Raw genomic sequence first — 123,725 nt, forward strand, 5'->3', positions numbered from 1 at the left:
CAAAAGTGCAATTTTGGAATTAAAAAAAAAAAAAAATTTGTCCCAGCATGCTCCCATCATCTCCATTGTTTTTCTTCTTAAGGTTCCAATAAAATCTAACTTATTTATTATTATTAGTAAGTTTTCACTTTCAATGACACTTTCTCCAGCACCAAACAGAAAACAGCACAATCAAGTTGATACAGATCAACAAGAATGTGAGTCTTAAGGTCGGCATTAAAAACATAAGGGAAGGACAGAAAAATTATTTCAAAATAAAACAGAAAACCATGCATACTAAGTCCAAACACAGTCTTCTATTCAGTAAATAAATTAATTTTTCCTCACCTTTTCAAACAATAATTAAGAAACTGTATTCTCTGATCTAGATTAATTTAAATACGCTCATACATTTTTTCAGTATTCTCAAACATTCATTCAGTATTCAAGACTTTCTTTAATCTGCTTAAATTCCCTTCAAAGTTTTGTTTAATATTTTCAGACTTTTTCCTATGCATCATATCCTCCAGACCAGTTAATCATGTTTTGAAAGTAAAATCTGATAAATGAAGCGAACTGAAAAAGAGAATATTTCTCTCTGAAATTTGTTGGCTTAGTATAAAAAGGAAAGACTCAAGTAATAAATGTGCCTTAGTCTCCTCTGCTGACCAGCCACCCAGGCAGAAATAGGAGCCATTATCTGAACTGCAATTATACCAACAACATCCAACCTGAGCAGAAATTGGACAATTCGTGTTATTTATGGTTCACAGCTACAGCTCCTCACCTCCAGGGAAAAACGAATGGATGTGGGCATCATGTAAATGCAGGAAGTTAATAGAGCAGGGTGAGCGAGTGTGTAAACACCATGGCATTCACTGGTGACCATACCGCTGTGGGATTCTGATGATGAATGCAGCTAATAGGCTGAGGCATTTCTCAATATACCACACACACACACACACACACACACACACACACACACACACACACACACAGTTCTCATAGGAGGCTGGTATCGATTCCCTCCGACACACTGCTTCACCACTGCTTAAATGAGAGCAGTCAATAGCAGAGCTGCCTCAGAGATGTTTCTGCGGAGGAATAGTAGGATAGTTGTAGAATGAGGAAAGACGGAAAGATAGGTTTTTTTTTTACAAAGAGGGAAAATGGTGTAACTACAGGCCAAAGAGGAAAATCCACAGCAATTGACTGCAGTGTCTATTCTGCAAACACAGACGATGAGATAGCTTTTCTTTTCTTTTTTTAGAGAATTATTTTTCTCTTTGGTTTTCTGAGTGGCTCGAGTTTTTATGAGAGTTCTAGAGATAAATGAAAGATGGTGAACTCCAGCGTTATTCATCTGAATGGTTTTGTATTCTTGTGGCTACAATAGAAACAAACTTCTTTGTCACAGGCAAAGGAAAGAGAAACCATTTCTTCTGAATAAATCAGGCTGCCGTTGTTCACTCGACCTTCAACAGGCCCAGATTCATGGATTAAATCATTTTGTGCAGTGGCCATATTGGGACAATGCTACTTTGTCCAAATAAAGGACACAGCGTCAAAGCAACATTATAAACTTCATCTGTCGTCCTTTAAATTTCAGCCACTTCTTATGCAGCATGTCATTTGTCAAAAACCAGGAATGAACATTAACACACTCATTTTGATATGTCATAGCAGTCAGTTCACCGGTATAATGTGCCTGTCTGTCAAGTTTTTAAAGGCTTTTGTAGCTAAGGCTGTTTGTAAGTTTTCTCTGCTGCCGAACGTGGTTTCTTTCCTGGAATGGGTTCTAGTGATGGTTGCTTAGTAAGAGCTTCATCATCATTGTGTTTACAAGACAAGAGGATGTAATACGCGGTTAGCGTGCTAAAGACATGATAGAGACAGAAGCTAACGTTGGTGTTGCTGTCTCAGCTCTTTGTGAGTAAAGAAATGAAGTTTGGTGCTGAGCTAGCATTTCTTCCAGAATGGTAAGCAAACAGCTGTTAATGCTAACGTTAGCTATGTAGCAATAGCAAAACTTACCATATCATAAGATCTTTCAAAGAGACTCAGGTAGAAGCAGTTGAGGTGTAAATTACAAATCATTTTGCTCATTCAGCTCGTTTGTTCATTTTAATTCACTATGTAGTTTTCTCACAACTGCGCCGCTGCTCAACTGCATCTGATCGCAGTTCAGAGCCCCGTCTGGTGGGGTGGTCAGGCGGCTGCTGTCTGAGCTGTTAATGTTCAGTTATCAGGTTATGGTTGTATCTGCAGCTTTCTCAGGGTTTTAATGATGAGGTAATGTTCTGTGTGTTAAGGATGAGGTGACAGTGGTGTCTCAGTTTGCGCTGATTATTTGCTTTGTTATTTATTTTCTCGTGGTTGGTGGTAGTTCGGTTTACAAAAACATAATTTTGGTGACCATGACCAGAGAAAAATTGACCATTTTAAAACATTTGTAAAAAATTACTGTGTGAACAAAGTCAAATTTGATGTATGACTTTCCTGTTTCTTCCAAACAGCATTGGCGAAAGGTGGATATTGCAGTTGGTCTTTATTAGTTTCTTGTTGTCTGTCTTGCCGTGCTCCTCACTGTTCTGTGTTTGTTTTGTTTCTTATTAAATTTGTTACTTCTTTTGTGCCTGAGGGAGTTTTAAAGAAAATCCTTCACAAGTTTCTGAGTGTTTTAGGACAACAATCTGTGATAGAGAGGGAAAAAAACTTCCTATTATTTATTCATGGTATGCTCCTTTGAAATGGCTCTGCTGAGGCCAGGTCTTCACATTAGCAGCCAGCCAACAGTTTTCAGAAGCCAGAGCCTTTACAAATCCAGAGGTGAATGATTATGAAGTGGCTACCTGTAGGTAATTATCCATAACTTGGAAATAATTTGAGTAATTTCTTAATGAGGCTCAGCAAAGCACCGCCGGACCACAGACGATCGGTTATATAGCCATGTGTTCAGGCCTCATCACCTCAGTCAGTTCTGTCCACCGAGTGAAGTTACAGGCCCCCTGAGCACCGCGAAGTGTCAGGGACAGTGACTCCGTCCAGGAAATGATGATGATAATTACTATCATAACTGTAATTACAACAATTATGGGAGTTGTTATTAAATCCCTCCTCAAATATCATGGAAATGTCCTCAACAGGGAACAGGAAGCATTATGTTTACTACAGCAGCTGGAGGGTTTTAAAGCTGATGTAGTAATAGGCTTAATGTTAGTTTTATGCTTCCAAATGTCCCAGTTCTGCATTAAAATCTTTACCTCTGGTAAAACAAAAGGAAATGTTGTTGAGTTAAGGTGAGCACAGAAAGAAAGACATAAGACACTTTAATTGTCCTTGTATGCATACAATGAAATTGTTTGGTAGGCTACCTCTCAGAAACCAACGGCAATACATAGAAGACAAAAATAAATTAAAAATAAATAAATATGAAATTAAATATACTAGAAGTAGTTTAGATGAGAGCCAGTGTGAATATGTGCTCTCTGCTATTTTGACTTACCAAGAACATTCGGACAAACAAATCTCAGTTTTTACAATAGATGAATTGTTGCACTAGAGCCAAGGACAGGCTTTATAAAAAAATTTTAAAAAAAACCGGAAATATACACAAAATTTAAATTGGAAACAAACTTACCCTACTGCCAGTTTATTTTATTTTTTTGTTTTGTTTTTGTTTTTTGTTTAAAAGGAACAAGACTAAGCTAGCTGTTCTGTGAGGTGGTATTAAATGCTAATATTAGCATGCTAACATGCTAACAACATCACTATATAATATCCTGAGTGAAATAATCAGTCGACACCATGACTGAGTGTTTCCACCTTGAACCAATGACAGTCTCATAAAAACAGATTCAAACAGTCAGGGATTCGTACGTCATAGAACCTGAGGAACCAATCCTGTCAGCTTGTGGGGGGGCTAAATAAACCTGAGACCTTGTCAGTACAGTTTGCTTTAGCACAACCACTTGCACTGTGTCAGTCACTGCCAGTTACAAGCTAACAAACAGCATAAACAAATAAAAGACTATTCTAACCATTCTGATAGATGCTAGTTGCCGGTTTTGGTGCAGGCTCCTCGTCTGAGTCTGGGTCTGACTGAGGCTCAAAGATGTGGCTGAGTCTCTGATGTTTCCTCCTCTAACCATCGTTATGTTCTCTGCTCTTTCACCTGTCAATCTGAGCGGTGGTGGGCGGGGCAAAAGGCCTGATCCAGATTTCTCAATGAGGAAGTCAGAGTAGATGAAAAAAGTTGCCCTTTTTATTTTTTCTCTTTTTATGTAGGAAAACACTGTTAAACTAATTATTAATCACAGCAGAGTATTTTTTACGTAGTTTAAAGCATGTCTGGGGAGGAACTTTATTATAACATTATAGTATAATGTTTACCATCTTATTTTAGCAAGTTACCATGCTAAGATTTGCTAATTAGCACTAGACACTTTGATATTAGTCGGATATTTCATGCTACAGAACAAAGTGTAGATGCTCAGAAAAATTCAATGACAACTGATAAACTCCATGTACCGATGAAGATTATGTGGCATGACAGATGCTGCAGTTTGGACGGTGAGGTGAGATTTCTATGTCAAAAGTATCTCACCATGTTTCTGTATGATACTGAGCATTAACTCCCAGCTCCTATTTTATATGTGCTCCACATTCAGAGAGAACACTTTTTTCGGTTACACTCAGAGCCTCCTGCCAGACTGACGAATTAACATCCTGCCTGCATTGTCTTATTGACAAGCACCTTCATTAATCACAGCACATACACACAGTTCAGTCTCCATCTGCTACCAGGATAACAAGGTTTTGTTTAAGTCTCTCACACACTGGTTTCTTACTCCTCTCTGTCATTCTCCACCTTTTCCTTACTCTCTTCACCTTGAGGTTTTTTTTTTCATCTTCTGGTCAAAGTCACTGAGTTTTTTCTTTTTTTTTCTTGGCCTGGACTTTAGCAATGAAGCTGAGCAGAGGCTCCAGGATTCAGACTTCAGGTTCAGGTCACAGAGCGGATCAGTGTGCAGCACACCAGAGATCAGCCTCTCTCCTGAGTCTGAGACTGAGCTCGTGTGTGTCCATTTGTTCAAATGCCAGCAGAATTTTTTTTTTAATTTATTTATATATATATATATATATATATATATATATATATATATATATATATATATGTGTGTGTGTGTGTGTGTGTATGTATGTATTTGAGAGACCACCTTTCACACCATATGACAAAGGGAAAGAGCTGGGAGGTTTATCAAACTGTTCACAGTTTATTTGCTGTCGAAACATGAACTCTGTGTTGGTTAAAGGTTGAAGCTGCCTCTCAGGTTCACAAGTCTGTCAACTTGTTGAGTTTTTGTTTAAACACTTAAACTGCTAAACTTTAATCTTGTCAACAAGAGGTGTAGCTTATACCAAGATATGAAAAAAGTTTTTGCTGAATCTTTTCTTTTTTATCATCAAATTAATCTCCAAAAATTTAGTATAAATATTACTAACTTTCAACAGTAACTACAGTTTGAAAGAAATATAATGATACGATGGCAAAGTTATTTTGATGATGATAAACATTTTAATAAATGGTTACAAAATGTCCACACAGAAAGTACCTGCACAACAACTAAAGTATGATTTTATTTTTAACATATCATACTTATATAGCTGTGTTTTTGCAGTTTAAATCACTCCAGCTGAAAAATTGTTAATTCTCCCTAGCCCCGCTTTGTACACCCATCATTCACAACAACCAGTTGTTAGTGAAGTGTGTGTGTGTGTGTGTGTGTGTTCTGAGGGATGGAATTAACCCTCATGGCAACCAGATAACCTAACCTCATTGTAAAGTTGTGTATTGAAGTTTAATAGGAAAACACCACAACACGATGTGGCACCAAACACAGTCCTGCAGCTGCTCCAGTGGCCTCAGTCTGGTGATCCAACAGGCTGTAAGTGACTGACTGGTACGTGTTTGCATTATGTGACTGTTACATGTGCACTGGTCTAAGTCTGGTTTCTGGTGGCAACGCAGGAGCCTGATGTGGGACCTCCTGTTTCCTCCTGTGTGAGGAGAGGGCTGAGGGGAGGTGCGAGGCTTCCTACTGTTTGAACATGATGAAACGAGGATGTTCACAAGCCGTCAACAAGATGCTGCGGATCTGACTGTATCCTGCTGAGAACTATCTGACAGAGAGAGCCACCAACAGAGAGCAGCACTTGTTTACAGAGACGCTTGTGTGTGCGCTCACACACGTGTTCGCCTCTGCTTATTTGTCTAAGTGTGTCAGTGATATTTCAGACACCACTTCCCGTTTTTTTAGCGCAGGGTGTGAGACCGTGTAAGTGAGCATTTTAAAAACATGTAAAGTGCCTTCAAGTTTTTTTTCACATTCATTTGCAGAGAGGGAAACTCACTTCTCTGCTGCACTGAAAGTTGCATGCCACCTCAAACCGACCACTTCAGGGCAGAGATGTTTAATCTGGGCAACTAGGCTGAAGCATCTCGGAGGACTTTTCTGGAGGGGCACAAAGTAAGCGCACAAAAGCAAAGAAAATACTTACCATGGTCCATAAATTTCTCTACAGTAAACAGCTCTGAGAGGCGTCCCACAGACTGGCTCTGCAAGAGTTCACATCATAAACTCATCAATCAACAGCAGCGATGCTGCAGAGGGCCCAACATGAGGCCCGGGATCCGTCAGTGGATCACTGGGTCCTGAAAGTGCAGAAACATCTGAATTTACATTAGTGTTTTATCAAATTTGATTTGTTTTGGTGGGAAATTATTCAGTTAAACAAAAGGAGATGTGTGCAGTGACAACTTGAGGTTGTTTAAAAACTTCCATGGAGTGCCACCCTGGTAATATGAGGTAGATGAACAGCTTGTCTCATGAGGCGAACTGTCCTAGATTTAAAAGACACTGTATGACCTTGATTTCTGCAGGAGAGAAACCTACAGAGCTCTGATTTATTTCCCTAAGCCTAAAGGAAAAGCTGCACCTTGCGTTTGAGCAGCGTGATCTGGCTCAGCCTACTTTAGTTTGGAGGCAGGAGCAGAGGAGATCTAACAGTTATTGAAACTGACAGGTACAAGTGTTGATTGGATTATGAAACTGGAATAACACATAAGAACTAATGATGAAACAAACAGTTTAGCCTGGATACAAATAAATCGCAGCTGTGCCATAACGTCTCGCTTTGCAGGATGTTTCATACCTGCCTGATCTCACACCTGCCATGGTGTGAGATCAATGCCACATTCAGATCCAACATCAGCTCCTCGCCGTCATGACACAGCAGATTCAAGTAAGTGGTAAAAGTCGGATCATTGGCCTGCATTTATTTTAAAGCTGTAATAACAAAAAATTTGTAGACATACCATAATTTGTATACTTATAATATTTGTATATATACCTGAGAACAGTACTGATGATGGCAATAAAACCCAGAAGCTAAAATTAGTTCATTACGTCTTTTTAGTTTTTAAGTTTGTTTAGATTAGAGCTGATGACTTGTGTTGGTTTTTGTTAAGAGGTCGTCTGTCAGCAGGTTATTGTGACCCATAGTTAGGTTTTGTTGCTAGGCGACATCTAGTGGTCGTAGTAATGATGACAGGAGCATTTTTGCTCACACACAGGTGATTAATTTGAGCTTTCTTATCTCGGGGGTTGGAAGCCGGTGGGGGCGGCTTAATATGCAAAGATGGTGGAGATTTGTTCTTGAAAACTGAATATTGTAAAATTCATACAACTTGAGAACTCAGCTCAGGGGTCATCTGAATTTTGGGACCTAAAATCGGGGTCACAGGTCATGAAAAATTCAAAGACCGTGGTAAATCACTTCAGAGACAGGCTCAACCAGACTCCATGAATTTCTAAATGAAAAGTGCTGCATTCAGTTCCTGGGATGTGGAAACCAGGCTAATGTCCCTCCACCAGCAACTCCACAAGCCACCTAAAGCCAAGAAAAAGAAAATATGTTTGCAACCACATGTTAAGAAGGACAAGGGCAGATCATTTTAATAAAAACAAGAATAGTATTAATAATTCAAGTTTAGGCTGTTGTGTTTCATCTGCCCCACCACTGCACAACTTCTGATCAGAGACAAGCTGTTCCATATTTGAACAGAGTAAACGGTTGGTTGGTATTGATCAAACGTGAGTTGCTGATCACAATGAAAACTGAGTTTCAGTCGTCCCTGCTCTCCTCCAACCCAGACCACGACCCCTCCCTCACTTCACCTGTTGTTTTTGTGCCTAAGGTTAGTTTAACAGTTTATTCATTTGAACAGTTTACCTGAGGTACAGTTAATTCAGGAGACGCTGCGATGAGCAGTGACAGTGTTCAGTGAATTTGACAGCTGAGCTATTTCCATGCTAACTAATGTAGAGCCATCTGCTGAGGAACAGAGCTGTGGGTGAAATCTCATCAAACAGACCTGTAGTGCACACATCAGAGAGCACTGTTACTGTATTGATGAGGTAAGATAGAGATCACACAGTATTTGTTCCACTCTTACTTCAAGTCTCCGGCACCATAAACTCTGAATCTGCCTCATAGAAAATCAATGTAAATGACTTTGAGCCTTTTCTGTTTTGTTTAGTTTTTCAGTTTTTGCTTCCTTCTGCTTCGTCCTCCACTTGTGCTGTCAGATGTACGTTCACTGTAAATCACCAGAAAATAACCCTGGAAGCCCCACAAACTCAACTCTCTATCTTTTCTAATTTGCTGTCCAGAGACCAGCTCAGAAAAACCCTGATGATATCACGTCAAGTTCGAGCCTTCGCTGTCTGGTCTCTGGCTTCGGGAGAATCGTTCACAGTCACATGTATTGATTTGAGCGAAAGCAATAACATCAAGAAATTCTTAAACTTGTGCCTCTCTGGACCGGCTCGCACTGAGCCTGATAAAAGACTGCTGACCTTAACTGCTGCATCCTGCAGACAAAAAAAAAAAAAAAGGGACGGTGCGAAAACGAGCAGCTTCTTTATGTGAATTCACTTTGTCTGGCCTTTCAAACGTCCTGCAAAACCACAGCGAGCAACGTCCTGGAGAGAAAAGAAAGAAAATCATTTTGATCTGAAATGGCAACAAGATTCCCCCCGTTAAGGTCACACCTCTCTGTGTTTCCTCTATGAGCCTGGAGAGGCTGCAGAATAATTAAAATGCGGCATGACAGTTTGAAGCAAACAAAAACAGTTTTGAGAGAAAAAGAGTACACTCATGAATAATTCAAAATGTTAGTCTTTCAGCAAACGGCACTTTATAATGAGCTATGAGTGTAAGAAAGTAAAGCTGCCAAGAACGTGGTGATACTGACAATGTTTGAGTCAAGTAGAAAACACAAGCGTGCAGGGAGGAGGTGACAAGTACAGTTAGGTGCACAGGTTTGAATCTTCAGCTGCTGTAGTTGCATTTCTGTTCCTCTTCTGAAATGAAGCAAAAAAAACCCATCAATACCGTCTCGACACAGAGATGAAATGGGGGGGGGGGGGGCTATTTTATCGACATGTAAGTAAGTGTTCCTCTGCTTGTTTGTCCGAGACGAGCTGCTGAATAAAATCTTTACACCTGAACGAGAGGAAGTGAGACGCTTCAATAAATGACATCATCCAAACATCTGACTGACGAGCTCATTGATAAAATGGCAACAAACAACGAGACGGTCGTGCCAGTGTTCAGCTGTATCTAGACACAGTCTCTGATTGGTCAGGTTGTGTATCCCAAGAATGATATATTATTAATACACACACACACACACACACACACACACACACACACTGTCCTGCTGCTGTAAACTTCACCACCAAATGTGGATCAATCTGAGGCTCAAAATGGTAAAAATGAAAATTCACTATTTTCTCTTGTTTTTAGTATTTTTAAAGATTTTCTTCTTCTTCAGTAGGTTCAATTTAAATGACTCAAAATTCAATTCTAGTAATAACTGTATCAGCTTGAAGTTGAAGGCTGAGTGCTCGAACAAGGTCATAAAAATGGCTCCACGTGGTTGGGAACTGCACAGAAACCCCTGCTCACAAAACAGCACAAACCTTAAAACTGTCTCTGACACGTCGTTTCTTCTACTGAAGTTAGCATGCTAACCAGTTAGCGCCGGCCTGTCCCATCACTTTCCAGTAGCCGCTCTCTGCAGCCTCCAGTCTGCCCTGAAGACGCTGCTCAGGGGACGTGTTTTAATCTTTGTCTTGTAAATGAAGCAACGGCTGAAGCTCTCGTCAAGTGACAACGACAGACTTCAGCTTGAAATAAAGACAAACTTCACGCAGCACATTAGGCCGTTCGCCTGGACAAGGCTGTGCAGCTGCAGTGTAAACCTGATCTTTAGCTTAATATAAGAGCCTGTTTTGGTTTATAAAGGCTTCCTGCTTCATGTATAAATACCAGAGAGTTTATTATTCATTTTCCCTAAATGTCCTGGGTGGAGGACGACGCTGCTGTTTACCACTGAGGCTTTTCTGGGGAAATGATCATCTCACGTGTCTGCGATCACATTATCTTTAATTTCAAACTGTGACGTAAAATCACCATTAGCTGGTGCGACTGAACTGCGGCCACAGGGACCGGCTCTCACAAACAATCAGCGTGACGGGCTGTTTGGGCCTCTTGTGCCTCCATGAGGAGATTTCATTAATCTGTGGCTCAGTGTGGAGATGGCACAGTGTTAGATGAAGTCAGAGCGCCCGTTCAACTCGCTCCGGTTATGTGTCAGTCTGAGCTAAGTGTGAATTGCTCCACTGCAGATTCACTGATTTGGTTGTTATTTTTTGTTTTGCTTGTTATTCAGAGTAATATTTGGACAAAGTGAAGAGAAATTCAAGCCGAAGTATTGAGTCACTTTGTGTCCATGATCATAATCACAAGCAGTTTAACCCTCTCTTTTCTGGAGAGCATCACTATAAACATAGCATTCCCAATAAACTATCAATCATCTATTTTTTTCACATTCACTTCAATATCATATTCAATATCAATCAATAAACCTTTAAAGTTGAACTGAATGGAGAATTTTGACAAATGTGCTTGTTTTTCCAGCTATATAAAGTTTCAAACGAAAACGCAATGATTTGCTGTAAAAGCCAAAGGTTGAAGCTGTTAACAGGTTTTTATTTCATGTTCCTCTCTGCTGCAGAGTCAAGTTTTTCAGAAAACCCTCAGGTTTTATGAGGTTGTTTTCACACAGTGCCGAGGTTTTGGAGGGCACTTCAGGTCTTATTGGGTTGAGCTGAAATTGCAGAGCAGAGTAGAGTAGAAAGAAAGTTGATAATTGCTGCTGTTCTTGTTGTGAGAGTCTGTTCCTCACTGTTCCCTCAGAGTCTTCAGTCTGCTGGGCCTCAGAGCTCCACGGGGAGTTTGTCCTGGTAACTCAGTTGGACCGCCGCACTGACGTTTCAGCATGCAACGAACGGCTCCCATTTATCTTTATTAGGTCTGAACATCTGTGCAGCCTTGACCATCACATTGTCACTGAGGGTTAGCATCTGTGAGTCTGCTCAGCCTACACGTAAAATATGGAGGTCTGGGAGGGGTTGTGGTGCAAAATACTTATGACCACAGGATCCTCTCCTTACTGCTGATGGGCATGTGGATCAATATCATTGATTGGTCCCTTCTGCTCTGAGGGGTATTAGCATTTCTAAAGGAACTCCAGCTACAACTGTGATCTTACTCCCTCAAATGTCTGAGCCGTGATCTCTGCACCTCAGCAAAGACAGACTGTACCGAACAACAGGCAGCTTTACAGCCTGGTTGCCGTGGAAACCCCAGCATTATGGAGTACTGATTGTGGAATCTCAATCATATATATGGGGGCATAGCCGTCGAGCTGCAGCGCCTCTATCCCTCTGACCCTGGCTAGATTGCTCTTATTTCCCATGGTTCAGGAAGCCGGGGCCTCTTGATATATGAAATTAGATGTCAGAGTCTCTCCTGTGAAGCAGAGCCATAACTTGCTGTATATTGCTGCACTTGTTTTGTAACCTCAACCAAAAGCAGTCCACCCTGTTTCAGGCCTGACATCATTAGTGTTTTATTGCTTCTAAGAGGATCATAGAGAAGTGAAGATATCTTTTAGACATCAGACGGTTCTCAGACTCCTCAAAGTTTCTGAGAGTTTTACTTTCTTTCTTTTCCTCTCACTCTCTTCGTGTTTGTCTGTGCATTTAATCACTAAATCGTGTGTAAAATACCTGAATTTCTGTGATGATATTTGCAGCCAGTTAGCTTCAAGTTCCCTTTATGAATATTGGAAAATCTTTATTCAGAATTGAAAGTGACGGGTGGTGAGTTCCTCTTTGTTCCTGTGCTGCTGTGGTATTTTTGCGCTCCAGTTCACAGAGGTCACCTTTGAATCAATTACTGTCCAAACCCTGTGACAACAGTGTCCTTGGTTTTTCTCCTGACGGCATTTGACTTGATGTGGGTGGAGCTTGTTCCTTTGTCTACCTTGTGTTGATCAGTCATCAGGTTATACTTTAAAAAATTCACCTACATTTTGACCTTTTTTTCTTGTACAAGCTTTAGTTTTGGTAATTTGTGTCAGTTTATATATGAAGATATTACCTTAATGCAAATAATATTAATATGTGCACATCAAGTGTGATTCTTATTCTTATAGCTAGCAGTATGTATGCTTTTAGCTCCCTAAGAGAGCAACAACACAATTTTACACCACACTTGTACCATCTTTAACACTGTTCAGATACATACAACAGAAGGAGCACAGAAATTCTTCCATACAGCTTTTATTAAAGGCTTTTCACCTTAAGTGCATCATACTCAGTCTATATATATATATATATATATTTCTGGCCAGGGCTGTAAGTGTACATAACAAGACTTTAATGCTCAGCTCCGACATGTAAGTGCTTGTTTTCCATACATAAAACTCCTCTGATGCTTTTTGATGAAAGCTGTACGGAGTGTGGTATAAAAGGCTGAGCTGAAATGTAGACTCTGTAGACTATTTTTAGAAATCATTTCATCATTCACTGCTCTGTTTTCAACAGATGACCAAATATGTTGAAATCAATCTGGCCGACATTAAACGAAAAAAAAACAAAAAACAAAACTGTGTCTGGTTCCCATTCAGCATTTTTAACTACATGTGTCTAGAAAAAAGGTTTTTCTCTGTTGTGTTTTTGTCCAAAGGGCTGCTGGTCCTCTCTCTTTAGAGCCTCTTTCTAATTCAAAATGAGACAAAATACATGACTCACCACAGACTCATTATTATTAGATAACATTTTAGAAATCATCAAATTATTCATTTCAAGTGTGAAAATTGCCCTTTCAGTGTGTTCTGCTGGCCAGTGTGAGAGGCTTGCAGTAATATGCAGAGACAGGGTCTGTCATTGACGATGGTGCCCTGTTAATTCTGGCGGATCTCTCACCTGAAGCACTGTATTCATGCAGACTGACACTGATAGTCCTGGTAGCTGACACCTCCAGGTCAGACACCCCACTCTTTACCTTTTAAAGAGGCTGTTTGAGATGCCTCTAATTCCTCAAACATGTTCTGTTGGCGGAATTTAAACACACTCTTCTCGGTTTGCATTATGATTCATGCCTTGCTGCATCCAGCAAGAACTTTACAATCAGGTGGGTAAAACGTGGAAGAAATTGCTGATGTACTTTTGTTCACAGTTGTGTTAAAAGTGCACTACGCTAACTGTTGAGCTGCTAGTCGCCAGTTTTGATCCACAACAGACTCTGAGTAGGTTCTGTTTGAGTCTCTCCGATGTTTCCTCTGCTAACTATCTGGATACACACTGCTCTTTCACCTGTCACTGAAACCTTGTCAGTACAGTGAACCAGAGTTTGCATTAGCACAGCCACTTACACTGTGTCAGCCACTGCCTGTTACAAACTAACAAACAACAGATTATGCTATCTACGCTAACCATTATGTCTGCATTACATCTCTGATTCTGGTCTCAACAGGCTCCTCATCTGAGTCTGGGTCTGGCTGAGTCTCTCTGATGTTTCCTCCTCTAACCATCTTCATCCTCTCTGCTCTTTCACCTGGACACCTGGAGCCAGCAGGTGGTGGGCGGGGCCAAGGCCTGGTCCATAAGTGTAGATGTTTTCCATTTCTTTTTATGTGGGAAAACCATGTTAAACAAAAATATAAATCATAGCATAATATTTTTACATAGTTTAAAATATGTCTGGAGAGGAATTTTAATTTTACTCTTCTTGAAAACAGAAATTTATGTTACAGCTTTCATCAGGCAATTCTTGAGTACAAAGAAACTTAAGATGATCATACTGTGACTAACACTACAATTTAAAGTAAAGTTATTCTTATTCTCCTATTCCTCTTCTCATCATTATGATGACCATTCTAACTGTGCATGCTAACTTTAAACTTGCTGTGCACTTTGGGGTAATTAAGGAAGAAATACTCCACGACTGCTGATATAATGTGTCTTCAAAGGAAATTTAAGAAAACTAAGTGCTGGGTGGACATTTATGATGTCGATTTTCAAACATTTATTAAACCCTGGTTCACAGATGAGGACCCAAAATAAAAAAAATGGAAGAGGAAAGACAAAGAATGGAGGAGGAGCTTTCCCTGATGTCCACATTTCCTAGATCTCTGTAATAGCAAGTGGAAAGTTAGCGTGTCCCTATGAGAATAAAATAAAATAAAATAAAATACCAGAATTTTCTTTTAATTTAGGAAAACAGAGCAACTGTGTGTCTCCTCTGTGTGTTTTCAGATGGTTATCGACTGTATTTATCTGGTTTATTGTACATAATGAGGTATGAGGGATTTCTTATAGACTGTGGGCTCCTGAAAAAATGAAGACTGAGTAACAATCTGCAGCACCTCTGGCTGAACACTGTAAATGAGAAGATTCCCAAAGGCTTGTGTGGAGAAAAGGGAAAACACTTTCCCTGTGTCCAATAACAGTCAGAGCAACATGTAGCAAAAATCCTGCCTCTACCTCTACCTCACCATCAGCACCTTCCAAAATCTCCACCTTATCAAAAAAAAAAAAAAAAAAAAAACATCAGAGGCCGTGAACCATCAGATCAACAGGAGTGTGGCACACTTTGTTCTTTGCCCAATTATCAGAGTGGGAAAACAAATCTATCAGAAATGAGATGTGGCTGAGCTATTGATCTGTTTATACCCTCCACATCTTCTCCATTCCCACTGCATCTATTAGCACTGGCTGCCTTTCCCCCATCTTTGACATGCCACAGCAGGGGGGGCACAGAGGAGGGGCATTTACGTCACAAAAGCCCAAGGACCATCAGGGGCCGGCATCATCAGCAGACTGCAGGTCCCTCTCCTCTAACTGCTGAAAGCATGTATTATATGCTCTAAATGTATTCCACTGCGCTGAATCAAGCAGATGACTCTCACTGGTGTGATCATCAAAGCATGGACATGCATGGAGTGAAAGTATGCCTTCACTTTCCTCCCTATAAATATGCAGTGGATGGAAAAATCCACCTCAACACATGTTTCAATCATTTGGAGAAAAAAATCTTGATCTTGATAACACTTCCTGTTTGTTATACTTCATGATAGGCACATTATCACTCAGCATCATGTCATTTTAAAGCTGTTTAATGTGCACAGGCCATATAAGTGTGGTTATTAAACTGCATCTTTTTAGAGATATCAACTGAGCTGAAAAGGAGAGAAAATGATGCCTTATCACTCCTCTCTCACATTATTTAATGCTGTGAAGTTTGCTTATTATCTAATAGACTGTGTGCTAATATTTGTGGAGAATCATATCTCACTCTCATCAAGCTTCCTACAAAGAACCTCGTCAGTCATACAGTTAATCCTTGAGAAAAGAGAGAGAACTTGAATACAGTTCATTCTGCCTAATTTTGCTTTTGAATACAGATGCCAAAACACTTGTGGCAGTTCTCTAATGGTGTCTGCCTGCAGGAGGAATAACCAGCCTAATCTGCCTTCTGTGTTCTCCAACCTGATATGAGACCAGGATCTCCTTTATTCCCACCGTTGTTTGTTAGGATAGTTTTTCCCGAAACAGCCAAAACACAAAACACCACTAACGGGGCAATTTACAATTTACTTAATGTTGATAATATATTATACATGATTGACCCATTTTTTAAGTCACTTTAAGTTGTTACAAATACCAAGAGAGCTTGTTAAAATATCCTGCTGGAGAATCAGAATTCATCAGATTTTGTTTTTCTGGTTAATTTTAAAGGCAAATGAGCACAGAGCAAGTGTCACCCAACCACAACGTCACCCATTGGTTTGTGAGCTGCTGTTTGGAAGCCTCAAGGTTGTAATTTGTCCGTCGCCATTTTGTGTTTTTTTTTTAAACCAGAAGGAGCCATATTTGGAGGAGAAGGTGGAGCTGAGGAGGAGTGAGGGGGTTGATCTGACCTCCCCTGCTTTTTGGTCTATTTTCCTCCAAATGGAGCATAATTTAAATAATGAACATCATGTTGTATTGGTGAAGACTTGAAACTAGAGACTGAGACATAAACTCATCAGGAAAACGTTACTGAGGTAATAAATCAGTGAGAAGAAGAGACATTTTCCCATAGACTTCAATACAATCAGACTCTGTTTACAACCAGTGGAGTCGCCCCCTGATGGTCTGTAGAGAGAATGAAGGTTTAAGACTTCGTCCATTTTTTATATACAGTCTATGGCACAGAGTCAACACCATTGGCAAGTTAGCTTTAGCATTAGCTCTCTGTTCACTAATGCTATCAGGTCTAAAACTAAGGCCTTATTTTAACTTTGCTGGTGGTCCACACACGATACAGAAACCAAAGAGGAGGGGTTAAAGTTTGAGGCACCACAGAGGAAAAAAAGAAAAGCCTGATGGGAACTTTCACCTGATGTTTAATGGATGACATGCAGCACTGCAGCAAAGAGGTTTTTTGTCAGATCACGTTGAAATTAACAGAGTTGATCTCTTTTGGCTTTTTTGAAAAAGTGCTACTGTCGGTCTGATGAGGTCTTAGTTTTCTGTGGCTCTGGCATCGTTTGGGCTGAGACCTCCTGGTGAAGTGGTGGTGGACACTTCTTGGCACAAACAAGCCTGAGTTAGTCCAACTGCCTGTGTTTGTTTGCTGTTGTAGGCTGCACTCCCTCTGAAAGGAACATAATGCCTCTTCTTTAGTGATGATCAAATCAGTCTAAAACACAGTAAATTTACCAAGAAAAGTGGGTGTTGGAAGGTTGAAAGTCACTGGCTGGTGTTTCCCTTTAAAACTAAGTTTAGGAAGGCTAAAGGAGAACTATGAGGATCATGGTTCTCTCTGTGTTTCCATGGGTGAAAGAACCTTTATGCTACAGTTGTTTGCATGCCCTCCCCCCTGGGATTACCCAACAAAAAACTGTAAATATGCAAAGCAGATTAATTAGTTTTCCAAGGTCACCTGTACGGAAAAAAGGCTGCATGCGTTAATAAATCAACAGTGTATTACCAGGAATGTGACTTGTCTGCATACGAGTGAATATCTGCAGATAAGTTGCTGCACAGGTTTTATTGATATTTGCTCAGGAGTTAACGAGGCTCCGTGCGAGGCTTCATTTGGCCAAAAAAAAAAAGTATTCCTGTTTAATCCACAGCCTCGAGAAAATAAAAAAAACAGCAAGGGCTGGAGTTGTTAGAGCATCTTAGTTCTGGTGGCTTTAACTGGAGGGTGCACGCTCCACCTCAAAGTCCACAGTTCATTTGAATCCGGTCCCTAAAACCCCTGCCAAACCAACAAAGTCAGCGTGCTGACTCAAGATGAGGCTTATTAGCTCTAATCCCTGGCAGCCCTCTGTGTGTGTATTATCAAACAGGATTAGACTGATACCTGTATGTTGCTTTACCAATATACTGGCTCAACTTTTAACTTCAGAACACTGACAAGTCCCATAATCCACCTGTGATATGATACAGGATCCTCGTTCACAACAGGCACATAAAGTCTGGGAAGCCTCCGACACATTATGTGGCTGTGCAAATCATTCAGTTTTCATTTTCAGCACTGACACCTGAAAATAAATTCTTGTCATTAAGGCCTAATGTGTTTTAGATTTTGTCCTGATTATTTCTTGGCTGATAATTTATGATGACCACTGATTAAATGAGCTGATCCACCCTGTTTTACAACCTGCTGAATAAATTTGATCACTGTCCTTCATGGGGGAGTCAGATATAGTCACATTTAGAGTATCAGCATCAAACATCAACAATGAGAAGCTTCAAAAATAGTATTACCATTAGTCTTCAAATTAGGGCTGCAATATGTTCTTTTTCTCTCATAATCTGCTGATCTGATTATTTTAAAATAATATTTCATCTGATTTATCTCAGTGACCATTTCCTGAAGCCCATGATTATGTCATTATACCAACATGTTGTATGTATTATGTTGTTTAGTCTGACAGGAAGTGCAAAACTTAAAAATAATCAATTAATTATCACATAAGATGAAGACGTGAGAAGCTAAAACTAGAAATTACTTATAAAGATCATTACATATCTGTCCAAATCAATTAATTGTTCCAGCCCTACTTTAAATCCCCATATCAATCAAAGTTTATAGCCAATGACCACACTTCAGGTCGTCATCTTTTACCAGGTTTACTCAGCAGTGTAAAATACCTTCACATGACTATGATCAACAACCCACTTAAACAGACCATTAAAGAGAATTAGACACATCATAACTGCAAGATACTGTAACACATTACATGGGATGGATAATTAGGCTTTCACATGTGGCTACAAAATAAAAGACTTTGATCTGTAAGGAGCGTCAGAATGAACCGGAGCCTGAGGTAATTACAAAAAAACCCACTGAATTAACCAACTAATTAACTCATCCTGGTATGAAATATTTCACTAAAAGTTAATGATACAGCTAAACTAAATCAGTCCCCACGTCGAGCCGCATGCCAGCACTGCCCTCTGCTGGACTGTGTGGCTCATTGCAAGTACTGACAGGTTTCATGATATTAGTGTTGAGCCCATGGGAGGTGCATTTTGAACTGATGACGGCAGTAATGAGATCAAGGCTGGAGGTTTAGTGTTTACAGAGTACAAGTAGCAGGGCTAAGGAGCCATTTTCATATCTTAGGGGAGTGTAATTGTGTTAAAGAGTGAGCTCATGTTCGGATCAATGGCCTCATGCTGACACTTGTGTCTCTCCAAACGAGCACACAAAAGCAACAAAGACACAAATGTAATATCAGGGCTGTTCAATGGAAGCACGAGTGTCATATTGCAGCAACATCCCTCTTGTGCCCCCCCCCCCCCACCCCACCATCCTCCCCGTGCATCTGAGGCAGTTAGTTTTAGACGCTGAAAAACGAGGTGATGAGTAAATCCTAAATCTGAACAAAACTTGATCTGATATCCTGGATTTTCTGAGGGTTAATTATGCTAAACAGATTTTATCGATCTCATGTTCAGCGAACAAAACTACAACTTGCAGATAATTGCTCCAGGGTACTTTGGGATCAATACTGTGCCAACATATCAGGCTGTATTGGAAAGTCTCTGTATGGGTGATTGCTTGCTGCATCAATCCAGCTATAACACAGAGCCATTTCCTAGTCGCTGCCCTGCCCTGCTCACTCTTTGTGTGGAAAGAGTCAGGCAGATAGTTTCCTCTCATTGTCCAGACCTGGGAGATTAGACATTTCAAGCTGTTTGTAGAAGTTTTTTTTTTTTTCAAAAGCATTTTACAGCCCAGTGGAGACATCAGTCTGAGTGGCTGAGGGTCTACTCTATGTATATCCTCTGGGGACCAGAAGGCAAGCTCCTCACCCTGGATGCAGCATCAGGACTGAGCGCCTACAATGGTAGATGATGGTAAGGGGATGGTGGTCACAGGATCCTCTTGAGGAGGTGGAGAGAGCAGAGGAGGGTGGGTAGATGGTTGTTCAGTGGGGATCTGTAGCATTCCATTTGACGGGTTACTCTGGTCGGACCGTGAGCTTCCACGTCAGATATCTGGATGTTTACTGATGGTTAAGAGATTTGAACTTATTGTTGACTCTTCAAAAAAAATACAGGCAAAGGAAGTTGATCAAGATTTTGAAGGTAGGTGTTTGTCTACTTCTTTACTTTTCTTTGCCTGGTGTGTACTGCTTCCCAGTTCCAGCAATTGAGTGGAAATGACAGCATCATGACTCAAACAAGCAGAAATATTCAGCCATGACAGTATTAGATAGAAAAACTGTTATTACATAATTCTGAGTTCGGAAATAGTTCACGTTTAACAATAAATGAATGGGGATTTTTAAATAATTTTATTATCAGTGTGATTTAAGTGCTCAACAACAATGGCTTCATGATAGATTATCCCTAGTTTTTGTTATGTGAAGATAGTATCACTAATGAAATTACAAATTTCAAATTATCCACCAATCATGCTTTGTTGTATTAAAACAGAGACGTCACAGAAGTGTGACATCCTCAGATTGATTCTTATTTGATGTAACTTCCACAGAGTCATCCAGGAGGTCATGCCAGGCAGCCCAGAGAACATCCCCCTGGGAGAGTGCACCCTCTCCCAGTCCAGGGACCAGCTAACGCCCCCCAGCCGCACAGAGAGCACCGTGTTCAGCCTTTCTCGCAGCGAGTCCCTCTGGACCAACGAGACCTCCCGCAGCAAATGTGAAGTCTTCTGGTTCCCCATCCACCTCATGTCCACCGGGGGCAGCTTCCTGGCATGCGGCATCATCATCAGTGGCCTGTACTTTGCCGGCCACTGCAGGAAGGTCACTAACATCCTGGGACCGGCCCTGCTGTCTATCGGGCTGATGGTTTTTGTGGTGGGCGTGGTCCTGATCCCCATCACTAAAGAGAACAGGAAGCGGTCAAACATGAAGAGGCCACTGAACTACTACAGGCCTCCCGTGTTCAATCTGTGAGGACACAGGAGTCACAGACCTTCATGTTTGGAAGTAACTGAACTTTAAGACCACACTGGATGGAAGTTTACGCATTGGAGCCTCAGTGGAAAAGATTTACAAAAACTACATCTATTCCTTTGATTTGAGAGGATTGATGGCACGAAGCACTTATCCCAGTCTCAAGTGTGCATGACAACATTTTGCATTAATAACCCCGGCTGTTGAAAAGAAGGTGAGAGTGCAAGGACAGCAATGTGCTGTTACTCACACATTACTTTATACTTGGGATAAAACTGTACCTGAATGAATATTTATGAGGGAAAAGTGGACAAGGGGGATTTACTAATGCTTTGTGGTGCAGTATATGCCAATTCATAAATAATTAAACTTTGTGAGAGCTTATGTCAGTTCCTGGTTTACTGTGTCTCATCCACTGAAGTGCTCATTGTGGGACAGAATCACTGATAGGGCAACTTCAAATATATGTAAAGGAGAAATAATTTGACTACTGTGACCTGAAAGTGTATTTTCATGGGATTTAAATATTATGTGGCAGGAAAATTTTAAGTAACCCCTTCAGACCCAGCTTCAGTTGTAATTGACATTATATATTTATTGGTGTTTTAAAATCAGATTTGGCCTGTCAGAGTTGGTTTAAAGCATCTGTAATCAATATTTTATACTGAGAATGGTTCAGGAGAAAGGAGAAAGGAATAACTCGTGGTGAGGATGAACCTACAGAGATATATCACCCGACTTACCCGGTTTACAACTTCACTGTATCAGGAAAATGTTGCTGTCTTTTCTCTGTCTCGCAGAAATAAATCAGCTTATTTGGAGATTACTTAATTCTGATCTTTTTAAACCCCCTTTAGGAGAAATAAGGAGCAAAATATTAGATCAAGATCAATGAAATAAATCCTATACAGTTTGAGAATAACAGGAGAGGCAGGGGATCTTTTGTTGCGCTTACAGACCTTCATTTGATCACAGTCACAATTTCAGTGTTGTGCAGGCTCATTTATAAGCCAGTCAAGTTTTGTTTAGGATCTTTTTGTTGTCTTAAGAGCCGATCATTTCAGACAAGTAAAGAAAAGATAACAAATGCAAAACAATGGTCAAAATCTTAAATTGATGTTGAATTTTCCTTTCCTCTGGGTATGTTTGGCTGCAGCAGGCACCAAAGAGCAGACACACAATGCTAGAGGTCAGCTGGTGAACACAGAGGAACTAACAGCTAAAAAGGCAGATCATTTTCTCAGGTGTTTCAGGGAGGTGTCATGATTTCTGTTTATCCTCCTGTTGTGCTCCACCCGCCTAGTAGATGTCCCCGGACTCTCTTCCTGTTTCCAGCTCCACCTGCTCAGCTGTTCTCTATCTCCAATCACTGGAACAGCCCCGCCTCCCTACACACCTGTTCCTCATTTCCCTCATTTGCTTCCTGGTATTTAGACCAGCCCCTTTTTTTTTTTTTTTTTTTTTTTTTTTTTTTTATCCCCAAGTAAGTTCCCACATTGTTTGCTAATGTCTCTGTGTGTTTCTGTGCGTGCTGCTCACCCTGTTCCTGCTCCACCTGTATGTAGTTACCTGCTGTCTGTCTGTCCGCCTGGTTCTCATCACTTACTCCATCAAAGCTTCTTCACTGCACCTCCCTGCTCCTAAACCACCGGCTGTAACAGGCGGTGACCAAAAACACAACTTCAGATTAATACCAATGTTGTTCAGTGAATCAGTTAATGCATTTTGAATCACTGAATGTAAAGTTTCGCCAAATAAGTTACATCATGACACCATGACAGATGTTAGTTAAGTGAGAAACATCATCATTGAAATATTGATTTTTATTTATGACAAATTTCAGGTAACACAGCGTTAGATCAACAGTGTAATTACAACATAAATGCACAGAAATAAAATAAAATACTTATTTAGAACCTATTGGTATAGAGGAAGAATTATAGGTATAATATTAACTCACATGAAATATATTAAAGGTAAATGTGCAAATTTCTTTGATGTGGAGAAGGCAGGATTTTAAACTGAATATCAGTCCTGATAAACAAGGTCTAGATAACATACTGTACATTTTTACAATGAATATGTTTTTATCATCAAGTGAATTCATATTCCAGGGAAAGTGATCATTGGTTCCTGTCATAGGTCATTTACAACCATAAATCCAGTATCTGAGAAGCTCCCAGACTGAATCACCCAACCTCTGAATCCACATGAGACTTATGTAAAGTTTGACCTGACCATCGTACTGTTCATAGGCCTGCTCTAGAGTTCAAGACATCAGAGCCTTAACTGGCATGAAAACAGGGTTAAAACTGAAATGATTAACTTTTTATTCAAATAACAGAAAATTGTTGGTCAGAAAAAACAAGACATTTTATTGTATCAATTGACTGATTCATAAAGAAGATAATCACCAGATGAATGTGAGTGGTTATTGCCCTGAAACAGCTATAAAATTAAACACAACACCTGATAACATCAAAGAAAAGACTTCTCCAATGACTTTGTTATTTTTTCATAATTAATTTAAGTAAAATGACACATTAGTCAGTGCATGCATTGTTAAAACAATCAACAATTGATGCAAAATCAATTACATATAATCTTCAGGACATTTCACACAGTCTCATCATGGACGTCCAACACAGTGGACCTGCAGAAAATGTAATACAGACACAAGTTTATAGAAAAAAAATGTAATTAGTTTCATTACATAATAGAAGGAGGGGAAGAATAAACTGAAAATATTTGAGTGTAAAAAAAGATCCAATATTTAGTTCAAATAGAAAGAAAATGAGTTGATAATGGCCTCTAGTTTTCTGTTGAAGGCTGGTGCTGCAGGTCCATAAACACAGTACATGCAACATACTCAGGAGAAGAGCTGAGTCACCATCCATTTGACTACCAAATCCAGAGCTCCTGCAAGCCCTGCGCCATTTGCATCAAGGGCATCGACCACATTAAGGTCACATTAAGGTGGAATTGGGACGTTCAGAGATGTTTTCACTGAATAACAAGACGGTAAAGGACCTGCAGGGTGTGTTCGGGCGCAGTTTGAGCTGAGGGCTCTGCAGGAGCCGAGGACCCCGTGTTTGCCTTCACCTGCGGGCGGGGCGGGGCTCTGCAGGTGCGCCGCCTCGGCTCAGGGACTCAGCATGAAGCATCCTCCCGTTATACAGGCGTGAAGAGGCTGGGATGTTTCCACCATGGACCCGATCAAGTGCATAGGCGGCTGTGTGCCTTTATTCATTCTCGCCGTGGTTTTTGACGTCGTCGGCCTGATTCTGCTTCTCGTCGGGATATTCGCCAACCTGCGCATCGACGGCCGCTTCTACGGCGACTTCTTGATCTACACCGGCGCCCTGGTCACCTTCTTCAGCCTGGGCCTCTGGCTCATGTGGTACGTGGGGAACGTCCAGGTGTCCGAGGAGGACGACGGCTGGGGCAAGAAGAGGAACAGCGTGGTCGTGATGCTGGCGAGGAAGATATCCGAGAGGCTGAACCGGAGCCAGAAGCTGAGAGGAGGGGAGCCCGCGAAGCGCCCCGACCAGCAGCGCAGCCAGGAGGGATCACCGCCGCCCAGAGCCGGCAGGGTGACATGGGGCAAATCCGCCGTCTACCACAACAAAGGGTATGATGACTCCCTGGACTCCCCAACTGCGGACAAACAAAAGGAAATCAGTCAGGTGATCTGACCTGAATGATATAAAATACTCATTTTGTGAAGGCGCATAAACCAACATGGAGCAAGTTCATCTGTTATGTATGTAGACAGGGCTGGAGACAAAAAGGCCCCTCAGTGTCCCCCACTCACCCTCAGAAAAGTCTCGACTGAAAAAAGGTCTCTAAACATTTTTAATGGTTTTTATTTTCAGTAACTCTTTATTTTCAAGTCTGTGAAGTTTCCTGGAAAGGCTTCAGCTGAACACACAAAGGCGTGAAACTGCTCCACAGGCAGGAACGAAGGTGAAGTTTCCAGTAACAAAACAATAATGACTGAATATTTACTTGGTTTAAAATGGAGAAGTTCTGTTGAGGAAATTCTCTGTAGTTAGTTCCAAGTTATGTTTGTCAGAACATTATTAAGAAATTCTTTAAATCATGGACCTGTAATACATGACTATTTTTTTTTTTTTTTTGTATTTCTTTTTTTTTTTCATTTAAATGTTCACTTTTTTATTTTATTTCCAAATATGAAATCCTGAATGCTGTTTCAAAGGGTTCATTCCATACTGCCAGGGGCCCCAGACTCTCAGAGGCCCCAAAGTGTGAAGGGTTCAGCATGTGGCTGATGCAAAATTTTTGGTTAAAACTTTATTCACCACTCAAGCACATTATAAGCTGAAATGATTAGAGCTTTATTACCAAATCTCAAGGGCCTGTTTTGTAGAGGGGTCTAAAGTTAGACTCTAATTTGTATTATTTCACTTTACATTGTGCTGATATGGTGCATTTTTCTAAATTAAATCTCATGTAATCAAGTTAACTTAAACTGACCTCTAAATACTAATTAATACACAGAGAATTGGAGAAAACATGTAGTCCATAATTTTTGATGTGATTGTAGCACAAACTTTTTTTCTAGGTTCCTAAAAAAAAAACCAAAAAAAAACCGTATCCCCCTTAAAATACAGAAAACTTGATTCAGTTTCCTGAGACACTGGTTCTCAAATATATTGTTTCCAACTAAAAAGGACAAATGTTCGTGTCTGGACAGACACTGTCAGGCTGTGTTTGTTCTCTGATTTGCTGTCAAACGCACACACTGGTCAGACTGGTTTGTCTCAGTGTTGTGGTGTTGGTTAAACAAACCTGAGAATCCTCCACTGAGGATCATGTGTGACCTGGGATCAGGGTGGACAGTCACACAGTCCATTCACTTGACTTCTTGACTTTTAAGTTTATTTTTCAAGCATCGCTACTTTACTTATTCTTAGTCTGCAGGTTCAACAGTCAGTCAGTGACTCCAGAGGCAGAGAGACCTGCAGAATGAGGACAGAGAGAGGGAGAGCGAGGAGAAGCACAAACTACGGGAGAGAAAAAAAAATACAAAGATTCCCATGTTTAATGTTGTTTCTATTATCCATGACGGTTCATTGTTATTATTGTAACCAATGACAACAACGATTGTCTAAAGATGAGTAAGTACTTATTTTAACCCAAATCACCATCTTTTCCTAAACTTAACCAAGCCATGACCGTTATTATAGTGAGAGCGGTGACCATACGCTGCTCTCCGTACGGTTTGCGTGCCTGTTATTGTAACCATGACAACCAAGGTCCAGTAAGACTGTCACTGTAGGGACACTATTTTAGGAGACACTCCTATGGGTCCAATCATAGGGCTGAAAAACGACCTGTGTGGTTGTTCAGGTTGTTCTGTGAATACAACGGTGCCTTGACATGAGAAAAAAAAAAAGCATTTTCTAATACTTAAGTATGTTTAAAAGCAAATACTGCAGTACTTTAACTCAAGTAAAAATTTGACTCAACAACTTTCACTTGTATTGGAGTAATATTTGACCAGGAGGATCCACACTTTGACTCAAGTAATGGAGCTGTGTAGTTTGTCCACCTCTGCCCGGGAACCAGCTTAAGACACTGTATCTCTAATGATCACATTGAATGTGTATCTACCACATATCTACTCATCATGCTGTGGGCGCAGTAGCTGCAGAGTTTGATCCTCAGATTTGAATCACAGTAATGTGATATATGTAAATGTCAGGATGGAGACAGAGAGTTGGCGTCACTGACAGAGTAACTCACTGTCATCAGTCTTGTGACAGCGTTCCGGTAAATAAAGCATCACAAGGAAGGCAGGGCAGTAAGTCAGAGCTGCAGAGCTGAGACAAACAGTGACGGCCTGGCTGGTCAAACAAGGTGCTCACAGAGAAGTTTCCATTACGTGCATTTCCTCTTTGTGACAGTTACTTCACAATAGGTATTGTCATTGTTGTGAAGCATGAACCATGGATTATTAAATATTTAGAGAAGGCTTGAATGCAGCGTATCCATCCCGAGCTGCTCCCAAACTAAATATAAAGGGTAAATACACTTCCTGGGGTAAATCTCTGAACTCAGTGGGAGTGAAGTCAAGAGGAGGCTTTGAACCATCTGATAAAAGATGCAACACACTGATGCAGTTTCATTAGCTGAACAAAAAGATCTGCAGAAGGGGTGGGGGGGCTATTAATTATAGCAGGCCTATCACTGTGTCAATGTGAGCTCAACAGCGGCTGATTACGAAATGAATGTGCATAAATCTGTCACGCAGGTTACAGACAATGGGTTGATGTGAAAAGGTGCAAAACAAGTCGGCCCTGCAGAGGAATGAAGGTGGACTGTGGGGTTTTCAGCTGCTGTTAATGAGCAGCACAACCCGTTGTTGTGGTTGGGGACAAGTCTTGCCACTAAGTCTTGTGCTATGAAAGAAATGTAAGGTGTGCTGCCACTGAAAGAGAACAATGCAGGAGACAGGAGAGCTCCTCTCTTGAGAGACTTGCTCTCACTCCTGTCAGACCTTCAGACGACGTGTGCGTCTCACCCGGCCCCGGCCATGGAGCAGGGGAACTTCACCATCGTCTTCCTGTCGCTGGCTGTGATCCTGGATGTCATCGGCCTCGTCCTCTTATTCGTGGGGATCTTTGCACCTCTGAGCTTCTGGGACTTTTTTGTGCTGTCCGGGCCTTTGCTGATCTTCCTCAGCCTGGTCTTCTGGATATTCTGGTACCTGGGGAACCTCACTGTGTCTGAGGAGGAGCTCAACCTGCCCAAACATGACATACTGTGATCGCAGCATGAGGGAAGCTGGACTGTGTCAAAGCTGACCAAGAGACTGGACTCCTTCAGACCAGCGACATGATGATGACAGGGGAACTGGCAGGTGGGACCGAGGCAGAAGCTTCATCAAAAATCATGACTTTGTGAGCCTCTGGCTCCCTGAACCCCTTGAGGTTTTGCCTCAGTGAAGGATATGTGATAAATTCAAATCCAGGCACAACCTGGAACACATTTGAATAATCCTAGAAGATAAAAAAAACTCTATTCCACCCTTTGACTTCAGGGTGAAAACAACTTGTCATGTTGTGCACCAGTGATTCCTGGACTTTGTTGGAGGGGAAAATGTATTTCTCAGCACTTTTAATGGAAGGAGGAAGCTTTTAAAAACTAAGGACACTGTCTATCTTATTTATTTTAATGCCATTATTATCATCTGTGTACACTGAGAGTTGATATTTATATTTCAACATGTCTGTGCATGTTCACTTAAGATGGATAAGCTTGTGAAATTAGGAACTAAACCTGCTTTAAAATGACTGTTGTCGTGTTTTCTTTGAGGCGGCTCCACATTAGAAACTAGCTAAACAGGCAGAGTGGGTTTCTGCTGGAGGTTATTTTAGTAAGATCCACCCAGTGCAAAGCCACAGAGAGACAGAATAAACACCTCTCTCAAATACACAAAAAAAAAGTACTCAGCTATGTAGACAGGCAGAAAACATGTTCCGTCATGATGCAGTGAATCTCCAAGAACAACCAGCAGTTTTAACAGATCAAACGCAGGATCTACGTTCACTTTGTTCACCACATACAGCACAGCAAGAGAGTGAAACTGATACTCCTCCTCCACGCCCAGTTCTTCCCAAACTTAATCAGCACTCAAGGCACCATTAGCTCCCTCAGACATGGAGAGTGTTATTAATGTGTCCATTTGCTTCCTGCCCCTGAGAGAGGAAATGGAGGAGAGGCGTAATGGGGCTCTCGCTCTCTCTCTGTAAAGAGATGGAAACCCTGCTGCCCAGGGGACACTGCCCTCTCTGTTACACTGAAGTCCCCCAGCTATCTTGATAGTATACGTCATTGTAATCTTAATCACACCTGTACTCATCAGTGCATACTAGCACCTCTCATGAGAGATGCAGATTATAACCGGTTTTTGTCATTTGAGAACACGAGGCTCAAATATCCATCCTGACTGGTTTATAGCTCAAATCAAACAACGCAGCATTATAAAACATATACTCTTCTGCAGGTGTTGCCGAGCAGATTTTATCTTGTAAATCCCATAGTCATGTGGTTTGCAAGAGCTTTGACTAACAGTTGATTCGCATTAACTGTGCCACAGCAGCCGCTGTGCTTCCTGGAACACGGTGGAAATGGAAACCAATGGAAAAACACAAGGCAGACACAGGCAGCACGATAAGAATCAAAGAAAATAGATCAATCTCTCAACCCATACAGAAATGTAATATATAACATATATGTCCCTATATCAAGAGTGATGTTTCCATATATATCAACTATAGGGGGATATATCATTATCACATATACACATATATGAAGATATAAGTTTAGAACATATTTGAAATACCCATAGTAAAATTTGTATATGAGCATACATTAAAAATATCTATATGATGAATTTTGATATGGTATAAGATGTTGTGAACATATGTGTTAGCAATTTATATTTAATTATTATGTTCAGGCTTATTAAAACCACATACATACAAAATTTCTATATGCTTATTCATGTTTTCCTTATTAATTTCTCAGTAATTTTAAAATGTACTTAAAGGGGAAATGTCTTTGATTTAAAGGTATTTAATATTTCAGATGTGGGTTTCTTAATGGCTTTATTAAATCATAATGATACTATAGGTACTATTAGCTCAGATTCGTAGTATCTTAAATATTGTCAAATTAGCGACAATAAGTCTCGTGTATGAAAGTGTTGTTGGATAAAGATCGATCCCATTAGGCAGCTCATGTTGACATAATCTGCACTCTAAAAAATGCTGTTATTGATAAGCAGATAAATGCCAGCGTATTGTGGCTGGATATAAATCTGTCTTCTGGCAGGTGATGAAGTGATGCTACCGTGTGTGCATTATTGAGCTCCGTTTGTGAACAGTACTCCAGCCTAAAAGCTTAAAATGGCTGGCGAGTTCACATGATGTCATCTTTGGAGGATTGTGAAGGTGCATGTCTCCCTCCAGTGGTCAGTCAAGATGAAGTTCGACGTTATTTCAGGTGGGCCCTTCAACTCCTGAAAACTAGAAAACTAAATAAATAAAGGCATGAATATAAAAGCAGAATGTGGATTGTAATTTGTCCCAGAAAAATCAGAGGGCAGTGAATGATATTTTACCTGTGAGTACATTTCAGCAGATCTGTCTCTTCAAGACCTGAATCCACTGCCATCTGATGTATTCATTTAAAGGCATCACTTTATTGCCAAAGCAGTTTAGTTACTAGTGCAATGCTGCAACTATAACAAAATTTCTTCCTTTGTTGTTCTTGAGAATTATTCATGTACATATCCAATAAAAAAATAATATTAATATGTGAAATAGTTTTTGAATGTGCCAGAGGTCTGGTTATGAGTTGAACAATATGAGTCAGTTCACACAAAAATGGTGACATGCCACATGATAAGAAGAGTTACCAAAATGTCACTGAACAAAACTGCACTCACTCAGAATAAAATATGGTTCCACTGAGAAACATTTGGTGCATCAGACGGAAAAATCAACATGAAAAAATTTAATAAATAAATGAAAAACAGCACGAACGTGTCATTTGTGCTCACTCAGTATCTTAATGTATAATGTATTGTTTTAACTGTTTGTCTGATCTTTAGCCAATTGCTATGGTTTTAGATGCTTTATGTATTTTACTCTTAAATCAAACTACATCAGTTTAATTATTTTGATGCTGTCTGGAAATGACCAGTGAGGATTATTGAAGTAGCATGTTTTCATTGATACCTTTGCAGTTGTAAAACAAACAAAAAGTATATCTTATAGCTACCACACCTTGTAGAGAAGCTGCTCATACAGACAAAAAGAAGAAAAGGTCCCACACAGTCTGAAGGTAGATGTCCATGTGTTTGTGATTATAAAGCAGGTCTAGGTTCTATATTAATACTGTGAAAGTATCAAAGCCTCAGTCCACAGAGAAATGCACACAGCCTGTATTCAGAAACTGAGCCTTAAAACCAGCCGTCAGGACTTCTGGGACTTTGTGATGTCACAACAAAGCAGTCAGCAGTCAGCTACAGCCCCAAGCCCCGCCCACCCGGACCCACCATCCAACCTTGCAGGATTTGGTTTCTCTGAGTGTTTACCTGAAATCTGCTGTATTTTTACTCAATCAGTGAGAAAACAGTCAGCCGTTGTTACCAGCTGAGAGAGGAGATGAAAACTGCATTGAGATTGGTTTTGGTTCTTAAAACCACAAATACATCTTCTTATAAATATCAACGCTTCAAATAAAACACTGGAAAAGTGTAAAATATGGGACCTTTAAAAAAGGATTCATTTATCTCAGGTGGAAAATGTGACAAAAAGTGAACATTTCAGTCACTGGACCATCTTCATATACATCTAATATGAGCATCAAGTGGCAAAACATGTCACTTAAAATATAAATATATATAAATTGCAATGATATATAAATTTATATCATTGCACAGGCATCTTGAGTACTACAGGAAAACTTCAGGGCTGCACCCAAAAATTATTTAGATCTTTGTTTGTTCTGCTCATTATTTTCTCAGTTTATTTATGGGTTTTTATATGAAGTGTGATATGTGATAAAGTAATAATTTCCCCGAGGCCGAGGCAATGTCTCCAAATCGTTTGTTTTATTTGACTGACTTCAAAAAATAATTAATTCATAATGAAACTAAACAGATAAAAGCTCATGTGAGAAGCTGGCACCAAAGATGTTTGCTTGATAGATGACTCAGTTATCAAAACTGTTGCTTTATTAATTTCCTGTCACGCACTGGTGGACTAGTGGCTGGACGTTTCAGCTCTATAAAGATTTCATAACCTTGGAGCCACAAGAACTAATGTTTCCACAAAGAGGAACAGACAGGTTTAGTGTAGCAGGACACTGTAGACTCACAAAAGGCCAGTTTTCTTCTTTTCCATTATTTGTTGTCTTGAAGATGATATATGCATTTTGCTCTGGCATGTTCTTACCTCTATAGACACTTTTATGTCAAGCTCTTCTCAAACTCAAGACCATTTTCTTATGTTAACTTGGTTTAACCTCCATTCTGCATTCAGTTAAAACGCACTGTTAGCGCCTAATCATGACTTCACACCTTGTCAGAGGTGTGATCATCTGATAGAGACCTTGGGCTGCTGCACACGCACACGCACACGCACCCACACCACTTCCCCACAGACAGTGTTTACAAACAAGTGGCCTACAGATGGCAGGGTCCCCCATCCTGAGGAAAACACGGCCCAGGATCACGGAACCTGCAGCCTCCTCCAGGGCAACATGGAGTAGGTCCGCCCGGTCTGTCAGGGCAACAAGATTTGTTTGCACTAATTCAAGATGTGTAAGGATGATATTTTAAAACGATAACTAACCTCATCATCACAAACTAACAAGATGCTGCAAAGGGGGCTGCGCGCAAACGAAGGCATGGATTCTGTAGTGGAGGAGGAAGGCTGCCATGCTCTGTGGCTTTGCGCTGCTGCGACGTGGAGGTTGAGGGGGGGGCTAAGATCTGCCTCAGTACATGCGGTCGATTCTTGGTTTGGATGCATCATTAGTGTGTGCTGCCGATGCATGATCACAGATGATCGATAATCTGTCGCCGTAGTGATTATTGTGACTGATTGCACGTGTGAAGACCCACTCCCGTCCTGTGCGGTTTGAATCCCTCACTCCGCCTCTTCCGACTCACCCAGCAGCATATGCGCGTATGGCTGCTCACCAACCGACCTTGAATCTGTCCTCGGATTAATTCTGGCGTGTGATTGGCCGCAGCCTCGTCGCTGTCCCGGCGTCCTCCGCTCTCATTGGTGGAAAGCGCTGTCAGTCGAGCCATATCCGCCTCCTGCTCCGTTCGGTTGGATCTCCCCGCTACCCTTTCTCTCGGCGGTGGGTCGGAGCCGCTGTCCCTGGCCTCGCATGTTCCCCTCTAAATTCCTGTTTTCAATTTGATGCCCCTCTTGTAGATTTGCTCCATTTACACGCCTGTGAAGGGCCGTAGTTGGGCGTCCGTACACCCGTGTCTTATTTATCCTGGTATCTGGCGTTTAGAGACTTTAACCCAAACATGGCCGTGGTGAGCGGATCGTCTGGGCCGGTTGCCCGGCTTGAGGGCCGTGAATTCGAATACATGATGAAAAAGCGCTCGGTGACCATCGGCCGGAACTCGTCTCAGGGCTCCGTGGACGTGAGCATGGGCCACTCCAGCTTCATTTCGCGGAGGCATCTGGAGATATTCACCGCCAGCGACGACGGCACCGGCAGCGGCGACTTCTACCTGAGGTGTCTCGGTAAAAACGGGGTGTTTGTAGACGGAGTGTTCCTGAGACGGGGCGCCCCTCCTCTGCAGCTACCGCGAATGTAAGTTCCCCCCGCTGGTGAACATGTGGATGCAACGCTAGCAGCCAGGCGGCTAAAGTTAACAGCTTACAACAACTGAGTTTGTGTTGGCTAGCAGGGTCGGCAGGACCACGTGTTTTAGCATGTTAGCAAGAATTCCGCATCCTGTTCCCAAAGCCATTTTCTTTGTTGACATTCTTGTTAGCAGCGGCGTTAATTAGCCGCCTGCCTTCTTTCCACATTCCCTCCTGTGGTTAACTTAGCGTTAGCCGCATTCCACAGTGTCTGTAGTGGAGCTAGTTAGCTAGCAGGACTTAGCTAGCTCGAAACGGTGGGGGCACTGTTGTTGGTTTTTGATTTTTTTTTTTTTTTTTTTTTTTTTTTTAATCACGTGGACAGAAGTCACAGATATGTGTGCTGTGAAACTGTAAACATTCACAACTGTGGCCATGCAAACACGATAGCTAGCAGTTAGCTGCAGCAGCGCTGTAGTTGTGAATGGAGCGCCTCTCGACCCCTAAACGTAAACAAACCAACCCGTCCCCGCCCTGCCGGCTCACATCAGCAGAGCCTGCAGGACCTTTGGCCTCTGTTGAAGTCAGCCGAAGTCATGCTAGGCAGTGTATTTAATCACTTATCTGCCAACATTAACCATTAAACGCGAGTTTGAGCCTGTTGGTTCACTTCAAAATTAAGTAAGACTTATTTGGGAGAGAGTTTGGTTTAGCTGTTAACAGGAAGTTTCTGAGCTATGTTGTGCAGGTTGCAGCCCGCACAGTGCCACTGTTAAACTTAAAGGATTGTTAATAATGTACTATTGTGAAATCTGCTGCTTTCCAAGCAAACATTTATCACATAGAGGAATCTACCCTGATGTGTATTTCACTTTGCTAATAGGTTGTAAAACTTGGCACTTGTATTCAGCAAGTATGTGCTTCTGGGTTTGGATGTAGGCCATGTTTAAGTGGCGGTTACAGATACATTTACAAATAAGAAAGAAATATTTAGTAGTGCTGAAATGCTAATTTTATCAACAGAAAAATAATAAACTATTTTATTGTTCAAGCAGAAAGGTTCTGCAGTGGGATAATATGGTTCCTTTGTCTGTTTTGTATATTTTGTAAATTGGGTCTTGGACTGTTGGTCTGGCAAAACAAGCAATGTGAAGACACCACCATGAACTCTGGGAAACTGGACATTTCAGCAGTTTAATCAACAATGAAAATAATTGTGTGTTGCATCACTAAAACTGCCAACCGTTCTCCGCTTCCAGCTTCATAAATATAAAGACTTAGTGCATTTCTGATTTTATATCAATGTCAGTTGAAGAATTTTTAGGCTTCACGTAAGATTTTGGGAAACTGGGAGACATTTTATAAACTAAACAAGTAATTAATTGTTTAAAAAGACTAATTAACAAAAAAAAAAACAATCTTTTAAGTTGTGTTTATTCATCAAGAACCAGAATGGAAAATAGTTTTGGACTTAATTGTGTTTTCCTTGACAATTTTGTAGCTGTGTGATTTTATACCCCTAGTTTTACAATAGATAATGAACAAAACTAAAATAAGGCCGAAAAAATAAGCAACAGAACATTGGATCCCCTTCACTGACTTGTGATTTCAAACATTTAAGAGAGAAGAGCAAAAACTATGCTTTTACAGAATTGAAACTATAAACCACAATGGGAGGCTTGTGTTTGACACAAAAATAAACCACACCAGCTTGTTTACATTTTGACCAGACAGATTTATATGGGGTTTTGGCAAAAAAAAAAAAAAAAAAAAAAAAATAGTTCCAATTTATTCACTAAAGTGTCCTGTCATGTGGAGAAACCCACCAGCCTCTGCCAACCCTGGCCATACTTCCCACCCTGCTCTCAGCTATTGTGCAATCCCTCAATGTGAAACCACTTTTTTGTACTGCACAAAGGAAAGTCTTGTTTTGACTTGATGCAATTTCTAAATTGGCTTTTTGCACAGAAAAATAAATTCTGTTTTACTGAGCTTGATAGTATCTGCGCTGCTCTTTAGCCACATCATACGTGCACCCAATGCATTTCATTCTGAAGGCAACACAAGGAAGCAGCAGCAGCAGTGGTTTCACATTGTATTGATCAGATCGACTGCAAATAAAGAGCTTTTAATCAATGGCAGTCTTTATTACACTTTAAGACACTGCTTAGCGTGGGCTCACGTGCTTTACTGTAACCCCTGAGCTAGAGGAGACGTCTTAAACGACCCTCACAGCCCAGGAAAAGACGGGTGCAGCTAAAGAGGCAGATTGATAGCATGAGAGAACGCGCAGAGCTGTGGCCCAGGGGACAGGTCGGTTGTATTCCAGGGATTCCTCTTTGGTGATGTAAACAGAGCGAAGAGAAAGGACCATCTTTCCCCTCGCTGCTCTCCCTCCCTCCCCCTGTTCTCTCCCACACCCACAAATTCTCTCCAAGTTGGTGCCCTTCCTGTCTTGCTGTCTTCTTTTGTTTACATTCTCTCTCTGTTTTTTTGCAGTGTGGGTGGGGGGAGAAAATCAGAAGAAAGTGTTCAGATGTAGGAGCTTTGTTGGTTGCTCCTCTAACAGCTTAGCAGCGTAGCAACTGTGCATCTGTTTTGGAGTTTAGGCCTCATTATTCACACAAGAGAAAAACAGGGTTGATACGCGAATGCATGCATGGAGGAGGGTGTTTGGCTACATAAACACAGCTTTCCAAGTGATGAGCCTCACACAGACAATTAAGAAACTTCTAATCATGAATTAAAAGTGTTGAAATGCTCAGTTGATGTTAGTGCAGAGTACTGACGAACAGTACTTTGAATACAGACAGAAATGTTCCTGTAGCATTGAAAAAGTTGGATTGGTCAAGTTTAATATTTATTCTGATGAGATGTCTCCCCATAAATATCAGTATGGCTTATTTTATTGAATGGGAACGATGGTTAACACCAATGTTGCAATTATTAGTTAATCTATTCACTTGATTTGTCTATTTTACATCAGAAAATAGTGAAAAATGCTCAATATAATTTCTCTTAGAAAGAAGCACAAAACTGCACAAAATGTTTGTCATTTTTATGATGGTTAATTTTCTTTTGATCAATTAACCAAAACAAGCTCTAATTATCATAAAGTATATTTTTAATATATTCCCCAAACTGAGGTGTTAAAATGTTGAATCATGTTAAACTAAGATACAGAAGATTTTCAAACAGAACGCAGCCACAGCTCTGATACGTTTGTCATCAATTAATTGTTTAAATGAGAGAATGTGCTGCTTTTTTCAGTTATAGTATTATTTTAACCTAAAACCCAAAGTGATGTCTTCAAACAGCCTTTTTGGTTTAAAAACACCGACTGTACCATGACACACATCTAAGAAAACCAGCAAATATTAACACTTGTTTAAGTGGAACAACCCAGTTTTGCTCATTTTTGTTACAATCATCAAATCTGTGAAATTCTTTTTTTTTTTTTTTTTTTTTTTTTTTTACTGTTTCTGGTGTATTATAGACTAAACCTTTAATTAATTAATAATCAGTGTTGCAGCCCCAGTTGCATGCTTATAGACCAGGGACTAAAATAAGCTTGTAATGGTTTTCAGGGAATTATGGGGATTAATTATGACTCAGTCTAAACCCACACACACTCTGATCCTACAGGAACGATCAGCCAACATCAACATGTGCTGCTATGTAACATACCCACAAATTATAACGTCTCTAAAGCTTAATAGTTTTTCTAATGTTTAACAGGCTGCTGGTGTTTGGGTCAGTATTTATATTTGTGCTGCACAGCAGGTTGAAGCACAGGACAGATCATAAAGGAGCAGTATTGTCTTTGATATTTTGTTATTTACTGGTATATTTAGATATCATTGTCCCCACTCTGTCAGTCACACGCAGTCGCTCTGATGTTATTTAAGGCTCCTCCATAACTTCATCAGATCCACAGAGAAGTCTCTGCCCCCCCAAAAGGGTGTTTGGAGGGCCCATGCATAATGAAAGTGTCTCCCCTCACCAGTCTGGCTCCAGGAAGTGTTTCAGGCTCCTCCTGTGAGCGGTAAGGCTAATTTGAGATGTAAGTGTCAGGGATACGGTTCTCTCAGCAGATGCCAGCTCTGTGAGAGTCTGGCAAAAAAAAAAAACTGCTGTGCCTGGCACTTGTTAACTAAATAGAAACCAATGTTTGCCTGCTCCGTCTCCAGGGTGTCGCGCAGCCTGATCCTGAGCACTGATTTTAAAAGAGTTCTTCTATTCACTGATCATCTGGGACTGTTGAAGAGTTTTTTCAAGGTCCCATATTTTACATTTTGTCTGTGTTTTATCTGAAGTGTTGATCTCCGTCAGAAGATATATCTGTGGTTCTAAGAACCAAAAACCATCTCAGTGTAGTTTTGCATCTCCTCTCTCAGGCTTCTCTCTGGAGCTCTGGTAACAACAGGTCGGTCAGCCAATCAGAAGAGATGTTCTGAGCCTCTCTTCTGATTGGCTGACTGTTTTCTGAGCGATTGAATAGAAACAAAGCGGGTGGGGCTTGGAGCATGACTAAGAGCAGTAACTGCTTTGTTGTGACATCACAAAGTTCCAGAAGTCCTGACGGCTGGTTTTAAGGCTCAGTCTCTGAATACAGGCTGTGTGCATTTCTCTGTGGACTGAGGCTTTGATACTTTCACAGTATTAATATAGAACCTAGACCTGCTTTATAATCACAAACACATGGACATCTACCTTTAGACTGTGTGGAGCTTTAACAGTTTCCCTTCACCCCTCTGATATAAATGACAAGGCCAAACCAATGACAGGCCTGTTTTTATCAAATCCAAAATAGTTTGATTACAAGAAACTCTCCCTTCAACTTGTATAGTTTCTGTTGGCAGCATCTTCACATTCCTGAGTCTGTTTAGTTGTTTTTAGTTTTTTAATTACTCAGGAAATTAAACAGGGAAGTGAAGGAGGCTTTTTTTCAGGTATTTAAAACACCAGTTATTTTTATGTCCCTAAGAATCGGACACTAAACGTCAGGTTCAGACCTGTTGCAGTAAATTGTTCAGGTGTTTTACCCCCACCTGTAACCTCCTGCCATCTGTGACACGAGGAGATGAGGTTGTCACATTGTAAAAGAAATAATTCTGAATGAATGAGAATAAACATGTAATTTATTCTAATTTGTTTGAACACAACTCATGTGGACTAATCCTAAACCACCTGTTGAAATGAACTGAATCAGTTTGCTCCATTAAATGAGTTAACCACCTTTTTTAAACCTCACCCCTGTCAGATAAAATTGGTGAAGTCGCCCTTTAAACAGCGATGCGTGCCGATGAGGGACTGACTTCAGACTTTGCTGCTGTGGTGATGTTGCTGCAGTTGCATTTTAGAAGTCAGACACCTACACTTCATCACCTTTAATCACGATTTCTCCGTCTGTGGTGTCATAGTTATCAGTTCAGCACGCCGCGCTCCTTCTCTCAGGTTTGTGTTAAATGATGGTCTAGTTCACTGAAGATCCACAGGACACGCAGAGGATTCATCCAATAGACTCGGTGGCCCATAATTCAATGCAGCAACAAGACAAGCAAGTCCTGATCCTGCACCCTGCAGGGGCTGAAAGTCATAGTGGGAGGGAAGCGAATATAACAAAGGGGTTAAAGTGATTAAATAACTGCTTGGGCTTCAGCTATTGATTATTTCTGTTAGTAACTACCTAAAAGTTTTATATAATGGCTGTTTCCTGGAGGCCAGTGTCATTTGTCTGAACAGACCTTCAGTTCACAAAGATATAAAAATTTAAGGAGCTGGACATTATGAATATTAACCATTTATATGTGATAAATCACTGTCATAATAATTGTGAGTTTATCTTCTATTGTTTTGTGAACAGATGAATCAGTCAGCACTTATGAACAGAGAAGAATCATCTGAGATGTATTTGATTGTTACCATGGTGCTGAGGCGTCGTGGCTTATATCTACGGCTCGGTCTAATTCAGGCCGGTTGTCCTCCGAGGCGACGTATCGGAGACAGTTCCAGCCTGAACTCTAGTCCGCCGCAGTGTAGTAACCCTTCATCAAGCCATTGCATCATTATTGAAATTTGATTAAGTTACACGTTGTCTCTCTCAGCTGATTGAAGTCAGAGGCAGAGCTGTGTGCGGTGTTATCAGGTCCTCACTGCTGTTTTCATCAGATGCAAAAAAAAAACCAAACAAAACTGACATTTTTTATTTTAAACTGTGTGTCTGTTTATTTTTGCAGGTGCACATTCAGGTTCCCCAGCACAAACATCAAGATCACATTCACAGCTTTGTCCAGTGGGAAGAAAGTGAAGCGTGAAGCTCCAGAGTCCCCAGTGAAACCAGTACAGCCCCAGATCTCCCCCCTGACCATCAACATTCCAGACAACATCGCTCACCTAATGAGCCCCCTGCCGTCGCCGACTGGCACCATCAGGTACTCGCTGCTGGAAATGATGTGTTCACTGACCTACAGCAGGCAGCAAAGCAAAGATGTGTTTGTCAATCACAGCAATTAATTCTTTTTTTGTTATAATGAATCCACTAAAACACTAGATTAATCCATACATTTGATCAGGTTGAGGAAGCTTTTCTTAATTCAACATAATTCATTATTAGAGCAGCCAGTTTAATAACTTTCCCTTTTTTTAGTTTGTATAGGTTTTATTTTTTAATGAGAAATTTAGAATATATTACTATGTTGTTAATACAGCAGATATCTAAGTCAGGCCTGTATTACTTCAACATTCACAGGGAAAATAAATATAAAAACGTACTTCTCAGTTTCACCAGCTCTAAATTCACTTCTTTCCTTCCTGGTCATTAACCTACAGTTTCCCAGTCCATTCAGTGCAGGGCAGTAAGAACAGCCACTCCCATCCCACCCCTAGTTGACCTTGGGTTGTCAGCTGACCTTGACGTGGCCTCTGTGTGGTGATCAGCTTAGGCTTAGGTCAGTGACTGCAGGGCTCAGGGGGGGAGGTGGCTCCACCTCAGACTCTTAGATCCTCTCAACCCCTGATCTCAGCCAGATGGCTGAAAACCAACCAGGTTTCCTCTTTATTACAAGCCTCCCTTTGTAGGTTAAATGTTGAAATGTGTGCACTGTTCACGAACAGTAATGAAAGAGGCGGCAGGTGCTACACATGTGAGAATGTTTGTCTGGTTTGGCAACATCTTCACAGCCTGAACAGATATGGAAATCGAGCTTTACATTTAAAGTCTCTTCATCCCCTGGTTATTCAACCTATTTACTGGATAATCACGCTTGATTACAGTCTGAATGTTGCTTTAGGCTTTGTGGATCCTAAAGAGACTGCAGTGTTTCCAGACAATCTGGGTGGTAGGGCAATTTGCATAGATGTCAGCCAAAAGCGTGCCACTGCAGCACAGACTGCGGATGAACCGAGCCAGGGAACGCAACCGTGCCCCTTCTGGGAAATGCCACGCTCGTTATAGTTTAGGTTTAAGCACTTAATCCAAGCCTATATTTGGTTGTTTATTTCTTAAATGGTTGTGATCATATTTACACTAAGTGTCTTGGCAGCTGACAGTGTGCTGTTATTGTTGTTGTTTCCTTGCAGTGCTGCTAACTCGTGCCCCTCCAGCCCGCGGGGCGCTGGCTCTTCAGGCTACAGGATGGGAGGTCGCATGGTCAGCTCTGCAGAGCTGCAGCTCATAAACGACAACTCCCAGCCTGACAACGACAAAGAGGCCTCCGGAGGAGACAGTCCCAAGGTGAGGCCAATACCAGAGTCCAGTCACAGTTTCACCAGGTGTCATTGAACGTTTCCCGATGTCAGTTCAGTCGCCATCATCGCTGCTCTCTGCAGCCTCCCACACAGCAGCATGCTTATAAACAGCAAATCACACGTGCTCTGGTGTTAAACATGTCTTTGAATATTTTAATTCATAAATTATCACAACTTTCCAGACACATTGTGTTGGAGTTGTTCACACTCATTCTGACTCATTTTCAGGCGACTGGTTTGTTTAGATCGTGAAAGACACATAAATCTCACCTGTTCTGAAATTTACAGTGTAAATATAAAATACTTTGTTCATTCAAAACACAGCAATGAAAAACATGACTACACATTGTCAACATATACTGTGTTTATACCATTATTACTATTTAATTCATATATGACATGTTTCGGTCTTATTACTGATCTTGACCAACAGATTTTGTTATTTTATATCTCTGACATATTTGTATCTAGAGAAATTCACCTAATTGAAAACTTAAACTTATTGCAGATATATTTGAATCCACATTATCTATTGGGCAATAAGTTAAACCAAATGGAAATATATAAATCGTTTGCAGTAATTATAAAATTGTGCCTCCATTGCAATTTTTCCAGCACTTAAAAATGTCCCGCTGAGTTCCTCTTTACAGTCCTTTAAAAAAATAAATCTATGGGATTCTTGGCTAAAAATAATTTTATGTTTAAAAAAAACAAAAAACAAAAATAAACTAATTTATCTTTGTCAGATTTTTAAAAATCTCAACATTTCATCATTTGTATAGGCTTAAAAAAAATCTGTCAGGCTTCATTGAAACTATCATATTTCATAATCATATTTTTCCAACACTGAGTTAAGAAAATAAAATATTTGAAGAATTAAAAAATACAAACACACTCCAGATTTCAGTGCATTGTATTTGTAATTTTAGTAGAAATTTTTTGCTGTGTGATTCATGAAATCTGCATTTCTCCTCTGCTCCACAGGATGACTCCAAACCTCCGTACTCCTATGCACAGCTGATTGTCCAGGCCATCACGCTGGCCCCGGACAAGCAGCTCACACTAAACGGAATCTACAATCACATCACAAAGAATTACCCGTACTACAGGACTGCAGACAAGGGCTGGCAGGTGAGTCTCAGCCGCAGGCTCAGCTGAGCTTTGGTGATAAAAATACAACAGACCTGCTCTAAAACAGCCACAAACACATCATCAATAATAATAATAACAAACTATTTAAAGGTCCCTTATTTTACTCTTCTGCAGTGTTTTATTTGAAGTGTTGATCTCATCAGAAGATATATTTGTGGTTTTAAGAGCCAAGAGCACAGAGCCTCTCTTCTGATTCTCTGGCTGCTTTCTGAGTGATTGAATAAAAGTATAGCAGATTTCAGGTAAACACTCAGAGAAACCAAATCCTATAAGGTTGGATGGTGGGTCCAGGTGGGTGGGGCTTGGGGTGTGGCTGAGGGTGGTGACTCCTTTGTCAGTTTCTGAATACAGGCTGTGTGCATTTCTCTGTGGACTGAGGCTTTGACACTTTTACAGTATTAATATAGAACCTAGACATGCTTTATAATCAGAAACACATGGACATCTACCTTTTATAAAATACGGGACCTTTAAAACATGTTTATTTTTGCTGTAACGTCCTCACCACTCGTGCTTTTCTTCTATTGCAGAATTCAATCCGTCACAATCTGTCTTTGAACCGATATTTCATCAAAGTGGCGCGGTCGCAAGAGGAACCGGGCAAAGGTTCCTTCTGGAGGATAGATCCGTCCTCAGAGAGCAAGCTCATCGAGCAGGCCTTCAGGAAACGAAGGCCCCGGGGCGTCCCCTGCTTCAGGACCCCGCACGGACCCCTCTCCTCCAGGTCTGGCTTCATCCCACCAATCGCTCGCTCCTGCTTGATTCATTAACAGAACTGCACCAGTGTAAAAGCATTTTATCTGGATGTTGTCTACAACACAGTAAAGCTTTACGGTGTGGTGTCAGAAAACAGAAATACAATAATGAGCCCAGACACTTAGTGGAGTCAATGATACTGGCAGTAAATGAGTAGTTCCACATGAGTCATTATCACAGTCTGCTCACATTTTACAGCAGCATTCAGTCACACCTCAGCCCTCAGTGATTATTCTATTGATTATTCTCTGTTGGGTTGTCTGTGTGTCAGCCAGCCACCTTTTCCTCTTTTACATTCAACTGACATTTAACTGACTCCACCCTCTCAGGAGTGCACCGGCGTCTCCCAATCACTCGGGGGTGCTCTCCGCTCACTCCAGCGGCGTCCAGACCCCCGACAGCCTATCACGAGAGGGCTCCCCGGTTCCGCTGGAGCTGGAAACCTCCTCCGTCCCCACCCCGGTCTCCACCACAGCAGTCCAGCCCAAACTGGCAGTCATCCAGGAAGCACGCTTTGCACAAAACACACCAGGTAGAACCGTCTCTCTCACACAGCGGTTTAAAGCAGCGTCTTCAGTTTTCAGTGCAGCTGCTGAAGCGTCTGTGGATGTCGGCTCTGCCACAACATATTATATTGTCTTATCTCACTGTCACATTAAGCCAAATCAGAGTTTATCTGTCCTGAACAAAGAAATGTTGATTCACCATAAAACTGTAAAGAGGTTGTTAAATTTTATTGCCTCTCACATTACTTGTTGAGCAGCTTTATTGTGTCCAGTGAAAACAGTTGCAGGGTTCAGCAGACAGCAGCGCTTCACTGGAAGAGCTTAAATAGATGTGTTTGCGCGCCGACCTCAGACATGACACTTCCTGGTCTGTTTCTCCGCTCCAGGCTCGCCTGTTAACAACCAGCCGGTACTCATAGCAGTCCAGCGTCAGTTACCTCACACCACCATCAAGCCGGTGACCTACACCATGGCCTCCCCAGTGAGCACCAGCGCCTCCCAGCCCGCTGTCCAGACCGTGCACGTCCTGCAGCAGATCCCGGCAGGGTCGCTCAGCCCCGCCACCGCCGTCATCGCCCAGCCAGCCACCATCATCAAGAGCGAACCGCAGGAGAACGGAGAGCACACAGAGGTCAAAGGTGAGTCGGGGAAACCTTTTCGTGACCTGCTGCATCACCACTTATGTTGCAGTTGGTGTCAGTGGGTGTTGGTAGAGAAACAATCCTCACTGTAACAGTATGAGGTGCAAACACAGCTCCCTGTCGCCCCTTCCCCGTGGTGTGTTTCTAACCGTCACTGACGTCCTCTGATGTTTTCATCCTCTCAGTCAAAGTGGAGACGGTTCCCACTATCACCTCTATAGGTGGCTCCAGTCGCATCATCCAGAGCTCCCAGTCAGCCACGCCCCTGCAGACTGTTACCATAGTGCAGCAGGCCCCCATAGGTCAGCACCAGCTGCCCATTAAGGCCATCACACAGAACGGCACCCACAGCATCACCACTGCCATCCAGGGACCCGCCAGCTCAGGTGAGACACACAGGAACGGTGAGAAGCAGCTGTGGGACGTTGTGTGGAGAGAAACTCAGAGAAACAAGGATTTTATTAGATGCAGCTATTTGTTTTGTTCCAATATGATTTCTAAAGAAATTCTCTTCCAAATGAATCAGGATGTTATTTAATGAATGAACTCTCTTTGGATGGATGTAAATAATTGTTCACTGAGGAGAAGAAATCAAATCTTAGTGTTGATGAGCTTCCAACATCTGTGTTAAATATGACATCACTCATCCCTGGAAGGAGGGAACGACATGGCTGTTATTTATGTATCCAAACTATATTTACATATTAATGATACTGTCAGCACAACACAATCAAATGGTAATTTATTGGTAATTTAAAAATAATCCATCATTTGTTTTTTGCATGAGGTTTGGAAAATAGAGGAGCACCTCCTCCAGAGTTAATCATAAGAAACCGATCAGACAGCACAGTCAGTTGTTTCCTGGATCAGTAGAGATCATCAACATTTTAAAAACTCGTCATGTTTATAAAGCTTCCATAGACGACAATTTTCAATACAACTTCTTTGTAATAACATTTTTCACAACAAAATTTTATTTCATAATAAAAGTCTATATATGATGGTAATGATATTGAATTAATTTTTTTGTTACGGATTAATCAGCTGATTGTTTTCCCTCTGTCGGGTCTGTAAACGTCAGGAAATTGTCGTCACATTGCCACAAATCTCAGGTGATGTCTGGTGATTTGATGGTTTTTGTCCGACCAACCATCTAAAATGCAAAATGCGTTCAGTTTCCCGTCATACAAGATGAAGAAAAACAGGAAGTCTTCTCGTCTGAGAAGCTGCAACCAGACATATTTATGTGATTACACAGAGTCTAATAATCCATGTATAATCAGGTTAAAAGCCCAAACAGAATAAACTCTCATGCTCTGTATGAATAAACAGGCCTGAAGCAGTTTCACAGAGGAAGTTTAAACCTTTTCATAAATGACCAATAACTAACGATTTAACCTCATTAACGTTTGGCTGCGTTCTTCTTCTTCTACCATACGTTTCTCCACTTCCCAAAAATCCCTGGCTTCCAGGCTGAACTAGAAGAGATTGATTCATCAGCTGATCAAAGAAATGCAAGAGACAGTATATCCGCTGAGGAGGATGAGTGACTCTCCTCTGTTCGTTTTAGCAGAACGACTGATGGATGAGTCGGACGTCTTCAGCTGCAGGTTCATGTGGTCTCATTACAGGAGATAACTCACCACACACACTCAAGTGCACCACGAGATCTGACAGTTCTGTTTATGTTCAGCAATAAACACTTTCTCTGCCTCCACTGAATAAAAGTCTTTATTATCTCCTCCCGTCGGAGCCAAACCACACGTCCCACAGGCCAGCTGCTTCCAGATGTTGGTTCATTCCAGTGAAACATTTCCTCTGCTAACCCACATCTTCTCTTCGCTTCAGCTGTGGCGAGCCCCCTCCACCTGCTGGCGGCCCACGCCTCGGCCTCGGCCTCCCTCCCCACCAAGCGGCAGAACGGGGACCAGCTGGCCAGCGAACAGCCGGACGCCAAACGCATCAAATCGGAGGACGAGGCGGCCCCGGCCCCCTCAGCCCCGGCCGCCGCCACAGCAGACTCGGACTCGCCAGCAGCTAACGACCAAGGCAGCCACCTCAACTAGTCTGTACAACCACACACACCACACAACCCCGCCACCCACCACCCACCACCACCACTTTTTCCTCCCTCCTGTCTTCGTCCCCCGTCGTTTGTTTTGTTACTCCTCCTTCTACCACTGACTCCAGAGGTGCCAAACGGAGAGGAATCTTTTCATTTTCAGTTTGGGTTATCTGTTCTAGAGCATCGAAAGAAAAAAATAATAATGTCCACCCCTTTAAAGACTGGAACGTGGGTTGAGAACAAAATAAAGAAACAGGACAAAGATGAACTCAAAAGGTGTCCCCTGTGAGCCACTGAAACAGGAGAGTGACTAAACCAAGACCACAGGAAGCCTTAACAACAATTAACCCTTAAGAGCTGACCTTTGACCTCACGCAGGTCCAGGAGGGGGGGAGGGGCCCCGACTCAGCTCAGGCTGGATGCCACCTTTCTGCCGCATCTACCTCAGAGCAGATAGGAGACTCCGGCAGCCAGCAGACGACATCGTCCCCAGGCCCGCGACCGTCGTCTGTCCGACGAGCGTCCAACGGTTCAAACGAAAAGTTACGGTCAACGCATCCAGAAAGGGATCAACTCGGAGCCAATATTCCTGAAAACTCTGGCAGCTAGCCTCTCACAATACTGACCTTCCTTTATATCGCAGCTGTACGTAGATATGCAGTATTTTGTTGTTCAAAATGTGGAGCATAGGATTTTTTTTTAATGTATTTTCACTTACCTAGATAAGTAATAATTTAATTAAAGGAAGAGCTTAAAACGGTGAGGTCGGTGACATTTCGGTAACTAAGTTAGAAATTTCACTTTTTGTTTTTTTTTTTTCTTTTTTTTTTTTACGTGAACTTCCTTTTTTCTGTCAGTGAAACGGTGTAATAATAATAATAATAGTTTTCGTAATATTTTCTTTCCCCCCCTCGTTCTGACATATCCATTTGAAATTGCTTCGTTATACCTACATATTTTAATACTTGCACAGATAACTGATATAAGCATATGAAATCTCCATGTGTAGTTCCAGATGTTGACCTTGCATGTATCCGACAGAGAAGTTGTTAACTGTAAATTGAACAGAGGAGAAAAAAAGACCTGCTTTGTCCAAACCAGACCTGCACTTGATTCAATGTTTGTGTTTTCATTTCCCTCCTTCCTCCTCTTCCTTTTTTTTTTTGTTTTCCTCCCACCCTCCTCCTCCTCGTCCCTCCCAGCTGTGTTGATGTTGTGGTGTTGGCAGACCCCCCCATTCCCCGCCACCACCCCCCCCCCCCCCCCCCTTCTCTTTGCTTGATTATTTTACTCTGCTCTGGCGACCTGGTGAGTCTGTTTTCTGATTGTACACGTTCCAAACAATAGTAAAAGAAAAAAATTTGATGTTTGTTCTGCTTCAGTGGAGAAATGCTTTTTTTTTAATAAATTAATTTAAAGCCCTTCTCTGTACCTGTGTTGCTTCAGGGTCTGGTCTGGTTGTGCTTCCACTTTAATCCACTGGGGGGTGGCAGAGGAAGGTTTTTAAGACGTCAGGTGGTTGGAAAAGCAGCAGATTAACTTAAAGACAAGATGGCTGCATCAACTACACATGTGCAGCAGGAACACTTTGTGTAATGAATTAATCTGTTTTTAGTGGGAGGGAGATCATCATGTTACACTGAATTAACACAGTTCACTTGTCTCCTCCATCTTTCTTCCTCTTTGGAGTTTTTTTCATATTGTCCGTGTCTGGAGAAAAACACGCATCTCCAGTTTTGGTGTTTGGAAGAATGAAGTGTCACTTTATGTTTTTAAAGCAGCTTCCTGCTTTAATCTGAGGATTATTAAAGAAAATGCATCATCAGCGCTGAAAACAGCTGGAGATACATGGTTTTCAGTGGCAGTGTAGCTCCAACATGTATCTGCATTTAAGAAAACAAAGAAGAAAAGACTGAAGACAGTGGGAGGAAGTCGAATGCTCCATGACATCTACAGACCGCACTTTGTGGTGTGTTGGTTTTTGTCACTTTAAATTAAAAACTGGCACAAATGTGATGCTCCTGACTTTCCCTCCAACAGTTGGTCAGCTGCTGAGCTGATTCTTCATTAGATTATAAAGGCATTAGGGGCTTAGCAGAGCTCTGCTGTTGTTCTGTTGTTGGATAAACAAACGCCCGACGACACTGAAACAATTATCCTGTTTGCACCCTGCAGAGCTCCCACATTCCTGCTCTGTGTCAGAGGAGCTAAGTAAAGCTGCTGCGTCGAAGGTGTTTCCTCACTTCAGCTCGCACACAGATCCACTGCAAACATCCAGGTAACAGAGCAGTGAGCAGACGTGCTGAGGGACGGAAACAGCAACAGACATTTAGAGTAATGATGAGACTCTGCAGCGTTATCACCTTTGTTCTGAAGGAATTTTATATAAGATATAAATTAATAGCTTTTCTATATGTATCAGTAATTTGAGCCGTATCAGCACAACAGAAAAGTTTGCCTGCAGTTTGAACAAAAACACATCACACACAAACGCGCACACCTGGCTCAAACCCAGAGAACAGGAAGCTCTGTCTGGATGCACCAGTTGTCACGTGTACATGAGTTTCAGAACTTTCAGTGCATGTTTACTGACTAGATCTACCTCCACCATTCAGTTACACGTTTGCAGCAAATATTAAACAAGAGAAGAAGAATGTACCAGTGTCTGCAGTGTTTCTAAATGAAGCTCTTTGTTAGCAGGTTACCAGTCGGTCGTGTACACACATGAGCTGATTAATCAATAAGTGGCTCAGTTACTCAACAGAGAATTAACAGAAAGAAAAAAAACACTGACTTGGATTTAAATGGAGCTTTTCTTTCAAGGAAATTCGAGTAAAACAACGAATAAACTAAAAAGGAAAAAATCTACAAGTCCTCGAACCTAAAAGCTCTTGTTCTGCCCTCAGATAGCAGCCATAGGAGCATGGTGGCAGACCTTTGTCGCCGTGGTTACAGTAATAAACACATGATCAAGGTTGAGGAACAGTCACAGTTAAAAGAAACAACGCGGACTATTGACTTCACAGTGGGCGGCACCAACATGAAACCTCTGACCCAACGAGTCTGGTCCAAACATCTCCACATGTGCTCAGATTCCAGCTGTTTTCCTCAGGTGTGACAGCTGCAAGAGCTTCTGTCCATGTGCCAGAATTGGTCCAGATGTGGAAGTAGCATCTGATAATCTTGGTGTATATGTGTGTGTGTATATATATATATATATATATATATATATATATATATATATATATATATATGGGCCAGAAGAAAACAAGCATGTGACCCAAGTATTGACCAGCTAGCGACAAATGACCTACATGGAAAACTTGTTGAGCTCAGAGTGAATTTTTACTAAACATCTCGCTTTTTTTACATGATTGAACAAGTAATTTTAAAAAAAAGCTGGAAGGTTTCTCCACCAGCAGGTGGGGGCCATTAATTCAAACTTTCAGACATTTCATAGGACGGGTGGGTTAATGATGAGTCTCCGACCCACACACACACTGTTCTATATGGAGTCTGTAAATATTCAGCTCACACTGATCACGGCTCCTGCTCTGCTCTCTAACATACAGGTTCTGACAGACACCAGGGAAGGTGACGAGCAGCAGCAGCATTTAAAACACTGGGGTGGGGGTGGGGTGGATTGGCATTATGAACACGTTTGTGTTGCCTCCGGTGCCGGCTGTGTAGGTGGACTCTCCTTAGAAACCAGGAGCTTGTTGCGACTGCCTGTATTGAACGTTGATACTCTAGAAGCTGGGGGGGCTCAGAGAGACGGTAAACAGAGAAGAAGCTGCCAAAGAGACGACCAGAAATCCTCTCTGCATGATTTGTGTTCATTAAAAATCCTCCTCAGAATTATCCCGTGAGTTTTTTTAATCTCAAACAAAGATCTAATCATAAGCAGTCATCTAAAACTGGTGCCTGATGTCTTTTATTAACTGGTCTCAGGTCATGAGGTTGCTTGATGTTTGTATTCCCTGAGGAAAACTATTCCAGGACTCTAATCCTCTGATAACATCTAGTCTCTGCATGTTGGACCCAGCTCCTTGAAGCTGCTGCTTCCACAAGGATCTTCTGAGAATCAGCACAGCGGGGATCAGTGGGGGACAAGAGAGGCCATAAAGAGCGGACATGCTTCTTCTCGTCTTGTCAACAGGAGAGTAAGGACTCAGTGAAAAGATCTGCAGTGTGCCGAGCGCTGAAGCACAGTCCTGGTTGTGCAAAATCTGCCTCTCCACGTGGATTTCCTCTTGTGATCCTGCTATTTTAAGAGACTAAATCCGTCTCTAATTATTTGGTAATTATTGCAATCCATGTTTTGACATAAGACGGGAAAAACAACGAGCCTTTCTGTCTTCCAGCCTCACAGACACAAGTTTATATCCAGTGAGAGCTGCAGCTGGAGAATAGACTCTTTACTGTTTGTAAGATTTCACGTCAGCCTGTTTTTTAATGGTGGCTCTTTTAGCTATTTAATTCATTATTTACCTTCTGTGTGTTATGTTTCTGTGCTCAACTTATGTCTGAGTGAGTCCTGGACCAGTTTAACAAAACTGATTCACTGCACACTGATCGGAACTGGTGGCAGCTTGTTATTTCAGAAATGATAGTCACTCATGAACCAAAGATACATTGAGGAGTCCTGTCGGGATCTCACACACTCATACACTGGCTGAGAGTTCAGCATTTGTTTCATGATAAATATTAACACCAGAGGAAAATGATCTCATGTCACAGACTTGGTGCATCAGGCCCCTGCTGGACAACAAGCTTCTATTTATTGGCTCACAATAAGCTTTTCTATCTGAGTTAGTTCCTGTGTCTCTGTTCATTTCTGTTTTTGCTGTTTTGGGGGGTTATAGGCCCCTGTTCTCTGATGATGCACTTCACCCGTTTTTGTGCCTGATATCTTGTTGAGCTAAATTCAGTCTCCTATGAACCAAAACAAAATCCTGAACCACATTTTTACCTCCACCACTGTTTTGCCTGATTTTTTTCACATGAACCACCTTTTACATGAGCCACCTTTCTCCTGAAACACCTGACTGCACAACTGCTCTGCTATATATTTACAGTTTAAGGGAAGAAGTACAAGGTTGTTTTTTGTCTTTCATGAGAAGGAATCATAATTGTGTTGATAATCCTAAACCATTTTTTGCACCTTTTTGCATTTTGTTGTTTTATCATTTAAAGGAGTAAACTACAAGGTTCTCTTTTCCCTGTGGCTTCTGTAAAAAGCAGCCATTGTTGTGTTAATAATAATTCCTTGGCTGTGTAAAAGGCCACGAACCACCTTCATTTGGTAGTTTTATTACATCATCACCACTGAGGGGAGAAACTCACAAGGTTGGAAAGAGGTCATAGCTGCACTTCACTCCCTGGTGTGGATGATTTTCCAGAATTAACAGTGAATAGAGCAGGTTTCATGAACGGTCAGACAGAATACATCTTCTTCTTTTTTTTCCCAGAACATAACAAAAAAACTGTCCTTTAATTCACTGTGAACGTCCACGGGCCGGGCTGCAGTTCTCCGTCTGACCACATGATGGCAGTGCAGAGCAAAACATGTCAACTTGCACATCCACATGTACACACACATTACACACAACATTTTCAACAAAGTCACAAGTGCTGCACCGGATACCAGAGTGTGCACGGCAGAAGTGCCAGCGATGTTGAATCTAATTTTCATTTCCACTCTCTGTGGCCCTCATCGGCCCTGACGCCTGATGGTGGCTGAGCAGCAGCCACTTCCACAAGTAGCAGTGAGGGGAACGAGGACAGAGGGATGAGAGCGTGATGGAGACAGAGTGGGAGAGGGGGAAAAAAATCAGTGGAAGCGAGACAGGGAGAGTAAGATGTGGGTGGTTTTGAGCAGAGAGGTAAGATGCTCCACTCTGGGAGGCTGTGTGGGTGTTTGTTGCCAGCGAGGAGCGCAGGGACGAGCCGTGCCGCCTGTGACCCTCTGTGGAGACTGTAACTGAGGGTAACAGCTGCTCCACAACTGGATCCCAGAGTCCCCAAACACGCAGGACTCCCACAAATCTCAGCACTTTGAAAAGCTCTCTGGCAGCAGAGGCAGGGAAATGGATGCTGAGAGCACTCAGAGGCGTTTCAGTGAGAGGCCTCGGCTGGTGCACAGACTGCAGCGCGATGTTAACGCGCTAATGCGACGCTACACACACTTGAAATGCCAAGTACGAGGTGCTTCTGCTCTGTGTCAGCTTCGTGACGGGTGTTCTGTGTCTTCACTCTGACCTCCTCTCTCTATCTCATGCTTTATCTCTCCGTCTCTCGTAGATGGGTTTGGACATGTGGCTGGCTGCTGCTCGCTCCAGCTGCTGGGGGGTCGGGATCAAGCGGAGCCTCTGGGTCATGGAGTGGTCTGAAAACATCATGAGATCCTCTTGGACTAACATCAGAGGGGCCTCACAGAGGGTGCAGCAAGCTGCCCCCCCCCCCCCCCCCCCCCGCAACACATTTGTAGAGGTTCACAAACGTATCTGGCACATTTCACTCTGCAGCCTCTGTGAAACACAGTTTGTCACAGTAACGTCGGCTCCTGAACGTCTCAAACTTTACTTCTACCTTTGATAAGTAATTTTGTGTGTTTGGTTGGTTTTTGTGTTCAAACATGCAAATGTGTAAATGTAACCGGGTTAAACCATGTTAGAGTTTTGCTGAAAATGTACTGTACATTTCATGTTCATATTTGATTGTAATTTGTTGGATTAAAAACAAATTTAAGGCTGATTCACTGATTCAGGATGAGCTGGAGAAACAGTGTTAGTGTTCCAGACAATAAAGAGCGACTAAAACTACACAACCACACAAACCTCCAATATGGCTGCACCGTCCTCAGTGTTTGTCATTTTCAAGCTCTGATGTGAAGGGTTTTTATTTGATTTTGTCATCTGTCAAATAACTGTGATGGATTTCCAGGAAGAACTGGTGGGGGCTGTGTGGTACTTTCCACCCTGATATCAACAACATCTCTGTCTTCTCTGATACTTCCACTGAAGAATGCCAAAATAAAAGACCCACAAATTCTATTTCTGTGTGATAAACTGTACACAGAGCTGCATTGTTTTTTGAGCCACCCTCTGAGAAGCAGAACGAGAACACAACATCATCTGACATATTAACACCATGTAAAATTGATGTCATTACCATAACAGCAAACAGACGCACAATTACACATCTAACAGACATGAAGTGACTTTGTCATTCATATGGAGTCATGTCTCTGGTCTCATGATATTGAATCTATGTCCAATATTCATTCAATATTTAGCCGCGGCGTGGCTCCTCTCCTCTGTCAGGGTAGAGGTCAGATCCGCCCCTCACTCCTCCTCGGCTCCACCTTCTCCTCCAAATATGGTCTCTTCTGGCTGCAAAAAAACCAAGATGGCGACAGACAAATTACAAACTCAAGGCTTTGATGTGGCAGTTCACAAACCAGTGAGTGACGTCATGTTGGGTTGAGAACTGAAGACAAGGGCTGAAGGCAAGTTTGAAAATGATTTAAAAAAACCAAAAAAAAAAAACAACAGGTGGGGGTGTGGAGGTCTTTGGTTGAGGCTAGCAGCTACATTAGCCTAGCATAACACACCCAAATCTTCAACCAAACGGTTAGTAGTTGAGTTGCACTGTGGGTAATGTTGTTGCCAGGTTCTACAAGTAAAGAACGCATGAAATAAAAAAGAAGGTATCACTGGTCCTGCTGCAGCGAGTTTGGTCATTTTTAACTATCAATCATGACACGTTGTGATATACGAGAGCAATGTAACCAATTCTGGATTTAAATTGAATTTTACTCTGTTGACAGGGTTATAAGATATGTTGCATTATCACCTCAGGTTATGACCAAAGCACCTGAGCAGTACGACCATATTAAAATACAACTGCTTCTGACCTGTATTAAAACACTTCAGTGACTGACTGCCTCCGTCATAATACAGTGCTATGCTATGTCGCTAATGCATATGCTAATGCTATGACCCTGTGTTGTATGTTTGTCTTAACAACTACACGGCTATTATGTGCATGTCAGAGTGCCGTTTGTTTGGTCCGATAACTGATTTTGACTGAAGGACAAGAAGGCATTTTTGTTTACTCAGCTTTTTCTTTTCTTTGCAGTCAGACGTCTTGTGTTTCTTCAATGGCTGAAATTCGTAGAAAATATGCTGATAAATGACACTTTAATGACTCTGAGCATGTGGATTTTGCAGCTTTTTGCTTTTAACAGTGAAGTCATTATGGTAATTGCCCCTGACGTTTAAAGGTACTGATCACAAGTCAGATCAAGCAGGAAGTTTTGCTGGTGAAGGCTGATTAAAGGAGGCAGACATTTATTTCGTAACATTCAACTGAGCAGAACACAAGATCTCATGTCTCCTTGGCACGTTTACAAGAATCCATGAAACCATGCAGCCGAACACACTGGGTTCTCTGTAACATCAACTATTAACATTAGTGAGCGATGCTTCTTCTGATAGTGAATCATGTTTCCCCTTGGAATGAGCAGTCTGATCCCACCACCCAAAATGAAAACATTTGGGCCCTTATGACTCAAAGGCCTGTGAACGTAGAACCTGTCTGATGCTCAGTTTGTTTATCAGGAATCCAAACATGACATTCAGTCAATAGCTCAAACTGCTGGTAAACTGCACGGAGCAAAGGTTTATCTTCAGTTATGTGCAGAAAAGCTTTTCAGTGTTTGTCTTCAGTCGCACAGAAAACTTGAAGCTGATGAAATAAAGTGAATTTTTAGGATTCCAGCAATTGAAACAGTAAAATTCTAGTTTGTCAAAAAATCAGACTGAAGTCCCAAGACCTTAATGAATTTTGCTCCTCCATGACCTGCACCAAACCTCAGCCCAAACTTCCCTTTAATCAACATATAAAAACCATCTTATTACTGGATTCCCATGAAATCTGTTCCACGCTGCCACCATTTGGGGGGAAAATTGGCCACTCAGTCAAACAGATTATCAGCTTGGAACATATTACAGAACTAACCATTGGATTTTGGTTACCTCCTGTCCTTGTTATAGCTCAGCCAGCTGGTCAAAACTTACACTTGTACACAAGAAATAAACAGCTAATAACTGGCACAGTACAATGACATTTTCTGGCCACATTCCTGCTCCCCAACAGATGAACCTTTACACTTAGTTTTAATCTGGCACCATCCTCAGGACAAAAGTTGAAAAAATGACCTTAATTTTCATGAATCTAAATGATTCTTACAGACTATTTTTCATACTTAATCTATTTAGAAACATTGCATCCTCAAGGCCACTAGCAGGGCTCTGAGCTTCCTTTTTTCTTGTGTTTTCTTTCAGAGGTGAGAAGAGAATTTTCCGCCTCATTTAAATGGGCGACAGGAAGCCACACCTACGTACAGAAACCTGTAAAACACAGACATTGGTGTTGATGCTCAACAGGGCTAAATGAGAGAACTGAGCTGTGCAAAGGGTTATTAGCATCTACAAAAACTGACTTCATGCAGAGCTTTTATGATGTATTTGGGTAAAAAGGGCACTAACAGAGTAATGGACTTTGAGTGTCACTTCACTCATGCAGTCAGAAACAACCTGCCGCTACTGCACATTAAGACGAAGAACATTTTAAGAGAAATTGAAGGAAATGTGATGATAAAGTTGGATGCCCTTCAAATAAAGTGAAGCAAAATGCTTTAATATTACCTCCAGTTTTGCCTTGTTGCCTTTTAATTACATTCTTCACTGTGGTGACTGAAAAGGCTCTTGAAGATAAATTAGCGAGGCTCAGCGCCGCTGGCCCTCTCCCCTCTTAATTGGTCAGTGTCACTCTCTCCCGGCACTGAGCTCAGAGATGGAAAGCCTCCTCTCAGTTCCCAAGGAAACAACGAAGCTGCTCTCACACTGCAGCAGGTTTTTTTTTTTTTTTTTGTCTCGGCTTCTGCAAGTGTAGCATTCACAGGCTTCCACACAGCCACAGACTGCATTACATGACCTACGTCTGTTTTTTTTTTCAATGAGCTGAATGCAACGCAGCTTCATAACCATCGTAGTCCTATACATAGGACTTCCTGTTGCTGCAGGGGTCAATTCTCAGGCTGCGTTTCCATTGTGAAACTCTTACTTCACAACATGATATAATGGCTCCATTGAATTTGTTGCATCATGTCTCCAGGACTACGATTCTCTGATGGCAGAGCCTCTCATAACATGTGACACTGCACATGTCGTCAATGGGGGACACACACCTGTAAATCTGTGTGTGTGTGTGTGTGTGTGTGTGTGTGCTGTCCTTTCAGTGCCATCAATAAATGTATCTCTTAACAAGCGGTTTTTAAAATATTTTTTAATTTACTATTTCTCTTGCTTAAAAACTACAGTATCCAGCTGAAATTACTTTTACCTTTTGCTAAATACACAATGTTGGTTTAGGTATTCAAGTGGGATTTGGCTTTAAGTAAAATACATCTCCACTCGTCTTTGACTAATCTGGATTGACTGTAATGATAAAATGAAATAATAGAAAAATGCATAGAGAGATAAACCTTTTTAATCTTTGTGTGTCCAAAAATATCAACACAATAACAGCTGCTTAATTTCAATCAAGGGCTGGACATCCGACGCAGACCTGCCACTGTGTCATAAAGCTGACGGTGACTCACACAGCCACCTGTGATGCCACATGTGACATCAATGTGCCCAGGGGCCCCGGGGCTGAGAGCCCACAGGGACCACTCGTAGCGATGAGAGGACTCCTCGAACCTGCTCTGATCAGAACACTTCAATCTGTTACAGCGCCTGAATGAAGCTGATTAGAAGCACAGAGTGTTTCCTTCCATCAGTGTCTGAGTCCACATCCAGACCTCGATCCTTCGGCTTTCAGAGAACAACAAGGGGAAACATTTTCAACTCACTCAAACTGCAAACAACAAAAATATAAAATTTGTGCCCATTTACATGAATCAATGCATTAAATTTCATGACGTTTCAAGAAGAGCTGTGAAAAACCACTTTACCAAAACAGTCAGAATGAAAAACAAACAAATGATTTTATATTTTTTGATGTTTATTCATGTATATTTTTGAAAGTAAAAATAAATCTCTACAAAGTGATCTAAGTATAACACAAAATACATGTTTAAGTGTTGACAGGACACACCTCAATCACCAGTGGTGAAGTCAGCTGGTTTTCATAAGAGCTGAGCTAAATGGAGACCACCTGTGTGTTGATTGTGCTAAAAATACACCTGTATCTGTCAGAGTGGATCCTACACAGCACAGGTTGGGGGGGGGGGGGACTACAAGTTTCCTATTTGTAAAAATATTTGTAAAACCAGTGGACATCCACATGTCTGCAACTGATTGTGTTTAAAATGTGTGGACAGCTGCATGAGACCAACCATCATCTTCAGCTGCGACTGAGGTCAGAGGTCAAGTCCTCTTCATCTTCCCTCATTCAATTCAAGGCAGCAGTGTAGTATTTCAGCTAAACCACGAGGAGAGAACTTAATAAATTATATCTGTTCATCCTTTCTGTTTGTGTTGAGGTTAAAAAGGTTCAAAAGCTCTGATAAAACAGAACAGAAACACTGAGCAGCGTGGGGACTGGAGTCTGTTAGATATCAGAGAAAACATGACTTTTGTGGGTGGGATGGTTATTTCCAGTCAAAATTAGGTTTTTACAAATCTGCTAAGGTCTGTATCTCCATGAAAAAGCCTTTTGTCATTTTTATTCAACACCTAAAACATCAAGCAGGTGGTTTAAGAGGCTGTCTCTCTTCTTTCAAGACTGATACAGTTTTGAAGTTTGTATTTTTTGGGGAAACTCTGGAGAATTCGGTCCAATATTATCCTGGTAGTTTTTGTCATTAGCAAAACAAGACAAGTTTTTTAATTTATCAAAACTTTTTTATTAGAATAAAACAAAATATAAAAAGTTGTTTCTTGAAATTACTAAGGTTTTCAAATCTTATTTAACACTTAAATGTCAAAATGTATGAAATGTGTAACATGACATCTATCTCTTACATTCATTTCACAACATAAAGAAAAATCCTTTTTTGTGTTAAAGTTATACAGTTTTTGTGTTGAGTCTCAGTATTAGAAAACACTGGATAAGAGCACAAAAATTAGGACTTTAGTAGCTTTAAGTGTCTTTTTTTATGTATGTGCTTTTATTCACACTGGATGTTTTCATTATGTGTAGTGAAAGTGAAATGTAGATTGTGGTTATCATGTCTCATCCATTGGTCACCGTGACAACCATCTTATTCAATTAGCAAAGAACAAGCTGAAGATGTTGCAGACAGTGACACTGGGAGCCCAGTCATCCTCCCAGCATCATAAACTTAACCCCAGTTTAGGGGTTTAGCTTCTTGGCCCCTGTGTACACAGATCTATTTATTCCAGCCACCACATATACATGCAAACTGCTGCTGGATGCAGAGTGCTGACAACGTGTCCTACATTTCCCTCTCGGATATACAGCACACATCCACCTCTGTATCCCGCGGGCTCTGAGCGGCGTTGCGTGACTCAGTATCAGTATCAGAGGAGCAGCAGTCAGGAGGAAACGCTGGCTGTCACATAACGCTTTGTGAAGGAGGGGAAAGGAGGCTTTATGTCTCCCAGCCTTGAATGAAACAGTCCATACATGTGAGTTCATCTGTGACTTGTCTTAGCAACATTTATGTCCTGTCTTCAGCTGTCACTATGGACAAAAAGATGCAGTATCACTAATGGCCACTAGAGGCCACTACTTCCTATAAGTACCAGCATTTTCTCTATAAAATATTATCATCTCAGTTTCATTTTTCTATTGTGTTAGCGGTGACTGTAGAAAATGAAGGCCTATTAAAAATAGGTTTCAGGGTGTGTTTGCTCGTTTAAGTGGTCTCAGCCTTAATCTGGGTCCAGAAAAAACACACACAAAAAAAACAGTTTTGGTCACAGCAACATTAATCTGTGCATCTTTGTGAAAGATAAATACAGAATATCTGTAAGGTTTGCCTAAACTTGCAGAGCAAACCATCGCGCTAACTCTCTTTAGCCAGTCAGCAAACATATTAGCGTTGGTTTAGCTTAGTAGCTAATGGTATAACAAGTTCACAGTTTATTCAAAAGAAATATTTGTACTCTTCTGTCTGCAACCTGTCACTTTGTGGAGCAGCTCATACTCCAATACTGAGCAGTTAAATTAAAGTTAATGGTGCAGCACAGCGACAATAACTTCCTTTATTTGTACACAGCTCCATCCCCTCAGAGGTTAGCAAGACTGATGTTGGTCAGTGGTGCAAATTCATGGGTCAAAAGTCGATTTTGCACATTTCTTTAAGAATAACATGGCAGATGTTAAGCTAACTGTTGTGTCTGTGTCACCTGAAATGACAAGATATATCAGTAACAGCTGATTGGTTAGGGCAAAGGGCACAAAAACAGCCAAAATATCAGACTGAATAATGACAAGAAAATGAAACATTTAAGTCTGACTGTTAAACTACCAAACTGATCTGAGTTGGTCTCCATTTTCTCTTCCCACCTCATCTCCACCCGTCTTTAACTAATCTGGATCGACTGTGTTTCAAATGTCCCTTCAGAAAAAAGAAAATGTTAGGTATGATGATGCTTCACAGCAGCTTTTTGGTGGTGTTTTATATTGGTGTATGAAACTACAATGTACAAACAAACCTGGAGAGAATTATCACTTTATCTGCAGCTCCACGTTGCTTTACAGAGCTTTCTCAGTCATTGTTTAGTTGTCAGGACCACAACTTTACAACTTCGCCGTCCTGGTTCACTCTCACTGCTCTGACATGGTACTTTTCAGCCACAGCAGCCGCTGCGTTCGGAGGGAAAGCTCTTAAAAGCTCCTGTTCATGACCTGCTGAGCAGCAAACAGCAGACAGACACAGTTAGAGACCAACTGGGGAACATCGTGGAGCATTTAGCAGCTAAAGAGCCAAATATTTCCCTCAGGGGCTGGTGGAGACCAAACACAGAGATAAAAGGAATATTTGACTGACATTCATCAGGTGGACACAAACTTGACTCCAAATGTTGCTCTGTAACTTCTGGATGTGAGAATAAGCAACTGACTGCTAACAATTCTCCAAACAACTTGAAATGCACTTGTTTCCAATGACCCCAAATGCCCAAAATAATGAGTTTTTGCAGGTTTAAGCAGTGATTTAGTTGGATAGCGATGGCCAGATATTTTATATTGTCAGATTTTATGTGCACGACAGCAGCAGTACATCCATGTTTGTCTTCCATCTGTGGTTGGGCAACTTTGTTTCAGCTCCAAATGTCAGGATAAGGTAATGAACTCCGGTACTCAGGACAAGAAGTGTGGTGAACTCTGTAAACTACAGAAGAGTTCACGTTAAACAAACGGAGGAGAAATCATTTCTGTTTAGTAAACAGTTTGAAGTGGTCTTGAATTGGTCTTGTCATCCTGCATGTGTGGAGTTATTGCAAACTGTGTGAATCTGCAGCATTTCTCCTTTCAGTTTCAGCCTCAGTAAATTCTGTTTTTTATATTGAATTCTTCCCTGTAGCATGATTGAACTTCAGCCTGCTACTGACCGAAGGAACATAACAACTCAGTCTCTTTAATTCATGACGGTGACTGTCTCCTGCTTAAAGGCTAAATTTATGTTCTCAGTTTAATAGAGAGCCTAGATGATTAAATGAGATTAGATGTTGGGGTTCTCATTAATAACACTCATTAGAAAACATAACCAGCCTATAATTAACCCCTAAATTACTATGTGAGACATTTTAATGTTACTCCAGCAATAACTTAAGGCAATATGACTATGAATTAGTTTTGGACTAATAGGAGGGAATCTTTTCTTTGTATATGGGTTTATTAATGTGTGCGTATTTGTTTTTGTTTCCAGTTTGTCAGTTTTCTGTTGAGAAAACACTCTGAGCAACAAGTGCAACATTGCGTCATACCTGCAGCTCCAGGCCGAGAAACACAACCATATAAACAAAAGGTAGAAAATAGCAGGAATGCAGAAGGGTGGGTACAGGGTCAGAAAGTGTACACTACCCAGATTGATGGTGTGACACATGCGTGAGGCCCAGTTTCTGTGAACTGCATTCCTTGTGCAGGGAGGCCTCCAGGATAGGGGCTCTGCAGTATTCTTGTGCCTGCCTGTTTAATCACATTTACAGGAGGCCACAAGCCACGGCTGGGGACTGCAGGACCGTCTGGAGTGGACTCAGGAGCTCACATGGCAGACCATGCTTGCTGCTCACATCTCTGCGGCGCAGGCCTGCCTCCTTCCTCCGAGATCCTATCACAAACCAATGCCTAGACCCCTCCGTCAGCGCTCCGCCCTGCCTCTGCTCCTCCCTCAGTCCACCTCCCAGCCATATTCCACTCCAGGTCTTTGCTCTAGCTTGTTCCCTACTCTGAAAGTAGGTCAGTGTTTGCTTTGTATTATTCAGCAACTGGAATGATTGTGCAGTGAGGGCTCTTGACTGTGATCTGGGTGACACGCAGCCAGCCAGTGGTGTGCACAGCAAAAGAGAGAGGGCGGCAACGACAACACACCCTGACCGGTTGATTAAAATAATGTTTGGCAGTGGAAAGCGAAGTGAAACTTCTCCATCAGTTTTGCGTTCTCACACTTAATCATCCACCTAAGGGAACGACCTCTCTGCCCACATCGGCCTGTAGATTTCATGTTTCAGAGGAAACGGACGGGTCCTTCATGAGCAGTCACGAAGAGGCTGATGAATAAACGGCAGCATAAGCAGCGAGCTGAGGAGCGAGGAGGTCATAGCAACAAGGGGTCATCAAATGTTTTAACATTTAACAGCGTGAAATGAGATGAGGCCTCTGTAGACATGCACAATGATCTAGACGAGATGAACTCACATAGAGTTCATCTCCTTGCCACAGCTCCTGCACAGCCTCCAGTGCATTGATAAAATCTGGCATGAGTTTGGTCTGTGTGAGTGAAGGTATATACAGCATATTTGTGCCCACTTGGTCCGAAATACTTTCTATTTTTTCTGCTAAATGAGTCTGTATTCAGTCCACAGGAGCTCTAGCCCGGGCTGGGAACCTACCTGGAATGCAGGGCTGTTACATAACTCAGAGGACTTTGGATGATCTGTGATTGATGCACTTTTTGGACCAGCTCCATCTGAAAATACAACAGTGGCACACACACACACACACACACACACACACACACAAAAGTACACACTATAAAATTATTAGTTGCAGTATTAATCTTTGAGTAAAAAATCAGTGGGCTCACCATCTGTTGAATCAAATATTTGTTCTGAGAATTTATCAAATGTCATTCTCATAGATACTGTATGAAAATTATTAGTGGGGTAAGGGGGATAATTTTTAGTCACTGATGTCACAAATAACAGTCAAGTTAAGATAAGTCAGATTTTATTTATATTACCCAATATCACAATATGCTTCAGGGGCTTAAAGGTCCCATCGTTTACATTCCTCCTGTGTTTTTATTTGAAGTGTTGATCTCCATCAGAAGATATATTTGTGCTGTTTTCTGAGTGATCAAAAAAATAAAAATAGAGCAGATTTCAGGTAAACACTCAGAGAAACTAAATCCTGCAAGGTTGGAGTGTGGAGTGTGGAGTGTCCAGGTGGACGGGGCTGAGGGCGGTGACTGTTTTGTTGTGACATCACAAAGTTCCAGAAGTCCTGACGGCTGGTTTTAAGGCTCAGTTTCTGAATACAGGCTGTGTGCATTTCTCTGTGGACTGAGGCTTTGATACTTTCACAGTATTAATATAGAACCTAGACCTGCTTTATAATCACAAACACATGGACACCTACCTTTAGACTGGATGCTCTTAAAGTGGCTAGATTGTTTGATGCGCAAAAACAGATTGTTGCCTTTACATATATCAAGTGGCCGATCAAGTGACTCCAAATGGACGATTGTTTTCCAACTTCTGGAATCTGCAAATAAGCAGCTGTTTTTTAACTAGTTCACCATATCAGCTTAAATAATACATCTAACTCAAGAGGGTCCATTAAAGAAAATAGTAAAGCTGGCCTTGCTTTTCAGAAAAGAGAACCATAATGTTCAACTGCCCTTTCAACACCAGTAATTTTCCTATATTCCCTTATTTTCTCTTTTTCTTCCTCCTGATGCAATTTGTCTTTATTTTCCTCTGGATGAATAAATGACCGACATAACAGCAGATGATGCAGTGTTCATAAAATGTGAAGCTGTATGTAGCATATGGGATGAAATCATTTCTATTTTTTGCACTAAAATAATCTGTATTCAGTCCACATCACTGTGTTAATGCCACTGACAAAAAAATCTGATGCCTCCCAACACATCACCTGCAGCTTTCAAATTGATATGCTGGTCTGAATAAAGACAGCGTATGATTAGGAATAAATCATTTCTTCGTTTCCTGCTGCGGTTCTGATAACCTTTTCCTGTCCTCATTAAAGGATAGAGATTAGAGATGCTGCCCTGTCATGGTTTCATCTCAGTGTGATAAAAACCCATCAAACTGTTTGTCTGATTGAACTGCCTCACTGTTTGTAGTTCTGACATTCATCTTTCTAACTAATCTTTAGTCAGTGAATGTGGTAAATATTAAAGCCGTATGAGGTTCTGGTTGCTTGGACAAAAAAAGTGTAGCTGCTAATATTTATCCGTTCAGCTGCAACATACAGGAAGGGTGCAAAGATGCGTTTATGTACCGCAGAAAATCTAGTTTCCATATCAACATTGTCTTTTATTTTTCATGACTGAACAATGCCTCACCTGAAAGGTATGAAGGTGTGGATGTGTGTGTAAACATGTCAGGTGTGTCACATGAAAATGAAGCATCACAATGAGATGAAAAACTAGCTGATTGAGTCTGTCCCTAAAGTCTCTGTGGATGTTGTACTAGTTCTGAGCGAGAAACGTCAACAGAATCAAATCCCCACATTGAAGGAGCAACTTTCTGGCCTCAGCTTCGATCCTGTACCTTAGTTTCCCTTTGAGCAAAGTGTCCTCAACAGAAAACCTACAAAAAAACCCCAGTATAACAGGAGCTATTAATCTGTCTAAAGATAACATTAGCCTACATTAGTCCCCGTGACCCACTAACTATACCGGACCAGGTCCGGCAGGTCTGTCAGGCTCAACATGGCTACAGCATGTGTGTTTTGTCACGGCTCCAAAACTGAAAACCATGAAGCCAAAAGTGTAAAAAACAGGTTGAACAGTGTTTGTCTGCTCTAACATCTGATGCTACACTTAGCATGCTTAGCTAACGTACCCGCACAGTAGCACTCCTGTGTTATCTATTCCAAGAGGTAACATAGCTAAATATATCATAACATTTACTTTACACACATCACATTCATTCACAGAGAGACTCAGAATAATCAAACCACACAGAATCAAGAGTGAGATATCGTCCAGACTGTGGCTCTTTTTAAATTAACTACAATTTCTGCCTCAGGGTTGAAGACTAGTATCAGATTACATCCTTGTTTATCCAGAGCCATAAAATATTAACCATTTGTGTTAAATTTTGTCATAACGTACGAAGTCTTGAGTAATGGCTAAAAATTGTTTTGTGAGATCACACTGACCTTAACCTTTGACCTTTGACCACCAAAATCTAATAAATTCTTCTTCTTCTTGAATTGAGTTTAAAGTTTTTTCCAAATTTGAAGAAGTTCCGTCCGGGTGTGACCCACGAGGACAGGACGGACAGACGGACAACCTGAAGCTGTAGTTTGATTTAGCTCTGACCTTTTCTACTCAAGCCTTTCCTTTAGTAATAGTTTGCAATGAACAGTAGTATGAACACAACGAGGCTGTGAAGGTGGACTGGTGAGTAGATCAGTTTTCGTGTTCAGCATGATAATATTTAATTTCCACGACAATCTCTGTCATCTCATTTAGCCACTTGTTAGAAGCTTGTGTTGATCACAGACGTTATTTCAGTAACGTAACTCAGGACAAGAGAACCAGAGAGGAGAAAATACTAACTTACTTCCTGCAGCACTGGATAAGAGGACAGAGTTCAGACGTGACTGAACTCTATTGTTTGACAGTAGTTTGACTGTTAATATTTGAGTCCCTTTGTTTTTACAGATATGAAGTAGTTTTAAGCCTTGGAGGATACAAATGTTTGATTGTAGCTGCTGGGAAATGTTAATATGTTAATTACATATATGAATCTTAGTCTTAGTTTACCCCAGCTGTGCATTTATATAATTGATTATGCATACTGATTATTCTGTTTATACTGATCCTTTTATAACTCACATATGTTCCTTGTTGCTTTTTTAAATTCAGAAGCAACAGAGTTTCTGTTGCATCCATCCATCCGCTGTGCTTCTTGTGTGTGACCACACAACTGTAACTGTAGTCACAACTGTAGTCCAGTGTTTCACACCTTCTACTGTCTGAAGAGAAGGACCCATGAACTTCCACAGCGGATCGGTCCTGTTATCTTTGTAAGCTGCTTAATTGCTGTGCAGGGGCAGTTTTCCCAGGCTTAGCCACAGTGACTAACAGGGTCCAGGCTTGCTGCTTATGAATTAACTTTTTCATTTGCAAGAAGGAGAATGTTTGATTTCAACAGTTACAGTCTCACTTGAAACCAGTGAATCTTTGTTTTCCACATGTCCTGCAGCCGTGCAAGTCAGCATCCTCTCTCAGTGCACGTAGCCATAATCTTTATCAATGAGATGGAGGATCATAAAATGCCCTCAGTCATTCTTGGAACAGTTGTATTTTTGAAGACACTGATCTATTTTGAGGTCTTGCTGTGTTAAGCAATGCTGTCCTCATCCTTATTGGGGCCTGAGGCCTGAACCCATCAACAGCTATCAGTCGGTTTAACATTCTCACTCACCATCCATTCAGAAAAAAAAAAATCTAATGTCACATACATGATTTAAGTTTTTGTTTTGTGGAAGAGCCAGTGTGTCCATTGTGGTCTGCATAAAAGTTTTCAAATTATGTCTCCATTTTTAAAGACGTTTGAATCAATGCATCAGAGTCGGTTTTAATCTGCAACCAAGAAGCCACTGAATTTGCCAGACGCTCCTCCTGTCTCTTACTCAGCTCCTGAACATTAAACTGTGCAAGAACATCAGGAGGTTTATGATCTTTAATGGGAAAAAAAATTATGTATAATTTGATTCACCAAACTCAACCACAAATGGAAACCTACTGTATCAAATTCCCGTTGTATTTAAACAGTGAAACCAAGCCAGTCAGCAACAAGGAGCGTGTACCACCTTAGCATGATTTCAGTGGGAGCCTGCAGCCCACACAGCTGCCTGCTTGTTTCAGTGTGTCTCTGCTGCTGGGCTCAGTGGTGGCTTTATAGCTGGCACTGCTCTGTCTCGTCCTCCACAGGGAACAACGGACGATCATCCAACACATCCTGCACAGCCGGAGATGAAGGACACTGTCTGCTTCAAATCAGCTCGGTACAGAGGTGAATATTCTACTCTAGCAGGAACGGGCTTTTCTCAGCAACACCTTGAGAGAACTTCATCAAATTTGGCACAAACATTCATTTGGACTCAAGGATGAACTGATTAGATTTGGATCATAAAAAGTTTAAGGTCAAAAAAATGTTTTTTGCCATAACATAACATAACATAACATAATTAAACACAAATGTCTAATAGGATAAAATGAAGTGATGACATTTTATATATAGTGAAGGTCAGCTTCACTGTGAAATCATAATGTTCTGCAAAAACACTTCTGCCATTATTCAACACTAACTAAAGAGAAAAAATAAGAATTATAAATGTGTTGAGGAAACAATAACAAAAAATGTTTGTGGGGAGGAACTGTTACAGTATGTATTTAGCCTCAGTCATTGGCTTTTTTTCCTAATGCTAATGTAGCTACTGACAGAAAAGACTGAGTAGTCCCATCCTTTCAAATGAATGCTAATGGATTCTTTTGAGAAAGACAAGGCCAAAACCACCAATAACAGTGCTATGGTATGATGTGGCAGTCGCTAACTGCTGTTACACTGGTTATGAACTGAAAACTGCACAAAAGAAAACAAAAAAACTCCATCCTAGCTTTTGGCAAATAAAAAGGAACAAATTATTGTGATTTGAAATATGCAGAAATTATCAGTGTTGTCATGTCTTTTGTGCAGGACCCTGGTTTGCTGCAGACAGACACTGCTGACACAGACGAGTCGTCGCGGGGTCAAAGCGTTGCTGTTGCTGAACCTGCAGCCGCCATCTGCTGTGTGCCCTGAGTGGCGTCCTAAGCCCCTCCCTCAAACGAGACACAAGTCAGGACAGAGTCTGACCCCGTGTAACCCTGAGTGCTGCTCTCATGCATGCTTACTGACATGCTTACAGTCCGGGGATAAACATGAAGAGTGTAGTCTGCGGCCGCTGCACCACATCATCCCACACTCACCTCAAACTAACTCCTCACTATTCTGTGGTCATGTCACATAGATGGCGTCTCACATTCTCAATGCTCTGAATATTAAAGATTAATTGCAAATATTACAGTTAACAGGCGACAAGCGTTGGACTAAAATCTGAAAGGCAGAAGAAGCAGCAACATCCCAACATCCTCCAGCTCTGAGATCATCTTTTGTTAATTTAAGGTGACACATTTGATAAGTGTCCGTTATTGTCGGGGCTGAAGCTGTGCCGGCCTGTTTTATCAGACTGAAGGCCGACAGGATTGTACCTTCACTCACCAGCTGTTTCTTTTTCTCAAGTACAATTTTGTATTTAAATCATTTATTGCAACCGCATTTATTTATTTACATATTTATTTCTAATTGTTCATGTTTCATCAATAGACTTATATATAGGAGATGCACATATTGGTAATCTAGTATTTTTAGGAGACATTTCTTAATTTTGGAATGCATGGTTTTTTTTGGCTTCTCTTTGCTGCTGTCACGTCACACCAATTTGTCTCATCAGGCATTTTTGTGGTGTCCTCATCTGTCCCACCTCTCACTTTAACAAGCTTTTGCATTTTCTTTGTCTGATCCACCACTGTGGGTGGCTGCTGCAAAATTAGCCTGATTCCTTTTTTCATTTCAAGAACATCACTTCCTGCACACTTTTTTTTTTTTTTTTAGAGTTTGCAAACTCTAGGTTTTTAGATCCAATTAGTATGTTCAATTACGTCACCTGTTACAGAGCAGCAGAACAAAATTTTCTTGGCAGGTTCTTAAATCTTCCGAGAGGCACAAGATAATGAAAAAATACATTATTATTGTGTTTTACTTCAGACTGATTCTCCTCTGTTTGCTTTACAGGAACCTCCTCCCACTCTGTTTTGGTCCGATGACAAGAAAACAGCCTAATTGTGAAAGTGGAGGTTGAGGAGCACTGAGGGTTAAACTGACTGTTCAGAGCTTGTAGGTTCCAAATTCCTCCTAGTGAGCGGAGGATGCAAAAACATGGCCAAAGTAAGGAAGCACGTAAGTAAGCCATCATCTAATCAGAGGTTGATCAGCTCAGAAGCGACCAGTGCACGTACATGTATGTGAAACTAGGTCGCTTTAACCAGAATACGTAAGAGTGACAGCATGAACCCTGCTCTCCTTTGAACTCACCACGGTCGGCGGAGACGATGTTGCCTAGAAACAGAGAGAAACTGCTAATTCCTCTGTTCTTCAAGGTTTCACATCGATGTTGTTGTTGTGACAACACATTGCAACACAGTGCAAGTGTTCAGTTTAGAGGTTACACACACTCAGTGTCTGGATTAGAGAGAGGGAGAGAGAGAGAGAGTTGTGCATGATTTCATTCACTAAACTCAAACACTAACGGATAAAACAATCCTATTTGTGATGGAGAAACCTGCTGTAAGCTTGGTACATTTTGTGTCCACAGCCTTACAAATAAAACTGTATAATTCCTGGTGTGTTTCCAGTCAGCTACAAGGAGAACGTACCACCTTGTCATGGTTTCAGTGGGAGCGTGCAGCCCACACAGCTGCCTGCTTGTTTCAGTGGGAATCTGTTGCCTGGCTCAGTGGCAGCTTTTTAGCTGGCACTGCCGTCTCACTCGTCCTCCGCAGGGACACAGCGATGGTGTTACCACCGCTCCTCTCTAAAAATGCACATTATGTCATTCAACCAATTAACCAGCCAACCATTCAACCTTATTCTGTGCGAGTCACATGTTTCTGCCATGATTTTCTTCTCAATGAGGTGACATAAGTCTGGGTTACATGAGCGAGGGTTAATCCTTTATTCTTGATTTGGTCGTGTGGGAGCCGTGGGCCTGAATGTGAAGTCCAGATTTCACATTGTAGATGAAACACAGGTGTAATTGAACAATGAAGTGGAGCTGACATCTTACTTGATTGCTTTTTTACCTCTGGTTCTGTGTAAGTGTAATGATCTAAAGTGCCCTCTGACACATTTAGGTGGCTCGTTAAGATTTCCAGGACATGAAGGGATTTACCCAGTAATCCTCCATCAGCTGGTCAAAGCCAGTTGACTATTTTTGCCCCACTGATACTACGCTGTACTATTCCTGTAGTGTTTTTAACCGTGGCTGACCACCTCTGCAGGAACACAAGCTGCACAGTGAGGATTATCATGGGGAGATGTTAATTGCATGTGTACATTCAACTGGTGCCAGTGCTACATCAGAAGTGAAAACACAAAAATATGATACAAATTCATAAATAAATAATAGTTCTGAAACAGTTGTTTGACTGAGCATCTAAAAATTAACCCACCACACCATGACTAAGTGCTTCCACCTTGAACCAATGACAGTCTCATAAAAACAGATTCAGGGATTCATACATCATAGAACCTGAGGAACCAATCCTGTCAACTTGTAGGGACGGGGGGCGGGGCAAAAAAACCCTAACACTGTGTCAGCCACTGCCAGTTACAAGCTAACAAACAACATGAACAAATAAAAGATGCTAACTACACTAACGGTTCTGATCCGTCTGCTAGTCTCTGATTCTGGTCTCAACAGACTCCTCATCTGAGTCTGGGTCTGACTGAGGCTCCAACATGAGGCTGAGTCTCTGATGTTTCCTCCTCTAACATCTTCATCCTCTCTGCTCTTTCACCTGGACACCTGGAGCCAGCAGTTTTTGATTTTTCCACTTTTTCTGTTGGAAAACTACATTAAAACAAAATATTAATCATAGCAGAGGAGTTTTATATAGTTTATAACACATCTGGAGAGAAACTTTAAACTTCTGAAATGTGAAGATTATTTTGACAACATACGTAATCTGAAGATGTCACTTTGGACTAAATTGCGATTTTCTCCACTTTCTGACATTTTTTACTCCAAATTATCTCCTGAATAATTGAAAATTAACATTCTGATCCTAAAATTGTTTGTATCATTTGCTTCAGTTGATAACGCACTTTACAAGCCAAACTTCTATCTTTCCCCAAAAGGGTCATAAATATCAAAAAAATGGAAGTTGCTCATATATCAGAGTGACAGTGGTTGGCAACACACAGCCTGTAATCTTCACAGTGCAGGGAGGGAGACTGTAAAGGGCAGAGCAAAAAGGCCAGAAACAAACAGATAACAGAGATAAACCGGGCTAAATTTATTCAGACAACTTCATATTTCAACTGATGAACATCCTATTTTAGTCCTTTGCTTCCCTTCAAAAGCTTTAAGTTTTTCTATTGTATTAGATGTCCGTATGTATAGTCTGTGTCAACTTGTTTCATTAAAACTATATGATGAAATATTTTTACTCAAGTCAATGTTGTTTTTATGCGTCATTTTATATACATTTCCCCAAATTCAGCCTGACAGATCTGGTGTCTTTGGAGATGTCCTCTAGACTTGAGAATGAAGTTGGCACAATGTTTTACTGCACAGCACGAGTTGGTAATAACTAATCACTAGTGGGTGTTTGATTTATACACGTTGATTCTCTCTCTCTGACTTTATACTGTCTCCTCTTGACCTTCCTGTAAATGCATAAATTGGTTTAATGCATTTAAACCAATAAATCAATTTAAATGACAGATTATATAATTTTGCTGTGAGTGTGTGTGTGTGTGTGTGTGTGTGTGTGTGTAACTGTTCAGGAGGCGTTCATATATGAAGGTTAAATTACAAATATTATGTAAATTTTAAAGCATTGAAAATCAACACAAAAAAAACAGCTTTTTGAAGCTTCATTCTCAGACTGTTAACATTGCATCTGGTTCACAAAACCCAGCTGAGCCCAGTTCTTAAAGACTTCCTGCTACACACTTTGTGTATCACGAAGCAGCGCCAGCTCCATGGCAACTAAATGCTTGTTAGCTGTTAGCGTTATGACATTAGCGCCTGTGTGAATCACTTGGCCTGGAGGCTTCCTGGCGAGCCTCCAAAGGGCTTCCGTGACAACACCAGACAGCCGGAGGACAACCCCTCCAAACACACACTCACTCATACAACCACACACACAACTCAGCTTCCCGCTCATCTGTCCCTCCTCTGCTCCCAAAGCCTCAGTCGGCTCTGCAGAAACCAGCCTGGCTCGACTCCGGCTGCCTGGAGGTGCGAGGACGGTACCGCCGGGACAGCAGCTGCTGTTGCCGTACTAACACTGGTACACCGGAAATAACAGACTGGCCTGGAGAGCCTGAGGGACAACGTGTGCTGCGTCCATTCATATGGACGAACAAACAGTGCCTCACCCACCACATGAGAGACTTCACTTCTTAACCCATTTATCCAAGCAAACCTGGCTTTAAGTAGATGTGTGTGAATCTTATCCGATTATGAGAAACCCAGTTAAGAGTCTCGGCTCTCTCTCATAACACACCAGTTCCTGTGGCATGGACACTTCTCTCACCTTTGGTTCAGTCCAAGTGGGATTTAAATGGGAGTTCCTGCCAACAGATGGATTACTGAGTGCATTCACACACAGCGCACACTCACTGCTCATTCACACTTTTCACTGCCTCATTTAAGTAAGAGTCCTGTAAATATGAGGTCTGTTTGTTAAACATTAGAGCAGCTGTAGCCGACACGCTGGAACACGCTCACAGAAGGATGGAGTGGTGAGATAATCAGTCCATTCAGAACCACAACAGGCAAACGAAGCAGCAGAGGTTCTGACAAATGACCATCAAATACGAAACGTCTACACTGGCAGGAGTCAGGGACGTTGCAGGAAGTCGCGGGTAAAGAGTGTGGTGGTTAAGGTGGATGAATGTTTTCACACAGACCTCAGTCCTCTCCTCTCCTGCACCATATGGTGGAAGTCGCCTTGTCTTAAATATAAACAGCTAATATCACACAGGAACTCAATGAGATTTTAAAAACAGTGAATTGGGTGAACTTCCTGGAAAACAGTGAGTCCAACCAATTAAACCATCAGTAATTTCAAGATCATTCCACCTTATCTGCCCTTCGTTTCAAATCAAACCCACTGATTTACATTTTCAGTGTCTCTTCCACTGTGTAATTACCCGACCACAGTCTTTCATTAACTTTTCTTTTAACAGTACTTGGCTTCATGTGTTGACAGTCAATATTTAGCAAATTAGTTTTGCATGAATATATTTGACGAATGCAAAGTGGTTGCTGATGAGCACCTGAGCTGGAAAGACTCAGTCACTGGAGAGGCTGTTTCTACGCTTCCCTTTCCCAGTTTGCAGTTACTACTTATCAGGGAGCGTCGCTTCTCTCTCCCGCTCTCCTGCTCCAGGTGTCACCTCTCCTCCTGGGGAGGAGGTTAACGGCTCACAGCTGCTCCCAGTCACCATTAGCAGGAGGTGTGAGAGTAGAGGGAGGGAGCTGTGTGCTGATTGACTCCTTGCTCTGGAAGGAGGGTGTATTTACCTGAGTTTTCTTTTGCTCTTTCACTCTTCGTTTAGAGTTGTGTTGTGAAAACCTGGTTTTTAGATTTGATTTAGTTTGATAGTAAAATTCCTTGTTTTTGCTAACACACTGTTCTGCCTCCTTTAGGAAACTTTGTGTATTTGTTGCTTCCCCTTCATCCCCTGGTTCCTCGTTGGGGGACGTAACACTACTTTACCATCGTGCCTCGGTACAAAATATGGACAACTGAACATTACAACCAGATGTGACTCGTTCAAAAACAATGGACATTATTCTGCTCTATTCTACTCGTCTGGTCTCCAGCAGATTTGAAACCTGGCAGCAGGGATTTGAGGAGCATTAGTGAGCTCCAACAGTGTTGATAGATGATCAGGTCCAGCTCACAGTTGGCGTCTCAGTTCATCCCAAAGGTGTTGGATGGAGCTGAGGTCAGGGCTCTGTGCATGCTGTGTAATGTTCTTTCATTGTGTGACTGAGTGTCTCAACCATCCTTTGCAGGGAAAAGGAAATTGCTATGATCACATGGTGAACAAACTTTTTCATTTAGTCAGTTTTATTAGACTTTTCTGCTGCATGGTTCCCACTCAACTTGCCTGTTTCGAAATTTGATTTGGGAAAAGGTTGTGGACAGTACCTCGTAGCAGGTACTGCTTCTGGTATTACCTCCACCGAGGTTCTAAACGAGCCGAGGCCACATGAAAACACTGGTCAGAGAGAATCGTCACTACTGCGTCATCTTTCTGTGAGACAGGACGTCCTGAACAAACAGCCAAGTGACTGTACACTCGTGTACCCACAGGGAGGTGCAGACATTTGTTTGGTGTCGCCTTCAATATCCTCAGTTAATCGTGTGTTTCACATTTAAATTTATATCTGATAGATTTGAACGCTGTCGCTAGAGAAACAACGCCACACTGAGGGGTAACGATCTGCAGTGGAAAAAATTACCTGGCACTAAAGGTGAGTCAAGTTTAGTCTGTACTGTGGGGGGGGGGTTCTAGTAGTTACAGAGGTGCACTGATAAAAAGAAGAAAGACAATCATTGTAGGGAAAGTTTCTTAGTCCCAGGTCAAGCTGAGAAAATCAAATCTGGGTCCGAACAAGTCATCGCCCACCCTTCACCATATTTAATGCAAGTCCATGTAGAGTCATTTTTTGTTCACTTGGACTTTATTGACTTAATTGTCGTAGCGTGAGCATCAACAGACCTGCAGCTCCAGAGAAGTGAATCAAAGGCAGCTGAAGTTAACTGTGCTGGATAATCACATACTCTGATTGCAGCAGTCGCTCCCTCACTGAGCGACGCCTCGGCTCAACACCAGCAACTTCAATCAAATGAAAATAGGAATGGGAGCAGACAGCAGTCATTTAATGAGGCGCTCTGCTGGTTCCAGATTGTTTACGCTCTGTGTCATGGAAAAATGAGAGGGCTGAATTGAAATGGTCCGCTGTTCTGTGTGGACATCCACTGCCCGTGTGCTGCTTTCTGACTCACTGCAAGAGGCAGAAACGTGGAAATACACAGGCAAACACAGCCCCACGAACATCAACACAACAAGGTTGTTGTGGTGTGTGGGTTTTTGTATTTGTTATCTTTTTTTTGTATGCAACAGGAAGAGAGATTCGGGAGAGATGTGGAAAGAGTGCAAGCAAGGCAGGGAGTCAGAGAGGGGAGAAGAGAGCAAAATAAGACAGAAAACAGACGAGACAGAAGGCATGTGCTTGGAAACGTGTCTGTCCATGCTGACAGCATGTGACTGCATACACGTCTGTGAGCAGACCTTGTGTGTGTGTGTGTGTGTGTGTGTGGCTCTCAGGACCTGCTGATGTTCTCCAGAACCTTTTGCAGAGGTGACAAGGTGGAAAAGCACAGGATGCATCAACAAAACGCAGATGATCCAATTGAAATGATAAAAGTATTTAAAAAAAAAAAAAAAAAAAAAGTTTTCAAGATATCACTGTAATTTCTCCACGGTGATTGGTTTCAATGCTGCGTCACAGAACATTTGGTACCTACATTCATGTTAGTCAGAATATTACATAAAGTCGAGTGGTACATACCTCTGCCAAGGCTAAACAATCCTACACATGTCTGTCACATCCACATTATTGTCTGGAACTGCAGCAAACTGTACAAACTGATATATCCCAACACTATAAATGTCTGATTTCATTTATTAAAAAAAAAAAAATCAAGACCCAAACATTGTTTTCTGTTTCATGGCAATCCATCCAATAGTTGCTCATATTCAGAGTGAACTGTCAGACCAAGTGTTGCGAACTTGTCTGAAAACCTACTTGATGTAGGCGTCCACATACTTTTGTCCATGGCAGCAACAGCATAAGACTCATCATTTTCAGTGAGCCCTGCTGTCAGGTATGGAAGCATTCACATTCTTTGTTCCCCCTCTCACTGAGGTTGTTCCTGCATTTATCAGCCGTGTGTATAAATCAGTGTGATTTGATCTAGAATATCTCATTGTGTGTGTGTGTGTGTGTGTGTGTGTGTGTGTGTGTGTGTGTGTGTGTGTGTGTCCTGCAAAGCTGCACAGTTTACTGTAAGATTTGCGGCCACAGCAGAGGCTGATGGAAACCTGAACAAACAAACTGCCACTGGCTTTCAAGTTGTTTTCCCTCAGCTCTCAACATTTATTACTAAAAATACAAAATTAGACAAAGTCCCATTTCCACAGTACTTTATGAAATTGAATTTCAAAAACACTGTTAGTTACTGTCTCTCGCTGCCAAATCATTAATTCGAGTATGACTCTGCTCTAACAAAAATTACAGCACTCTCACAAAGAGAATAATCACTTTAATGGATGGAAATTCTGTTCGCATCATTTTGTCCACTGCAACTCTGTCTCAGACGATCTCAGCTTGTTTGTAAGAGCTCTGCTTTAAAAATGAAGAGAGCCCACTGAAAACAAACATCCTTTCATATAAGTCTGATGAGATTAATTTATTTTGGGTCCTAATTCATAGATATGTGTCAAACAGTCGAGTTCCAACAATGAAGAAACCCAGCAGAGCATCACTCCCCCCTCCTCCCTCTACAAATGGACCCACAGCACATTACAGACTCCAGAAATAAATGGTAGCTGTCAGCCACTTGGGTTCACCTGCAGCCCCTCTCCATGTGTGTGGGCATCCGAGAGCACGGCGGCGAGCAGAGGAGATGTGAGTGTTTAATGCAGTGCGTGGGATGTGTACGCCTCAACATCCCTCACCTGCTTCCAGCAAGTGGAGATGATGAGCAGGTAGGTGGAGAGTCAGCTGGAAATTCAGAGCTAAAACTGGCAATTCTGTTCCTAGAGAATCTGAAATACAGCTGGAAAACGCAAGATTGTTCCCATTCTTCATGTGGCAGAACGTGTGTTGAAGTAATTATCCTTCCATACCATTAACATGTCTCACTCTGTCTGGTTTAGTGGAAAAAAGAGGGAATCTGAAATAAGCTAAAATAAAGTCATTTATAAGGGTGTAATCCTAATTTACAGCCATATGATACATTATTGGCACATCAAGCAGATCATATTTCATAAGAATTTTTTTTTTCCCTGGTAATGTTACCTGCAAAAAAGCATTTTTCTGAATCAGAGTTTTGTTGTGAATCTTTCCTGTGTAATTAAAATGAAATCTGGTTAAATCTATACCAGCTGCACGAGCATGTAAAGGGTGTGTGTGTGTGTGTGTTGTTTTTTTTTTGTCTAACTCCTTTTTGGAGTTGGACAAAAATATAAACACAATAGGAAAAGCCTGCAGTGATTTTCCAGGTTATCTTTTTAAACAAACGCAACAGCATGTCCACTGTGTGGAAGTCTCGGTCCTGGACGCTGCAGTGTCTCGGTCCTCTGTCCTGCTCTCAGGTTGATCTGAGGATGTTTACACTCCAGCAGCTCCAACCAAACCTGATATCCAAGCAAGGTTTCTAATTATGGGGGGGGTTGTCTGATTCCCATGATTAAGACTTAGACCCCCCCCCCCAAAGAGAAATTGAAACTTTGACCATTGTCAACTAGAAACAACAATCCTGGTTTTGCCAACCTCTGAAAGTCTAACGTGGTAAATCTGCCTGTTCTCACTGTAAACTGCATACTGAGGGTCTGCTCGCCACATTTTATACATGGCCAAAAGTATGTGGACACCAGAACAGTCTCCACTCTTCTGGTTTCAGATTTCTTTTTTTTTTCACAGCTACAAAGATTTACACCCAGTCAGCCTCACATTAGTTCTTTATGGACTTGATTTAAAAGGACATTCCAGTCTTTCATTTATCACGGTAGAAATGCTTCATTGAGTTTCTTTTTTTTTTACTTGTCATGTGTCAGATAATGTGATTTTTTGCCTCCTGTCTTTTCTAATCTCTACAAAGAATGCAGCATTGTTAATATGGAGGTAAACAGGCTGATAGTTGATTCTCTCTTTGGTTTAACTTCCAAAATAGGCCTGAAACTTGCTCAGTGTGCAGCCAGTTTTATCAGCACGGCGCACAGACCAGGTAATTACACAGAATTCTTTAAGGCAGATTCAGCCTGGGTGAAGGTTCCCTCTGGTCTGGACTCAGACAGTTTGCACTTGGATGGTTGTGCAGTTTCAGACCTGGTCGCTGCTGTTACAGTCGAGGGGATAACTGCCTGAGTCCATGTAATTGCTTTGCTTCGTGTTACGTAACAGGACCGGGTTTGTTGCAGATTCAGGCTCATTTCAGCAGCAGCAGGCTTAGAGCCTCAGTGCTGCTGGATTACTCCGATATATTTCATCAAGCTTCTTCATTTCCCCTCCTCCCCCCTCTGTTATTCCATTTCCCAGAAAGAGAAAGCTTGGTTTCTGACAACGCTTGACCCATTTATTACATCAGGTCAAGGTGTAGCTCTGGGCATTATATCTCTCACACAGCTGGTAAAACCAAAGTGTTGTTGTCTGAGTGGAAAAACTGTCTTTAGTGAAGCTTAGTTAGATCTTGTTTTGTTTTTTTGACCAAATATGTTTATGGCAGGTGGTCACACCTGTCCACACACCTCAGTGCAGTTCTGGTCTGTGGGGCTGTTTATTTTCCTGGTGTGGCTCCTTTAGCTCCAGCCAGAGAAGAGAAATACACTGATTTACAGATGGTAATGTGCCTCCAGATTTGTTGCACCAGTTTAAGGAAGGTCCTCTCCTGTTTCCACATGACACTGCCCCTGTGCACAAAGCCATGAGTAAATTACCACCTAAGTCACTATCATATTAAACCCACTAATTAAAACCCACTTCCAGCTAATAATTTTATTAATAATAGTGTTTATGATAAATAGAAGATATATGATATTATTATCATCGTCATATAAATTCTACAAACTGTATAAGGAAGCTTTTTTTTATTTTATGAAAGTGACACTGGTTTATTTGGCTTCCAGACAGAAAACCAATGTATTTTAAAAAATGCAGCAGGATGCACTGATGGGAAGGTTTTCACTGCAGCTATAATTTAATCCTGAAAAGAAGATTACACTGTTCACTTCACAGTGAACTCTGTACTTTGCATTGAAGGAAAAGTTGAGCAAACGAGTGTGTGTCCACATTGTGTTAGTGAAATGAGTCGGCAACTGTTTGTTTTTGTTTTTTTCTGTCTGTTTAGAAAATGGATAAAAGAAAATTATAGTTTAGCGAAAGGTAGAATTTCAGAAAAGTGTTTTGTCGGTGAAATGTCACGTAATGTTTCTGTATGTGTAGGTGGAGACGTGTTAACACACACAGTTATGTGTGTTAACACAGTGTGCACTCACCGGTTGACACAGTCACATTGTGAGGACTCACCTCCCCATCTGGGGTCAAAACATGTTTTGAGGGTCATGGTTTAAAGGGTCGGGTTTGACCAATCCGCCTCCTTCTACAATAGAGGTGAGCAGATAATTGTTTTTACTGAACACAGTGAAAAGCCCAACATGTCCTTCCAGTTGCTCTGCATGTCACACAAACTCCACTGTCAACACTCACATTGGGAATATTTCTTAGTAATTCCTTCAGGGTTCTTGTTTTGCAGCACACAATGCCTCCTGTGTGCTGCAAAACAACAACCTGTGTCCTGTGTGCGTAAAAGCTACGATGGCCCTGAGAGCTCAGTACGCTGCAACATAAGAAAACACATGCAAACATACAAATACATAAACAAATTCATAAAACACTGTCATCAATTTGACAACAACATGAGCTGCAAATACTCACAACCCAACCAAATACACAAATGCATGTTTTTTTTCCTGTGGGTTTTTTTGTGTATTTCCACAGAGACTGTTCCCATAACATCCCATAATGATCCCTACAAGCTCTCAAGATCATGTTATGGGGGGGGGGGGGGGGGGATTACTAAAAAGGAATTGATTTTTGATTGATTGATTTTGAGTCTAATAACAGTGCATGATAACCATCCTCATATAATTGGACTAATATTTGCCTTCTCTGCCTTTAATTTGACACTAGATTGTTCGCCACAGAAACATAAATTGAAGTTTTCCCACAGCCCCTGAAGGCAGCATGTTTCCAGCGCTCCCTCAGAGCTTCGAAGCTGTTTTCTCCCACGCCGTGTGAACGCGTCGCCAGAGCAGTCCCCGCCCCGCCGGTGCTTTGACGTCACCGCCGTCCGTGTCCGCACATGGACGGAGAAGCGCCGCGGCTCCGCCACATCCCGCTGCCTCCGCCCTCCCGCTGCAGCTCCCCGCCCGCCAGCCCCAGCGACAGTCAGCCCGCCGCCCGCCGTCCTGCTGCTGCGCGGAGCCCCGGCGTCCTTTCTCCCGTCTACGAGGACCCTAACGGGCCGACGAGCGAGCTCGGTCGCGTCTCTTTTTGGGGGCATTTTCAGTGTTTGCGAGCTTTACTCTCCACTTGCCCTCCGAGACATATGGAGAAAATGGCCAGACCTCTTCCTATAAACCCAACTTTCCTGCCGCCGACCCACTGCGTCCTGAAGTCCCTGCTGGAGAACCCGCTGAAGCTGCCTTTCCATCACGATGAAGGTAGGCTGTCGCACCTGCAGCTTCTCATTCTGCAGGTTTCACCAAACCCACCGAGAGTGACCCCTCTGTCTATTCTACGATCTCTGTGGAAAAGGAGCCGGTGTCAGCTTGGCGGCAGAGATGAGTAAACCGGGAGATGGTTGTCTCGGATGACTGTTAGTTGACAGGTTGACGCGAGCTTCAGCTCAAGCTAACGGGCTCGTTCAGTCTCTTCTCATGATATTAAATGAGCGCAGGTCGATTTGCGTGTGTTGCTGTTGTGGCTGCGCAGTTTTTAGCGCCGAGCTGCGTTTATCAGCTGTACTCTCTTTAATGGGATTTGTGCCGGTGGCTGTCGGTAGAGGGCGCCCTCTCTGCTGCTCAGCTGCTGTCAGTGCTGCCTGCTCCCTCTGTTTTATTGTTCAGTGCACTGAGTCATTTCACCATCTGAACATGAATGGAGACCCAGCTCCATATCTCAAAGGGTCAGTTCACAGAAATAACAATTTATTTATACAATAAAATATCCATACATTACAATTGAGGTGAATAGTTTATTTTTTACAGAGAGAAATAATGAACTGACAGTTTTCATTATTTTATTTTACCTTTTGGTGGAAAATGATTCACAGTGAAAATTCTGAAATTCCTAATTAATCTGTTAAACTCCAGACATGCTTCCTGTTCGTACCCGCGCGCTGACCTGTGATCTGAGACACTGACATGACTGTGTGCAAACATTCGCAGGGTTTGGGAAAGACAAGGAGAAAGAAAAGAAGCTGGACGATGAGAGCAGCGCAGCCAACCACCCGCAGTCGGCCTTCCTCGGCCCGACCCTCTGGGACAAGACCCTGCCCTACGATGGGGACAACTTTCAGCTGGAGTACATGGATCTGGAGGAGTTCCTGTCGGAGAACGGCATCCCGGCTAACACAGCCCAGAGCGACCAGGCTCAGCAGGCAGCACAGCCACCACAGGCCCCTCTCCAGCAGGCCCCGCAGCCCACCCCTCCCACACCCTCTGTGGTGGACCTCAGCAGCCGCGCAACCACCTCGGTTCACACAGGCATGGCGCCTCAGACCTGCCTCCACAGCCCCAGCACAGCAGGTAGGAAACACATGCAGTGGAGCCTGACGTGCACCTGAAACACCAGCGACACGTGGGAGCACACACTTGTTCACGCCTCCCCTGTGTCAGGGCAGGCTCTGGAGGTCTACACTGCTGTTTGCTCACCTGCTGCACACACACACACACACACACACACACACACACACTCACACACACACGCACCATCCATCCACCATCGGCCCTGAGATGCTGTGAGAGACAAAGATCTCGTGGCTTAGTTTGTTTTAGAGCTGTTTCTCATTTGGCTCCTGCTGCTAAGCTTCTCCTGGTTAGAGCACTTGGCTAAAGGTTAGATACACACTAACACACTTAAGCTCTGATTTTACAGCCCTGGACTGGACTTTGAAATCCCACAGCAAAGGCTAAACAGGCTCAAGTCCAAGGATGCAGCACAGTCTCAATCATGAAGCTCTGACTAGCAGAACAGACTCTGTCTCCCATGATTCATGTCTGTTAGAGTGTGTTTGTGCTGTGGTTATAAAGGTGTGCTGTAGACTTTTCCTCTGTAACAGTTGGCTTCCCTAGTTATTTATATTGTCAATAATTCCCTGCAGGGTTTGGTGACTGCTGACTAGAAGTTGGTCACATTAGTGGGAAATGTAATTCATAAATTGCTGAATCGTGCTCGACTTTATTTTGCTTTGGTCCTGCAGTGTAGACTCAGTGAGACTGATTTTAAGATGTTATTAACAGCTCTGAACATCAGGATCTACATGGAATCATCGACATATTTTAACATTTTTTAAAAAAGGCAGCGTTGAAGCTGTTTATTTCTTTACAGACGTGTTATTACAGCACTAAGTTCCAGATCAAACGAAGCTGTTTGTAATGTCAAATCTTATTATTGTAGCGAGCTGACATTTAGCAGGCAGTTGGTGCTTAGACTGAAGCTGAAACTGTGTAAGCGAGTTTGTTAAGCTGCTGCCAGACACTATTTGGGTTTTTCAATTCACCAGACACCAGAGAGATTTGAATCATTTAAAGGGGCGACCTCCACTATCAACATGAAGAGAGCAAACTCTCTGCAGGTCAGACCCAACCGCGGCGCCGGAGACGGTTTGTGTTTCACATCCAAACTCAGCGCACAAAGCCCCCCTGGCAGAAGATCTGAAGATATGTGACAGATAAACAGAGTGTTTGGAGGGGCATGGTGTGTGTGTGATAGTGTAAATGCTCTGTTTATGTGTGTTTCACCTGTAAACGCTGAGGAGGTGGGCTCCTGGTAGGAGCCAATAGACTGTTAATGGAGCAGTGAGAATATTCAGAACACTTCACCTCCAGTCAATTAAACACAGATTAAACTTCTGTGCAGCTGATCTTAATGATTGAAGACAGCTTGGATGATGATGGCAGATCAATAGTGATTGATCGCTATCCTGTCAACTTCTTAAAGCCTGATTTCAACCTGAGCAGCAGTCGTTTGTCAGCCTAATTACATCACAGGCTCCTGTTTGCTCGTCGTCGGGCGAAATCGTCCATGACTTCTCCCTGAAAGAGCCACAACTCACAAAGTCTCACAAAGTGTTGTTCTGCCAAAAAGTGTCGGCGTGATGTTCGTAGGTCTCCACAGCTGTTGTACCACCACTTCACAAACACTTCCTCTCAGTGTGTTGTGTCTTCTAGTTCAAGACCAGGAAGGAAAAAACCTTGATGAGGTATTGTAAACACGGTGTTGCATTCACTGTAATGTGCTGAATACATCATATCACATCCAGTCTTTGTTTTTAGGCAATAGATTTGATGGTATCAGTGAATGTCTCACCAAACTCTATTTACTTATATAAATATTTTAGATAAATACATTTATACCTCAAATCTGAGGCTGGATATCGAACTTTTATCGAGGATGAAATTAGGCCTTGTACCAAATTCCGATCACATCAGCATCAGTGAGCCAATCAGCATGCAGCATGTTTGGACCAAGAACTAATAATGCTGATGATTGGCTGTTTATTTACACAAACAGGTTTGAGCGTGTGAAGAGATGAGAATTTGTACCAAAACATATATCGTAGTTTTCTTTTTGTTAAAATGGATTTGATAAGTGTTGAAGGCAAGAAAAATCAGAATATCTAAACTGTAATCTGTTGATCAGTCATGTGGAGTCAGTGTATTTATAGAGCACATTTAAAAGCAGCATGTTCACCAGTGTACTAAATTGAAAACGAATTGATCAAACAGCTACAGCCACATCCAGACATCCTCATATCCTCCAGCCCTGGGTCATATTGAAGGAAAACAACCAGAAATGTAGCAAAAATCTGTGATTTTTTTTGAAAATGTGTCAATTTCTTCATCCTCACCTGCTGATGATTCTATACTCTGATGTTTACCTGATAGCAGCCTAATAATGACTCAGTTTTTGTAAGTACAATGATATGCAGACTGAGCTACGATAGTTAAGCCTCCCCTAATGGCCTCCCGCCTGCCCAGCTCCTCCCTGCATTGATAAAAAGCTGCACTGAACAAATTGTTTGTGATCAGTTGTGATCAAATGTCCCATCACAAGGTCCCAGAGCCTGAAGTGAAGTCTGTAAACTGCTTCAACAACAGTTTAAAATTCAAAGATATTTAAAAAATTCATCATTAATTTACATCAGTTTCTCTGAAATAGCAAATGTACCTTATGCCAGACTAATAATGACAATATGACAACATGGCTGTAAGTGCAGAGAGAGGTGGAGACTCAGCTGAGAGCCACAGCTCAAACCTGAGGACAGGAGTCAGTTAAAAGTGCATCTGTACAGCACAGTTTATTCCAGAGTGAGCGCACATGGGCCTTACATGCACAGATGTGTGTGTGTGTGTGTGTGTGTGTGTGTGTGTGTGTGTGTGCGCGTGTGTGCGCGTGTGTGCGCGTGTGTGTGTGTGTGTGTGTGTGTGTGTGTGTGTGTGCGTCTTCATATTTCACGTGAACGCGGCTGGGGTTTCCTGCAGCGTGCCGGGCCATGTGACGGACACATGCAGGCGCCGTGTGCAGCTCTGAGCTGCAAACAGGAGCTTGTCACGGCATGAACCTGCCTGCTCCTCTCCTCCCTCCCTCCCTCACTCACTCACTCACTCCCTCACTCTCACTTCCCCCCTCTCCTCTCCTCTCCTCTCCTCTCCTCTCCTCTCCTTTCCTCTCTCCCTCTAACACTCTCTGCTTCCCGTCCAGCCTTCCTCTCCCTCCCTCGCCGGGCTCGGCTCCGGACTCGGAGCCAAGGCACAGGCTGTACCCTGTGGAGATCACATGGACTCGGGTGTGCTTTTGTCACGTGCACGCAACATTGTTCCAGCTCGCAGAGTTTCGTCTTGTCTCGTCTCGTCTAACCAGCCGCTCCACCACCACCACCACCACCACCCACAACAACCACAGCCTCTCTGTGCCTGCGCTCTGCTTGCGAGCAATACAGCAGGCAGCTGATAACATTGTTATCACAACCAACCAACAAATGCAAGAGCAGGGTTTTCTCAGTCTGAACGGCCTGCAGAGGTTGAGGCTCTGCGTCGGGGTCGGTTCAGGAGATGGACCCTGTGTGCTGCTGGCAGGGGCCAAAGGGGAAGTCAGATGTAGGAGGGGTCAAAGGGCGTATTGTTATGCATTCCAGTGTGTTAGTGAAGGGAAGGCAGCGAGGAGAGAAACATAAATCGGCACATCTAAGGAAGGATCTGAGCTAATTATGTATATATAATTTCATCAACATGCAGGAATAATTTAGTGTGAAGCAGCGATCAGTCAGGACTTATCAGTGCACCTGTCAGAAGAGAGTATCCTCTCTGATTTTATCTTTCCCAGTGTTGTAGCAGCAGGTTCCTGCAGCCCGCTCTCCTGCAGACAGAGTAGCTCTCCTCTCAAATGTCCCGTGGCCTGTGGACAGGATCAGCATGTCCTGCCTGAGCGACCTGGAGGAATATGATGTTCTCCTGACTTGAATGTCATGTCTGCAGCACTTGGCTGATAAATCAGTCAGACAGCAGGTTAGCACCCTGCACACGATGAGGAGAAGGCTGGTTTTGTTAAACCTGAACCAACAGTGTCTCTCAGTACTGTCTGACTTCATTCCTACTGAAAACATGTCACAGAAATGTAGTTTTATTTTTCCTGAAACAGCTGGACACTGTAGTCTTGAAGCAAACCGGAGGGAATAGTGCATTTGTTGGAGACTGTTTTCTGTAATACACATTTTCTCTGGACAATAATAGAGCTCTATGGCAACAGACTAATAAGATGCATCAAGGTTTGGATATTCACACAACACTTCACTGAAGGTCGAATTAATTAATTAGAGTTCAGCCTTCATAAGAATTATAAACCAGTTGCAGTGGTCTTGTTACATTTTTAAAATTGTAAATAAAAAATCTTTTAGCCTCTTTGCCCCCAAGTGCAGTGTGTGAGAGGATGACTTGGCTGTTGTTGGTCCCGTGTTACACCCAGGTCAAAGTTCAGCTGTTCTGTCACTGTACGCAGATACGACCAACAGCTCCGCTTATCGCTAACCGTAGTATTATCACTCGCACGAGGAGGTGAGAACACTCAGTAACTCTGATATGATCATCTAGCGTGACAGCGACCTGCAGCCTGAAGTGTGTGTGTGTGTGTGTGTGTGTGTGTGTGTGTGTGTGTGTGTGTGTGTGAATAGATAAAAATGCTGTCACTGTCACATCAGATTAAAACTAGTTCTACAAGTATTTAACCAAGAAACCTGTGTGTTCAGGCCTCACACGGCTCTTTGTAGGTCAGCGCTGGGCCACCTTTCCTGGCCTGTTAATTTTAGATTTCCTGTTCAGGAGGAGGTGGAGGTGGAGGGGGGTATTTTGTGAATCTACATTCGGCGTCGTACATCAGTTGAGCACATTACGGGTCAGTGAACAGGCTTGTACGTCTACTTTTAGCCCGTGATCATGCTACTGTTTTAAACTCCACTAATTAGGAGATCAAAGGTGATTAGGGAAAAGTGGGTTATTTCCAGTTTTGTGTGCAGGCCTGACAGATTGTCTAAGACAGCGTCTAGTTTAGTTAGTAAGAAGCTTGGCGTCTGCAGAGCTCAGGTTATGAATGGCGGAGGTTATGTCAGAGTGTATGTGTCGTAGCTTATGGATGGATTAACTCAACAATGAAACTGTGTTACAGAGGAATCATGGGATTCTAGGAGCCGATGGCAGCTGATTTTTATGATTGATTAATAACGTGTTTAATCCATAAACTGACATACAATAGTGGAAAATGCTAAAATGTCTTGTTTTTTCCGATCAATAGTTTATATTGATAGAAAACAAAAAAGCAGCAAATCCTCAGACAGAAGAGGCTGGAAACAGGAAATATTTGGCACTGACAATTGTTTATTATCAGTTATTGTCAAATATAAAAAATGTCAGAAAATGGCAAAAAAAAAAAAGCCTATTAAAATTCCTCACAGCTCAAGGTAACCTTTTTGATTTCTTGTTTTATTTAACCAGCAGCTCAAAGCCCAGATGTTCAGTTTACTTTCATAAACGCCAATAAAGAAGCGTCAAATTCTGACATCTGAGAAGTGAAATCGGCAAACTTTTGACACATTTGTCTGAAAAATTCCAGGGGCCAGTTTCAAATATAAAAACAGTTGCATAAAACACCCTCAAGTCTCCTCGGTCCTCACTGATGTAAAATCTCTTTCACTGCAGCAAAGGCTGGAACTTTTTCCCTTCACTAAGGAAACCTTTTAAGAGATTCTGTGCAACACCCTCAGGTAACTCCCTCAGTTCAGGAGAAATTGAACATGAAGTGCCGTATGCGTTTTGTGCAGTTGGCCCCAGATTCTTAAATGAGAATCTCTGTTTTATGTCATTTTAGATTAAGTATATTTGTGTTTAAACAAAACAAGCAGATTGAAGAAACTCAACATTAGATTAGTGATAATTAAAGTAATCGTTTGTTGCATCACTACTTGTCTTGGTACAGTTGCACAGACAGTCTCTTTATGTCTTGTTCACTTTGGAGCTTTAGATCAGTCGATCATTAACAGCGTGTGGCCGACTCGCGAGAGTCAGGATGTATTTGAAAACTGTTATCTACTACTTTCAGTGAAAGGTAGCTAAAGCTAAAAACTAAATGCTGCTTAATGACGTAATGTGCTAATTAGCATATCTGTGATCCATTTGCATTCAGCATAGAGAATCTGATCCTCTCCTCTGATTGGCTGACTGTTTTCTGAGTGATCAAAAAAACTATAGCAGATTTCAGGTAAACACTCAGAGAAACCAAATCCTGCAAGGTTGGGTGGTGGGTCCAGGTGGGCGGGGCTTGGGGCATAGCTCAGGGCTGCTTTGTTGTGACATCACAAAGTTCCAGAAGTCCTGACGGCTGGTTTTAAGGCTCAGTGTCTGAATACAGGCTGTGTGCATTTCTCTGTGGACTGAGGCTTTGATACTTTCACAGTATTAATATAGAACCTAGACCTGCTTTATAATCACAAACACATGGACATCTACCTTTAGACTGTAGGGGACGTTTAAGACTACATGTTAACTTACAGCTGCTTTGCTGCAGCTTAAATCCTGATTTAATAGTAGACGCAGAGAGAGGACGTTAGTGGAGCTTGTCCAAAAAGATGCTAGATTTGTCACTAGATGCTTTTTTGAAAAAAAGTTGTCCAAGTGTCTGAAGATGAAGATGAAAGCTGTACAGCCAATGTTTCGTCTTGATATCTTTTGGTTTGGGGGTCATTTTTAAGATATTTGGGCTGTGATCCACAATTTTTCTTACATTTTATGGACTAAACAATTGATCATTTAATCAAGAAAATAACTGGTGGGTCATTCAGGTCTGAAGTTGATGTTCTTTTGCTGCCTGCTCTCGTTCAGCACTTTGATGCTTGAACCTTTGGTTTGTGAGATGAAAGCAGAGTTTTCATTTCTTTAATTTAAAAATAAAGTCATTGTTTTGTTTTATCTGATGGAAGAATTTTAAACCACACCCGGTCCTGCTTGTGTGTAGCCGACTGCAACATCAACATCTGCTGGAGGCAAGTATTTGAAACATATGTGTGAGAAAGTTGTTGATTTGTTTTCACTGGGGAATTTTTCCACATTTATGCTCAGCTTTATGGAGTGATAATTAGACGCTTTAATAGCTCTGCATAGTTCTTCAAATGAACACTGTGTTCTGTGTCAGCAGAGAAATTTTTGTTTTCCTTGGGCTAAACAGACAAATCTGAGGCTGAGTGGCACCCGCTTGAGGTTTTCACGTCTCTGATGAAAGAGCCCATCACTTCTGCTGGGTAGGGGAGCGTCTCCTGGCGTTCAGACTGAACACACACTTCCTGTTTGCAGTCAGAGCTGAGACCAAAGGCCTCTTCTCAAATCTCCACCGCAGCCAGAAACAGAAAGTCTGCGTACACTCTGACCGAAGGTCAGCGGCATTGACTGGCTGTCACGGCAGGCTCGCAAACAAAAATCTGGGTCAGGATGTACAAGCTGAGAGCAGATCATCAGCAGCGAGTGAACATGCTCGCCGCACTCGGCTGCTTTCAGGCGTATTCCCAGTTGTTGTGTTGCTCGTCAAGGTTTTTGTGTCGAACAGGGAACAGGTGTGGTTTGTAGCACAGAGCAAATAAGTTCTAATGTAATGAATCACAGAGCGGTTGTTCCTTCTAAGCCGGCTAATAACCTGAATCACCCTCCAGCGGTCGGCCCATAAACTTCAAATCAATTAGAGAAGCCACACACAACAGGCAGAAGCTGCAGAGCAGAGCTTCTCCACAGTTTAAAGAGCAACTCATCAGAGATCAGCTGACAGGGGCTGCTGATACCTGCACAGTCTGAAGATAAGAGAGTTTGTGACATGTTGTGTCAGTGTGTTCAACTGTGCTTTTCAAAGCTTGTGTGGCAGCACCACCTGCTGGTCACATTAGGAACACGCAGACAAGATGTTGTTTTTCCAGAAAAGCTTCACATCTGCAAAGTCAGACATTTCTTCAAGGATCAGCCCTCGAACACACAAATATGTGAGCTCGGAGGGGGAGCGGCATTCAGCTCCCCCTCAGAGGCCCCCCGCCCGGTGTGAGAGCCTCTCAGCAGAGTTACCCACCACTGCTCCTCCTGTGTCCCCTGTCCAGCGTTGGGAGCATCACAAAAAAGATTTGCTGATGAGGACTCACTCATGCTGTTAAATAACCAATTATCCCAAATGGAGGAGCCACCGGGACCTTTAATGGGGCCACTTCTGCCGTTTGAGTTGACCTCAGAGGAGCTTAGAGTTTGATTCCTGCTGTTTTCGACCACTTTTCACACATAATTAAAGGTTTTCAACAGTCTTCACACCCACTTTTCAAGAGAACAGCCTGCTTTTTGTGGAGGCACTTGCTAATATGTGTTCTTTTCTTTTGCAGCACTGCCCACAGCCCGAGACACCCCCAGCCCCATCGACCCAGAGTCTATTCAGGTGCCCATGACCTACGAGCCTGACCCAGCAGACCTGGCTCTGTCCAGCGTTCCTGGCCAGGAAATGTTCGACCCCAGGAAACGCAAATTCTCCGCGGAGGAGCTGAAGCCACAGCCGATGATCAAAAAAGCCCGGAAGGTCTTCATCCCCGAAGACCTGAAGGTGACCTGCTGCTGTGGGGGTGGGGGGGGGCAGACCCAAAAGGGAAATTCAGACGGGGGCTGAAGACTGAAAACTTTGTTTTCACACTTCAAATTTAACCCAAAATAAAGTCAGTAACTATAAAGTAGCTTAACTGGAGTCAAGAAAATGTTATTTTATACAACTGCTGCTAAATTGTTGTGGTAGGTTAGTTCAGATGAATCACAGCATGAAACCTACACATTTTTAGTCTTTTCTAAAATATATATGTATAAGCTCCAGGTTCTCAACAGAGGGTCCGAGGCCCTCGAGGGGGAGGGGCTTCTATGGTGGTCATAGATCAGTGTGTGGAGGTGATGGGACCAGGCATCAGATTTAGTTGATGAGGGAAAAGGAACGAAACTGAATTCCCTGACCCGTCTGTTCTGCTCCTCAGGACGATAAGTACTGGGCCCGGCGCAGAAAGAACAACGTGGCGGCCAAGCGGTCACGGGACGCCCGGCGGCTGAAGGAGAACCAGATCGCCATCCGGGCCGGCTTCCTGGAGAAGGAGAACGCCGCTCTCCGCATGGAGGTAGCGGACTTGAGGAAGGAGCTGGGCCGCTGCAAGAACATTCTGGCCAAATACGAGGCCCGGCACGGGCCCCTGTGAGGCCCCCAGACCCCCCCAGCACCCTGCCCCGCCCCCCTCATCCACCACCACCATTACCCCAACACTTCACTACCCCAACCCACCCTTTCCTCGAGTTTGAAGGACAATGTGTCTCTTTTGGTGGCACTGCCCCTCCCTCCTCCTCCACCATCTCCACCACCTCCTCTTCCTCCCACCGGCCCCTCCTCCTCCTCCTCGCCCCTCCAACACACACCTGTATGATTCTGGTATTATAACTGTCATTTTGACTTCTATGATAAGCTTCGTTTTGTCTGTTCTTTCTTTTTTTTTTCTGTACACATTGTTCGACTGAATATATATATACATATACATAGATGAATATATATATATTTACACATGTATACTTCCCACTTTAATGTACTGTGAGGAGTTATGAGCCAACCCACCAGCTGAGTCCGCCCCCAACCCCCCAACCCCCGCTACCTTTCACTTTTGAGAAACGATGCCATGCTGTTTGTTGTTCACTTTCATACCGATTTTATACGTGACATCAGGACTGAAAACTGTTTCCTGTTTCCCTTCTTCTTCTTCTGTCTTATAACCATGTGACGTGTCAGCGCCTGCTTCTGCCCCTGAAATCTGAAGTTTTTAAGCCCTGAACTAGGTTTGCTTTTCTTCTAACTTCTTTGTGATCCTTTCTTGATGTTCATGTTGTATCTCAGCCCCCCCCCAACTTAAAAAAAAAAAAAATCTTTTTTAGATTATGTACCACGTACCACTATGGTTTTTCTTCATCAATGAGCAATAATTCCTGTCCAGAACTAAACTGACATGACGACCTACATGACCCCCACCACCACTCGCAGATCTCTCCCTGTTTCCACCTCACATCCCAGCTCCCCTCCCTTAACTAAGACAACCTTAGTTAACTTCTGCACTAATGCGTGTCTCACAATCTGATCTGGTGCAATGTTTCCACTCGCTCAAAATTTCCTCCGCCTCATATTTATCGACCTTTTATTTCTCAGATGGAAGTTTGTTGTTTTTTTATATATATATATTCTGTTGATATAATTGTTAGTATTAATACTTCTCTTGACTTCGTTGTCATTTAGCCTCCTCCTTGTTTTCAGATTTAAGCATGATTTCTTTCACAGAATGAAAAGCTATTTACGAATCTTTTCTTTTTATTTGCAAAGTTGTTGATAATTCTTTTCGCTTCTGTTTGACTTAGCATGATCAATGAGTGTCTTTATTTTAGGAATCAACAGATGTCTGTAGTCTCTCTCTTTGTAGCTCTATGTTTGCCTTCTTTTCAAAGATGGCTGTATGAATGTAAAAGATGTTGACAAAAAAGGTTGGATGGTGTTGTCCAATACTGTGGTTAACCCAATCAATTTGTTTACTGCAAACCAAACTATTCACAACAGAGATGATATATTGGTTACAAGAGATATGTTTATATAAACCTATTCTATAAGTTGTTGTTTTTGTACAGTATTTTTCCTATACATTACTGAACTATGTATTTTAAAGGCACAACAGATCCAAAATATTATTAAAAAATACAAGTATATAAGTCAAAGACAAATGCATATAGTGGTATTTTAATATTCTATATTAGTTAGGATGTGGTAGTTTTACAGAGATTTGTGGATATTCAGCAGCACCTAAACGTCCTGGGCATTATTTTTATCATCATCACTAACACTCCTTCTTATGTTGGTGCCACCTTTAGGATCCCATATCTAAAGCTAATTCCATTAAACTCATAGGAATCGGATGCACCAAACAAAATCCAGTCCAGAAGAGAGAATGTATAGTTAGGCCCTTTCAAAATCCATCAACTCCAACGCAGAAACACAGTTTGTTCATCGTGTTTAGTGTCGCAACCTGCCCAACCTGGGCAGGCGTCAAAGGCGAATATTGTTAACTTTCCAAGGCTTTTTGTAAACGCGCAGCTTGTGAGTCCTGTTTCGTTCTGATCTGATTTGATGGGGTGAAGTTACTATGAAGGAAGGGAAATCTATAGCTGGTTACTACTGCTGCTCTGTGTGTGATTGGTTCCTTCAGCCAATGCAGTTGTAGCGTGTCCCTGAACCTGAGTGATGGACACTGGGAAGTTTCTTTTATTTTTCCTAAGTGAAGGCTGAGAGTGGAGTCCCCCCTCAGACCTTAGCTGTGTTGTCGTGTAGAGCTGCATGCTGCAAAGCTTTTTTGCAGCCAGTCAGGAGTGGGATGGGACCGATTTGTGTTTTTGAAGCCTGATACTAACATTTCTGATCATTTGTATGGAAGTTCAGGTATGCAAATATTAAAATTAAATTATTTAAAAGAATAGTTAGAACAAGACTTAATGTCTGCGTATGACATATGAAGATGCAGCCAGTTGGCTGGAAACAGCTGGTGTGGCTGTGATTAGAACTAACAAAATCCACCTTCTAGCAACTCGAAATTCTGTACAAAAACCAGTGTTGTTTTTTTACACTTACATTTTTATACAGATGAACTAAATTAGATATTATTTAGTGAGCTGGAAGCGCTGATAGGAACATTTTGTTACCTTTGGACACAGCTAGGCTACCTGTTTCCAACTGTTTGCAGCTGGCTGTAGTTTGAAATTCACTGTACAGCTATGACAGTGGTATCAACTATTATTTTATCTAACTGTCTGCAAGAAAAAAATTCATTTGTGTGCATATGATGTACAATTGAAACTATCGTAAGGCTGAATAATGGCCCCCCAGCAGGAACGATTCCACTTGGTGGTTTCAATTTTTGAAAAATTCAAATTTAAAATCCCAGTTTGCAATTTTTTCTTTTTTTTTTTTTTTTTGGCTGTAATTATGCTTTTTTTTTACATGGAAATGGAACTTGGATGTGTTAAATTTTAATTTTGTCATCCATCATGTGCACACAAATAGAAAATAAAATGTTATTAATTACATTGACTGATTGAAATATTGGCAGTCACGGACTTCCATAATTTATTCATTGTGTGTTCAAATTTTAGGTAACGTAACAGCATTAAAACCCAACAATCAGAAAAGCCAAGAATGGCCCAATAAAACAGCAAATAGATACATCGGTCTAATCCCAGCCCAGACTTGGCTGATCAATATCTATCCGATCCAAAGGGGTGTGCGAAAAACTATATAAAATATAAAAAGATTTTCTAACTACGAATTATTGTCTTAATGTTTTTGCGCTTTAGATGGTGTTTCCCTTCTACACCTTTTCTGCACAGATGCACTCGAGTGAACAGGGTTTGTAGAGAATGTGAAGACTGGAATGATGCCTCTACGAATCTGTGGAGCATCTTTATATGAAATCGTATATACATAGGAAAAAGCCAATAATTAATCCATGCGTATCCCAAAATTACCTCACTGTCGAGTGATTTCACTACCTCACCCGGAAACGTTAACCATAATTCTGAGTCTATTCCAGTGCCTTGAATACACTGACTGTTCCCCAGTCTCTCAGCAATGTAAAGATCTCATCACAGCACCACTCGGATAGGTTCAGATCTGCACTGAAGGGCTTCTTAGTGCATCAAAAATCTATATATTATATACACTGACAACTCCTTCATTTCTTATTTTGGACATTGCAACAGACTTGTAACCATTGTATTCATGGCAACACCAACGGACTGTTTCAGAGTGTATAATAATACAACACAAAGGAGTATTCGGTCTTGTCTGTCATGGAATGGATGCATAACATTTATTTGTGCTGTTCAGCCCTCGGCCTCTGTCTCTCTGTAATTTGTAGTGTCTAATAAAATCCCAATTCTTTTCTGACGTGTTCTTATTTCTTATTTCTCTGCTCATGCCCTCAGAATAGAAAACAAAGACTTAGTCTAGTTAGACTGGTCTAGTTTATTATTTGAATCAGGAAATTTTTATTTTAAAATTACGAAATTACATTTCAATTTTGCATTATAATTTACGTATTGTATGTATCTACAAACTGGGTTTATTTTAAATAATGCAAAAAAAAAAGAGAAAAAAAGGATTTTGTAGAAAAATGTAGAAATGTAGAAAAATTATTCAAGCTACAGTTTGTTTTGATATCTGTACTGAAACGTTGATATCATGGCATTATAAAACCTTTATTATTATTATAAAGTGCAGAATATTGAATCTGTCAAGTCCTGAAAGTTGCCTTCAAATGCACGTTCAGACTTATTTTTTTGATCAGATATTTAAATTAGTGAATCAGGTAAATTTTATACTTCATATCTAAATATCTAAGGTATAGCTGCTTTGTTTCAACTATAACTCACTCAAACACAGCTGATGCCTTTTAGAAATTTGGTATATTTTAAGATTTCACAATTCTTTTTTATTTTTTATATTGATTAATTTCAGTAAGAATGTGAAAACTTTGAAGAAGAGTTAAAAGCTGATACTTACATACATAGTATCAACACTTGACCCTGAATGTTTTCAGTCACTTTCTGAGTCCTGTTGATTTTAACTATCATGCTCACTTATGACTGTATTTTATTTTGGGCAGTTTTGTTTGTTGTTGTTTGCTTTGACAGAATCAAACACATAAAACAAGCATTTCTATATGAGGTATTGAACAATTGTGACATTTTAGTGGAAACTTTTCATGGTGTTCAGCCTTTAATTGACACTGGTCAATGCTGCAGCCACAACATGTGTGATAAAAATCCCTTTTTAGGTTTTACATCTCTTCTGTGTTCACTTTTTTCTTTTTTTTTTTAAATCAACAGAACAGGTACTCCAATTTAAGTACGTCAATATTGTGTCCCCGCAGGAAATGAGTCTGTCTAATCAGAGCCTGGTTTCCTGCTGAGAACTACAGACAGTCAATGCAACAAAATTTAAGAGGAAAACTACAAGTGCTCATCATGAATGAGGCTCTTCTCCCATCAGGTGTGGGGCAGTATTATTTTTTATTGTCACATTATAAAGGTGATACTCATAGTGGAGGAGCATTCATTTTTATGCAGCACCATTAACAGCCAATGGAATAGACAGGAAGCAGTTTTCTTTCCTGCAAAGGCCAGGATTCATGTAATCAACAGAACAAAACAGAATATATAAACATTACAAAACAGAGTGGTTAAGGAATCATTTCAACAAGAGCCACAATTAAAAAAAATATGCAATAATTCAGCTCCGTACGTCCCTAAGAGGAAAGCAACACAATGGTAATTTTATGAGTCAGGAGCCATTTAGCAAATTTACAAAACCATAATCAAAAACAAGAACATGAGGTTTCTCCACTGATCAAACCCACGTCAGAAAACAGACAGGAAACACTGTTCATCCTAGTGGTGCAAATCAAAGACGAGAGAGAATCAGTGGAAACGTCACACTGGACTACAGTACAAAGGTCGTGCACACTCACACTCTCTCTCTCTCTCTCTCTCACACTCTGCACACTGTTCACATTACAAATACAGTGGAACAATTCTGCTTCGACATCACATCACCTGAACCGAGCGTCTCTCATTTGGCTCATGAATAAAACCCACACCTCACCTATATCAGCTCCGCACTTCCTGAAATGTTACGAATCACCTTCTGAAACACTGTGCCCCCACCAGCAGGGGGCGCCACATACCACCAGGACCGACTGTGGTTCTTTGAAAACTGAGGTTTGCGTTTGGATACAAGTCACAGACAAAGCATCAGACAGAAGAGTGTGAACCTGGATCAGACGGGCTGAAAATTAAAGCATTGTTTATCAAAAAAAAAAAAAAAAAACCAAAGAGATCAATGATTATCGAGATCAACAAGCTCTGACTCCACACACTTCAAACCTGCATTTACTACTGATTGGGGTTGGGTATCAAAACATACACTTTCTGGTCAGATTCATACCTGTTAGTTGCTGATGGAAATTTGATTTTGCCAGTTTTAAAGCATTTTACTTTAGCAAAGCTCCTGCTCAGCTCCTTGTGTTTAAAAACATGAGGCCTTTGGCTTCTTTTGTTAAATGAAAAAAATGGTTTTGTAGAGAAACATTTGTATTTCTCAAAAGTAAAGCTACAAAAAAAAAACTATGTTGGTACTGGTACTGTAACTCAGGTATCATATCAGAACCAGTACTGACACCCAGCCCAGCTACTGGAAAGAGCTGATTTTAGCACCTTATATCCTCAGTGTTCAAATCACCAGCTGAAATGGACGACTCTCCAGGTTTTCACACACAAAATGACCCCAGATGTGGAATGTGACTCGATTCAAGTGATACAAAAGACTGCTATCAAATTTTTCAAATGCTCATGAATGTGCCCGGTTTAACACCAAGAGTAAAAAGTTCAAAATACTCCCTCCCTCACTGTTAAGTTGTTTTTTTTGTTTTTTGTTTTTTTTTAGACTGAAGTTGTACAAAACAGCTTTTAAAGTAGCTTCTGTTGTCAGGGAGACGCTGAGAAATCTGTCCTCCACATTAGAAAACAGTAAACAATTCATGGTCGACATTTTTCGTAAACTTTTGGGCTGTCGCTGCAGCTTCAGCGGGCAGTTTGAGGGAGTCGGTATGTAAGCGCCTCTGCTCGGGGGAAGAACGGGGGGGCCCCGCCATGGTCATGAGTCGAGGAGGGTGTCGGCGCTGGGAGCCTTGTAGAGGTATTTCCAGATGGCGTAGTAGTGCACGGCTGCAGCCAGCGCCACGAACACATGCCAGATGGCGTGGGCGAAGGGGATGACGCCGTCGCTCTTGAAGAAGAACACACCGAGGCAGTAGATGAGTCCTCCACAGGCGAGCTCCTGAAGCCCCTCCGTGTTGCTCTGCAGGATACAAGAGAAACGATGAAACAAAACAACTCCAGCCCTGCATTTAACTAACATCTACTGATTCTGACTGTGGGTTGGTTACACGGTGCGGTCGCACTGTAAAAAGACAACATGCACACAGGAAATGAATAAAACCAGCAAGAGAGGAAAAAATAAACAACAATTATCAATTCTACCTTTGTGAACATCTTTTATTTAATTTTAACATTTTATTCTGCCAGTAGGATTCAAAGTTATGTGTCACTTCATTATAAAAAGGTTTAAACCAAAGGCCACAGACAAAAACTGGTAAATTTACTGAGCATAGAAAAAATGTGGAGCTGGTGTCTCTTGAATGGAGTGGGGGCACAGTTGAGGCACAGTGTGGGTTTTCCTACATGGGGGCAGGATCTGAGTTCAGGGTCAGTGTGAAATCTATTGTGAACAATCAGAGGAACAAAACTGAGACTCCCCCAACATACGAGATGTTAGGGAGGGAACTTAAAAATGCTGCTTGTTACAGTTTCAGGGGGACGATGTGTCAGTTTTTATTAGCATTTCTCAGCACATCATTTTAAATAAAATCTGTGAGGTCTCCCCCCTCTGCCCCGCTTTGACCACTGCTGTTTAGTGTCAGCAAGAGGAGGAAGTATCACACAGTGACACACCTCCACCCTGCTGCAGCAGCCTGTTGAGCTGCTGGGTGGAGGAGGTGACATGTGACATGTGAACAAACAGAATGTGACTGTAAATAAATTACCATTGATGTCACAACTAGAGCCGGGAAAAATCCCATCGTCAAATAGAAGGCCAGCTCGACAACTTTATACCTGTGAAGACAAAAAACACACACATTCATGCACCAGCAAGAGCAGATTTTTATTTTATTTTTTTTTTGGGGTGGGTGGGTGGGGGGGGGGGGGTACTCTGTTTAACTCCAACACCATCATTTAATCATATTCATTCTTATTCAATTACATTTATTCTAATTTACTTTGTGTTTTATTTAGACACACAGCAAAAAGCTTTTAATTTATAAAATGTAGGCTCTGTGGTTTAAGAGTTTCAGCATAAACTGTCAGACAAGATTGTTGTTGTGACATCCTGCATGTGCCAACACTCGGGGCATTAAAGTGACTAAGCACAAACAATTAAATGAAGCTCAGACAAAACCTGTCAAACCTGCCTTAAAGGTTAAACTATTTTATATACTGAAAACAGATCTGATTGTTACCAAACAGTCAACAGACAGACGAGAAGGAGGAGGAGGAAGTAACAGAGTCAACCCTTTTTACATGATGCATGAGTCTGATGGTAGCAGGGTCCTTCAATCAAAAACATGGTTCTAAGTTTTTGTATAACAATATGGACTCTGTGTATTCTACATCTAACTAGACCTGTATTATATATGTTGTCGAGTTGTGTTCTTACATCAACCCAAATGTTTCCAGCTATTTTCAAACCCACAGAAATCCATCATGATTTTAGCCATGTAACAGTCATATGATGATGACATATGATGATGTCATATCCTGTTTGCACACACATCGCTGTGGTTGTCTGCCGGAAAATTGTCTTTTTATCCACTTTAAAGCCACATTTTTATGATTGGTTTGTTTTTAACCGAATGAAGGATTTCAGTGTTCAGCAAAACTTCTGAACAACTGACACTGAAGGAATAGTACACTGATGACAATAGTGATGAAGACAACAACTCCCATGATCCTATGCAACTTCTCAACATCACCAAATTCTGTCTTTTGTTATTGTTTCGATTGAGAGACTCCAAGCAGCAGAAGTTACAGACTGTGTGTTTAAGACTGAGAGAGGCATCAGAATCACTCACATTGAAGGAGCTAGAATCAGTCATGTTTTGGTTATTTCTCTTTAAATAATCAATCATTTAATTGTTCTCTTCTTTGTAACCAAAATGTAAACATCAGTAAAATTAATATTTAAATCATGTCTTGTTTGATTGTCTAATCAGAGGTCGTCTAGATTCACCGGTGGTTACAGTCACAGACTTTTTTACACTTCACTCAAAGTGTATTATCCCAATTTTTAAATTCCCAATTTCTGTACAAGCACAACCTCAGTGGTTGTGCTTGTGATCCGACTGAAACATGAACTCACTTTTCATGGTAGTTGAAGACGTAGATGGTTCCAGCAGCAGCCATGAGCCACACAAACCAGCGCATGTGTGCTGCCAGAGGGCCTAGTTCACGCAGGTTTAACCTGAGGAGGGACAAATACAATGACATGCACCTGTGTTAGGTCTGCATGTGTGAGAAGAGACAAGCTGCACTGAATCCAGACTGAGCTCTGACACTCACCAAGGTGTGTACGAGGCAGCAATGAAGAAATAGATGACAACTCTGTCGCACATGTGGAAACACTGCTCCACAGACCTGAAACCAACAACAAGCAGGTGAACAGGTGAATGCTTTGTTACCTGAGGTCTTTGATGTGCAAAACAGAAACATTATTTGCATGTTCATGCAGGGAAAAACCCCTCTGGTAACCCTCAGGAAACTGAGGAGTTCACACAAGTATGACATTTCTTGTCTGAACAAGAAATTAAAAGTGGACCACGAACAGAGACTCAGACCTCAACACAAAGATGACAGAGAATCTAGAGCAGCATCAGCTTCATTGTTTTTGGTCTCCAGTAACATGACATGAATGCAAATATACTGCATTTGTATATAACACATTGACTGTGTCAGCTGGACAGGTGACTCAACATCGATGATGACTGATCAAAATTTCTCAGCAGCAAAGAGTTTTAACCTTAAACTCGAGTTACGCCTCGTGGTTGTATCCCTCCATCACTCAGACTGAAACTCACAGTAAACGCTGAACGAAACAGCAGAAAGAGGCGGAAAAATCATTTCAAAGACACCAGGGGTTTCTATTTTACAAGAAGCCAAAATCTAACATCAGATTGCCAAGTTAAGGGTTTGTCCATTGAACAGTGCAAGAAAGACAGAAAAGGTTTGACATGAAACCTGAAGCCAAATAGTGGCGTTCCAGGAAAAAAACAAAGCCACAGAAGAAGCTAAGGAATCCAGAAAGATGAATGTGTCCTTGTCAACAGCCCCTGTGGGGACAGTGAAATGGGAGACCAGCTCCACTGTGTACTATTACGCTCACTCTAAATATCACAACAGGAATCGCTGATTGTGTGCGTCCCGTGCTCTGTTGTCAGGTCCGTGCCCTCGTGTATTATGTCTGTATTTGCAAATATGTCAAGTACATACGGCTTTATGACAGCTTGCGCTGCTACATGTCAGCCTTGGTTTTCTGCCAACATGCTCTGTCATCACCTCTCTAACCTCATGTGGCTCTTCTTCCAGGTGATGATGTGAAACACAGTGGAGACCAGGAAAAGGGCACAGAGGCCCATTCCGTACACCCAGGCTGTGATCTTCTCCCAGCGGTTGTCCGACAGACGGTGCAGTAACGCCATGCCCACGAAGGCCGGCACGATGAGGAGCTGCAGGGACGACAATCAAATCACAGAAACATTAAAAACAAAACCACATACAGCTCAGTTTGTAGACAGATTTTAGGTTTTTAGGTTTAAGGTATTAGATTTACAGTTTCAGCGCATCAGTGGAGGTTGAGCAACTCAACATTTGAGATTGAAAGATAGAAGCCACTCACGGCATGAGTGTAGCAGTTTGCAGCATGCTCATAGCAGGTGGGCTGGTAGCGGCAGTTAGCAGAAGCCCTTCTGTTCATAAACCTGCAACACACAAATAAACAAGAAAAAGTCAACATTAACAGCTATAGTTGGCTGACTGCACACTGTACAACTTCCCTCCAACAGGACCTTAGTCCTGAATAGCTCCTTATCGAGAGCGGACTGGTGTAAATGTTGATTTAAGGGTGTAACGTAGCCTTGATAACAATAAATCAAATAAACCATACACAGTAAATGTATAGTAATTCCTGTATCTACTACATTACCAAACACTGTGTATATAGATAGAGATACATAGATATAGAGAGGTAGAGATTGTACAGCAGCCAAAAAATTAAAAAATGAAACCAAGAAATGTAACTTCAGGATTATACTCTAGCCGCACATGTACAATGATACTAATGTGCTTCACATTTTTTGAGACTGGTCATGTGAAATTATCACAGTTACATCATAATCTTGGATTTATATTTATAACTTTGCCTAATTAGTCATGCACAGGTTCATGTTCACAGGCAGTTATGAAAGCACTGCCATTTACCAAAACAGAGGCTCACATACATTTAGAGCTGAAATCAGCAGCATCCGTTAATCTGTCGTTTGTCGATTTAATCTATAAAATGTCAGAAAACAAGAAATCACAAGTCCAAAAGCCAAATATATTCTAATTACAAATAATAATAATAATAATAATAATAATAATAATAATAATACATTACGCAACAATCCTCACATCTGAGAGGCTGAAACCAGAGAATTACATTTCTCTAATGATCTTGTATATTAATTAACTTGTGTTTAAGCCCTTATTTGACTATATTTACCATTTTTTGTTCCAGAGCTGATACAATACATAAAAAAATCAACAGTGTTTCAGTATGAATTTCCCTGTGAGCACCTTATATGTTAGAATGAGGTAAACTACCCACAACTGTTTGGGATTAATATGACAAGTTTAAATGGTACGAGCTTTGTTTGCCTGACAGCAGATTAATGGCTCTCACCCACCTCTGAAAGCTGTTCACTCTCTTCATTTCACAGCCGTATGAACCACAGAGGCAAAGAAAAAATCAGCAAACAAAAGAGCAACAAAATCTGTGTCACTAATGGAGAAATAAAACAACAAACTGTCCTGACAAACCGGAGGAAACGGAAGGCCTAGCATGAGCCAGTTAGCTAGCTACTCGTAAGCTAACTTTCATCACAGCTACAAGGCACCGGCAGCATTAGCACTCCCGCTACAAAGGCACCATTTCAGTCTTTTTCTTAAGACCATTCTGCAACAAAATACTAACTCACTCCCTCTTCTCTGAGCTACAGATATCCATGAGCAGCAGCGGCGGCCCGGACCACCCTGAGAGCACCCCCCGCAGGCAGGCAGCTCCGCCGGTAACTGACGAGCTGCTCCCGCGGAGCCGCTCAACTGAGCCCGAACAGTGGTGAGACGTTGACTGGCAGCCGCTTCAGCCAATGAGCAGCGGGATGACCGGCGGACCGGCCAATCAGATATTTGGTAGGCGGTGTCTTGTGCCAGCAGCGTCATAATCACGGTCTGGATATGTAAATACTGGGAACGTGGCTGTTTATGGGAAACAAACAAATAAGCAAATAAAAATAAATCAATACGTACAGTAAAACTGGGCAATGCTTTAACATCCATAGTCTGCTTTAACCCGTTCTCTTTTCTGTGTGTTGCAGTTAGTCTGTGTTTGTTCTGCCGGTCACTGACCTTTCCCACTGCAAAACTGGATCAATATAAGAAAACAGATGCAATATCAAATAACTAATACCAGACATAATGTCCTAGCTTTAAAACTTCTGCCTTTCAAGTAACACATGTAACAGATATTTAAAGAAAATCTCTCTGGCACTGCCTGTCCATTTGCCACTGCAGAACTGATGGAGTTGCTGTGAAAACGTTTTATTAATGGTTTATTTTTGTGTCTCTATCTGCAGAGCTGGTGACTTTGTTGACACTTTATTATTGGCTCTGCAAATGGAGAGGAAACCCCACAGAAAAATGGATTACTCAAAACCTGGCTAAAATTTGACTTTTAACTGATCTATGAAGCATTAATAAATGTTTTACTCACCATCCATAAAGCCGATAGTTAGGGTGACTAATCAGACAGTGGTGGACTAATCCTGGGAGGCTCATACATTTTATATGTTTGTAGAAAAGTAGCATTGCCAGTGTATGTTGAATTTAGGAGTGTAAATTGGAAACGTATCATTCGAATGAAAACAGAAATCATAGACAGGATATTTGCAATTGACCATCAACAAATAAAATGACAGGATTGTGATAGGACACCTCTGATGACAAAGGAGTATCACATTTTGTTCAGCAATAGTGAAAAATGGGACTAAGGACTTATTCAAACTGCTGCTGTATGTCCAAGTTGAAAGTGGTATTTGGCTGCAAAAGCTAAAAGCTGCGGCTTGAATAATGTTTATGTGTTTAAAAAATAAAACCTAAAACCAGATATCGCAGCCACTTTTCGTCGGGTTCTGTACACACACGATCATACACCACGATCCTTCAAAGAAAACATGCTCTTGTTACGTGTTATGTAAGAAGTTCCTCACAGACGGAGGATGAGACGCTGACCACACTGGTCTGTGTCGACACCTCTACCCTCAGCACGATGTGAAACTAGATGATGCTGTAGCTCAGTTTTAATTTATTCTTTTCACAATTGAACTATCTGACTGTAGCAGTTATCTTGAGAAAGGAAGTGTGTAATTCTGGTGGTACGACCACACTTCAGGCAAACATCTGAGGCTGGTGTTGCAGCAAACAGAGTGACCCAGACCCAAACACACACACACACACACACACACACACACACAGTGTCACGCTATAAAAGCCCAGTTACATAACAGAACTGTAACTTGATCATGGACTCTTAGGTATAACAGTGTTTACGTAAGACCAAAGTGCTATCCATGTGATTAATGAAGTTCAAGCTGTACCACCCTGTCAGTGTCGTGACTGTTGCTGCACACAAGACAGAAAAGGGCTGAACCTGAGTGTTTTCTCTTACAAGTGCTTTTTACTTACATCCTGAGCACATGAAGTATGTTTTTCTATCAGCAGATACAGACAATCACTTTCTCTTGGATTATAAATAACAAATTAAAATCAAGCATGTATCAGAAATTAAAAGAGAAAGGTGTACTATTCCAAACGGAGGTATCTGGGTCTTTGTGGTAAACATGCCGTACCAGTAGCAGCAGAGAATGGACTGATCCAGATGAAAAGAAAGAGCTCTTTGTTGGGGTTTTAAAAAGGACATTATCACAGACAACGGGTGGATCCCAGAGGCCATATGTCAGCAGACAGCGGCTCCTTGTTTCTGGCCTCTCTCTGCTTTTTCCCGTCATGCTGTGTCACTAACACCTCTTTCGTGAGGCACACCTGAGAGCACCAGGTCGGCAGTGTGTCACGGCGGCTCAGGGTGGCGTCCTGTCCGGGCTGTAAACAATCCGTGTTCGCTGTCTGTGACTTGCACTGATCACCTGCTGAGTTTGTTGGTGGATCATTGCAGCTTCTCAGGTGTTTGACCTGCACTCTCACCTCACACAAGCAGCTGTATCAGTTTACACACAGGGAGTCACTTTCTGTAACTGTGTGCGCTGAGAGCAAAGATTTAACTTAAAGCTTTTTAATTTAAGACATGACTGGCTCCAAGTAACAGAATTATTTTTCTTATGGTAAAAAACAGAAACTTAAAGCAGCAAACCTTTAATAACATAACTGCAAATTTGCTAATTTTGATTTAAAAAAATGTCACTAACATAATTGTCTGTTACATCTAGTTTTTGGGCTACAGAGGTCTGGTAAACTTACTTCTTTCAAACTTCACACCACCAGAGTTTTTCATTTTCAAATTTGCGCCCCCATTCACTCGTGAGGGACACGTTCAAGAATGCATTTCCTGTTCGGTGCAATCTCCTGATTGGCTCCTGTATGTACTCTCAGGTCAGAGTTCATATTTGACGTGCAAATTCATATAGTTATTCTCACAATGTGCCATCACCCTTTGCACTACCAGACTACCAACTGAGGCAATGCTCACACAGACTGTTAGAGAGAGTGCAGCGTGCTGAGTGGAAGGTTAATGGGAGCGTGTCTTTATTAGTCCATGTGCTTCCATGACATCACCTAATACCCTGCCTGGCTCCACCCAGACTCAACCTGGGCACAGGTTTAATCAGCCAGAATTACTGAAAACATCAGCGTGGTTGTGCAGAGCATTAAATGTAAGATTTTCTACATGATGGTTTTATTTAATCAACACTTTTCTGAACTTATCAGGATGTTACATTTGTCTGAATGTCCTGAAATGTACATTTTTATAGATTTTTTTGAGGACAACATGAAGTTGATGAAGGGATGTGTTTAGGTCAGCTGTTGTAGGGCAGTCCATAAATGTCAACAGAAGAAATTCCTCTACAGCCTCAGACTCTTTCCTTCTTATGCCTGGTTTCCAGCTTGTAAATATCATTCACATCACTATCCAAGTCATAATGATGTCAGCAAATCTCAGATTCCTCTTAAAGCACCAATATGTCCAATGTTAAATAATAGGCCCACTGAAACACCTGAAAAGCAAACAAGCACACAGACAAATTCTGTCATGTTGTATAACCGACTGTACAATCACACAACCAACTTTAACTATCCACTGATGTAAATGAAAATTTGGTATTAAATCTCCTGTAACCATCACCTTATTATTCTCTACCTGTGCACCTGTTGGCTCTGACCTTTCACCTGGGCCTGCTCCTCCATGTACACCTGTCCCTCATCAAGCCCCAGCACATAAGTAGGCTACCAGCCACTTTCCCCTCACAGTTGCCAAGTTGTCCACGTTGATCATCTGCCAGGTTTCAACCATTTCCTTTCCTGGTATCTGCCATCTGTACATAGACCTGTCACCTGCCTGTGACCTGCTTTCCTGCATTGGATCATTTGCATTTCTTCCCTCTTCAGACTCTCCTACTTGCCAAGTGTAAGCCTGTTCACGGAAAACAGTTTCCAGTAAAGAGCCTTTCATTCAGCCCAATGACTATAAAAAACCAGCAACAATTTTTTTATCTGAAAACACTGGTGAAGATTTGTGTGACGACTTCTCTAATTTTTTGTTTATGAGACTGTGAAAAGAAAATATGAAAAAACTAAACACTAGTGAACTTTGATTTATAGGAAAGAACACAACAAAGATGTAAATAAATCACATATAATTATACTCCAGCTTATTTTCTCAGCTTTTTCTGACTTTCTCATGTTTCAGCTCAATCTGTAACTCATATTTTCTCTAAATGTTCACAGGTTCAGACAGAATGTGTTTGTGTTGTTTTAATTTAAAAAAAAAAAATTCACCACCCAGAAGGATTTAAAATGACTGCCATGTTAAGCACTGACTTACTGATTTTTTTTTTTAATGTATGAATTGCAACAATTTCTAAAAGATAAATTATATAATCCTCCAGATAACCCAGGGGTCAGAGGTCAGACACCCTCTTGTTGTTTGACACAGTCTAGTCACGTGAGGGTCAGAAACCTGCTGACCTTGTGTCACTGTCCTAAACTTTACTCTCAGCTGCTGCAACATATCATGTCATACAGAGAACACACACACACATAAAACCAAACAATCACCCACAGACTGAAATACAGGTTCTGTGTGTGAATGCTGTCATCATAACAACTCCCACTGCTCATGTATAGGACGGACATGCTGAATCTAATGTAGATGGGAATGCTTTAGAATAAAAGAGGCTTTCTGTGCACACGTGACACAGGGTTAAACAGCTTTGTAATTGGTTTACTGTTTCATGGTGGAATGTATCTCCCATAGTTTACATCCAGTGGGGAAGGGAAGGGACGGGAAGGTAATGAATACAGAGGAAATGTCGCTGCTAGCAAACAAAACACCAACTAAAAAAAATGAATGGGAAAGTAATTCTCAGCATGAAGACATCAGTCCTTTAAAAAGTGACTGCATCAATTCAGGAAATGCATTTTCAAGGCAATAACCTTAGAAAGCATCAATAAATCATTGTAGAATATCAGTTAATCTACTGAACTAACTACTTAAAGAATTAAATTTCCATATTTATATAAACCTAAACTGATTTAGATCATATTATTGTTCATATTTATTCCCGCAAAAATTCCAGTTTTACAGTAAAATCCATCTGAATACAAAACTAAACAGTTTCTCGAGGTCAGAGACTTTGCTGCTGCAGTGTTTTGCTTCACCCAGGTTAATTAATCTTGCAGCTAACAAGCTGAGCCTAGCGTGCTCTATAGCGGAAAGCACTTCTGGCTGGGGATTACTGTGTTCATCGAAGCGTGGCTGCCTTCCTGTTCTTGCCTCACACTTAGTGTCACAGACACAATATCTATCTATAATTAGATACTGCTGTAACAAAAACATCTAGAACCAGGATTATTCCTGTTCTGATGTGCATGTACAGCTTCAGTTTTGGGACAACACTGTTAAAAAATTCACAAATTCACGTTCACTAATAATAATTTTATTTTTTTATTTTTTTGTGGATGTTGCATCTCTTTGTGGTCCCCTGCATGGGGCCCTCTGAATCATTGGGCTCCTGAGTCTGTGTCCAAAAAGGCTGTTCAGTAATATTTGTCATATATACAGAAATGTAATATGACAAATATGTCCCTATATCAAGAGTGAGGTTGCCATATATGTTGTATAAAGATGCTTTTATAACACAAAAAAGTGCTTAATTTTATAATATAAAATATATAAATATAAAAATCTATAATATATAATTTTTAATATAAAAAGCATTGGCATTATTTCATAAACAAAATGAAGAGAACTGCATGTTTCCATCCTGGTCTGGTCACATGATAAAAGTTTTTGGCTGTTTAGATAATGAGGTGGGGTCGAGATGGAGGTCAGCTGATAAATGACAGTAAACATCCAGTGCAGTCTGCAGTGGAATATATGAGAAATAAAAATGAGAAAACATACAACTGGAGAATCTTGAAGACATTTCAAAAGATATATTGTCTCAATTACATAATGTATTTACCAACTCTCTGGCTAATCTTTTACGAACTTCACGGTTGGCCTATTTTATGAATGAGATCCATTTAGTGCACATTTCTCGGAAGCAGGATTACACAGGCCTCCATCCTGGTTTCTGTCCAAGTCGACTGTGAGAGTCCTCTGAGCTACGAGATCTATTTCTGTTGAGTGTTGGCGGCACAAACCAGAGCTGTAATCACACTCTGTTGAATAATCAGGTTTCTTTATTAACCAACAAAGAACTGATTCAGTTGCCGGTATAATCGCTCCTTATCCTCGGGTATTTCCTTTGAGGTAGATAGTAGTATTACTTATCTATACGTGTTTGTGTCAGAACAAATAGAAACTGACGGAGGTAAAACCTGAGTGGAAGGAGTCAAAGTACAACAGGTTTTTTGGTATTAAAAGTTGACGGGCTAACATAAAAATAAAGTTTTAATAAAGACTTCTTTTCTGATCAAAAATGAAAAACAAAATATATAGAGACATGGTCTACTTTAAAGGCAGGTTTTAGAACATTAAACTCTTTGAGGACTCCCTTTCATTGTTTTTTTTCTCTCGTATTAAGGCCTGTCACTGTGATAAGCCAATAATAGGAACTTTTTTGTTGTCGCCAGCTGGACCACTTTGCCCTTGGCTCACATCATATACGTATTTGCTGTCTCAGCCTGATCAGTAACCAAAAGATTCCATCCAGCAAAAACTGGAGCATCAAAATGGTGCTGGTTAGCAACAGGAAGAATTAAAAGGAAAGAGAGTCAAGAGACAGATGAATCAATAAGTGATCTTTCCCCCGTCAAAAGAAAAAGAAAAAATGAGTTTCTCCTGCTTTCAGTTCAGTCCTGAATGTTTGATTTTTATCATTACAATAAAAAGCTCTCTGAGAAAGTATTATTTGGCCTCTGTATTGTTAAGGGATTGGATGTGAGCTGCCAACATTTTTGAATTTTTCAAATCAGCCATGAGTTGGAAAACACTGGGAATCACTGTGATAGGTAATATATAATAATAAATGCTTGATAGGATTATTTTTGCCACCTGAAGAGATTTGGATGTTTGTATGATTAAACTTCAGCTGGAGCCCTTATTTGTCCCAAGAGGCAGGTTCAGTGAATTATCTCCATGACTTTGTTGGGAAAATGCCAGGAAAGGCTAATTTCTTTCCGATGCGACAGGCTTGGAGGTTTCACTCAGCGCAGTTATCTTGACAGTTCTGCAAACTTGCTTCATGGAACAATTGAGACCCTCTGACTGCTGTAACAGGCCAGTTAATCATTCTGACCCGCCACAGATTACTGCATGATGCTGCACGCAAGATGAACACAATTAATGACCTGTGGAGATGTTTGGACAAAGCTGGAAGAAGCAGAAAAACAGATGCTGAACATTTCTGAAATTAAATATTTGGTATAGGCCATTGAAAGGATAAATACTGAATGCATTAAAGGCGAAATTGATCATAACAACTTCAAGACTTAACGGGCAGTTTATTCACCGTCAACACAACAGCAGCTTTATATCAGCAGTGCCCTGTTTACTCATTAAACACTGCAATCTTGACAAAACATTGTTTGCATGTTTCCACAGATTTGATAATACATATCTGCACTTGAGTGACATGAGGGACAAAGAAAAACCCTGCAGAAGCCTTTCTTTAAGTGGGTTACCTCTTCATCATCCTCAACATTATCTCAAAGAAGAGCAACAGGTAAGCATTAGGTTGTGTTTGGGCTCGTACTGCAGCGGACAAGTGGAGCACTGAGTCGATCAAAGGGTTAACACCTTCCTGTCGTGTGGGTGGAGTGATTAAAGACAGACGTCTCAAAATAAGAATCTAGACATGGCAGGTCAGGACCTTGATCTGAGTGCTGTCACCCATCTGTCAGCTGCTTTGACGACCGCACTCAGACACATCCTTCCTGAAGTTATGAAACTGTCCGTCCAGACTTAAACCGAAAGTTGAACACTAGTGAAAGCAAATGCACCTTTGATTTCGATAGTAGAGATAATAAGTTTTATCTACATGTTAGAGAGGAACAAAGTCCAAAGACAATACGGTGCAACAAAGGCACTGGTCTGTTTCTAAGGGATGTGAAGACACTAGCGTAGTTCCTCCCCTACTACACTTCTCGGTGGGTTTTCCAACCCTAACCTTAATACTAAACCTCTCTCCCACCCTGTCAACCCAACATAACAGAAATTCCCTCTTTGTTCCTTGTGCTTTATCTGTTGTGACATTTCCTCTCCAGATCAGACTGTGGGCTTTGGCTTGAGATCCTTAAGATAAAGAGGGATTTCATGCACATACACATAGCACTTAAAGACATCAACACATGTCACCCCCCTTACCGTCCAAATCGGTTCCTGTGTCGGTCAAATCCAAGCATTGTCCGAGCAACGAAAGACAAGAAAATGTAAAAAGAAATGTATGTACAAAAAAAAAAAAATTCAGGTGTATATACAAAGGTGAGTCCTCTGAGTCACTCAGACCATGGTGCTCTTCTTCTCCCTGAAGTCCGAGTGTGTTGGCTCGTGGTAGGTCGTGATCATGTTGGTCGTGTCCCACCGTCCCACTGGAGCTGGAGAGCTCTGCATCACCACCAGTCTGATGGGAGACTGGGTCGGCTGCGGGTCCGGAGCGTACTCCTTAGTGGGATCTTTGCCCCGGCAGTCGTACATGATACACGATATCAGGAAGACCAGGAGCAAGATAACGTAGCTGGCAATGAGGATGCAGAGGTTCAAAGTGACAGGGTCAATCTCCTGGTAGTTTTCCAGAAAGCCCATGGTCCCTGCTTCATGCTGGGCGGCCCTGAGGCCTCGGAGAACAAGCACCTCAGAGGAAGGGACGGTAATAGGTATCGACGGTCAACTGAGGAACACTAAACAAGCCGGGTGGCAGGGTTTTCTCCCTCTCTATCCTCTTCAATCTGTCTCTCTACTGTCCTTCCCTCCTCCCTCCCTCCATCCTCTCTGCCTCTCTTCTGTCTCCCACCTCTCTGTTTCAGATGAGCGCCGTGGCTACGTGGCTTTGTGGTAAAAATACTTTAATCCGCGCCACTCCTCCAACCTTGAATTTCTGCGATCGATGGATCTCTTTAATAACTTAAGCTTCAGCTGTAACTCAGCAACTGTGACAGATTCTGTGTTATGTCATCTGCTAGCAAGTGAACATTAATTACTGTGTGTCTGACGTATTTCAGTGCATGTCTATATGTGTGTGTGTGTGTGTGTGTGTGTGTGTGTGTGTGGTGTAATCTTAATCTTGATTGTGAGTGGGGATTGACGGAGGAAGCCATCTGGCTAAATGGAGAGTGAGACTAAAAATGCTAACATGCTAACAGAAGACTTAATCAACCACACAACAAGGTGAAAGACATTTTCTTTCCAAAGTCTGTGGGTTTGTTGAACATGTAATCCTGACAGATTACAGCAGCCTCTGTCCTCCGTGTGTCAGACTCCTGTTGTAGGTTACCGGGGAATCAGAGGCAGGATTATCACAGTGGACGAATCTCTGCTGATGCATGACACTGCAAACCATGTGCACAGGTGCATGTTATTGTAGGAGTGTGTGTTGTTGTACGTAAAAAAGTTTCATGTGTTCATGAGGCACTAATTTGAGATTATGGACAGCAGGTGGCAGCAATTAGCAACAATAGCAGAGGGAGCAGAGTCAGAAGAAGCAGAGCTGGAGGCTGAACTTTGACCCAAACAAACACTTCAGGAAGGAGGGAGGGAGGTTTACACCGAGCAAACGCGGCACCCATAACTCACACGGACATCCTGACATGAAAAATACAGACATCTTGATGAGAAATAAAATGTATTCTGTGCATGTTCTTCCTCTTAATTGTATAAGCACCTTTTGCATGACTTTGAGACAAATTTAGAGTTAAAAAAAAAAAGTCAGTATGGATTCACTGGATGTTAGCTCTAACATCCAATTTTCCTGCACAAAGGAAGTGGAGACTTTGCGCCAGAAAAATGTATCTATAGTGGATGGAGGTGAAACAAAAAACATTAAATTAAAGCGTTTGGCTCTGTCTTTTAAAGTGTCCGTCAATATCTGTGTCTTGTTTCAGTTCCAGTTTGCACAAACGTAAATGTCATATAAACTGCAAAAATCAGTACACTATGAAAAGTAATTAGTAACTAGTGAAAGTAATACAAAATTAGTACACATTGTACTTTTTACTATGTTATATGGAATAAAGACACAGCATCTGTCTGTCTGTGCATCTATGTCATAGTTTTATATTTTCAACTTAAATTTTTCTTAAGTTGTTTTCAAACATATCAGACTTTCCCCATAAAACTGTGTCGTCTGTCTTTTATTTTTCATTAAGCTCAACATGTTTGATATCTTTGGAAAATTTTGAGTTTTCTTGTAAAGAATCTTTTGCTTTGCTTTGAAAAGTGAGATATTCAAAAACAAGACAGCATGTTTCTTTAGAGATGCACCGTTCCATCAGATGAGACGCATCAGATGCACGTGCAACATTTTATCAACCTGATTTGTTTACTGGTTTTGCAAACAACAGGGCCTGGACTTGTAATTCTTCGGTTGATTTTTTTGCAACTCAAATCTTTATAATCCTAGATAGTTGGCAACTTTCAAACTTCAAGAGTAAATCTTCAAGAACTACACTTGAGCAGAACATAAGCAACAGGGCAGCGCACTGGGTTTCTTATCTAAAACAAAAAGAATTCATAACATAAACATGCAGAGCATTAAATCAAGCACTAATCTACTTCAGCCTCTCCTGCAGAACAAATTCTGGCCCTTGTGATGTTTCCTGCCTGCTGGTGTATAACAGCGAGGGTGGGCGGCATACGTGCACACTGTATCTGCAGAGCACAGAATGACCTCACTCCTCTCTTGATGTTCAGGCCTGTAATCCCTCTATATGTTCAGGAAACCGATGTCGGAGGCAAATGGCTTGACCCCGATCCCGCCTGACCTCCACTCAGCTCCCCTTGCCTCAGGATGAGAACTGAACACGGGAAAGGGGGGGTGGATGGGTGGGTGGGTGCGGGCATTTGTCAGGCTGACGAATCATCCTGCTGTGAAAAATGATGACCTCTGTGCGTCACTGATCCTGGTCCTGCTCCAGAAGTCAGCATCTGGAGGAGCCAGAGAGCACTCTGCAATACACTGGAGGCAGCAGCGACTAAAATCACATCCACTCTGAATGTTTTCATAACACGTGTCATAACCTGCTCACAATTATCGACTGATTGTCATGTCGCAATCAGGATATTTAAAATGGCTCAGTATTACATTATATAAATCTGGATTAAATGTCAGACATTTTCTCTCACATAAGAAATTGAAATCTCCAGGGGACATAAATCTGTCTCATGGATAATACACGCTTCATAAATACAATTTATGGCTTAGATTATTTCTATTAAAGAGGCTGCGTATGATGTATCACACCGCAGAGTAATGCAGTAGATGTATTTTTTATATTTTATCCTATCCTTGTGCAACATGATATATCTTTCATTTCTCTTTTTTTTCTAAACGACAGGACAGATGGGATTTACATGACAAAATACAGTATGTAGATTTATCTGTGTTGGCTGCTATAGGAGCAGTATTTTAATGGAGCATCAAGCTCCCAAAATAGAGGATGCTGCTGCAATATTTTCTCTCTCCAATGTTTTATTTCCAGGAGCAATTTGCAGTGAAATAAACACATGGGCTTTTAATTTGGAGAGAAGACAAAGGTTCTGACATGCTCAGTCAAGTTAATAATTAGATGTATTTACAGGTGTAATTTTATAGGCTTATTCTTATTGGAGACTGTCGTCCTATAAAAAAAAAGAAATGAGCCCACAGGTCGTCTGTCAGCAGGTCACTATGACCCATAGTTAGGTTCTGTTGCTAGGCGACATCTAGTGGTCGTAGTGATGACGACAGGAGCAAAGGGAAAAGTGCGGTGACGTAGTTTATAGAGCGGTGTGTGGAAGTGACAGTTAATGTTGTTTCTGTTATCCATGGCCGTTTGATTAAGTTAACCATTACTTACTTTATCATTTCCTGAACCTAACCAATCCATGACCATTATTATAGTAACCATGGTGATGGAAGTTGGTACGATGCTGACACTGCAGTCCCTGTTTTTATTAATGTAACCATGACAACCAAGGTCCGGTACACCTACTGCTGTAGGGGCGCTATTTCAGGAGACACTGCTATGGGTGTGAGAGGGTTTCAAAAAGTTTTAAGCCAACAAAGCAAATTCAAAGATGAAACATTCAGTGTTTTTTTTACCAGGACGCCTGAGACAGAGGAGGGAAAAAATTAATAAAAACTATAAATGGAGAGAAGATGTCTGTTAATCCCAGCAGTTCTCAGATGTTTTGTGTTGGTTTGTGAGCTAAAAACAGTCAGAGGAAGAGCGGTGTTTCTTTCCTGGGAAATGTTTGTGTTGTGGTGGTGTCGGGGAATGATTAGCTCAGAGGATGTGAAGCGTTTGTCTGTGTGTATACCAGGCTTCTTGGGTGGAGGCTCTCTCCTGCTCATCTTGGAGATACAGATCTTCCCCAGCGCCAGACTCCCGCTGGTGCCAGGGAGTCCGGCTGCCTTGCCAGGACCTGGAGACAGACAGCAGGGAGAGATGGGGAGGGATGTGTTGACAAATCCTGCGGGCAGGAGTCTTCAGCCGTTTGTGGCTTATGAGCTGAGGATGTAAGAGCTTGTCTCTGCTTTATATTCTTGCTCCGTCTCTCAGACATGTTCGTCGGCCTCCCTGTGGTGATCCTCACCTCGGTCAGACTCGATCTGACCTCACCTCCGCTCTCCACCATCGACCGTCACAGAAACAAATGAGGAGCAAGAAAGTTGATGTGAACGCACACAGAAGTAACTTCTCTACCTCAGAGCCTGGATGACTAAACGTGGAATAAAAGACACAATAACAATAAAACTCATGTTGTGATATTGTTTTATAACTTAAAATGATATGAATTACGGATCAGTAGAATATCTCCTTTTCTTCTGTTTGTACATGAGATATTAACTCATGAATAATAAACCTAGATTAAGTAGATTAAACTAAACTTTATCTCTATTCATATTTTCTATTTAGCAGTTGCACAACGTCCTTGCGAGGCCAACAAGCTTGCTAGTTAGCACTGTTCATGGCTTTACCAAAAACTGAATTGATTATTGAAAATCCTGGCTGGGTGGTGGAGGCAGCTGTTATGATCTGTTGCAGCTTCTTGTCTGCGGCGCCTGCAGAAGGAAAGAAATGAAAGAGTGGGAAGGATGTGATATCAAATTAACAGCTTTCTGCACATTTCTTATTTAGTTTTGTCTCTAACACACATTTAAGCTTCCATAGCTCATGACCTGTTCACAAATTGCCTCCTTTCCACCAGATTCTTAAAAAGACAGTCAGCATTTTCTCTAACGATACAGCTGCTGTCAGTCACAAGTCCCAGATATGTGAAACTCCAGTGACAGTAACACTATCACTCGGTTAATTTAATTTAGTTTAATGATAACGAGGTTACTAACTGGGCTGACTCACGTTTCCTCTGGAATGGAAAGAAAATGTTGAGTCACACTGACTGAAGGAAAAACTAAGATCAGAGACTTATAAAGAATGAAAGTGAAAAAGTTCAAAACAGCTTCTCAGTTACAGTTTCACAACAAAACAGCTCCGGTTACATCCAACGTTAATGTTAGTGAGTCTCTTGAAAGAAAATGTATTTCATTCTGAAGTGGCCTGTAGGGCAGAGGGAGCGGGGGTGAGGCAGGGGGGTGATGGGTTAACGTGATCCTCTGTCTCCTTTGTGTCTTCAGACTGTTTGAGTTACTGCAGAGATGTTCCATGAGGTCAGCAAGGAGGTGCTGTTACACAACCAGGAGACAGCTGAGGAAGCTCCTGCTGCGCTGCTCACTCTGAAACACTGGCTGGATCTCACGGCCTGGAAGCCTGTCTGTTTACTTCAGGTTTCATCTCTCCAAACAGAAGACTGCTCCACAGACACATTAGATTACATTTCTTTGATACACATATATCAAACCAAGAGAGAGGAAATCAAGCCAGGTTTTCTTCAGTCAGTGTAAATTATTTTACTAGAATTTGATCTGAAACTTCAGACTGATATTTTTATAATATCATAATATTCAATATTCAATATCAGACCATATTTGTTCTTCCTGTTGTTTATGGCGCAATACTCTTAAGGACCTTTTGCAAAGTTTGAATAACCCAGCTTTAAATGTACAGTACCGACTGTTTATTCTGTGTTTGTGTGTCTTTATACAGCAGTTGACTCTGTGAATTAAAGTTGTTGCAACTATCAAAACTACACACAGAAAAAACAACAAAGGTCTGCACAAAATACTTTTCTAAGTAAAAGCGAATGGAAAACAATTCATTACATTAACCAAAAGTTTTGAAATAAATTGATAGCAAAAACAAAATATGCTGTTTGACATTAAAACCTTTAAAACTGAGAGAAATAATGGAAAACACTGTAATACAGTTTAAACAGCACAGCCTGCAGCCTCCATGCTGCACATACTCACTTACTGTGAAATTATAAAATAATTTAGAATCAGCACCAAAAGCAACTGAAAAATGATATTTACAGCCCAGAGAGCAAGACACATCTGACCTATACATGGACCTCATCTGGCCCAGTGTACCCCCCCCCCGGTTCCATCTCCCAGGTCTGGCCCACCTACAGCACAATGGTCAGATGCTACTTCCACATCTGGACCAATTCTGGCACACACACAGAAAATCTTCCAGCTGTCAGCTGCTGGAATCTAAGTTGAAGTATGTGGGCCAGACTCGGGCCATGGACCGGGGGGGGGGGGGTTTACTGGACCAGAAATTTCATTTGACTCTCCTGGAGTGTCTGGTGAAGAAACTGGTGCCTTGTTCTCCATTAAGACCAGTGGTTATAAAACCACATATTAGATGTTAAACTGTTACTTTGGTTCAGTTTTCTTTCTCTCACAATGATGTGAACTGAGTGGCCTCATCTCACACATGAAGAAGAAGAAGAAGAAGAGTGGAGGGAGGGAGGGTGGGGTCTCAGCCCCTCGGACAGCAGCGGGTGACGGACGGGCCGAGGATCTCGCAGATCTGATAAAGGCCCAAAGAGAGCCCTTTCCTTTTCCTGAGTGCTGGACTGTTTGTGTTAGAGGGGATCTGTGTCTCTTCTTCTGGGTGTGGGAACCTGCTCCTCCCAGAGTTCGTGGTTTCCTCTCGTCAAGGACCTGCCACCAGCCCATACGTGTCATTCAGCCTCACAACTGCCTGAAGAGGCTTGTACAGGACATCAGCATATTTATTTAATGGGTTGTTGTATGTAGGATCATTTTTTTATTTCCCATTTTTTTATTTTATATCTATATACACTGGTGGGGGACAAATTAAGTTTACTGGAAGGATAAACTCCCTCATTTGATGGTCAGACCCCTCAGTGACCCCTCGTGCCCTGTGGATGGGGGCAGTGTCTTCCTGCTCCATGATAGGATGAAGGTGATCACTCAGAACAACATTGTACTGATTTGCAGGATAAACTGGGCCTTTTTTTAACTGCTTAATTGAACCATGCAGTGCATTTGTTGTGTTTGTGCACCCATTTGTTCAGGGGTTTCCTTTAATTTTCCACCTGTCTACGTATTTATCAACATATACTGAGCAATTAACACCATCTATTCATACATTATTTAGTTTTTTGTCCTTGTTTGGAGTGTCAGTGTTTTAGTGGAAATAACATTTGGCACTTTTTTATCATTTTAAACAGCAGCTTGAGAGCAGCAATAGCACTGACATCAATACATTAAATGTTATTTTACAATAGTCAAAATAGGAAAAAATGACACTTATCAATCGATTAAAAAAAAAACTTATTCCTCCTACTGCCACAGTGTCATCAAGAAAACCCAACATAAATAAATCCAGATTGGAATCCAGTTTAGATTTTTATTCTGTGCAAATGGTGAATTAGAGAACAATATATCTCACTGATTAACGGCCTAAGTTGTTCTCTGCGTCTTTTTCTTCCAGCTTTGTCTCGGTTTTAAACGGCTCAGTGCTTTTGTGCTGCAGCCACACATTCACACCCAGTTTAAATCAGCAGGGGGCTGTAAAACCGAGTCCTCACCATTGTCTCCTGTACGTCATCACAACAGCTTGTGCTCAGAGGAATGTCCACAGCTGATAAAAACCAAAGGAGCACCCCGAGATCTCCTAAAAACATGCCCCCCCTCCCTCTGGGGCTCACAGTGACGTTGTTTACACTCAGGAGGGTGGGGGGGGGTGGGGGGGGGGGTTGTGTATGGGTCTGGTCCTCTTGTTGATGAGGATCCAGGGTGGTGGCCTGCTGGTTTATGGGGCCACAGCTTCACCTTGTAGAAAGCAGAACAAAACTGGATTTTCACAGCGGTTTGTTTGCACTGGTGCTGAAAACGTCCTATAAGTTTACAGTTTACGGTTATGTGGCTCCGATATGACGTAAAGAATAAAACGCTGCAAGAAGTCATGTGTTTTCATTTTGACCTGCAGGAACAGAGTTTGATTTATACTTGACAGAAGTGGTTAACGGGAGTCCTGCCGTGGATAGAGCCTGGTTTAGAGCTTCAGATTTCAATCAAAAATTTTATATCACCACTGCAGCACTAGAAGGATGTGATGGGGTGTGGTTGGGTTGAATGATATTTTAATTGTTTAATTGCAGTTTTAAAAATTGGCTTTGTTAGAAGTATTACTGAGAAAAGGAAGATAACAGAACCTTTGTATGACATTCTTCATGTGGCGTGTTAGCATGTTAACATTTGCAGTAAACACTAAAGCACTAAAGTAGAGCTGAAACCTAGGGAAATGCTATTTGTATGTAGTAATGTAACGTGGTGTAATTTAGTTTTTGCAGCTGTTTGGTCTGAAACCAATCATTTTGGATAATTATAACTTTGATCTAATGATAACAGTAGATGAAAGTAGTCTCATACTTATCAAAACCACAAAAATGAATTTCATGGTGGTGCGAGAGAAAAAGTCAGACAATCACCAAGGTCAGTTGAGTCCATAGTCTGGGCAGCATGAAAGTCTGCACATAGTTTTAATGGTGATCCATCTGACAGTTGTTGAGATATTTCACTCTGGACTAAAGTGGTAAAGACACAGACACTGTCGTCCATATAGAGCCAAACTGCTAGCATGGCTAATATCTTTTAATTTGAAATTGCTGAAGGCGGAGGTGTACCTGAATGATGAAGAAGTTGCTTCATCCACTGAGAACATTCAGATTGTACTCAGCCAAGATCCAAAGTGATCTGTGTGTAGGAGAGGCCTAAATTCAATTAGAAAATCAAAGCTTGATGCTGTAACTGAAACTTGTTGAAAACAGATGTGGGGCTGTTTGCACGTCATACTTTAATCAGATATGGGAGTAAATATGAACAATAATCCAAAACCTCTGCATGAATGAAAGTGGACCTTTCTCATGCTGAAAGCACATTGTGAATAGCACGCTGCTGCAGGTAGCGGTACATAAACAGTATGTGAGGAGGTGGAGCAGACCGTGGAAACAGTTTGGTTTATGGGGCTCGGGTAGGAAAGTTTCAGCTCCACAAAGTAGCTCAGCTGTTCAGATGAAAAGGAAACCAAGTGCTGTGAAGAAGCTACTTCCCATGACATCATTGTGTTTGTTAAATGACCTCTGCGGACATGTCAGACACACCTCGTTTCCTCCCCGAGCCATTCAAATTATTTACTTAATTTACTGACAGGGGAAAATGGATAATGCTTGCCAGAATTGTCCTTGAAACAACAAATACAATTCTGAAAAGACTGAAAGACTCGGTCTTTAATCAGAGGAATGAGCTGACAAATGAAGATGATTTTATCTGTGTGGGGTTTATGGAAAGTCATTTAAATTCCTTTTCAAGTTTTTTTTCTCTTGTTTTTAACACAAAATTGAATTTTTAAAAAGTTACAGCAAAAGAAAATGTAATAACCAATTTAATTTACCATCTTTTCACATTCTTTTATTTTTTTATTCTTAACAATTAAGATACAAATATGTTTTGTTCCAATTTATAGACCATCACAAAATATTTCTTATAATGGGAGGTCTAAAGCAGTATTTTATTTAGAGCGTGGGCAACAGTTTGAGCTCATGAATCACTCAGAATATTGAGGTATCTTAAAATCTTTTGTGCCCCTGAATGCTGCAACTAGCATCAAATCATACTCCATAACAGTCAAATCCGAACACACAGAAATGATGCACACATTTTGAGATTCAGTGTGATTCACTTGCCTGAGAATCGTCACATTTTTAAGTTTTCTTCTGTGTCATAATAATCGGGTGATAGCTGTGTGTACATCCATGGGCACAATGCAAACAGCAACTGACCAGAGCTAATTCAGGATAGTTTTAATGGTGCTGATGATAAAGTTACAAAATTTACAGGTGAAAAAGAATTAAAGCGAAGTACAATGTAATAATCCACTACAAAGATCGTACTATAAGTTCACGGTGAAAACCTAAAACACCACATTAAACTGGGGAATTTGATCCATTACAATAGCATCATCTTTCCAAACTTGATGAAACATGGACAGAAGATTTGAATAATGCTTGAAAAAACACAGCCATTGTCTATTTTCCTTTAAAATTCATGTTGCAAATGCTTCAATATTCTTCTCAGTAATTGCAGTTTTGAATAGAAATGTTTTCAACATGATGTATTGTATAAAATCAATCAATGATGGCAGCCCCTAAAAAGCACATACAAGAGTGTAAGCACAAACACTGCAAACATCTGGATGGAGTGTGTTTCCCTCGATACTTGGTCCTCCATAGATATCCAGTGCCAAACTGAACAGAACTAAAATGAAATACAGACGGGTTACAAGGTTCTCTGGACCTCCACATGTCGAGTTAACACTGACAGGGTCAACTCCAGTGACCACTGACGACTAAAAAACAGAGGGCCTGCTGTGGAGCTCAGAAACAGATCGATGTATTCTATATGTCGTTCCAGTAAAATGATGGAACAAAAAAAAGTCAATTAAAATATGACATGCGGTCATTTAAGGCCTTTGTGTTGATTTTGACTGTTTTATCTTGTTGCCTTTCTTTCCATAAATAAAGAGCTACACATTGTCATCAGGAGCACAATAAACTCCACCATTACCATCTGGAGTTTGAAACAAACTGCTGTGTCTAAACCACCTCACATGTGACCAATGACACGGTTTTCAGCTGCTTAATGTGCTCTCGTCAGACATTTATGTAATAGGCCAGTGAGCGATTTAATTCAGCAAAGCAGGAGCAAATCTTTGATTGGCAAATACCCCTGTGGCTCTGTTTCTCAAGTCCATGAAGTGGTTGCTGCAGATCAGGAACAGCTTTTTCCTTAAAACATTTGAAGGTGCTTAGTGTCACAATAGCAGCAGGCTTTTACCTGACAGTCACAGATGTTTCTCAGCCATCTTCAGTGTCTTATCACTCTGCTGCAGTGGGAGGGTGAATGAGAGGCTGACACACTGGCCATGCATGCAGTTTTCCCATCTTTTGCGAAGCATGTGCGTCAGAAGAGGCGAAACCAATTGCAGTTCAGGGAAAAGCCAAACAAACTGCCTGTAAAAACAGCAGTTCGGTTCAGGTTCAGACAACTGCTTATGAGTTTTTCCTCACACATATGGCCCTCATCATTCCCGATACGTGATGGGACTGACTACAGGGTGTTCACTTTCCTTTTGTTGTGTCGGTTTTTTGGTTCTGATGAAGAGACTTCCTTATTCCTCTGGTGTTGACCACAACATTTCAATTCTGGAAAGAAGACTCAGATGTTGTGCAGCATTGACTTCAATAATCAGAACAAAGTATGAGCTGTAGCTGCTTTTATTACAGACAAATCTCTACATAAAAAACATCCTTTTTGTTATCTTGCAAGCCCTGTTTTGAATAAAAATGAATGAAATCCTTTTTACACCACTTAATGTGATGTGTGTAATACATTATGGTGGTAAAAACTCTCATGTTTAAATCTTACATGTGCCTCAAGGTGGACTCATACACTTCCCTTCACCCACGCTCTTAGGTAGGAAAACTTATCAAAGGAGAATTAATGACAGCTTTACAGCCCTGGGTTCAATAAGGAAGTGACGACCACTGTAGAAACAATAAGACAGGGAAGCAGTTTCTCTCTAGATCATGTGTGTGAACTCAACAATCACCTTTTATTACTGGTCAAATAAACATACAGGATGTGAAATCAGACAGTAGTACAAGTGATGTTTTATTGATTAAGAGTCAGTGTTTTTTGTGTTTTTGATATAATGACTTTTTTTTTTCAAAGAAATACAAACTATAAAGGAAAAAGTGTGAAGTCCTCCAACCTTAACAACCCTTTGCTGTGGGAGGATTGTCCCTACCCACTGATTCGAGCCATAGGAGTGTTTCCTGAATTAGCAATCACTGCTGCTGTTGTTAAATCACTGTTGAAAATGCATTTCTAACTCTTTTATCTGAGACAATACTAAGATTAAGATGGTCCTTAATTAGTCCCACACTAGGGAAATTTATAAATTAACTATAATTTCTCCCCACGTGACAGGCGGAGATACTGTCCACTATACTAACAAGGAGAGCTGCAGAGGGGGAATGGCAAGAATTAGCCAGAAAAACAACTTGGTTAAATTTGGAAAAAGATTGTTATTTGTGTTATGATAAATATTTTGTTCACATAAGAAGACCTCCGTTGTCATAGTTACAAAATGTAAAAGAAAATGTTTCATGTTGGAGATGACACTAGTGCTGTTGAAGTGGGATTTACTGTAAAAATGGGAGGAACCGGTCAGGAAGAGCTGTCTCTTTATTACGTGGAAGAATGAGGGCGAACCGAGCCGCCAGCCCCTTTGAGACTGTGGGCAGCCAACACTTCAGACACTCCAACAACCTCTGGCAGCACATGAAAGAATCAAAGACAGAGCCTGCCGTGCAGAGCCACTGTCACCCTGTAAAATACTGCTGGCTCTTATTGTGTTAAGCAGAGAGGTTTTGCACTTTGATTTTAGGCCATAAATGGTTTAGTTTTGCACTTTCATATCAACGTCTTGTGGGAGAGGTTTTGTCAAGAAGACACAGTATAACCAAAAAGAAAAAAAAAGATTCAGGATACTGCCCAAAGCTGGAAACTACAATATTTAGTATCAAGCCTCAACACCACCTAAAGTGCATTTCATCACTTTGAAGTTCTGGTTCTGGAAGGTTCTTGTTTCGTAGCATGTTTTTATCTATGTCTTACACACGCCCATGAACAGGCTAGGGGTTAGGTCCACATTTCATCTCTTTCATCAGTTCTGATGTGGAATGAGGGGTGGGACAGATCCACGTGGAACAAATTTAACTGGCTCTGCGGTAGGGATATGTGGAACTATTTGGTAGACCACAGCCAATCATATTAACCCACTCCCGTCTGGCCCAGTAACCACACAACACTAAGGGCCAGTCAATCAAGGCACATATCAATTGATTTTCAGCTGCAGTTTTTTTGTCTCTATTTTGATACTTATTGGCCCAATTGTCCAGCGGGACAACTCCCAGTGGGCAGTCCACCCTTGAGTATGAATGAGTAGAAGGAGTGGAAAAGTTGTGGAAATCTGGAGATTTTGAACATCCCATCCATTCATCTTAATGGGAAAAAGGTCAGAAAAACAATGAACAATTAATATTAAAAAAGAAAAAGAATATTGTAAAAAGTAAGAAATATATATAAAAAAAACTGAATACATCCGACAGTGTCCTTATTAAGCTGAACATTTTAAAGTTTCAAAGTTTCTACGTTGAAGCATCTAGAAGGAGATACAGTTGACAATTCTTTTACAGCAATCCCGCCTGATTACATGGATCGTCATGAAACTTGGTCCATACATTCATGCACCGCTTGGGTTGACCCGTAATTTCTTTGTTGACCTCTTAACTTTTCATCTTGTACCACAG

The 123,725-nt window shown here is 41.5% G+C and overlaps 5 protein-coding genes and 3 long non-coding RNA genes across 14 annotated transcripts; 6 read left to right on the forward strand and 2 right to left on the reverse strand.

The window, feature by feature from the left end:
* The first annotated feature begins 19,316 nt into the window (after positions 1-19,316).
* On the forward strand, positions 19,317-21,702 carry LOC139610574 (phosphoinositide-interacting protein-like). 2 transcript variants are annotated; one of them, XM_071465090.1, is made up of 2 exons: positions 19,317-19,817; positions 20,458-21,702. In XM_071465090.1, exon 2 carries the CDS (start codon positions 20,474-20,476, stop codon positions 20,879-20,881), a length of 408 nt encoding a protein of 135 aa, XP_071321191.1. In that variant the 5' UTR covers positions 19,317-19,817; positions 20,458-20,473; the 3' UTR covers positions 20,882-21,702. The 2 variants fall into 2 exon arrangements, with proteins under 2 accessions (XP_071321191.1, XP_071321190.1); XM_071465089.1 differs by lacking the exon at positions 19,317-19,817 and adding an exon at positions 19,824-20,048.
* Positions 20,678-22,193, reverse strand: LOC139610601 (uncharacterized). Its single transcript, XR_011685912.1, has 3 exons — positions 21,841-22,193; positions 21,625-21,732; positions 20,678-20,807 (listed from the first exon to the last, which is right to left on the reverse strand). It is a non-coding gene; the product is annotated as an uncharacterized lncRNA (long non-coding RNA).
* Positions 22,194-23,886: 1,693 nt separating this feature from the next.
* LOC139610558 (transmembrane protein 238-like) lies at positions 23,887-28,200 on the forward strand. Its single transcript, XM_071465088.1, has one exon. It carries the CDS (start codon positions 24,088-24,090, stop codon positions 24,574-24,576), a length of 489 nt encoding a protein of 162 aa, XP_071321189.1. The 5' UTR covers positions 23,887-24,087; the 3' UTR covers positions 24,577-28,200.
* Positions 28,201-32,772: 4,572 nt separating this feature from the next.
* Positions 32,773-47,543, forward strand: LOC139610612 (forkhead box protein K2-like). Its single transcript, XM_071465091.1, has 9 exons — positions 32,773-33,259; positions 39,492-39,686; positions 40,834-40,987; positions 41,986-42,132; positions 42,684-42,877; positions 43,239-43,441; positions 43,802-44,053; positions 44,242-44,442; positions 45,905-47,543. The coding sequence occupies exons 1-9, from the start codon at positions 32,967-32,969 to the stop codon at positions 46,120-46,122; spliced, it is 1,857 nt and encodes a 618-aa protein (XP_071321192.1). The 5' UTR covers positions 32,773-32,966; the 3' UTR covers positions 46,123-47,543.
* Positions 47,544-49,431: 1,888 nt separating this feature from the next.
* On the forward strand, positions 49,432-53,176 carry LOC139610628 (uncharacterized). Of its 2 annotated transcripts, XR_011685944.1 has the most exons (3): positions 49,432-51,219; positions 51,332-52,321; positions 52,425-53,176. It is a non-coding gene; the product is annotated as an uncharacterized lncRNA (long non-coding RNA). The 2 variants fall into 2 exon arrangements; XR_011685938.1 differs by having other exon boundaries at positions 51,332-53,176.
* Positions 53,177-72,873: 19,697 nt separating this feature from the next.
* On the forward strand, positions 72,874-76,420 carry LOC139608721 (uncharacterized). 3 transcript variants are annotated; one of them, XR_011685081.1, is made up of 4 exons: positions 72,876-73,466; positions 73,562-73,744; positions 73,822-73,901; positions 74,759-75,138. It is a non-coding gene; the product is annotated as an uncharacterized lncRNA (long non-coding RNA). The 3 variants fall into 3 exon arrangements; XR_011685082.1 differs by lacking the exon at positions 74,759-75,138 and adding an exon at positions 75,927-76,420 and having other exon boundaries at positions 72,874-73,466; positions 73,562-73,901; XR_011685080.1 differs by having other exon boundaries at positions 72,875-73,466; positions 73,562-73,901.
* A 3,141-nt stretch (positions 76,421-79,561) lies between these two features.
* On the forward strand, positions 79,562-94,004 carry LOC139610644 (hepatic leukemia factor-like). The gene is made up of 4 exons (XM_071465093.1): positions 79,562-79,936; positions 80,663-81,022; positions 89,392-89,606; positions 90,022-94,004. The coding sequence occupies exons 1-4, from the start codon at positions 79,576-79,578 to the stop codon at positions 90,235-90,237; spliced, it is 1,152 nt and encodes a 383-aa protein (XP_071321194.1). The 5' UTR covers positions 79,562-79,575; the 3' UTR covers positions 90,238-94,004.
* Positions 94,005-95,109: 1,105 nt separating this feature from the next.
* On the reverse strand, positions 95,110-110,724 carry mmd (monocyte to macrophage differentiation-associated). Of its 3 annotated transcripts, none has more exons than XM_071465094.1 (7): positions 110,088-110,724; positions 100,626-100,707; positions 100,295-100,455; positions 99,293-99,367; positions 99,093-99,194; positions 97,720-97,789; positions 95,110-96,974 (listed from the first exon to the last, which is right to left on the reverse strand). In XM_071465094.1, the coding sequence occupies exons 1-7, from the start codon at positions 110,123-110,125 to the stop codon at positions 96,771-96,773; spliced, it is 732 nt and encodes a 243-aa protein (XP_071321195.1). In that variant the 5' UTR covers positions 110,126-110,724; the 3' UTR covers positions 95,110-96,770. The 3 variants fall into 3 exon arrangements, with proteins under 3 accessions (XP_071321195.1, XP_071321196.1, XP_071321197.1); XM_071465095.1 differs by lacking the exon at positions 110,088-110,724 and adding an exon at positions 101,674-102,092; XM_071465096.1 differs by lacking the exon at positions 110,088-110,724 and adding an exon at positions 101,227-101,265.
* Between the last annotated feature and the right edge of the window lie 13,001 nt (positions 110,725-123,725).

This window comes from Trachinotus anak, unplaced genomic scaffold (assembly GCF_046630095.1).
Source record: "Trachinotus anak isolate AG129_WGS33_773 ecotype Australia unplaced genomic scaffold, CSIRO_AGI_Tana_v1 ptg000003l, whole genome shotgun sequence".
Taxonomy (NCBI): domain Eukaryota; kingdom Metazoa; phylum Chordata; class Actinopteri; order Carangiformes; family Carangidae; genus Trachinotus; species Trachinotus anak.

Bases quoted from the DNA above. Each gene is read 5' to 3' on its own strand.
- LOC139610574 (XM_071465090.1), top strand. From the start codon at position 20,474: ATGCCAGGCAGCCCAGAGAACATCCCCCTGGGAGAGTGCACCCTCTCC.
- LOC139610644 (XM_071465093.1), top strand. From the start codon at position 79,576: ATGGACGGAGAAGCGCCGCGGCTCCGCCACATCCCGCTGCCTCCGCCC. The intron at 79,937-80,662 runs GTAGGCTGTCGC...AAACATTCGCAG, and splicing joins GCCTTTCCATCACGATGAAG to GGTTTGGGAAAGACAAGGAG. The intron at 89,607-90,021 runs GTGACCTGCTGC...TCTGCTCCTCAG, and splicing joins TCATCCCCGAAGACCTGAAG to GACGATAAGTACTGGGCCCG.
- mmd (XM_071465094.1), bottom strand. From the start codon at position 110,125: ATGCTTGGATTTGACCGACACAGGAACCGATTTGGACG. The intron at 99,368-100,294 runs GTTAGAGAGGTG...TGTTGGTTTCAG, and splicing joins TGGAAGAAGAGCCACATGAG to GTCTGTGGAGCAGTGTTTCC. The intron at 96,975-97,719 runs GTAATTTATTTA...TGTATCCTGCAG, and splicing joins CTCTAGTTGTGACATCAATG to AGCAACACGGAGGGGCTTCA.
- LOC139610612 (XM_071465091.1), top strand. From the start codon at position 32,967: ATGGCCGTGGTGAGCGGATCGTCTGGGCCGGTTGCCCGGCTTGAGGGC. The intron at 33,260-39,491 runs GTAAGTTCCCCC...TTATTTTTGCAG, and splicing joins CCTCTGCAGCTACCGCGAAT to GTGCACATTCAGGTTCCCCA. The intron at 43,442-43,801 runs GTAGAACCGTCT...TCTCCGCTCCAG, and splicing joins CTTTGCACAAAACACACCAG to GCTCGCCTGTTAACAACCAG.
- LOC139610558 (XM_071465088.1), top strand. From the start codon at position 24,088: ATGGACCCGATCAAGTGCATAGGCGGCTGTGTGCCTTTATTCATTCTC.